Here is a 102,476-nt window from a genome sequence, read left to right as displayed (position 1 = left end):
ATATGTTCCAATGTTTATTTCAAATGTTCATAATTGCTAAAGAGCGGTGTAAAGGTAGAAGTGAAAACACAAATATATTTTTTCTAAATTGTGTGCATGCCTCAGCAATTGATCTCTCTCAGTGTCCTTTGCCCGATTGTAGGCTGTCTTTATCCAAGTGTCCTTGTATCCCTGTTCCTGGAAGCGGGAGGACAAAGCAGAAGTGTTAGTCTAACATACAGATATGAATGAGCAGTTCCTACAAATTCTCAAGAACTGGCTAATGGGCAGCGTAGGCGTACGTGCTAAGCGACAACGTAAGGTCCGCATCACCGAACATAAGTCATCCATTCGTAGAAACAATCAGCAGTCTCCTGTCGCCAAGCACAGAATTCCATCAGGACATTACAACACTCGATCAAGTTCATCGCGACAGAGAAGGATCACATGCCCTTTGGGGATGATAACTAGTAAAACGATAATGCTTCTTGACTTAATGAGGAACTCGATCTCTTTCTGATATAAAAACATTCAGCCTACTGTATCACAGCCATGTTTTGTTTGGATTTATTTGTATCAATATTGTTTCGCCTTTGCACAAGACATGGGAGGATTTCGCTACACCAGCAATAACATCTGCTAAATATTTGTATGTGACCAATAACATTTTATTTTATTTGATCAAATGGTTCACAAAATATTATGAACACCTGCTCTTCCAATGAAATAGACCAGGGATGGGCAACTGGCTGCACGCGGCCCTTTTGTAGGCCTGCGGATTTATTTATTTGAACTCAGTCGGGGTCTCAACTTACGGTTGAGAGTTAGAATAATAGAATACACAAGATGCAATTTCGAAATTTGGTTGTGCATCAGCAGTCACTCAGTTAACCCATGTCAGCTACTTTTGTTTGATTGTTAAATGAGTCTAGTGGCCAGCTATATAAACGTGTTGTAAGCATGGTCGAATTACCGGCAAGAAATTAGCTGTTAAACGGCAACATGTTCTCTACGGCCAATGGCAAATCGTGCAGAATTGAAGGAAATTAACTTTAAAACATGTTTTTTTCTTCTCTTCAGCTATCATGGGGGTGGCTGCTAAAGTGTTTTGCCCGCAAGGTGGGGAGGGGGTTATGGATGTGGGTATGCAGACCAGTGGAGGCTGCTGAGGGGAATACGGCTCATAATGATGGCTGGAACAGAGCAATTGGAATAGCATCAAACACATGGAAAACATGTGTTTGATACCATTCCACTGATTCTGCTCCAGTCATTACCACGAGCCCATCCTCCCAAATTAAGGTGCCACCAACCTCCTGTGACGTAGACCCACTAGCCACTGCAGCCCCTCATGATGAGTCAGTTTCCCATCCTTGACATAGAATCCAGATGAAAGCTATGATCCCTTATTGATGTCACTTGTTAAATACACTTCAGTCAGTGTAGATGAAGGAGAGGAGACAAGTTAGAGAAGGATTTTTAAGCCTTGAGACATGGATTGTGTATGTGTGCCATTCAAAGGGTGAATGGGCAAGACAAGACGCCTTTGAACAGGGTACGGTAGTAGGTGCCAGGCACACCGATTTGTGTCAAGAACTGCAATTATGCTGGTTTTTAACACAACAGTTTCCTGTGTGTATCAATAATGATCCACCACCCAAAGGACATCCAGCCAACTTGATTTGATGTTGACTTAATAGGATCCCAATTAGCCAACGCCAATGGAGATAGCGAGTCTTACTGGGGTCTGACAGACAATGAAAAAGACCATTTACATACAGTGCCTTCCGAAAGTAGTTGGCCCCCTTGAACTTTGCGACCTTTTGCCACATTTCAGGCTTCAAACATAAAGATATAAAACTGTATTTTTTTGTGAAGAATCAACAACAAGTGGGACGCAATCATGAAGTGGAACGACATTTATTGGATATTTCAAACTTTTTTAACAAATCAAAAACGGAAAAATTGGGGCGTGCAAAATTATTCAGACCCCTTAAGTTAATACTTTGTAGCGCCACCTTTTGCTGCGATTACAGCTGTAAGTCGCTTGGGGTATGTCTCTATCAGTTTTGCACATCGAGAGACTGACATTTTTTCCCATTCCTCCTTGCAAAACAGCTCGAGCTCAGTGAGGTTGGATGGAGAGCATTTGTGAACAGCAGTTTTCAGTTATTTCCACAGATTCTCGATTGGATTCAGGTCTGGACTTTGACTTGGCCATTCTAACACCTGAATATGTTTATTTTTTAACCATTCCATTGTAGATTTTGCTTTATGTTTTGGATCATTGTCTTGTTGGAAGACAAATCTCCATCCCAGTCTCAGGTCTTCTGCAGACTCCATCAGGTTTTCTTCCAGAATGGTCCTGTATTTGGCTCCATCCATCTTACCATCAATTTTAACCATCTTCCCTGTCCCTGCTGAAGAAAAGCAGGCCCAAACCATGATGCTGCCACCACCATGTTTGACAGTGGGGATGGTGTGTTCAGGGTGATGAGCTGTGTTGCTTTTACGCCAAACATAACGTTTTGCATTGTTGCCAAAAAGTTCAATTTTGGTTTCATCTGACCAGAGCACCTTCTTCCACATGTTTGGTGTGTCTCCCAGGTGGCTTGTGGCAAACTTTAAACAACACTTTTTATGGATATCTTTAAGAAATGGCTTTCTTCTTGCCACTCTTCCATAAAGGCCAGATTTGTGCAATATACGACTGATTGTTGTCCTATGGACAGAGTCTCCAGTGATCATGGGCCTCTTGGCTGCATCTCTGATCAGTCTTCTCCTTGTATGAGCTGAAAGTTTAGAGGGACGGCCAGGTCTTGGTAGATTTGCAGTGGTCTGATACTCCTTCCATTTCAATATTATCGCTTGCACAGTGCTCCTTGGGATGTTTAAAGCTTGGGAAATCTTTTTGTATCCAAATCCGACTTTAAACTTCTTCACAACAGTATCTCGGACCTGCCTGGTGTGTTCCTTGTTCTTCATGATGCTCTCTGCGCTTTTAACGGACCTCTGAGACTATCACAGTGCAGGTGCATTTATATGGAGACTTGATTACACACAGGTGGATTGTATTTATCATCATTAGTCATTTAGGTCAACATTGGATCATTCAGAGATCCTCACTGAACTTCTGGAGAGAGTTTGCTGCACTGAAAGTAAAGGGGCTGGATAATTTTGCACGCCCAATTTTTCCGTTTTTGATTTGTTAAAAAAGTTTGAAATATCCAATAAATGTCGTTCCACTTCATGATTGTGTCCCACTTGTTGTTGATTCTTCACAAAAAAATACAGTTTTATATCTTTATGTTTGAAGCCTGAAATGTGGCAAAAGGTCGCAAAGTTCAAGGGGGCCGAATACTTTCGCAAGGCACTGTACATCTAAAAACATTAACATGTAGTGTGTGTGAGTCTATCAGTTACACATACATGTCAGTACATACACACAACAAGTAGAAACTTGACACAATGGTGGGAAGCATTGGAGTCAACATGGGCCAGCATCCCTGTAGATTGCTTTCAACACCTTGTAGAGTCCATGCCGAGATGAATCCAGGCTGTTCCGAGAGGGGGATACAACTCAATATTAGGAAGCTGTTCTTAATGTTTTGTACACTCAGTGTATATCATGGTGACCTATGATTCTGTCTAAATGTGTTGTCAAATATGTATACCTTTGTAAAAATTGTATATAGAAATAGATTGTCAACTGTGACTTGATAGCTAACCAATTGTCTAATTGAAATGACTAATTGTTGCCAGCCGTTGTTCACTTGAACTTGTATGAATACAGACTGCAGGAGTTTCCTCACAAAGCACACCCTTGGAAAATACCTAGTACAAACTTTGGGTGTTTATGGATTCAATGAAAATACTAAGAATATAACTGGTATCCCGAGTGTGCTTTCCCCTGTGGATCAGTGGAGGCTGGTGGAAGGAAATATAGGAGAACGGGCTCATTGTAATGGCTGGGATGGTATTAATGGAACGGAGTCGAGCGTGGTTTCCATATTTGCGATGTTTGATACCGTTCCATTCATTCCATTTCTGCCATTAGAATGAGCACATCCTCCAATAGCTCCTCACACCAGCCTCCATGGCAGTGTATATATTTTTTGCATTTCTCTCCCACACACCCATCTTGAAATATAAGGCCTATTTCATTAAAGAGAGACACTGGCCAGTTCTTCACTGCCAGAAATGTGTTTGGATTACGACAATATTCACAGTTATACAATCAATACATGAGCCTAACTTAAGATGACAAAAATCCATAGTTTGACATGAATTACAATTATTGTTCATTCATACACAGTATAATCATTCTTTGTGTCTCTCTCATATCTTGGGCACGCCATCACTTGCAACAGGATGACTCTGCACCACAGCACCCCCCTGTGGCAGAAGAGACAGTTGCACTCCCCAGCTGCAGCACCAGTTCACAGGGATTCACCGTGCCCACCTGCAATGACACACAGCACAGGGTTTCCCTGGGAAATCACTGAGAAACACCGCGTGCCATATTTACACAACGTCATGGTAGTGCATTATGTAATAACCTTATATGGTCCTTCTGTAGCTCAGTTGGTAGAGCATGGCGCTTGTAACGCCAGGGTAGTGGGTTCGATCCCCGGGACCACCCATACGTAGAATGTATGCACACATGACTGTAAGTCGCTTTGGATAAAAGCGTCAGCTAAATGGCATATATTATTATTATTATTATTATAACTCCCCTATCTTACAAGGTTAGGGTCCATTCCATAGAACCTCCAGTCAATTCAACAATGTATTCGAAGGGAATTACAGAGAAATACCATTTAAATAATATGAATCACATTACATATTAAACTCCACGTTGAGCCATATTATGAAACAGCTGTCAGCGACCCTGGATGGGTATGTGTGACTATGCAATATGTTTTGTTATCTGCCATTAGTTGACCTTTTCACCGTTTGCCTGAAGCTGTAGCTTGTACAAGCTGTATATACCTTCCATACAGTTTATTACGGCATGAGATCATGACCTGGGCCCGTATCCACAAAGCATCTCAGAGGAGGAATGCTGATCTAGGATCAGTGTTTGCTTTTTTTAGGTCATTATAAGGTAAGAGTATATGGACAGATCCTAGATCAGCACTACTACACTGAGATGCTTTGTGGATACAGGCCCAGATCTGTTTGCCCCTTAAGGTCACTTGCAACAGAGAGTCTAAAAAGGTAGAGATAATAATAATCTAAACTAGAGTTAGGAGCAAACCAGCTAAAGTACCTGGTAACTAGCTTTAGGACACAACACCTATTGTCTCTCAGTAAAGGGTTACCAGTAGCTTTGGGACAACATCAGTAGTCTGTGTACTGGTTGGACTCCCTGAGTTCTGCATCGTTCTCGTGGTTGGCGACAGAAAATGATCATACATTATAGCCAGCTACACCCCGAACCATATTCCTTCCAAGTTTGACCCCTCCCTTCACACAAGACTTCCTCCCACTAAATCTACCACTGTTCACACAGCAGGAATATGATGCGGTTTGGACAAAAGTTGGATTCAGATGTTTATTTGATAGCGAGGGACACATTTCACTTTATGTCTGGTAAGTAGAGTTCCTGGAGATTATAGATATGCTTTTGTTGACAGGAAACTTTTGTTGTTGTAGGTGAAGCCGGCTACAATGTGGTATGGTTATTTTCCATCGCCAACCACCCGAACGATGCACAACTCAGGGAGTTCAACCAACACACAGACTACCGATGATGTGTCCCAAAGCTACTAGTAACCCTTTCCTGAGAGACAACAGGTGTAATGCATTATGATGCGGTTATAATACTGTGTATGAAGCATTGTAAAGCTTGTCACGAGAATACAACCTGGATGAAACCTCAACCAGCCTCAGCCTCCTTAAGATCACGGCTAAACTGAACACCCACAGCCTGAAGAATGTGTAGGGAGTATGACAAGATTCAAACTGTAGGAAACACAATCAAACCAAATATAGTCCTCAGTGTGTGTGTGTTTTGTGCTTGCGCTAATGTATGTGTGTGGTTTCAGTGACCATGACGGACCATGATAAGAAGACATTGAGACATTCCATTGGCTGACGGGACCATGATAAGAAGACATTGAGACATTCCATTGGCTGACGGGAGGACATGCATTCCTTCCTGGTTAAAGGTTCCCAGCAGGACTTTAATGCAGCCTAGTTGTGACTGCAGCACATCTGCTTGACCTTGGTGTGTCTGTGTGCGTGCGTAGGGGCTAGGGGTCAATTTACAATTCACAGTGGGAAGGTGCCAGTGGATGTGCCATGAACTTCATACACACACACATCATGACATTTATACACACACCCTGCAACCACATCTAAAACTCAGTGTCTTATGACATTAGGTGCAATTGTCCTGGAATTGGCACAAACCTTGGGTTTCTTTACACCTCATCTAGAAGGTACCCCGGGCGGTTGGAAAGTGAACCCCTCAGCAAACCTGTAGTGGCTGAGGATGCTGGCCACCTCTCCATCCACCTCCACTACCTCATCCACCTGGGGGAGACACACACACAAATATTACTCACTGTGTATAACACACTCCTGTGGAAAACACACCGGGCACACATCTAGGATCAGTATGATCCAATATAACTTTATTTGCCAAACTGTTACATTGGAAATGTGTTTTCTGCTCTGCTTTCAACTTCCCCATTCAACACAAACATACTCATATTGGAGAGGAGCAAAGCCAAACTCCATTTGGCAGAAAAACACAAAACAGTATCTTGTACAAACCTTGAATGTGTACTGAGCGCAAACTCCTGACTCTCTCCAAAACCAGTGATGTTGCCATTGTATATGACCAGAGAGCCTTTATTAGAGATTTTGGGGACCTTGAAGAGACGGTAGGTGGCAGAGACAAACTGGTAGTCGCCTGTAGTTCCAGAGGAAATATCAACGTTTTGAACAGTCAATCTTAAAAATGTGTGGTCCCATGTATCAATGCTATAGACCCCAGTATGTTACAACAACTTAACCTCTATATGGTAACTTATATGGTTAAAGAGCTGATGGAAAAAAGTGTCACCGCCTCAAGTGTAAGACGAGTCAAACACGTCTCACCTAGGATGGCCTCCAGTTCCATGTTGTCCACGGTGATGACATTGGCCGTGACCAATCGCGGGGGGCTGAATCCCACCTCCTGAGCCAATCGCACTTGGTCCCCCCACCAAAGCGCTCCGCCTAAACACTCCCCCAACGACAGCATTAACATCTACAGATCACCAAGGTTATTAACTGTTGCCGGTACTACACATGTAAATAGCAGCTAGAAACAGTCTAAAGCAGTGTGAAATGTAATACAGAAGCTGGTTAGGAGACATACACACCCCACAGGACTTTGTGATACTTGATCTCATCGGAGAGCTTACGGCTACTATAGACATCACTGAAGTACAGCTCTCCGCCATCCTGACAACCAGAGAAAGTAGCAAAACATCTTTAGGCTTAGAAGACGTGAAAGAAAGGGAAAGGAGGATACCTAGTCAGTCGCATTCAACTGAAATGTTTCTTCTGCATTTCGATGTTACCAAGCAAGGATTCTCTTTCTTCACTAACAAGTTTAAGTACAGTAAAAGCATTTTACTTCTAAGGAACATGACATGAACCTTCCTTACAAGCTTGAAAGGGTTCATTGAAGTTTTGAGTTTTGTTGGTTGTAATTACCTGATTTCTACATGATAGAGTATAGCACACAGTGTACCTTCAGCACGCATCACTCAATACTTTTCTCTTGTCTGGGGAAAAATTCACCAGAAAGAAAAACAGATGTGTTCCCAGGACCGAAACAGTACTCCAAAACAAAAACGGATGTGTTCCCAGGACCGAAACAGTACTCCAAAACAAAAACAGATGTGTTCCCAGGACCGAAACAGTACTCCAAAACAAAAACAGATGTGTTCCCAGGACCGAAACAGTACTCCAAAACAAAAACAGATGTGTTCCCAGGACCGAAACAGTACTCCAAAACAAAAACAGATGTGTTCCCAGGACCGAAACAGTACTCCAAAACAAAAACAGATGTGTTCCCAGGACCGAAACAGTACTCCAAAACAAAAACAGATGTGTTCCCAGGACCGAAACAGTACTCCAAAACAAAAACGGATGTGTTCCCAAAACAGTAAAAACAGATGTGTTCCCAGGACCGAAACAGTCCCAGGACCCCAGTACTCCAAAACAGTACTCCAAAACAAAAACGGATGTGTTCCCAGGACCGAAACAGTACTCCAAAACAAAAACAGATGTGTTCCCAGGACCGAAACAGTACTCCAAAACAAAAACAGATGTGTTCCCAGGACCGAAACAGTACTCCAAAACAAAAACGGATGTGTTCCCAGGACCGAAACAGTACTCCAAAACAAAAACAGATGTGTTCCCAGGACCGAAACAGTACTCCAAAACAAAAACAGATGTGTTCCCAGGACCGAAACAGTACTCCAAAACAAAAACGGATGTGTTCCCAGGACCGAAACAGTTCCCAAAAAGGACCAGGAAACAGTACTCCAAAAAACAAAAACAGATGTGTTCCCAGGACCGAAACAGTACTCCAAAACAAAAACGGATGTGTTCCCAGGACCGAAACAGTACTCCAAAACAAAAACGGATGTGTTCCCAGGACCGAAACAGTACTCGAAAAAAAAAAAAACGGATGTGTTCCCAGGGGTTCCCAGGACCGAAACAGTACTCCAAAACAAAAACGGATGTGTTCCCAGGACCGAAACAGTACTCCAAAACAAAAACGGATGTGTTCCCAGGACCGAAACAGTACTCCAAAACAAAAACGGATGTGTTCCCAGGACCGAAACAGTACTCCAAAACAAAAACGGATGTGTTCCCAGGACCGAAACAGTACTCCAAAACAAAAACAGATGTGTTCCCAGGACCGAAACAGTACTCCAAAACAAAAATGGATGTGTTCCCAGGACCGAAACAGTACTCCAAAACAAAAACGGATGTGTTCCCAGGACCGAAACAGTACTCCAAAACAAAAACAGAAAAAGGGGGAATTTGGCTTGCACATAGATACCGTGGCTTGCACATAGATACCGTGGCTTGCACATAGATAACGTGGCTTGCACATAGATACCATGGCTTGCACGTAGATACCGTGGCTTGCCAAAGTATTCACCCCCTTGTCATTTTTCCTATTTTGTTGCCTTACAACCTGGAATTAAAATGTATTTTTGGGGGGTCTGTATAATTAGATTTACACAACATGTATACCACTTTGAAGATGCAAAATATTTTTTCTTGTGAGACAAACAAGAAATTAGACAAAACCAGAAATTAGACAAAACAAGAAATTACACAAAAAGACAGAAAACTTGAGTGTGCATAACTATTCACCCCCTCCCCTCAGTCAATACTTTGTAGAGCCACCTTTTGCAGCAATTACAGCTGCAAGTCTCTTGGGGTATGTCTCTATTAGCTTGACACATCTAGCCACTGGGATTTTTGCCCATTCTTCAAGGCAAAATTGCTCCAGCTCCTTCAAGTTGGATGGGTTCCACTGGTGTAGAGCAATCTTTAAGTCATACCACAGATTCTCAATTGGATTGAGGTCTGGGCTTTGACTAGGACATTCCAAGATAAATGTTTCCCCTTAAACCACTCAAGTGTTGCTTTAGCAGTATGCTTTAGATCATTGTCCTGCTGAAAGGTGAACCTCCGTCCCAGTCTCAAATCTCTGGAAGACTGAAACAGGTTTCCCTCAAGAATTTCCCTGTATTTAGCGCCATCCATCATTCCTTCAATTCTGACCAGTTTCCTAGTCCCTGTCGATGACAAACCTTCCTGCAGCATGATGCTGCCCTCACCATGCTTCACTGTGGGGATGGTATTCTCGGGGGGATGAGAGCTGTTGGGTTTGCACCAGACATAGCGTTTTCCTTGATGGCCAAAAAGCTCAAATTTAGTCTCATCTGACCAGTGTACTCCTGTGTAATGGCTTTTTTCTGGCCACACTTCCATAAAGCCCAGCCCTGTGGAGTGCACGGCTTAAAGTGGTCCTATGGACAGATACTCCAATCTCTGCTGTGGCGCTTTGCAGCTCCTTCAGGGTTATTCTTTGGTCTCTTTATTGCCTCTCTGATTAATGCCCTCCTTCCTTGGTCTGTGAGTTTTGGTGGGCGGCCCTCTCTTGGCAGGTTTGTTGTGGTGCCATATTTTTTCGAATTTTTAATAATGGATTTAATGGTGCTCTGTGGGATGTTCAAAGTTTCATATATTTTTTTATAACCCAACCCTGATCTGTACTTCTCCACAACTTTGTCTCTGGCCCGTTTGGAGAGGTTCTTGGTCTTCATGGTGTCGCTTGCTTGGTGGTGCCCCTTGCTTAGGATTGTTGCAGACTCTGGGGTCTTTCAGAACAGGTGTATATATACTGAGATCATGTGACATACCATGTGACACTTAGATTGCACACAGGTGGACTTTATTTAACAAATTATGTGACTTCTGAAGGTAATTGGTTGCACCAGATCTTGTTTAGGGGCTTCATAGCAAAGGGGGTGAATACATATGCACACACTACTTTTCTGTTTTACATTTTTTGAAAAAAGTGGGTTTTTTCATTTCACTTCACCAATTTGGACTATTTTGTGTATGTCCATTACATGAAATCCACATAAACATCCATTTAAATTACAGGTTGTAATGCAACGAAATAGGAAAACCGCCAAAGATGATGAATAACTTTGCAAGGCACTGTAAACAAGCACCACAAAGCGTTGTGTTCAGCGATTGCCCTTTATGATATGAAAAACATTTGAATTGAATGGTCACCACCACACCACACAGTTGTGTACCTGGTCCTCAGTCATGTCGATGCCTGTGACGTGGCCCTTCCCCCCGACCAGTTGGCTGAGCATGTGGCAGTCTCTCCCACTGCCACTGCCCAGGTCCAGCAGCCCTCCAGACACTCTGGGACCACCAGACCACACCCATAGTACCTGACAGAACAGCAGCAGGTCAAGGGCTACAGGGTGAGTGAATTGAATCAAGTGTAACAGTTATTCATGGACGATTCAATGATCTGATGGATGATCTTATTCACAACAATCGTATCCTTAACAATCTACAGGCAAGCAGGCAGACACAGACCGACAGAGACAGAACAACACACAGGCATGTAATTGTGTGTGAAAATGACTTGTTACCACTGATGTTATCGAAATGTCATTACATTGTAAGTACAATGTTACAATTGTGAACCCACTTGGGTGTGACTTCAGGATGGATCTTCTTCAGAGCCTTGAGGACGAAGGCTGGGATGGGCTGAGCCGGGGCTAAGCAGGCATTACTCTTCAGGTTAGACGTTTTCTTCAGGGTCTTCCCATAGTAGTCCTGAGGGAAGGTTAAAAATACCTACTGTATCGAGATTTATGATTTAAGTCTTACACATTGTTACTTGGCTGCATCTCATTCCATGATGATCAATTTCAGGTGAATGTTCAACTTCATTATTTCAACTAGGCTATCAGTAGCCATAAGCATACTGCCTGGACACACTGATGAATGTACAACACATGAGGAACACCTTCCTAATATTGCATTGCACCCCCTTTTGCCCTCAAAACAGCCTCAATTCATCAGAGCATGGCTCGACAAGGTGTTGAAAGTGTTCCACAGGGATGCTGGCCCATTTTGACTCCAATTCTTCCCACAGTTGTGTCAAGTTGGCTGGATGTCCTTTGGGTGGTGTAGCATTATTGGTACACACAGGAAACTGTTGAGCGTGAAAAACACAGCCGCGTTGCAGTTTTTGACACTCAAACCGGTGTGCCTGGCACCTACTACCATACCCCGTTCGAACAAACACCCTCTGAATGGCACACAATCCATGTCTCAATTGTATCAAGGCTTAAAACTCATTCTCTAACTTGTCTCCTTCCCTTCATCTGCAATGATTGAAGTAGATTACATCAAATTACATCAATAAATCGAAGCTTTCACCTGGATGTCATGGAAAGAGCAGGTGAGCCTAATGTTTTGTACAATTCCCCGGATATTGTGAGGCGGTACAGAGAACCAGGAAGTTAACATTTTGTTATGACAGGTCATGTAAAATGAACTTTGATTCCAATGTTTATATCCTTCCTGTTTGGCCCTTCCGGGGGTATCATCGGATGGGGCCACAGTGTGTCCTGACCCCTCCTGTCTCAGCCTCCAGTATTTATGCTGCAGTCGTTTGTGTCAGGGGGCTAGGGTCAGTCTGTTATACCTGGAGTACTTCTCCTGTATTATCCGGTGTCCTGTGTGAATTTAAGTATGCTCTCTCTAATTCTCTCTTTCTTTCTCTCCCTCGGAGGACCTGAGCCCTAGGACCATGCCTCAGGACTACCTGGCATGAGGACTCCTTGTTGTCCCCAGTCCACCTGGCCGTGCTGCTGCTCCAGTTTCAACTGTTCTGCCTGCGGCTATGGAATCCTGACCTGTTCACCGGACGTGCTACCTGTCCCAGACATGATGTTTGCAAGTCTCTAGAGACAGCAGGAGTGGTAGAGATACTCTTAATGATCGGCTATGAAAAGCCTACTGACATTTACTCCTGAGGTGCTGACTTGCTGCACCCTCAACAACTACTGTGATTATTATTATTTGACCATGCTGGTCATTTATGAACATTTGAACATCTTGCCTATGTTCTGTTATAATCTCCACCCGGCACAGCCAGAAGAGGACTGGCCACCCCTCATAGCCTGGTTCCTCTCTAGGTTTCTTCCTAGGTTTTGCCCTTTCTAGGGAGTTTTTCCTAGCCACCATGCTTCTACATCTGCATTGCTTGCTGTTTGGGGTTTTAGGCTGAGTTTCTGTATAGCACTTTGAGATATCAGCTGATGTAATAAGGATTATATAAATACATTTGATTTAATTTCATTCTGTGGCAGTACAATGACCAAACGATATACTGTATGTGAGGCTCTTGATCATATCTTCGATCATGACACTAGTGAGGAGGAGAGAGGCCAGGAAACTGACAGTGAAGATGCATTAGAGGAGGAAGTGTCAGAAGTTGAAGACAACACAGAATATGATCCAGACCAAGAGACAACCGATGTGGAACAAATCAGTAATGAGGAAGAGGGCCCTGCTGAGGTTTTTGTTACATGTATTTATTTACTTTTCTTCTCTTTTGCACACCAATATCTCTACCTGCACATGACCATCTGATCATTTATCACTCCAGTGTTAATCTGCTAAATTGTAATTATTCGCCTACCTCCTCATGCCTTTTGCACACAATGTATATACTCTTTTTGTTCTACTGATATTGATTTGTATTGTTTACTCCATGTGTAACTCTGTGTTGTCTGTTCACATTGCTATGCTTTATCTTGGCCAGGTCGCAGTTGCAAATGAGAACTTGTTCTCAACTGGCCTACCTGGTTAAATAAAGGTGAAATTTAAAAAAATAAAAAAAAAACATTCCGGTCAAAGAATGGGAATTTGTCCTGGTCTTCATCCCCACCTGAGAGGAGAGGTCAGCTGAAAATGTTATCAGGATGACCCCAGGGCCAACGAGATACGCCATACCCCGGGTTGATGACATAAAAATCCTGCTACGAACTGTTTCTGACAGAGTCAATCAAAGCTATAGCGATGAACATGAACAATTTGGAGGGGAGGCGCATTTACAAAGACAACTGGAAGGAGGTAGAAAGACGTGGGTCTCTTGATTTGGCCGGTGTGTACAGATCCAGAAACTAATCGAACACCAGTTTGTGTGATAAATAGCACAATGTTTCATCTAAGTATTTGTTATAGTCAAAATAATCCATTCATTAAGCTTTCTTTTAAACTCAAAAACAAGTTGTATGAGTTCAGGTCAATGAGGCCTACAGGCCATAAATAGCAAATAGAAGTTAAAAACTTGTAATGTTCACAAGAACTTAAGTTGATTAAAAGAGCTAACAACATTAGGTGATAACATATGTATCATTATGGATTTACAATGGATTTACATATAATGGGGCGGTCATTTTGGACCGGGAACACAGAATTAACGAACACAACAAGAGGGTTAATGGAGCAAATTATATATATGTTACAGGTAATATTATTTCTATAGCACTGATTCAACTCACCTTACCTCGTCCATTTGATTAAAATGCAGATTTCAAATAATTTATCAATTCAGTACGTGTGGAACACAAACAAAGAACACAACATTGCATAGAAAAGTATTTCTGGTTGACATTTATTGAGCATGTGTCAATTTCGCTGCTGTAATAAAATGCCTTTTGAAAACAAAAAACAGAAAATGTGCACAACCACCTTACATCCCGTGTGGAAACAGCATAATATCTTTGGCATGATGTCCATTATTCACAATAGAACATTGTCACATCATTCATTAGGTCATTTAATCTGTGCATTGAGTTCCCTGTATCTTCACCTTCACTCTTTTGATTGATTGAAGGAGATCAACAATTCTATACTCAACAAAAAACTAGAAATTAATCATTCACTAACTAAAAACTAATGATTGTAGACTGACATTTTGCTACGATAGATTTAAATGTAGCTCGTTTGGTTCATAAATGCATTGTATGATATTATAATACACAATTTTCCAATGTCGATCAAAAGCTTTACAATTTCATTACACAAGTTGACAAAGACATCCGTCCAAAATGCAGAATAATTGACCTTTGTTGTACCACAATTATAGAATATTCTATTTGTTTCTACAAAAAGTATAATAGGCCTATATAAAGCACTTATGATAGCTTGGTTCTCGTAACTAAACGTTTTTTTGTACCAGTTTCTCCTACGGACCTGTAAGTTTCACTAACGCACAATCATTGTGGGCGATCGCAAACATGACAGTTTCTCAGAGATGCACACTACAATCATGTAATCAATATCTCAGAGCAGAACCAATCACGTCCTAGACTCCGATAGAGGCCCATACTGTATGTGGTAAGCGTTTTTTTTTTTACCAATGTAGAATTAATCTCAACGACACATTAGAAAACCATTCCTTTACAAAACAAATAGTAACTGATTCAATGAAAAAAAAAACAGGATTCACAGATACAACTTTTTTTATGTTTGATTAATTTCTTTGTCTCCATTATTAGAGTTACATGTATTCATGTGCAAAATAAAATGATCGTGTCACACAAAATGTGTTAATGCACTTGGGTCCCTGTGACAACAGGGTTGTAGGAGAGTAGAAAACATAAGGCTAAAGGTCTTATGTGGAACAGTAACATTCACACACAGTGTTTAGTATCAGGCTCTTCCTGTACAGTATTACTCAAGAGTCAGTATTCTAGTCATAAGAATTAATTGCCCTCGACAACGCCCACCAACTGGGGAAAACAAACGTTCTTTCCCCCATTGACCCAGACTGTAAAAGAGCCAACTTCGTAGTACAATTTTTGTTATACAAATCTAACGTAGGTCAAAAATTTTGACCTACGGTTCCCTATGCTCCCACTTAGGGAAGCACTTAGGGAAGTAGAGCCAGCGGCCCTCAGGCTATTCGGTGTGGAAGAGTGAGAAATTGTGGGGACCCGGTGTCAAAGGAGGCCACACTTTAGCTACGTGTGTGGAAAATATGTTATCACAGGTAAGACATTTAACTAGATTAGTACAGTCAGTTTGGAACTCCACTCACTTCTTGTAGCTTTATAGCTAGTCCGTTTGTGTTGGCTAGCTTAATGTTCTGGTTCAGGACTCTCCAACCCTGCTCCTGGAGAGCTACCGTCCTGTAGGTTCACTCCAACCCTAATCTAGCACACCTGATTCTAAAAAAATTAGCTGTTTATAAACCAAATCAGATTAGTTACAACTGGGTTTGTGAGTGAAAACCTACAGGAGGGTAGCTCTCCAGGAACAGGGTTGGAGAGTCGTGTTCTGGTTGGTAGCTAGCTAGCACGCAGTCACTCACGTGGTTAACATTAATGCCGTCATGAAAACGAGGGAAGCCCCAGACAACATTACATTTTCCTAAGTAGTGAGAACGCTCAGGAGCAGGAAAAGTTGAATAGTATTCTTTACACATGTTGTACTTTTCTTAAATGTAGTTTTGTAATTGACTAAAACAAGCAGACAAGAAAATAGCCTTTGGAAAAAGGTGAAGTTTTTGCTGTGAGCCAACGGGGTAACCAAAGTAACCATGGGTTGTTTTCCCCACAGGCAGGCAGGGCCACCACATTCTATTTCATACCGACTGGGACTATCACATTACATAAGCACACATCGTCGCCATGACGATCCACACTGCACTGCTTGACAATGTTCCTGTACCGCTTCAGTGTATTTGTCCAGGATGTTACTTTCTGTGAACAGACACAGGAAGCAGCTGCAATGATTTCCAGTAGCTTGGTACACTGAGCATAGGAGTTGGCAAGACAGCACAAACTGATCTGAGACCAGGCTAGAGTTGCACCAGTGTGTACTTACACTATACTGCAGTCACACCAAACGTCAGGTCAGCATCCACTGACCAGACTATCAATCTCCTCCAGCTTGCATAAGTCTTTACACGATCTCCTTTCGCCTCCTCTTGGCAAAGGCAGACAAAGGAGGAGATTTATGCAGTCTGTAGGTAGGTTGGTGATAGGCTAAACCTCTCCTCCTGTCTCCTTGTACATTGCAGTTAAGGCCACCATTACAGTATGCCAAAGGGGCTCTAGCTATCAACATCAGGCTTTTAAGTCCAGACTCTGGGATAAAATAAAACTTCCTTCTCGTCACACAAACACACACACACACACACACACAATCTCAGACAGTCACACACACACACAAAAGTCTTGACTCCCACTCCTGGTTCTCTCTCCCTCCTCGGTGAAGATGCGCTTTAGCTTAGCGTAGCTCAGCCCTGAGGTTCTGTGCTGTTGCCATGGTGAGGGGGCCCCTCAAGCTCGTTGATGGTGTGGAGGAGCAGGCACACCGGGGGCTGGGTGGGTTGTGTCATGGCGGGTGGTGGCAGGGAGGTGAATCCTGTCGCCGACCCGCACTCCGACCTACTTTCGGGTCCATCCAGGGCTAGGGCCTGCTCCTCTTCTACTCCCGGAGCGGGGTGACTGCACCCGTCACAGAAGTCTCCTCCTTCCTGCTCCTCAACCTCCTCCCCCATTAGGCTATCCTTCTCCCTCAGCTCCTTGTCCTCCTGGCTTCCAATACTGGTACTACCACCACGGTCACATACGCACACCTCGATACCCGAGTCACCCGTGAAACGGCGCCGCCGCCCAAGGGCCCCCCTATTATCTTTGTCCTCCTGGGCACCGCTCTCGGGCCCCCCTAGGTCCCCGAGTAACAGGGGCTCCTTGCAACTCTTCTCTGGGCCTCTAGGCTCCTCTGTAGAGGCCTCCTGGGGCCCTAGCCCTGGTCCACCATCCTGGGGCTCCTGAGGCTTGTTGTCTGCCTTGTGTCTGTTGTAGCCAATGGTGGGAGCCCCAATGCAGTGGGGCTCTTCCAGGCTCCGCCTGGAGCAAAGGGTGTCGGACACTGGGGGGACCGGAGTGGTCTGAATGCTCAGGCAGTGACCCAGTCCCAGGCCGCCCTGTGGGTCCGTGGGCATGGGGCTGACTGTATGGAAGACACTGTAGGGAGGGGGAGGGGTTGGAGGGCGGTTTACCACCTCTTCGTAGTCAGGTAGGAGGGAATTTGGAAGAAACCCTGGAAGTGAAGAAGAGAGGGACACATAAAGGACAGTTAGGATTAACTGAAAATGATTGCAAGGAAAACATGTTGCAAGGTTGGCATTGAACCAAGACCCGGTGGCATTGAACCAAGACCCGGTGGCATTGAAACCAAGACTGAACCAAGACCCGGTGGCATTGAACCAAGACCCGGTGGCATTGAACCAAGACTGAACCAAGACCGGGTGGCATTGAACCAAGACCCGGTGGCATTGAACCAAGACCCGGTGGCATTGAACCAAGACTGAACCAAGACCCGGTGGCATTGAACCAAGACCCGGTGGCATTGAACCAAGACCCGGTGGCATTGAACCAAGACCCGGTGGCATTGAACAAAGACCCGGTGGCATTGAACAAAGACCCGGTGGCATTGAACCAAGACCCGGTGGCATTGAACCAAGACCGGTGGCATTGAACCAAGACCGGTGGCATTGAACCAAGACCGGTGGCATTGAACCAAGACCCGGTGGCATTGAACCAAGACCCGGTGGCATTGAACCAAGACCCGGTGGCATTGAACCAAGACCCGGTGGCATTGAACCAAGACCCGGTGGCATTGAACCAAGACTGAACCAAGACCCGGTGGCATTGAACCAAGACCCGGTGGCATTGAACCAAGATCCGGTGGCATTGAACCAAGACCCGGTGGCATTGAACCAAGACTGAACCAAGACCCGGTGGCATTGAACCAAGACCCGGTGGCATTGAACCAAGACTGAACCAAGACCCGGTGGCATTGAACCAAGACCCGGTGGCATCGAACCAAGACCCGGTGGCATCGAACCAAGACCCGGTGGCATCGAACCAAGACCCGGTGGCATCGAACCAAGACCCGGTGGCATCGAACCAAGACCCGGTGGCATCGAACCAAGACCCGGTGGCATCGAACCAAGACCCGGTGGCATCGAACCAAGACCCGGTGGCATCGAACCAAGACCCGGTGGCATCGAACCAAGACCCGGTGGCATCGAACCAAGACCCGGTGGCATCGAACCAAGACCCGGTGGCATCGAACCAAGACCCGGTGGCATTGAACCAAGACTGAACCAAGACCCGGTGGCATTGAACCAAGACTGAACCAAGACCGGTGGCATTGAACCAAGACTGAACCAAGACCCGGTGGCATTGAACCAAGACCCGGTGGCATTGAACCAAGACCCGGTGGCATTGAACCAAGACTGAACCAAGACCCGGTGGCATTGAACCAAGACTGAACCAAGACCCGGTGGCATTGAACCAAGACTGAACCAAGACCCGGTGGCATTGAACCAAGACCCGGTGGCATTGAACCAAGACCCGGTGGTTAAGGTTTCCTCCAATCTGGGGCATGAAACAGGGCTGTGTTTCATCCCATACCAAAACAAAACCGCAACTCCTAGTTCAAACAAAGGACTGGAGTTGAGTCAAGGTAGCGCTGCCAGGCAGTGACTAAACTCTGTTTGATGCAAACATTTCCATTGAGAAATACCCCCCCTAGCCGAGAGGGAAAAATTCCCCCAAGGTACAATGTTTGAGTAAGCCTCAGCACTGGGGAATAACAATGTAATGTAGTCAGACAGAAACGCAGAAGGAGAGAACTACTGAGACTGAAGTTGAGTAGGTATGAAGCTTTAGTGCTCTCGTGTTTCATTGCGCCACGGTAACGATAGGACTGAAATAGAAGGGCATTGCGCAATAATTCCATGTTGTTGACTACTACCAGTATACCACGGTGCATCTGTGCAGGTCCTCCTAATCTGTATCACACCATTCCATGGTTAATACGGGCAGCACACCCTGCAATAACGCAATATGACGATAACGACATCAATGACGGACTACCACGAGTCTGACACTGTGTACAGAACACGGCGCTCTCTCGTGTTGTGAGTGTCGCGCCGTGCCACACGGGGAGCTCTGATAGGCGGGACTCTTACTGAAGTAGAACGGAAGGGAGGTGTAGTTGTGCGCCTCGCGGTAGGCGATGAGGTTGATCTCGTGCTGGCGCTGCTGCTGCTGCAGCCGGTGCTTGGTGCGCCGGTGGTGACACACGCAGCAGCAGCTCAGGATGAAGATGATGACCCACACCAGCCAGAACCCTGCCGGAGACAGAGACACAGTAGAAAGACTGTGAAACATAGACATATGTTAATATGTGTTATTCATGTCTCTATGGTGTAAAAGTACTGCTGAACAGAAGGAGTGACATATAGTTTTTGAAAGCAACAGAGAGCTACAGTACATTACTACTGTAAACATCTAGTGACTGTACAGTGAATGCCAGTAGTGACAAATTGCTAGTGAATGCAATAGAGAGATATAGTGCACCACTACACAGTAACAATGTGGAGGCAGAGCCATAGATATTGGCCAACTACCCTCCAGGTTTGTTCTAAACGTTGTTCCATAGCAAGGATGTAACTGCATTGGAACTTGGTTACCAACAGTGTACCATGGTGTCAATTGGTATTCTACATCTATATACAGAGGACCTAACTCCTGGGATGGAGGAGGAGGAAGTGATATGCAGAGGACCTAACTCCTGGGATGGGGGAGGAGGAAGTGATATGCAGAGGACCTAACTCCTGGGATGGGGGAGGAGGAAGTGATATGCAGAGGACCTAACTCCTGGGATGGGGGAGGAAGTGATATGCAGAGGACCTAACTCCTGGGATGGGGGAGGAGGAGGAAGTGATATACAGAGGACCTAACTCCTGGGATGGGGGAGGAAGTGATATGCAGAGGACCTAACTCCTGGGATGGGGGAGGAGGAAGTGATATACAGAGGACCTAACTCCTGGGATGGGGGAGGAAGTGATATGCAGAGGACCTAACTCCTGGGATGGGGAGGAGGAGGAAGTGATATACAGAGGACCTAACTCCTGGGATGGGGGAGGAAGTGATATGCAGAGGACCTAACTCCTGGGATGGGGGAGGAGGAAGTGATATACAGAGGACCTAACTCCTGGGATGGAGGAGGAGGAAGTGATATGCAGAGGACCTAACTCCTGGGATGGGGGAGGACGAAGTGATATGCAGAGGACCTAACTCCTGGGATGGGGGAGGAGGAGGAAGTGATATGCAGAGGACCTAACTCCTGGGATGGGGGAGGAGGAGGAAGTGATATGCAGAGGACCTAACTCCTGGGATGGAGGAGGAGGAAGTGATATACAGAGGACCTAACTCCTGGGATGGAGGAGGAGGAGGAAGTGATATACAGAGGACCTAACTCCTGGGATGGGGGAGGAGGAGGAAGTGATATGCAGAGGACCTAACTCCTGGGATGGGGGAGGAGGCGGAAGTGATATTCAGAGGACCTAACTGCTGGGATGGGGGAGGAAGTGATATGCAGAGAACCTAACTCCTGGGATGGAGGAGGAGGAGGAAGTGATATGCAGAGGACCTAACTCCTGGGATGGGGGAGGAGGAGGCAGTGAAATACAGATGACCTAACTCCTGGGATGGAGGAGGAGGAGGAAGTGATATGCAGAGGAACTAACTCCTGGGATGGAGGAGGAAGTGATATACAGAGGACCTATCTCCTGGGATGGGGGAGGAGGAGGCAGTGATATGCAGAGGACCTAACTCCTGGGATGGGGGAGGAGGAGGAAGTGATATACAGAGGACCTATCTCCTGGGATGGAGGAGGAGGAGGCAGTGATATGCAGAGGACCTATCTCCTGGGATGGAGGAGGAGGCGGCAGTGATATGCAGAGGACCTATCTCCTGGGATGGAGGAGGAGGCAGTGATATACAGAGGACCTATCTCCTGGGATGGAGGAGGAGGAGGCAGTGATATACAGAGGACCTATCTCCTGGGATGGGGAGGAGGAGGCAGTGATATACAGAGGACCTATCTCCTGGGATGGAGGAGGAGGAAGTGATATGCAGAGGACCTAACTCCTGGGATGGAGGAGGAGGAAGTGATATGCAGAGGACCTAACTCCTGGGATGGAGGAGGAGGAAGTGATATGCAGAGGACCTAACTCCTGGGATGGGGGAGGAGGAGGAAGTGATATACAGAGGACCTAACTCCTGGGATGGGGGAGGAAGTGATATGCAGAGGACCTAACTCCTGGGATGGGGGAGGAGGAAGTGATATACAGAGGACCTAACTCCTGGGATGGAGGAGGAGGAAGTGATATGCAGAGGACCTAACTCCTGGGATGGGGGAGGAGGAAGTGATATGCAGAGGACCTAACTCCTGGGATGGGGGAGGAGGAGGAAGTGATACGCAGAGGACCTAACTCCTGGGATGGGGGAGGAGGAGGAAGTGATATGCAGAGGACCTAACTCCTGGGATGGGGGAGGAGGAGGAAGTGATATGCAGAGGACCTAACTCCTGGGATGGGGGAGGAGGAGGAAGTGATATGCAGAGGACCTAACTCCTGGGATGGGGAGGAGGAGGAAGTGATATGCAGAGGACCTAACTCCTGGGATGGGGGAGGAGGAGGAAGTGATATGCAGAGGACCTAACTCCTGGGATGGGGGAGGAGGAGGAAGTGATATGCAGAGGACCTAACTCCTGGGATGGAGGAGGAGGAAGTGATATGCAGAGGACCTAACTCCTGGGATGGGGGAGGAGGAAGTGATATGCAGAGGACCTAACTCCTGGGATGGGGGAGGAGGAAGTGATATGCAGAGGACCTAACTCCTGGGATGGGGGAGGAGGAGGCAGTGGTATGCAGAGGACCTATCTCCTGGGATGGGGAGGAGGAGGCAGTGATATACAGAGGACCTATCTCCTGGGATGGGGAGGAGGAGGCAGTGATATACAGAGGACCTATCTCCTGGGATGGGGAGGAGGAGGCAGTGATATACAGAGGACCTATCTCCTGGGATGGGGAGGAGGAGGCAGTGATATACAGAGGACCTATCTCCTGGGATGGGGATGAGGAGGCAGTGATATACAGAGGACCTAAGTCCTAGTACAGTAAATAATGGGGGAGGAGCCACCGGGTCTTGGTACTTTTTACTCCACTACATTCCTTAAGAAAATATACTTTTTACTCCATACATTTTCCCTGACACCCAAAAGTACTTGTAACAATTCAAATGCTTAGCGGGACAGGAAACTGGTCCAATTCACACACTTCTCAAGAGAACATCCCTACTGCCTCTGAGCTGGTCGACTCACTAAACACAAATACTTCATTTGTAAATGATATGTTAAGTGTGCCACTGGTTAACCGTAAATAAATAAAAAACAAGGCAATTGTGCCATCTGGTTTGCTTAATATAAGGAATGTGAAATGAAGTACACTTACTTTTGATACCTAAGTATATTTCAAACCAAATACTTAAGACTTTTAGTCAAGTAGTATTTTACTGGGTGACTTTCACTTGACTCATTCTCTATGAAGGTATCTTTACCTTTACTCAAGTATGACAACTGGGTACTTTCGCCACCACTGTTCACGTGTACAGGTGAATGTGAGGGGACACTGATATATGACTAACATGCTAATGTATTTCAGAGTGGGAGAATGAGAGTGAAAGTGAGAGGTAGAGAGTGTGTGTATGTGATAGCGTAGAGAGAGAGAGTCCTTACACCAGAGTTCATAGTAGTAACTGCAGCATTGTGACTCCCCACAGCAGTGTCCTGATTCGCAGACGTAGCTCTGGTTGTTCAGCCCCTCACAGTGCAGTAGGCTCTGGAAGACAAGAAGAGACAAGTCAATAACAGGAGTGTAAAAACCGTATGTCCACCACCTGGGTCGAGTTCATTAAGTCACAACGTAGCGAAACCTTTGCAATGAACAACGGAAATAAGCGTTTCATATCGGACAAGCCCAGGTTGCCTCTTGCTGTGTCAGTCTGTGTTCTTCCGTCTGTTGCCTAGTGAATATGACCCAGCACCCGCCACTCAAATACTGATGTTCATTTTTGTTCGTCATCATCTTGATAAAAGGTGCAACCCCTAGAATTTCTCAGAATTTCTTCCCTATGTGGAAGCTAGGTGTATTGCAACATCACTAGGCTGCATTCAAAACAAATCTCCCCCTCATCACCTTTTCCTGTAACATGGCAGAGACTCGCGCTCGAACCTTACTTTCACTTTTGGTCCACCAGCTTCAAACAGCTGGAAAAACTATACTGAACAAAATAAATATATATATATATATATATATATATATATATATATATATATATATATAAATAAATAAATAAATAAATAAATCGCAACATGCAAAAAGGTCTCAAATTTTACTGAGTTACAGTTCATATAAGGAAATCAGTCAATTCAAATAAAATTCCTTATGCCCTAATCTATGGATTTCACATGACTGGGAATACAGATCTACATCGGTTGGTCACAGATAACAAAAACAAAGTAGGGACGGGATAAAAAACGGTCAGTATCTGCTGTGTGTGACCACCATTTGCCTCATGCAGTGTGACATCTCCTTCAGAGTTGACCAGGCTGTTGATTGTGGCCTGTGGAATGTTGTCCCATTCTTCTTCAATGGCTGTGCGACGTTGATGCATATTGGCGGGAAGTGGAACAAGCTGTCGTCCATGTTGATCCAGAGCATCCCAAACAAGCTCAAAGGGGGACATGTCTGGTGAATATGCAGGCCATGGAAGAACTACGACATGTTCAGCTTCCAGGAATTGTGTACATTGCGACATTGGGCCGTGCATCATCATGCTGAAACATGTGGTGATAGCAGCAGTTGAATGGCAATGAGCCTCAGGATCTCATCACAGTATCTGTGTGCCATCGATGAAATGCAAGTGTTCGTTGTCCGTAGCACATGCCTGCCCAAAGCATAACCCCACAACGTTAACATCAGAAAACCATTTGCACACACAACACTATACAAGTAATGTGCAGCTGTGAGGCTGGTTGGACATACTGCCAAATTCTCTGAAACAACATTTGAGGTGACTTATGGTAGAGAAATTAACATTAAATTATTTGACAACAGCTCTGGTGGGCATGCCTGCAGTAAGCATGCCACTTGCACACACCCTCAAAACTTCAGACTGTGGCTGTGGATCTGTGGCATTGTGTTGTGTGACAAAACTACACATTTTAGAGTGGGGTTTTATTGTCCCCAGCACAAGGTGCACCTGTGTAATGATCATGATGTTTAATCAGCTTCTTGATATGCCACACCTGTCAGGTGGATGGATTATCTTGGTAAAGGAGAAATGCTCACTAACAGGGATGCAAACCAATTTGTGCACAACATTTTAGAGAAATAAGCTTTTAGCGCATATGGAACATTTCTGGGATCTTTTATTTCAGCTCATGAAACATGGGACCAACACTTTACAGGCCGTGTTCATATTTTTCTTCAGTGTAAATATTTTGTTGTTGAAAGTATATTTCACAGCGATTTAGATTGCACAATGATTCCCTACACTTTTCAATGGTTGTTTTCTCACAAACTGAAATAGAGCGAACAGTGTAGAATTTTAACAACCAGGAAAAGTGATTTCTACATTGGCCACTTGACTCCATGTCCACTAAATACACAGCCAAAGTCAAAACAGCTTTCCTATATTCACAATCCATGTCGCTCCACGGGAGAAATGAATGGGGTGAATATCACAGCTAATCACAACACTGGCGGGTAAGTAATACTGTGGAACACTATCATTCTACTATTACTGCTTGCATGTATATATGACGGACATCTTCTGAAATTACAATGCAAAAATAAATCCTGTGTGTAGCACCTTCAACTCATGATAGCATTATGGAGCATTGACTGAAACATCAACTATGAGATCACAACATACAGCAGTTGAGCTATCTCTACAGAAATTACTCTGGCGATTAGACCTAGGTCACCTGAGTACTACACTCTCACAGATACTGTAACTGTACGGGACCTGAATAACAAATACATGTATTCAAACAACTGGTTAACAACTAGTTAGTAAAGCCTATAGACTATATCAAGACGTTCAGACAGTTGATAGGCTAGTGATATTTGCATGTTGCCCTCTAGGGTTTAGGCAAGGTCACTTTATCAGCACTCACAGATACTGTACCTGGCCAGAATAAATAAATAAATAAGTCTCTCTAAAATAAAAAATAAAAACAAAGATCAATAACTGATTAGTCGTGTTCAATGTAGCCTATAGGGTCTGGAAGAACAAGGTCCAGACATAAGTGGTAGTATTGAACCTCTCAATCGTCCCTCTTATACATGGGTGCTAAGCTGCTAGAATGTCCACGGCTCAGATTTCCTCATCACTTACCACTCAGGCGCTAGTAGCCTCAGCCTCATACAACATTCAATACAACAGAGTGAACAGACAGACGTGGCCCACACTGGAACAAACACACCAAGTTAGTCTAGCCTAGAGAAACACAATGTACAGACAGACACAAGCTGCTTGTTTGCGTAGATGACGGCCTAAATGTGCCTGCAGTCAAACAGGAACTAGCATGTTAGCCTACATTAGAAGCTTGTAGAACCTGACACATCAAAGACACACTTAACAATCAGTGGCAATGCAAACATTCTTTCAATCATTCAGTTTCTACTTTCCAAGGGGACAGCAGGAATAGCCATTGATAAAGAATGAACTAAAAACCAGAAACCAGACAGGGAAGACAGCCAAGAAAGCGTCATCAAAAACGGCTTCAGAATGTATATTGATTTATCAGGCAACCCCTACCAGGCTACACATTATCTACAAGATTAGATTATGGATTAAATCCTGAGGAGAAATGTCAGCCAAGGTTTTCTATACCAGTTTCCTTTCCAGCTGGAAAGGCATAGCTGTCCAAAATTCCTAAATCCCAAGGAGCGCAAGTCCTTTCAACTCAAGGGTCGTTATCCTTCCAGTCCACAGATGAAAAAAGTAAAAGAGCACACACAAAACCAAGCAAAATAGGGGACAAGGATTTCTCTAAGGAAATGTCCAAGCGGCAGTGGAGTGTGAGCTGCCAGCCAGAGTAGAGGACTGCATAGTAATGAAGAGTGGAGCACCCTCGGTATTCAAAACAGCAGGCGGAGTGTGTGTCAGAGTGAGGACAGTTATAACACAGGAATAGTGAAGCCCAGCCACAGATCAACTTCACGCACACACTAGCCTATGCGTTTCCACTAGGAAAGTCTGGAGCATTTCCACAGTGCATCTTTTTAACAACCTCCCACAAAATTGTTTACACCATACAACTACATTGTATGACATGGCATAAGCCCATCACACAAAAAAAACAAACAGGTTAAAGCTGAAAACTGCAGAGAAACTAGGCTACTGTTTGGTTTGGAGGCATGTTCAGTTCTTGCGCTGAGGAGATTACACAATAGTCTCGGGTCAGAGACCTTTGGCTTTAGAGGAGATCAAGAACTCCCTGGCTCCCAGGGGCTGTTGTTGAGAACCGAAGTGCAAAGATATAACCCTTAGGCCTATGACGTGATGTTTTGTATTTGTGCTAGGATGTTGGATCCAGTCCATTTAGCACAATAGGCTAGGCATAGAAACAAAAACTAAAGCCAAATCCATGTAAGAATACCATTTGGACAACAAATTGCCTAAGCCTAGGTTAAGAGATGAAAAAAGCAAAGGTTAAGAGATGAAAAAAGCCAAGGTTAAGAGATGAAAAAAGCCAAGGTTAAGAGATGAAAAAAGCCAAGGTTAAGAGATGAAAAAAGCCAAGGTTAAGAGATGAAAAAAGCCAAGGTTAAGAGATGAAAAGGCCAAGGTCAAGAGATGAAAAGGCCAAGGTCAAGAGATGAAAAGGCCAAGGTCAAGAGATGAAAAGGCCAAGGTCAAGAGATGAAAAGGCCAAGGTCAAGAGATGAAAAGGCCAAGGTCAAGAGATGAAAAGGCCAAGGTCAAGAGATGAAAAGGCCAAGGTCAAGAGATGAAAAGGCCAAGGTCAAGAGATGAAAAGGCCAAGGTCAAGAGATGAAAAGGCCAAGGTCAAGAGATGAAAAAGCCAAGGTCAAGAGATGAAAAAGCCAAGGTCAAGAGATGAAAAGGCCAAGGTTAAGAGATGAAAAGGCCAAGGTTAAGAGATGAAAAGGCCAAGGTTAAGAGATGAAAAGGCCAAGGTTAAGAGATGAAAAAGCCAAGGTTAAGAGATGAAAAGGCCAAGGTTGAGAGATGAAAAGGCCAAGGTTAAGAGATGAAAAGGCCAAGGTCAAGAGATGAAAAGGCCAAGGTCAAGAGATGAAAAGGCCAAGGTCAAGAGATGAAAAGGCCAAGGTTAAGAGATGAAAAGGCCAAGGTTAAGAGATGAAAAGGCCAAGGTTAAGAGATGAAAAGGCCAAGGTTAAGAGATGAAAAGGCCAAGGTTAAGAGATGAAAAGGCCAAGGTTAAGAGATGAAAAGGCCAAGGTTAAGAGATGAAAAGGCCAAGGTTAAGAGATGAAAAGGCCAAGGTTAAGAGATGAAAAGGCCAAGGTTAAGAGATGAAAAAGCCAAGGTTAAGAGATGAAAAAGCCAAGGTTAAGAGATGAAAAAGCCAAGGTTAAGAGATGAAAAGGCCAAGGTTAAGAGATGAAAAAGCCAAGGTTAAGAGATGAAAAAGCCAAGGTTAAGAGATGAAAAAGCCAAGGTTAAGAGATGAAAAAGCCAAGGTTAAGAGATGAAAAAGCCAAGGTTAAGAGATGAAAAAGCCAAGGTTAAGAGATGAAAAAGCCAAGGTTAAGAGATGAAAAAGCCAAGGTTAAGAGATGAAAAAGCCAAGGTTAAGAGATGAAAAAGCCAAGGTTAAGAGATGAAAAAGCCAAGGTTAAGAGATGAAAAAGCCATGGTTAAGAGATGAAATATAGTTTTTTTGGGCGTCGGAATTTTCTATCGCCTAGTAGACGTATCAGACAAGACATTGATTGAGCCAACAAAGAATCTCGACAGACAACATTCCTTAGTCTCTCAGCCTTCGACAATAGGCTGCTGCAGGATGGAACAACCATCCCTTCTCGTACTACAGTAGAAGATTAGGGACGGGTGGATTGTGTTACTAACTCTGCCAGAGCCTACAGGCATAATAGAGATTAATTAAATGTAAAATCGACCATAATGAGAAGGTGCTGAAACAACCAGACATACAAGAACAGTCCGGTGTCACTGCTCGACTATCAGAACATTTTTTTCTCTTGGACAGCTGCTAAAAAGTGACTAAGTGGATTCTTGACCGTGTGCATATGATATAGCATTTGATCTGGCATGAATACGCACAAACCTGCCATACTATTGATGCTGTATACTAGTGTCTAAGCTAAATTATTTATTAAGGATCTCTACCTTTTCATGCAAAGAAGCATGTTAGTTTCAAATTCTTAGTAGGCACATCGCTAAAAACTACAAAATGTCTTAAATGAAAAAGAAAACACAACTGCGTCTTTCTCAGGCCTGCAATAGAAGCATGGATTGCTCACGTAAGCTACATGACAGGCAAAGAAGACTCAACCAGCAAAGCATTATTTTGGACTGACATATTGCATACAGGGTTCCCTACTGCGGCCAAAACAATCGGAGATGTTTTATTACCTGGTAACGTTAGTATTAGGTTCACTATTAGCTTTCTTATTATTATCATGATTTATTCAAACAGTAATGCGCAATTGAGCAGAAATATAGCTTTCTGAAGAGGCAACAATGGCACGGAAATGCCCCAGTCTGTGTGTCAGGGCTTGACCTACAGGGGAGGTTTAGGAAGCCCAATTCAGTGGCTTGCTTGGGCCAGTGATACTTTTTTTTAATAACGCTATTTTAATCTAGGCTATATAATTGATCTATAAAAAAGATGGATTTCCGAAGCCGTTTGTTCGATATGTTGATTATTTACCACACACACAAGCTACACACATATAGCCCACAGATAATCTGTCGGGGCAGAGAGCTTACGGAGCTCAAATTGCTGGTCGTTGCGTGGTGCCAAGACCGACAGTCACCATGGAGTAGTCTGCCTTTAAAAATCTGACATTTCCTCTAGAGCAAGGCTCTCCAACCCTGTTCCTGGAAAGCTACTCTCCTAAATGTTTTCGCTTCCAGGTAACTTCCAATTCCAGGTAACTCCGGATTCAGTTAATCAACCAGCTAATTATTCCAATCAAGTGCACTAGATTAGGCTTGGAGCAAAAAACTACAGTAGCTCTCCAGGAACAGAGTTGGAGTGAAAATCTACAGTAGCTCTCCAGGAACAGAGTTGGAGTGAAAATCTACAGTAGCTCTCCGGGAACAGAGTTGGAGTGAAAATCTACAGTAGCTCTCCGGGAACAGAGTTGGAGTGAAAATCTACAGTAGCTCTCCAGGAACAGAGTTGGAGTGAAAATCTACAGTAGCTCTCCGGGAACAGAGTTGGAGTGAAAATCTACAGTAGCTCTCCAGGAACAGAGTTGGAGTGAAAATCTACAGTAGCTCTCCAGGAACAGAGTTGGAGTGAAAATCAACAGTAGCTCTCCAGGAACAGAGTTGGAGTGAAAATCAAGAGTAGCTCTCCAGGAACAGAGTTGGAGTGAAAATCTACAGTAGCTCTCCAGGAACAGAGTTGGAGTGAAAATCTACAGTAGCTCTCCGGGAACAGAGTTGGAGTGAAAATCTACAGTAGCTCTCCGGGAACAGAGTTGGAGTGAAAATCTACAGTAGCTCTCCAGGAACAGAGTTGGAGTGAAAATCTACAGTAGCTCTCCAGGAACAGAGTTGGAGTGAAAATCTACAGTAGCTCTCCAGGAACAGAGTTGGAGAGCCCTACGTCTATGCTCTTTGGTCATTGAAGTTATGGTAGTTGATTTAAGCCAGACTTCATTAGCGTGTGCGTTGGGAACATGACTATTTAGTCAGGCAAAACCCACATTATTTTTGACATATTTTAGAAGGTCAAAATAATCCAAATGTCAATGCATAAGGCCTTTAAATAAATTCCTTATTCTTAAAAGTGGTAATGCACACTTTTTTGCATGGATTTTTTTCTATACGTTATTACAATTAAATATCAAATGTAGGTCCTTCACATTTCTTATTTAAAGATGCACTATGTAGAAATCACTCTGGCATGTCCTGGTTGATAAAATTCTATTAGTTCACCTAAATTCAGTTTGTGACATAAGTATAGTGTAGGGAATCATTGTTCAATCTAAACCATTGTGAGAAATATTTTCCATAAGCAAAAATATTGTATTTTCAGCTGTTTCAAGCTGGTGTACAAAACTGAAAGTAAAAGACGCAAGAGCAAAACTTAAAACGGGAAGCAAAGAAGTAGCGCACATAGAACCGATCTACCGCTTCTTAGACTTGCTTTCAATGAGGGATCTTTAACTCATATTTCTATGCGAATTTGGTCTGGTCACTCAAAAACGTACATCTTGCAGCTTTAAGTGCTTGGAAAAAGTCCTTGAATTTGTCTGTATGAACCCTGTCTAGGCTACTTCCTCAGGCCACAAATGAATGGTAAGTGCATAATTTCAATAGCAGCTGATTTTAACATTCGCTTTCCTGTCAGATCTTGACCCATGTCAGTATTTCTCTAATAGCTGATTTTAACATTCGATTTCCTGTCAGATCTTGACCCATGTCAGTATTTCTCTAATAGCGGATTTTAACATTTGATTTCCTGTCAGATCTTGACCCATGTCAGTATTTCTCTAATTTGGGTCAGTAGCTTTCAGTTGGCATTGGCCCAGTGTTCCACTGGCAAATTTACCTGAATGTCGAGCCCTGCTGTGTGTGGTACGTGTAGGACCTGTGTCTACCACTTTATGTAGCCGTTAGCGATGCTAATGATGCCCTTACTGTTTTCGGGTAGATGGAAAGACAATTAAAATGCAATGTACGGACAACCTGGGTTTGATACCTGGTCAGTTAGCCTCTGCCTACAGAGTTTGGGGGTTTGAAAAATGAGGGTGACTGATGTAGGCCTAGGCCAAAACCAAGTAGGACAATGCAATCAATGTATTGTGTCACTCAATATTTCTCTCAAACAGAACTTGACAAATCCAGAGGTTAAACAAGACATTGGGATTAAAATTGGCACTTCCACTCAGCAACTGATGAGCATATTCAGTCACCCAGAACTAAGGCAAGACGCCAGATACAAAATGAAAGTCTCAACGATGTAGCAGCAAACAGGGAGAACGTTCAGATATCTGCGAGGGGCTGTAGCCCCCTTCCTAGAAATAAAGAAAAACATTGTTCATTGAACTTTAGACTTGTGGGTGATTCCTCACAAAAAAGGACCATGATTTTTTTTGATTTTCACAAAATGTTATCCATAGAAGGGTCCTTTAGAGGAAGGATTGTTGACGGAGATGACTATAGAAAACATTAAGAACACTTTCCATGATCAACTGACCAGGTGAATCCAGGTGAAAGCTATGATCTCTTATTGATGCCACTTGTTAAATCCACTTCAAATCAGTATAGATAAAAAATGGGAGGAGACGGGTTGAAGGACTTTTAAGCCTGGAGAGATTTGAGACATGATTTGTGTTTGTGTGCCAGTCAGAGGGTGAACGGGCAAGACAAAAGGTTTAAATGCCTTTGAACGGGGTATGGTAGTAGGTGTCAGGCGCACTTGTTTGTGTCAAGAACTGCAACACTGCTGCATTTGTTCCTCACTCAAAAGTTTCCTGTGTGTATCAAGAAGGACATCCAGCCAACTTGACAACTGTGGGAAGTATTGGAGTCAACATGGGCCAGCATCCCTGTGGAACGCTTTTGACACCTTGTAGAGTCCATGCCCAGACGAACTGAGGCTGTTCTGGGGGGAAAGGGGTCTGCGCAACTCAATATTAGGAAGTTGTTATTCATATTTTGTACCATCAGTGTATATTTGACATTTGTATCTTGAAGCATAATTGAGAAATAATGAATTTAAGTTGGAACATGTGACATTTTGGCATTACCCAGGCCTTCTTTAAGACTCCATAATGTTTAAACTGCACTACAAAGGAAGACTTGGTGTTAAAGCTTTACTGCCTGCTCTGTAATATAAGTGGTACTTTAATTCAAATTTTCACAAAAATATAAACATGAATATATAATAATTTTGGGGTCGAATGCCAGTTGTGAGAATTACCCAAAAGGAGTGCTCTGATTGGCTTCTGTATCAATTTCTTTGTATAAAATGGGCCATAACTTAAATAACTTTACTTGTAGTAATAATTATCTGAACCTTTTGCAGGGATATCTTTCATTATCTAATGATAACAAAATGCTTACAATGCTCTTATATATGAGGGGGGACTTTGTGTGTCATGACATGGACTGAATTTAAGCCAGGTTCAAAACCACTGGGCACTCTAAAATGTCCAACTTCAGTGTGTTCAAGACAAATGAGAACTAAAAAAAAAAAGATCTAACTGGGAAAAAATATTTTTGATTGGTCATCCAAATTCGCATCTTCGTAGAGCTCCGACTTTCCGACCTGAAGATCACTGACGTCATGGGACGTCGTTCTACACCAAAACATTTCCAGTTGTCTTGAAAGCACAAGAGCAGGTTAGCGTCTTTCGATTGAATTTTGTTCTGGAGGCAGCTCTGCAGAGTGGCAACTGGCTGGCACAGCCACAAAGTCATAAACATGTGTGTCTTCATCAATTTTGACTTTGCATATTGTCCATCTAGCGGAAATAGCTCAGTTCTGCCTCATCCCAATAAACGTCAACCTGCGAATTAAGAGCAGCGATAGCTAACCTGTTTCAGTGATAACCTCTTGTATTAATGACTACAGGGACATGAACGATGATGAACCCCCGTCAACAACTTCGGTGTATTCCATATAAATTACAGTACAGACAGGTTGGTTGTTTATCAACAAAATCGACGCGTGAGCAACGTTTATTGGAAAAGTCATGCATTTGCACAACGAGCACTTGTCTCAAATACATCGTTACAGTTGTTGGTTAGCTAGCAAGCATTTGTTTTGTACATATTGACATGAAATCAGTCAAAACACCCGAAAACAAGACACGTATAAAGAACAAGATAACACTAGCTGAAACGAGACACACACGATTCCATTCATTGCAGCTTCTTGTGATTGGGTGGATTCGATTATGCTTGAGCCAAGGGGCACCGGTCTATGGCCGGTGACGTGAACGGGCATAACGGTGATGGAAGAGTTCCTTTCTCAAATGGAATAGTAATCTGCGCTGCTCGGTCCTGGTTAATCGTCCAGAAACATACACCACTTTTCCAGAAAATATGCGTTTTAAAACTAGTTTTCATTGGAAAGGCAGATAAAAAAATATGTATCAAAAGCGAACACCTTCGCATGTTAAATCCCAATCTCACCACGTTCTTAAGTGCGCCGTTTATTTGAGCCGACTTCAAAGTGAGTTATGACTGGAACATCTGGCTCATGCTCGGGAGGCAGCCCGGTTCTAAAAACCAATACAATCAACTTTTACATTATGCAAAACACGCCTACCCGTGCCAGATGAAGCGAATCTCCTCATTGTTACTAGCTGGCTGTTCAGAATCATAACGCATATTCCGGTCACATCGATGCACGCTCATCATTTTCGTTACAACAGCCAACCCTTTAAAAAACAGCACTTACACATGCAGTTTCAGTTTCAATACAAATATATATCAACAAAACATCAACTAATCATTGCTTTTAATAAGACAGCTACTGACTTATTGTCTAGTAGGATGATAATGCTGTGCTAGTATGTGGCGAGATATTTGATAACTCAACCATTTAATTAGACAGCTTAACACTAAGGTTATTAAGGTTAGTGACTAACAGTAGCCCATGTAGCTAACGTTAGTTACTAAAGCAGCACATACTTTGTCGAGTTCAGTCAACGCTGGCTAGCAAGTGCCTGTGATTGCCAACTAAATAGCTGACTGAACAACTAGCTAGCTAGCACGATAGCTAAAGCTAGCTACAGCGGTCGAACTTGGAAGTTATAAAGTTATACCCAACCGAGACTAGTTAGCCAGCAAACGTGTAGGAAAACAGCTGGCCAAATGAATAACTACCTACCTAACAAAGTAGCTAGCCGTATATGCAACTTTACTAGCTACCCAAATAAACAACCTGCATGAACCGAACCGAACCAAAAACAAATCCTGGCAGACTTGAGTCCAAATCTTACCTCGTCTAATGTCGCGTCGGAGGGGCTGACAGCTACAACGTGCAAAAACAAACCCATTTTAAGACCCACACCTAAAATCTCGTTCATTCCTCCGACCGGACTCGTGTAAAAACATAAGCGTAGACGTGTGTTGTTCACTTCACTAATCTTAGCGAAATGTCAAACTCGTTTACGGCTCTACCAGACGCACTGAAAGACCACGCATGCGCTGCCGCCTTGCTACAGCGTAATTTGATATTTCAAGGAGGCACATTGGGCGAATTCGATTAACCTGGCCCGGGGTACGCCGAGCGTAGAACTTGAATACTATAATGGTTTGAACCTTCTTGTGACGGTCCAAAGATCAGCCATGTTGGTTAGGAAGTTATTCAACCATAATTTGGTTTACCAGTGCTGTGATAAGATGCCAGCAGCATACCACCCTGCATACCACTGCTGGCTTGCTTCTGAAGTTTAGCAGGGTTGTCCCTGGATGGGAGACCAGATGCTGCTGGAAGTGGTGTTGGAGGGCCAGTAGGAGGCACTCTTGTCTAAAAAAATAAAACATCCGAATGCCCTTGTGTAGGGTGCATCCATCCCCCTCCTCTCCCCTGTAACTATTCCCCAGGTCGTTGCTGTAAATGAGAACGTGTTCTCAGTCAATTTACCTGGTAAAAATAATGGGGGGAAAAAGACTGTAAAACAATGAATGTAAATAATTTACCTGCACTGTATGTGTGTTAGTTTTAGAGGAATGAGTCCATAAATGTAGCTAATTAGCTGCCAATATGGCAACATTCCATTTAAATAATGCAGTCAATCCACAGCCATACTCTGGCTCAAATCAGTTGATAGGACTTAGATCAATTGTAAATGCAACAATTACTAAAATTGCATCATATAATAGCACTCACAGCTTTCCAAGAAAACAAAACCAGACATTTATGGCATTTATACATATATTTGAGGCGAAAGCGGGAGGGAGCAGCAGCCTTCTCAAATGAACAGTAAAAGTTGATTGCATTTGTTTTGAAACTGGGCTGTCTCCCGGGCGTCAGCCAGGTGCCCCGTTCAAAGCCCATGGCAAAGTCAGCTCAGAACAAAAGTGATGTAATTAAGCACATGGAGCAATGGGTAGGATTATGTGGTTTCACATGCAAAAGTGACTGCTTTTTGCTAAAAACACTTTATCTGCCGTCCCAATGAAAACAAGTTTGAAAAATTCAAACAGAGTATTTTATGGAAAAGATATGCATGTTTCTGGACCATGCTGCCTTGTCGACTACATGATAGAGCAGCACAGATTACTGTTGGATTTGTGAAGGGTGCTCCTCCCTCACCACTTTTGCCCGTTAATGTCAATGGCCATAAACCAGTGCCCCGCAGCTCAGCATCATCAAATCCGCTCATTAGTTCCTTCGAATGGGGACTCTGGCTCGGGCTGGGTGTGGCGTGCTCGGTCACATCTTTTGTTCCATGTGCGCAACGTGATGGGTTGCGTTGATCACCACCACTCACTTTGCAGGCTGACCTATGGCTTACCTCAGCCAATAATATTTGACAGCGAGGACAGGCATTAATGAAAAAGAACAGAGGTTTAATATTCAATTCTTTAAAAACAACAAAGTTGTAAAAACAAGGATTACCTAAGTGATTGTTAAAGGTAGTGTTTAATATTTCTGTAATCACCATTATCTTCATAAAAACATACCAAGCAGTCACCATGCATCTTAAGTGTTTATCCTTCTGTAAAATGAGATTATCATACAATTCAAGTCTAAAATCACAGTTGACATGTTGATATGACACCGTCTGAAATCTGCATACATAAGCATGATCTTCACCTCACCATCATAATTTTTCTGGAAAAATATATAACTTATGCATCGCATCGACTCATACCAACAGTGTTAAAAACATCAACATCACCAGTCTCTTTCCTGAGGTTCCCTGAAAGGTATTCCCAGATGGGTGAAGACATCCTTCTCAGTGAGCGTGGGTAGTGGTGTCCCCCCATACACCTTCAAACTTCCTTTTCTCAACACGTCGCTGTTCAATGAGTGCTCTGATAGGCTCATGCGTTTTGTCTTGGCCAATGCCCGCATAGAGCGGTTAAAATGTGCCGAGCCGGTGAAGTACATGAGGGAGCAGGCGAACTCGCCGTAGGGCACCACGATGACGTCGAGGCGGCGGTGGAGCCGGCCAGGTCCTGGCAGACGACACACACCCATGTACTTCTTCTGCTCGCCACTCTCCTCATGGCTGACTAGGTCGTCCGTCAGGAAGCCTGAATAAAAATGTTTTTAAAAAAGAACAAGAACCGGGTTGCATTCATTAGGGCACACCATAGCAAAATGTTTTGAAACAGAAAACAAACGATCATGCCTAGTGAATTATGATCCATCTCTCAGCTTATCCCACTATTAAATACTTTAAATGAAAAAATAAACGATTAATAATATCATGTTGAAAGAAGATTAATTGTCAATACAAGAGAGAAACTATTAAATGTAGCTATAATTGTTTGGGAATTCACCGACAGTTAATAAATCAAATGCCCTGTATTTGGACGTGTCCTCCTACCGCTCTGGTGGAGGCTCTGCAACACTTTGCTAAAGACACCCCGGTGGGACTTCCCGTCTGGGTGAGAGATGAGGACGTCAACATCTCCACATGTGTCCTTCCCCCGGCGGTACGAACCACAGGCCATGGCCAACAGGCCAGGGTCCAGAAACTGAGCTGCCTCCTTCACCTATACAGTAGAAAAGGACAGGGATATGTTACAGTTTGTCATGGAATAACAGGGCTGCCTCCTTCACATATAGATACTGTACATGTACAACAGGAGAGGAACAAAGTAACAGTTTGCGATATCCAATAATTGTTTTGATTTAGTAGCCCGTTACACTCGTACCTGTACCCATATACACGTGTTAAAAATGGCAGATTTAGGCACTAATAAGCTGCTAAATTGGGACGTAAGTAGCTGTGCAGTAACTATACATGACGTCAGAGCTCAGGCTCTGCGCTTCACAGCGCTGTATGGGTTTGGACTGTCAGCCGCTCTGAACTTGAGCAACGCGCGGGTTAAGAAGTTGCCCCCCCCCCATCTCTCCCAGTACTTGCACATGTTTTTTTGTTCTCTTAGTGAGGGAAATGCTTTAAGTTAAGAGGACTCCATGTACTATGAAAGATGAGACGTTGAAGATTATTATAAATACCACTTTGATGTCACACAAGCAAGCCAAACACCCGTGAGTCCAAATGTGCACTTCACATCCCCATATCATAAAACTCATGGCATATACAGTGTCAGCGTTTATGATCACTAGATGACATGGCGTCATACCCTGAGTTGTTCTGAACAGAATGAGCCTATGCTTGTTTATTCTGAAGATAATTTGCCACCTGAATGCACTCATGACTCCTTTCTATGCGCACCAAAATGACAATCTGTTTCTCTGAATGAGCTGGTGAAAGCCTAACACTGTAAGATCGTATATATTAACTTAGCTAGTCATGTTGGCAATAGAACAAGCTTTCAAATCAGGCCCACCTACACCCAGTGATTTATAAGACTTTTGCGATTGTGTAAACAGCAACAGTAATTGTGTGATGGCGGGAATGCAAGGTTGTGTTTTAAACTAAACAACTACAAGTTTGCTTGCTCTAGTTTCTCAATGTTACAGCTAGGAGAGGTATATAAAAAAAGTACCTTATAGTTGAAGACGTTTTCATAAAAGTGCATTGAAATCGCACAGATACAGGAACTGTGCACACTTTGGAGAGGTGTGTGGCAACTTGGAGACACCAGTTCCTCCTCTCACTCAAACCCTTGTCATTTTTTTGTCTTACGTTGCACCTACCCTACATTTTCCAGGGATAGTGTTATCATGTTACAGAATGTATCCAGAGTATTTTCAGATTTCGTTATCAACAAATGAAAAGTACAGTAAATGTAAAATGCACATAAAATCAACAGTGTAATGTTTGGATTCAGTCTTGTGTCAGCTGAACTGTTGTGTGCTCACCTTTGGTCTAATAATTTCCCCATGATCTCCAAACTGCTCCCTTTCAATTGCTACCATGGTTATGCATATGCTTTTCATATTTCTTCTGTAAGAAGCATTTCAATTTAGCCCCCATCCATATAGGCCAATTCCCACAAGTGTAAAGGGTTAATGACTGAATTATTCCAGACTGGGCCATTTTTGTGCTTATTTACGATATTGTAGTCGTATTCTCTTTAAATATTCATTGTATGCTAAAAAAATAAAAGGCTTAATTAGTTCATTTAGACTACATTTTCAACATGTTGATACAACCTAACTGATAAAACGGCACAGTTTTGATTCGTAAAGCTCAATTAGAGTATAGTCTTGCACATCATGATATATCATCATCAATGTCAAATATCACAACATTCAATTTAATCATATAAAATCGCCCAACTCTAGACCACACTGAATTAGCTTGTTTCACATACAGTGAAACATGTTACCGTTTGGGATACAATACATGGTGGGGGCTCTCTCACCTATCGAACAGGACAGGGACATTTTGTTTGTTTGAAATACAGTCAAATCTGCGGTGGGGGTAGCCTGGGCGTCCAAATTGAATCGTTGTTTCACTATTGTTTTTCTGATACACTATTGTGTTTCACTATTGTCTCAGTTAAAAAACATCTATGAAAAAGAGCAATTCAGCTTGGATCCCAGACCAGTGGTGGGGAGGACCACTTTGCATACAATGTATTTATCATGAATGGTTATGGGTTCCAGACCATGTTTCAAAGTTTTCCCCAGTAATGTTCTCTCAGGGGCCTTCATTATAACATATTACAGAACGTTTGGTTTGTTTCTCGTTCATATTTGGACTCAAAATAACATGCTGTACACGTGTTAAATCTTCAAGACAAGTCCTCAAGTTGTATTTATATTACCTACTTGAAATTAGAAAAGAAAATGGTGTATTTTCATAAAGCCTTGCCGGTCAACAGGTAAGCATTAACCGTATTCAAGCAGGCCAGATACATTTTGACGACACTACCTATTATTTTGACAAGCCACAAGTCAAAAGGACACATGCTATAGTCATCTTTCTAATCTGGACTTTGTATCTGGCAGCCACAAAAGCAACAGGGAAATCCAAGTAATACTATATGAAAACAACTGGCTTTGTACCCGGTGCTCCCAGTGACCAGGGCCGCGTTTCATTCCAGGATTACGTTCCCTCCCCTTCACAGATCTGATAGGCCTGGACAGGTGAAAGCAATAAGGCGAAATCACAGAGCTAGATAGAGGACTCATCTTTGTATCTGTGCCATTATACATGCAACAATCCCCATTTTAAAGTAGTCCATTTTCTTCTTCTTAATTGGCTGATTGCGCCCAACTCATAGGACTCCCCACGCAGTTGACTACTTTAAAGCGGTGAAAGCCCTCAATGGCAATGTCCATGCTAAAACGGGTTATATCCACGATGAGTCCTCTATCTGTATGGGCGGAATCTACAGTAGATGAGTTCTTGCTTTACAGCCACCCCGTTGTCTCAGATCCATCAAAGGGAGAGAACGGAGGCAGGGAGAGGAAACACCTTTCTGGAATGAAACACAGCCCTGGTATCTGCTGACATATGATGCGCCAAGTTTCTAAGAGTGAGTTCCCCCCCTTTGGGATGCGGCCGGCAGGACTCTGACAGAGTGTGGGATGTCTGCTTTCTCCATCACACACAGACCAGGCTAGGAGAACTGGACTGACAGTCTGCTTAGGGGCCTTGGCAAACTTAAAACATCTGAACTTGGCTTTGAGGTCCCGTAGCATTTCACTTTACAAGATCTCTTGTTCGCAAGGGGGTTAGAGTACTGGACTGGAGACACTTTTCTAAAGAAACTCTCTTAACCCCACTAGATGAAGTGGGAAGAAGAGGCCTGTTTAGTCTATAACTAATATAATGTTAGAATGTTACATTTTAACATTGATTGACCTTTAATGTGGGTGCTTGAGACAATAAGAGGGAGATGTATTACCGTTTTTTCAATTGCGGCTGCCTCTTCTCTGGGCATCCGGTCCAGAAAGTCGTCGTAGTGTTTGAGTCCAATTATTTGGTTGTGGTTCAGATTGGCCTTGGTGCGGATGTCCTCCAAAGTGCGGAACCCCTAAGATGGTAAATATATATTTTTTCATCTCATGTCAAATCAATTTGTATCACACTATCAAACACTACAATTAACTGCACACTCCACAATACAAAAATAACAAATCTTACACAGTCATGTGTTGCATGCAAAATCAGAGAGCGAGAAAGAGAGACACACACAGACAAGACAGACTGACTGTGTGACAACCAAGATCAATCCATCTAACCTGTGTGTACCAAAGCTGGGCAGTCTTGGCCCCTGCCCCCCAGATATTGGTGAACATCTCCAGTACTGGCACTGCCTCTCCCAAGTGATCTATCTTACGGAGGTGCCCACTCTCCATGATCTCCATGACCTTGTCAGCCATCTTCTTGCCAATGCCCTGGATCTTACAGGCCTCCTGAAATTTGAGGCATGGTTTAGTCAATTACAAGGAGTTAGAAGGCCCACTGCAGCCATTTTAATACTAATATCAAATCTTTATGGATAAAAATGATGTACCTTACTGTAATAGTTTTCCATTCAAATGGTCAAAAATAAACCAAAATAGCTTTTAAGCAATTTTATCAAGGACTGTCACGGTGGTGAGGGAAAAACAGAAAACCAACTGTTATTGGCAGAGAGGTTTGTAACTCTGTTACTGGTCTACTAGCTAATTTACCAAGCTGAAACTCCCATTCTTTGGGGAAAAACCTGGGTGAAGAGAGGAGCTGTGCCAGCATATTTTATTTGTGTTACATTAATTGCTATCATTTTTGTATTTATATTGCAAGAAATGGCAGTTATAGGTGTTAAAAAACGCAAAAATCTTAGTTAGAAACGGGGGGGGCACTACCCTTCCTCCAGGCCTCCCCCCGCCGGTACTCAGCAGCACAACGTTATTAAAAAAACCTTGTCAAACCATGCAGATTAGAAGGTCCTGTGTAGTTTGTGTTTTCAACAAATGAAGCAACTATCAGGAAATAACATTGATCACACTTTAACTCCACTATACACGTCAAGTTGCTTTTCCATCAGCATCTCATCAATGTGACGTTTTACTTGCTACACAGAGCACGTTGTTTTGAGAGAGGAGAGGAGCAGAGGGGGAGTGTCTGTATTCTATTTTTTCTACTGTACTATACATATTAATTGATAATGCATAAGTACAATAGCTTTGGCCCAGTTTTTCGCAGGTACTAGTGGTTGAACTAAATGATCCTCTAATTTTACATAGTCAATGTAGCTATCTAGCTAGTAGTAGCAGCTTTGTGACTTCAGAAATCTATGTAAAATAACCATTGGTGTATAGCTGAGGCAATATGCAACAATAAGCAACTATTTCTCATTATTTAAATTCACAAGATAGAATGAACACGATTCTTGAGCTTGACGTAACACGCAGCTTTCATTGATTTAAAAGGAAGCATTTCCTCAATGGCTTCATTAGCTGTTATACAATATGTTACAAAACACGGTAAAAACAGACTTTTTTTATGCACTGGGCCTTTTCAGGCCACCTGAAATTGAACCAGCAGCAATCAATTTATGCATCCATCAATACACGATTTATGCACCCACCTTGGGATGCAGTTGCGTAAACCAACCAAACACATTTCACAATGTTTGCAATAGTGTGAATAGAGAGACAGGAATGAATTATGATGACACAAATACAAAATGGCCGACCATAATCACGAACTATGCAGATATGGGACTAAATAACCTACCTCATAGGACGTGATAGGCTTGTGGTAGCTCTTGAGTGCGCTGACGGCTTTGGAGTAGCCCAGCGCTCTCCATCTGTCCCCCTGGTGCGTGTAGGCCTTGGCCAGCACCTCCAGTTTATCTGTGATGTGCTTGTTGTGGTTGTCAACCTTGGACTGGGAGGACTGGGCACACACCCACTTCCCTGAGAGAGGCTTCTGTTGGGGGTCTGAGGGGGCAGTGGCAGGACTGGGGGTCTCGTCCTTGGGGTACAAGCCACTGATCAGAGCCTCCAGATCGCTCTGGGAGACGCCATATTCGTCTTTAGTGTCTTGGACCTATGGATACATGAAGTAATGAAGTGTATGATTAGGGCCAAAAGAAGCTATCATGCAGTGACAGGGTTATGGTTAATGGTTATGTGGTCGCCAACCTACAGTCTCTGTTGACTCATTTGGTTTTATTTCATCAGAGATTGGCTGCTTCATGTCCTGTGTGGCTGGAAGTGGGATACTGTTGAGCACGTCTTCTTTGACACCGTCCTTTGTAGTTTCCATGTCTTTGTCTGGGTTGAGTAGGCTGTAGTCTGCTGTATCGAGCAGTCTCTGCTCACTGATGCAGGTGCTGAGCCAGGTGCACTTCAACAGATAAACTCCAGAGGGCAGCCTGTCCACTTTGAGCAGCCTGAGAGCCCTGTCACAGTCCATACTGTCATCCACTACTACATGGGTGACTGTGGGACAGAGGGAACTCTCAGTTTGGCCTCCATTCTGGACAATCTGTTTCTGGAAGATCTGCCATCTGGCATTCCCGATGCCGGCTGGTAATATGTGTACGGTGACGCCCTGGAAAGCACTCCCTGAAATGAGATTGTGAAAAAGTAGTTTTACACACACACAGGGCTTGTTCAACATCGACTGCTGACTGATCTACAAGTCTAGCGTCATAAAATCATTATTATTTGTAGATCTGTCTATCAGTCACAATGTGTCCAAAATGCATTACGAATGTGATGCTCTCAAACACGGTCCACACCTGTAACGGGTACAGTTTCATCAGTCTTCCTCTTTGGTGGGGGGGAATCCTTTCCCTCGCGTGCCCCTGCTCTCTTCACTTTGGGGAAAGCTTTCATAATTCCGTAGGCAGACATTTCGCCAGGGAAAGGGAAGCCCTGGAAAATATAGAACAGAATGTGACAACTGACACCGGCTAGCTAGCTGGCTAACTTTAGCTGACTAGCTAAAATGAGCTAGCAAGCGGACAATAACAACGGCATTTAACTGTTTTGAAAAGCTGGGATTTACTCACTCCACTGAAATATGTTACGTTATATATTTATTAAACTAATTTATATCATTGGTCGACAAACTCTTGAAAATACATATGTTTTACCCCTTTGGACGACCAAAACACAAACCAATGTTACAATGCAGATGGTTTAAAAATAATCTAACTTCCGGTTCGTTATAGACCTATTTTTAGGTCTTGCACGACAAAGTAAAATATTTTTCGATAAAATATTGTTAAAAAAGTATGTATTATTTATTTAGTAAATGTAAACATGTTTTTGACATATTATGGAGTTTAAAAAATATGAAAACTTCATTATACGTTTCACGATGACCTCCGTTGCCGTGGCTACACGTGATGTTTCAGGAAGTGTCCGTTTTTTGCAATATGGCTGTGCAGAGCTGGTCAGATCTCCTAAAAGCATCCACGAAAACCGCTTTAATACACGATGGTGAGTGAAACAGAGAGATATAGACAAGTTATCATCATTATTGTGTTTTGTATCACAATATTTACACTTGCATTCATCTATTAAGACTTCAGTGTCAATTATAAGCTCGCGAGCATTATCTGCTAACTAACACAAACGTTCACTTTGCCCAGCAAATCTGTTTAGCAAAGATGAATGCTAGCTAGTTCACATTTAAGTGAATTTCTATTGGTGCTTTGCAAAACTCTTTCCAGGGAAAAGGAAGATACACTATCTCTTTACAGATGGGAAAGAAATGGCAGAAGAATATGACTTGACAACAGATGAGCTCATTGGTAAGCTTGTTTCAGATTAGACATCTTCTAAAAAGTATCCTGCATTAGCTACATTGCTTCCGGTGCATTATATTATTTCCACTCTCAGCTGATGTATTCTTACTTTGCAGTACGAAAGTGGCGTTCGAAAAGCACCTTGAAGGGACAGGGACCATGGGAGATAGAAGTTGGAGAGCCAGTCCCATCTACTGTAGCCTGTTTGGAATCAGATGTTATCAAAGAAAACTGTTCAAACGTGAGTTGTATTATACAATATATACATCTGTTATGTTTCAGGCCATGATCTAAATTGACAATTGATTCTAGTTCAATATCACCAACAGCACTCATCCAAATGTGTCAACTAATACTTTTACGATCGTGGAATTCATTTCATTTCCATCATTTCACTATTCAACTAATCATAAATAAACAGTATGCATTTAACAGTACAATGCTTTGTTGTATTTCCTCAGCCTGTATTTATGCGCAAAGACACAAAGACCAGTTTCCTGTGGAGAGTCCGGAACCTTCCGTACCCCAAAGAGGTCTACAATATTTCAGTGGAGCCTGATCAACGATGCTGCATCATACGAACAAATAACAAAAAGTAACATCCGAATAGCCTCTATTCCACTCTCATGCCAAAATGCTGTAATAGTTATGCATACAGTTGATATGTTTCCCCTCCTTAGAAATCTACTGATAAACTGCTAGGCCTATATCACTTCAGATATCATTAACTACAGGTGCCTGAAAAGTGATACCACATTCAAAGTCTATATAATTTCTACAGTTGTAACATCTTCACAATGGAGAAGGCCTCCTATATTTTCCTTTATGTAAGTGAGGCTGGCTCTCCTATAGGTGGCACTGTTGACAAAAATATTGATCTCTTGCCTTCAAGAAACCCTTTTCTCACTGCGGTGTGTTGATCCTTTGCAGGTACTACAAGAAGTTTAATGTTCCTGATCTGGACCGAAGCCAGCTGCCATTGGATAGTTCCGCGCTCAACTTCACCCATGCCAATAACACGTTAATCGTCAGTGTAAGTACTCCTGACAACAACAACAACAACAACTAACAAACCAACTACAGTACTTCTCAAATCCCACCTTGGGTGATTTCACACTGCAAGTCTTATATCCAATATACAGAGACTGATGGGCAAACTTGAGGCTAGACTATAAGTTGATACTGGAGACTAGATTGAAACTATATTTTTGTATTCGTCTCACTTGTATCAGAACATGCCTGTGAACTCAAGGGATCGAATCATTGAATTAGTTAGTAGGCTATCCTAACGTTTGTTCTAAGTATCTGATGAAGAGATTGACCGTTTCTCTGTGCTATTCAATTTCTTATTCGCACCCCGTTCCCTATATAGCGTACTATTGAGCCCGACTCTGGTTGAAAGTAGTGCACTATATAGGGAATAAGGAGCCTCTGTGTTATCCCACTTCAGGCCAAACATTACACTACAGGATGTACATGAAAGGGAAATGGGTTTCTGTAGAGGTAATTACCTATTCTGTCTTTCCTTTCCAGTACAAGAAGCCTAAGGAGATATTAACCCTTGAGCACGAGCTACTCCGGGAGGTGAAGAAACTGAAGGGAACCAATGAAGAGGACATCGACTGCAAAACACAATGAAGTGCCAATCTGGAGGGGATGTCACTCAAACAAGTTGTTTTTTGATTTGCACTGGTGATGCAGTATCCTGTATGTTTTCTACTCTGATTTCTGGTTCTCAATGGGATTCCACTATTGGAAAAGATTTGCGCAGTGCCTTTTCCATACTTTCCATTGTGTTTATTGCCGTCGAGGCGGGGGGATGTGGAATTGAGACAGTGAATTACAAACATAGTTACTTGTTCAAACTTGTTCTGTCAAAAGAATATTTGAGAAATGTCACTGCTGTTCTGTAAAAAGTTCTGAATTGTTGTTGTCGAGATACGAACAATTATTGGGTTTAATACGTGATGTTGTCCTTTGAAGATGAATACAATTCCATAACATTGATAACAACTGTCTCTACATCTCTCTTTTTCCTTAACTATGCAAACTATTAGTTGTTAAAATACTCCAAACGCAGAGAGTTCATCCCCCTCCCACAATTCTTGGTCTCCTTCCCTTGTAAAACACTTTAACACACAATGCCTTTTCCCTATTCTTTCCACACACACACACAAACACACACACACTTTTCTCGACGGGGTCGCCCTTACAAGCACGTCCCATTTGTGTTAACTGAATACCCTTATGCTCATGATTGTGCAGCCCAGAGTAGGCCACCCTGAAAGCCATTATGGCCGAGCTAGCCAGTACTAGCAGGTCTTACTGGTCCCCTGAGCCTCGCCCAGTCCTCCAGGGGGTGACTTTACTGGTCCAGAGTCCTCCAACAAATCCTCACGCAATCCCCAAGACTGGGATAGCCAAGGATAGGTATGGAGCTTGGATGACAGAAGCACTATATTACTGGGAAGTGAACAAGTCGTATGCTTCTTTGTAAATATAGGTTCTTGCATGACAGTAGTACTGAATTACCGCAAAGTAGAAAAAGGTTGTAGGCTCTTTTGTAAATCGAGTACCACGGTGAGCCACAATGAGAAATGTTATCTGACTGAATGCTTGCTAACTTTAACCATCAAACTCTAGAGAGATGAGTAACAAGACATTATATCTGACTAAGCTAATATGCCTGAGGTTTGACCATCAAAGTTTGATTGAAACAATGCTGCAAAAAAGGAACAATTCTATTTAAATATAGATTCCTTTAACCTAGTGGTGATTCCTTGCATTTCTGGGACTTTATGTGCCTAACCAAGTGAGCAGTACAAGGGCTAAACACGGCGACTAAACCACAGGTCACTTGCTATTGTGCTTTGCGTACTTCCTAAAGGGGAGGAGATATGTCATGGGATTTGGGAACCAGATCCAACCAAAGCATAAGATCTGAGAAAAGAATTCTCAACTAATTTCTCAAATCAAGAGTTGCTGTTGGATTGCTTTGACTTTGTGTTGTCCAAATCAAATCTTGGACACGGAATGAAACGACCATTTGGAGGGTGATTTGCGTACACTGCTGTCTTTTCTCATTTGGCAGAGCAGGATAATGCTTCAATTAAAGTGCATGATGTGTCCTAGTAGCAATTGAGCCATGAGGATAGCCACTCATTTCTCAATAGGAGTAACAATAATAACACAACAAGTTCAGAGTTTTTATCCTGTCAGATTTATTGAACCTTTTTGATCACAGCTTTCAGTTGTTCATTCGTTTGCAAGTCCTCAAAGCTGGCGGCGCTTGGCGCTTAGCTATACTGAAAAACCATTCCTCATAGTTGCTCCTGGGAGAGAGAGGAGGGTTTCTTTCTGCCTCGTCCTTTCATTCCCGAATGCCTCTTCCCAGCCATTCCCCCTCTTTCAGCCGGTGCCACATTTTGCCACACTGAGCCCCGGTGCTCTTTCGCTTTCCCTCCCTCCCTCCCTCCCTCCTCCCTGTGAGACTAGCTTCTTTTTGATAACTGACCCCTCCTCGTGTTATTATTCGAACCCACTATTGTATCACATGTCCTTTTATATGAGGGCCACAAAGGGCCCATTTGATCACAGGGTTACGGTGTGTGATCGTGAGAAATGCAACTACATGGTGGTAACCTTTGTCTCGAAACAAAATTGTGGGCTGACCTCGTCTGCTTTTAATGCATAGCCCCAACTATTCAGGCCCAAGTCTCACTTGCTGAGCACATTGAATTGCAGTAGCCTGTCACAGATATCGCCCCTTAGTTATCTGGGTCTCCAGTTTTTTAGGCAACGTTAGAACCTTTGGGACCCCAAAGTGACCCAGCTAGAAAAATAGTTAGAAACGGCGCATTGACTCAAAATTCTTTTGTGATTTTAATATACACTCTACAATAAATATTTCCATCATTTAAAAGTATTTTTACAAATCTTCCAATTAAAAATATATTCATATATGTAGAAAACAGACTAACGAAAATGAACGCAAATGGCCTCCTAAATGCAAAATAATGTGTTTTACGTGTATTCACTGTTAATTAGTTGATGCAACCACATGATGATCCAAAGATAGCTGCCATGTAATCTGTATTCATTATTTCTCTCTCATAACATCCTCTCTTTATAGCTGTGTAGGGTTATCACTAAGCCCAAGATGTCCTTTCATTCATTCAAATCTCATCGAGTGCTTGAGCACTAAAATCGTCCTCTGGTTATAAACTCTTTCCTGCGAATAAACCTCGGTCTGATGTAGCAGATTAGATCGTCTACGCATTGTTTTAGACACAATCCAGTACAAAACACAACAAAAAGGAGTCCTTGCAAGGAGCAGAAATGTGGTAGTGGTATTTTAGTTTGGTGTGTTCCCCTCCCTCCCTATGCTTCCTCTTCTTCTTCGTCTGTTCTTTCCTCAGTGGGCCCCTGAGCTGTGGTGATGGGTATGTTTAGTCCTCCGGGGGTGGAAGGGGACCACGGGGAGGGGGAGGACATCAAAGGGCTGGGTGTCACCCAGGAGGTGGCCCTTGGGCTGGCGTTTCATGAAGTGGGCCTCCCTCTGGTGTTGCTTGGTCCTGGAGGCCTTGCGGGGCCTTCCTTTACGCGTGAAGGCCATGTACCAGCCCTCATATTTAGCGTTCTGGAGAGCAGTGTAGTTGTTCTCCAGAACGATCTCTGTGAAGATGCAGTCTTTACCACGCCCCTTCCGCTGTTAGAGAGAGGGGTGTGTGTGTGGGGGGGGGGGTGAGAGACGGAATGACAGAATGAGTTAAGGGGTCAGTCTCTGAGGATGTTAAAATATTGTTTTGACAGGTAAATGTCCTATCAATCCTTCAAGTTTCTTCCCAAATCATGTCCAACTCCCTACAAGGGCTTTTCTGGTCATAACTCAGGTGAAGAGCCTTACACAGGACAGACATAACTTTTCTCTGAAACTTTGTACTCATGGTCATAGTCAAAATGACAACAGAACTTATTGAACTCAACCGACCTCCAGGGCTCACATGAAAAGAGATGTACATTTCAATGTGACTTCCCTAAATAAAGGATTAATAAATAAATCTAATGTTTACCTTGCCAATCAATTTCCCCGTCTTGTTCATGCAGATGTAGTAGCCCGTCTTTGCCCCTTTGATCCGAATACGACTACCAAACGTGTCCGTCTCCACCACAAGTTTGGCTAGAAAAACATAAAACACATCCTATTTTATTCAGCTCAGATACAATGCACAATAATTCTCAAGCTTATGAGGTTATTCTATTTTGTGAACACAATATGCATGCATTCGTAACTTTGAGATAAAACCCTTGTGAAAAATAATCAAATAGCGGTATCATTTGAGACTGAGTTGAACTTGAAGACTGTGAGACTATGCCGGCCCAGTAGTATTGACGTGATGACATCAGAAAGGGTGTGAAGTTATTGTAATGACTGGTTCCGGAAGACTTCATGTAACCTCGATCTAATAACCTTAAGTTATGTGTTATATTATGATGACTTTAGCAGAGTTGTACTACTCGTTATCATGGCATAAACCTTGCATGCAGCGGGGAGACAAGTATTGTATATGGCAAAACATTCAAACATAAATCAAATTCGAAACATTGGCTAAACGCACTCAAGTCTTTTAGAATAGCAGCAAGTGGCTTTGACTTCGCACTGAGCCATTGTCATTGAACGGCTATAAAATTCCGCGCTACGTTCCACTTAGATGATGGAGAGGAAGGAGGAACGAGGAGTGAGAGAACATAGCGGTCAGCGACACAGCCACAAAAGCACCGAGCAGTGGTCAGATTTGGGCCTGCTACAAGAGTGACACCCACTTAGGACATGCACGCTCGAGCCAAGGCGAGGTGTGTGTGTGTGTGTGCGTGTGTGTGTGTGTGTGTGTGTGTGTGTGTGTGTGTGTGTGTGTGTGTGTGTGTGTGTGTGTGTGTGTGTGTGTGTGTGTGTGTGTGTGTGTGTGTGTGTGTGTGTGTGTGTGTGTGTGTGTGTGTGTGTGTGTGTGTGTGTGTGTTTGAGGGAGAGGGAGGGAGAGGGAGAACAGAGAGATAAAAGATGGGATAAAATGAAGATGCTGACTTCACCGCTCTTTATAAACCGAGTCATACATTGAGTTGTAAAGCAATGAACATTCCTCATTAAAGTACAATCTAAAAAGCAGGCAGCAGGCATAGGGAGAAATAGATTGTTGTGGTGGAAAGATGGCTAGACAGACCAAAAAAAAAAACTTTGGTGACAGGAATTTGCTCCCTTTAAAATGTCAGACAATTTTTTTCCATGTGGGGAGAAACAATTCCCAACCTTGCATAGATTTCATCAAAACAGCTGTATATTGTACACTTTGTCCATAGGCTAAACTCTATTTATCTGTCCCCATAGGATAACCCCTTTTGATCCCAGGTAGAACCATTTTGGGTTCCATCTAGAAACCTCTGTGGAAAGGGTTCTAAATGGAACCCAAAAGTATTCAATCTGCAACCAAAAAGGGTTCTTCAAAGAGTTCTCCTATGGGGACAGCCGAATAACCTTTTAAGGGTCCAGATAGCACCTTTTTTTTCAAATAGTGCACAGGAGGCCTACGAATACGTCTAAACCACCACTGTTGAGAAATACAACGTGTTAAAACTTAATGTGGATGAAACAGTGCAACGAAGTTGCCCTGAGAAATGTTGTGCTAATTATTCCACTTGGCAGAAATGCAGTTTACCCAAACCCATCCAAAGACAATGCATTGTGTCTAAGGGACATTCAGCACCACTCTGGATAAGTGAGTTAAAACAATTCTGTTTTATCAATGACATTTATCAAATTTTTGTAATTCTCGTGGCAAATGTCAATCAGTCACTGATATGTTAAACCACTAAATCGCATGTAAAAATGTCGTACTTTTTTTGGGTATGTTTAACTTAAGCAGATATGAATGAATGTATGTTTTGTTCAAAGGATGGACTTGAGAGAGCTACTGTATATTTATAACATTTAAATATTTCGCTATTTGAATATTCATTGACATGTGTCCATCAAAGACCAATGGGGGACAGAATTAAATAAAAACACATTCGCCTAAAATAACTTTGGATAAAAAAATAGGGCATCTCAAGGTTATGAAAATTGCAAGTCATATTTCTTTCTTTCAACCGCTTCTGAGCGGCTAAGCTACTCAGTAAATGTTAAGAAGGTATAAAGTAAGACGAGTTCTGATGTGTTTACCAGATATTCTGAGTGGGTTTCTCCCCAGAATCCCAGTCCAGAACAATACTATATAATCCATTTCGAATGCATTTTCTCTTTCCCGCCGCCTACTCAAAACCTAAACTTCTCCATGCTAAATAGAACTGTTTGCTTTTTAAATTGTAACATTTTCATAATATTTTCTTCTCCAATAGGCCTACATGACTTGTAAATTGACGTGTCCATAAATAGATTTAAGTCATTTCAAAATCTGGAATAGGCCTGTTAAATCCTATAATTATTTCGAAGATGCCTAGGCCTACTTGGTGATTTATTCGTTTCTTACCGTGCACAGCTCCGTCGTCGCCCATGGCATTCACTTTCTTATTGCCCAGAACCTGGACATGTTTACCGCTGGTCCGGCTGTAGAGCTGGTAGGTCCGAATCAACCGGCGGCTCATCCGGTCAGACAACCGGCACTGCTCGTTCACATGGTGCTTGAAATTAGGAGGTGGGGAGTGGGACTGCACTGTGTTCTATCAAACAAGAAAAACACGCAATAAAAAAGCATGAATAAAAACATTGAAGTATAAAAATAAAAACACCAATGAGAGCATAGCCGAACTGATAATTAATGCTTATTGATGTTCAGTCTAAATGAATGAGAAGCAGATCAAGTTATTTTCCAACTAAAACATATTTATATATTTCAATGAACACCAATCATATGCTTTTCATATGGAGTTAGGCTTTTGGCATTTCAAAGGGAATTGCGGGCACATGGTTTTTAGAAGAGAAAAAGTGCCCTTGCACGGTGAGTGTTTGGGGAGATGCACGCAGCGAGTCCGCTGTCCTCACTCGAGATGACATGCCTATGATAGGTTGTTTTACCACGAATGATCTTTCACCCCCATCTCCCTTAGCTATATCCCTTAACGATTATTTTTCAATTCAGCCATACGCCATCCCCATATGTTTTAACAGTTACCTTTTAGGCTCGCGTTTACGTCTTTTCAAGATGTTTGACTTGTTGCCAACTGCTTAGGCCTCGTAATAAAATGTTTTCATGGTTATTACACATTTACTGCAGATATGCAAACGAATTGGATTAGTATCAATAAGAATAAAAACGCTTGTAAATGGGTATAATTAGTTGCATTGATGGACTGAAATCTTTTTAAGGGGTTATGAAATGTTATTGTATGCCCATTGCTCTGCAAACGCCATAAAAATGCATGCAAGTTCGTACCTGTGTGTAAAAACACAGCGCTAAGAACTGAAGTAACCTGAAACATAAAAAAGAAAAAATAATCATATTTATGTTTCATATACATTTCCAAATATGTCAAGTAACTGTATAGGCCTATATAGACAATTCCTTAAATATGAACAGTTCAGTAGTATAATAACTCACAGGTAGCCTAATCTCGATGTTCTAAGCCTCATATTGAAATAAGTCAAATATTTCTTCATGAATTCCACTATTCCAATTCCACATGAGTTCTCTGGGAAATAACAGTCCTTCCCAGCGGCAATTTCAGATTGGATTTGATCTCCCTTCTGTTACAGCTTATAAAATGATAGCCCGACGATGGAGATCCAGAAACAAGTGAAGGTTCGGTCCAATGTTCCAGGTAGGATTCACATTCACTCATTGACAGTATTCACAATAAAACGTTCCGGGACGATTTAAAGACGTTCAGGGGGCCATCCAGAATTACAAGTCCCAGGGATAGAGATCGCACTGTGATCAAGCGACCACCGTTATTCCACCAGTCGGTCAATTCCCTCTCGTGTCAATCATCCCTCCTCTGCAGAATTCAAGGTCTTCTTTGATGTTGCTTAGTAGAGATAATGTATATCCCGGTTGCTTTCGTGGAATTGTAATACATCCGTATGCACTGGTGGGATGGAGTTATTACGCGCATGGAGATTAGCCTATTTGTATGCATATTTTACGCGCGACAGTGAGGAGATGCATGTCCATTCAATAATTAAACAAAAAAATGAATCTTGAATAGATATGAATAAACAATGGTAGTAAAATGTATAGTTCTATGTATTTGTAGCCACTGGTGATGTTTGCCTCTCAAAGAAACGCTGTTAGATGGTCGGTATAGCGGGGCTCCAATGTCAACCTCCCACACGTGTGTTTCTTGTGGTCCCGTTTACTTCAGAATACAGCGGCTCCTGCCCTCATCATTTAAATACTTTCACTTGCGAGAAAGGCAATATCCTTGCAGAGTGCAGGCGGAGCCTTTGGTGGGAGATAGTAACAGGCTGAGGAGGACTGAAAGTGGCATGTATTGATTGACACCTGACCATGTTGAGGTATTTCACAAATATGAGCCACATTAATTGACTTAGCTTTGTGCCTTATTAGGCTACTTCCAGTGTTGGGATTGTTTCACAAGTTATCAAACATTAATGTTTCAGCTCAATTCTTGATCATATAAAACATGAACAATCACGAACAAACCTATTAATTGTTATTTGTCAACAATTCAATCAACTAATTAATGTCCAATAAACCATGAATAAAGGTTAAATACAAATATGAATATAATGTAGATATTTGCCCTACTGCGTCACACAACATAATAGCAAGGAAACAAAGCCTCTGTTCCCTGGAATCTACTTAAGAAAATATTCAGCTACATTAACCTCTTTCCCTACTGCAGGTTAGTGGTTGTTTCATACTGGAGGTTAGAGGTTGTTTCATACTGGAGGTTAGAGGTTGTTTCATACTGCAGGTTAGTGGTTGTTTCATACTGCAGGTTAGAGGTTGTTTCATACTGCAGGTTAGTGGTTGTTTCATACTGGAGGTTAGAGGTTGTTTCATACTGGAGGTTAGAGGTTGTTTCATACTGCAGGTTAGTGGTTGTTTCATACTGCAGGTTAGAGGTTGTTTCATACTGCAGGTTAGTGGTTGTTTCATACTGGAGGTTAGAGGTTGTTTCATACTGGAGGTTAGTGGTTGTTTCATACTGCAGGTTAGTGGTTGTTTCTTATTTCAGGTTAGTGGTTATTTCATACTGCAGGTTAGAGGTTGTTTCATACTGCAGGTCAGTGGTTGTTTCATACTGGAGGTTAGTGGCTGTTTCATACTTCAGGTTAGTGGTTGTTTCTTATTTCAGGTTAGAGGTTGTTTCATACTGCAGGTTAGTGGTTGTTTCATACTGTAGGTTAGTGGTTGTTTCTTATTTCAGGTTAGTGGTTGTTTCATACTGCAGGTTAGTGGTTGTTTCTTATTTCAGGTTAGTGGTTATTTCATACTGCAGGTTAGAGGTTGTTTCATACTGCAGGTTAGTGGTTGTTTCATACTGTAGGTTAGTGGTTGTTTCTTATTTCAGGTTAGTGGTTGTTTCTTATTTCAGGTTAGTGGTTATTTCATACTGCAGGTTAGAGGTTGTTTCATACTGCAGGTCAGTGGTTGTTTCATACTGGAGGTTAGTGGCTGTTTCATACTTCAGGTTAGTGGTTGTTTCTTATTTCAGGTTAGAGGTTGTTTCATACTGCAGGTTAGTGGTTGTTTCATACTGTAGGTTAGTGGTTGTTTCTTATTTCAGGTTAGTGGTTGTTTCATACTGCAGGTTAGTGGTTGTTTCTTATTTCAGGTTAGTGGTTATTTCATACTGCAGGTTAGAGGTTGTTTCATACTGCAGGTTAGTGGTTGTTTCATACTGTAGGTTAGTGGTTGTTTCTTATTTCAGGTTAGTGGTTGTTTCTTATTTCAGGTTAGTGGTTGTTTCTTATTTCAGGTTAGTGGTTGTTTCATACTGCAGGTTAGAGGTCGTTTCATACTGCAGGTTAGTGGTTGTTTCATACTGGAGGTTAGTGGTTGTTTTATACTGTAGGTTAGCGGTTGTTTCTTATTTCTAGTTAGTGGTTGTTTCATACTGCAGGTTAGTGGTTGTTTCATACTGGAGGTTAGTGGGTGTTTCATACTGGAGGTTAGAGGTTGTTTCATACTGCAGGTTAGTGCTTGTTTCATACTGGAGGTTAGTGGTTGTTTCTTATTTCAGGTTAGAGGTTGTTTCATACTGGAGGTTAGTGGTTGTTTCATACTGCAAGTTAGAGGTTGTTTCATACTGTAGGTTAGTGGTTGTTTCTTATTTCAGGTTAGATGTTGTTTCATACTGCAGGTCAGTGGTTGTTTCATACTGGAGGTTAGTGGTTGTTTCATACTGGAGGTTAGAGGTTGTTTCATACTGGAGGTTAGTGGTTGTTTTATACTCGAGGTTAGTGGTTGTTTCATACTGTAGGTTAGAGGTTGTTTCATACTGGAGGTTAGTGGTTGTTTTATACTCGAGGTTAGTGGTTGTTTCATACTGGAGGTTAGAGGTTGTTTCATACTGGAGGTTAGTGGTTGTTTCATACTGGAGGTTAGAGGTTGTTTCATACTGGAGGTTAGTGGTTGTTTTATACTCGAGGTTAGTGGTTGTTTCATACTGCAGGTTAGAGGTTGTTTCATACTGCAGGTTAGTGGTTGTTTCATACTGGAGGTTAGAGGTTGTTTCATACTGGAGGTTAGTGGTTGTTTCATACTGGAGGTTAGAGGTTGTTTCATACTGGAGGTTAGTGGTTGTTTCATACTGGAGGTTAGAGGTTGTTTCATACTGGAGGTTAGTGGTTGTTTCATACTGCAGGTTAGAGGTTGTTTCATACTGCAGGTTAGTGGTTGTTCCATACTGCAGGTTGGAGGTTGTTTCATACTGGAGGTTAGTGGTTGTTTCATACTGGAGGTTAGTGGTTGTTTCTTATTTCAGGTTAGAGAATGTTTCATACTGGAGGTTAGTGGTTGTTTCATACTGCAGGTTAGTGGTTGTTTCATAATTCAGGTTAGTGGTTGTTTCATACTGCAGGTTAAAGGTTGTTTCATACTGCAGGTTAGTGATAGTTTCATACTGCAGGTTAGTGGTTGTTTCATACTGCAGGTTAGTGTTTGTTTCATACTGCAGGTTAGAGGTTGTTTCATACTGGAGGTTAGTGGTTGTTTCATACTGCAGGTTAGAGGTTGTTTCATCCTGGAGGTTAGAGGTTGTTTCATACTGCAGGTTAGTGATTGTTTCATACTGCAGGTTAGTGGTTGTTTCATACTGCAGGTTAGAGGTTGTTTCATACTGCAGGTTAGTGGTTGTTTCATACTGCAGGTTAGTGGTTGTTTCTTACTGCAGGTTAGTGGTTGTTTCATACTGCAGGTTAGAGGTCGTTTCATACTGCAGGTTAGTGGTTGTTTCATACTGCAGGTTAGTGGTTGTTTCATACTGCAGGTTAGTGGTTGTTTCATACTGCAGGTTAGAGGTTGTTTCATCCTGGAGGTTAGAGGTTGTTTCATACTGCAGGTTAGTGATTGTTTCATACTGGAGGTTAGTGGTTGTTTCATACTGCAGGTTAGTGGTTGTTTCTTATTTCAGGTTAGTGGTTATTTCATACTGCAGGTTAGAGGTTGTTTCATACTGCAGGTTAGTGGTTGTTTCATACTGCAGGTTAGAGGTTGTTTCATCCTGGAGGTTAGAGGTTGTTTCATACTGGAGGTTAGTGGTTGTTTCATACTGCAGGTTAGTGGTTGTTTCATACTGGAGGTTAGAGGTTGTTTCATCCTGGAGGTTAGTGGTTGTCAGTGGTGGAATAAGTACCCACTTGTCATACTTGAGTAAAAGTAAAGATAGCTTAATGGAACATTTTGTCAAGTAAAAGTGAAAGTTACCCAGTTAAATTCTACCTGAGTAAAAGTCTAAAAGTATTTGGTTTTAAATATACTTAAGTATCAAAAGTAAACTTATAAATAATTTCACATTCCTTATATTAAGCAAAACAGATGGCATCATTTTCTCTTTCTTTTTTTCTTTATGGATAGCCAGGGGCACACTACAACACTCAGACATTATTTTCAAACAAAGCATGTGTGTTTAGGGAGTCTGCCAGATCAGAGGCAGTAGAGATGACCAGGGATGTTCTCTTGATAATTGTGTGAGTTGGACCATTTTCCTGTCCTGCTGAGCCTGCGAAATGGAGTGAGTACTTTTGGGCGTCAGGGAAAATGTATGGAGCAAAAAGTACATTATTTTCTTTAGGAATGTAGTGGAGTAAAAGTAAAAGTTGACAAAAATATAAATAGTAAAGTAAAGTACAAATACCCCAAAAACTGACTTAAGTAGCACTTAAAATTATTTTTACCTAGGTACTTTACACCACTGTTGGTTGTTTCATACTGGAGGTTAGTGGTTGTTTCATACTGCCGGTTAGTGGTTGTTTCATACTGGAGGTTAGTGGTTGTTTATACTGGAGGTTAGTGGTTGTTTCATACTGGAGGTTAGTGGTTGTTTCATACTTCAGGTTAGTGGTATTTTCATACTTCAGGTTAGTGGTATTTTCATACTTCAGGTTAGTGGTATTTTCATACTGGAGGTTAGTGGTTGTTTATACTGGAGGTTAGTGGTTGTTTCATACTGGAGGTTAGTGGTTGTTTCATACTGCCGGTTAGTGGTATTTTCACACTTCAGGTTAGTGGTTGTTTATACTGCAGGATAGTGGTATTTTCATACTTCAGGTAAGTGGTTGTTTCATACTTCAGGTTAGTGGTATTTTCATACTTCAGGTTAGTGGTTGTTTCATACTTCAGGTTAGTGGTATTTTCATACTTCAGGTAAGTGGTTGTTTCATACTGCAGGTTAGTGGTATTTTCATACTTCAGGTTAGTGGTATTTTCATACTTCATGTTAGTGGTTGTTTATACTGCAGGTTAGTGGTATTTTCATACTTCAGGTTAGTGGTATTTTCATACTGCAGGTTAGTGGTATTTTCATACTTCATGTTAGTGGTTGTTTATACTGCAGGTTAGTGGTATTTTCATACTGCAGGTTAGTGGTATTTTCACACTTCAGGTTAGTGGTATTTTCACACTTCAGGTTAGTGGAATTTTCACATTTCAGGTTAGTGGTATTTACACACTTCAGGTTAGTGGTTGTTTCATTCTTCAGGTTAGTGGTATTTTCACATTTCAGGTTAGTGGTATTTACACACTTCAGGTAAGTGGTTGTTTCATTCTTCAGGTTAGTGGTATTTTCACACTTCGGGTTAGTGGTATTTTCACATTTCAGGTTAGTGGTATTTACACACTTCAGGTTAGTGGTATTTTCATACTGCAGGTTAGTGGTATTTTAATACTTCAGGTTAGTGGTTGTTTCATACTTCAGGTTAGTGGTATTTTCATACTGCAGGATAGTGGTATTTTCATACTTCAGGTTAGTGGTTGTTTATACTGCAGGTTAGTGGTATTTACACACTTCAGGTTAGTGGTTGTTTATACTGCAGGTTAGTGGTATTTTCATACTTCATGTTAGTGGTTGTTTATACTGCAGGTTAGTGGTATTATCATACTGCAGGTTAGTGGTATTTTCATACTTCAGGTTAGTGGTATTTTCATACTTCAGGTTAGTGGTATTTTCATAATGCAGGTTAGTGGTATTTTCATACTTCAGATTAGTGGTTGTTTATACTGCAGGTTAGTGGTATTTTCATACTTCAGGTTAGTGGTATTTTCATACTGCAGGTTAGTGGTATTTTCATACTTCAGATTAGTGGTTGTTTATACTGCAGGTTAGTGGTATTTTCATACTTCAGGTTAGTGGTTGTTTATACTGCAGGTTAGTGGTATTTTCATACTTCAGGTTAGTGGTTGTTTATACTGCAGGTTAGTGGTATTTTCATACTTCATGTTAGTGGTTGTTTATACTGCAGGTTAGTGGTATTATCATACTGCAGGTTAGTGGTATTTTCATACTTCAGGTTAGTGGTATTTTCATACTGCAGGTTAGTGGTATTTTCATACTTCAGATTAGTGGTTGTTTATACTGCAGGTTAGTGGTATTTTCATACTTCAGGTTAGTGGTATTTTCATACTTCAGGTTAGTGGTTGTTTATACTGCAGGTTAGTGGTATTTTCATACTTCAAGTTAGTGGTATTATCATACTTCAGGTTAGTGGTTGTTTATACTGCAGGTTAGTGGTATTTTCATACTTCAGGCTAGTGGTCGTTTATACTGCAGGTTAGTGGTATTTTCACACTTCAGGTTAGTGTTATTTTCATACTTCAGGCTAGTGGTTGTTTATACTGCCGGTTAGTGGTATTATCATACTTCAGGTTAGTGGTTGTTTATACTGCAGGTTAGTGGTATTTTCATACTTCAGGCTATTGGTCATTTATACTGCAGGATAGTGGTATTTTCATACTTCAGGTTAGTGGTTGTTTATACTGCAGGTTAGTGGTATTTTCATACTTCAGGCTAGTGGTCGTTTATACTGCAGGATAGTGGTATTTTCATACTTCAGGCTAGTGGTCGTTTATACTGCAGGATAGTGGTATTTTCATACTTCAGGCTAGTGGTCGTTTATACTGCAGGATAGTGGTATTTTCATACTTCAGGCTAGTGGTCGTTTATACTGCAGGATAGTGGTATTTTCATACTTCAGGCTAGTGGTCGTTTATACTGCAGGATAGTGGTATTTTCATACTTCAGGCTAGTGGTCGTTTATACTGCAGGATAGTGGTATTTTCATACTTCAGGCTAGTGGTCGTTTATACTGCAGGATAGTGGTATTTTCATACTTCAGGCTAGTGGTCGTTTATACTGCAGGATAGTGGTATTTTCATACTTCAGGCTAGTGGTCGTTTATACTGCAGGATAGTGGTATTTTCATACTTCAGGCTAGTGGTCGTTTATACTGCAGGATAGTGGTATTTTCATACTTCAGGCTAGTGGTCGTTTATACTGCAGGATAGTGGTATTTTCATACTGCACATTAGTGGTTGTTTCATGGCCCCATTGGACCAACCTTGATCTGCTGTTTTTCATATATGTATGTGTAAGTAATATGTATTCCATGTGAATGCACGGCACAGAATGGTTTTCACATATAACATTCTAGAGGCTGTCGCTGCCTTCGATACAAAATGTCTCTTTCTCTCTGTCTCTCACACACAATCCATCTTGCTTCACGTTCACTGTCTGTGTTGGGTTCTTTATAGTTGTGTGTGTATAGGTGACCCACACTACCATTCAAATGTTTGGGGTCACTTAGAAGTGTCCTTGTTTTTGAAAGAAAAGCACATTTTTGTCCATTAAAATAACATCAAATGAATCAGAAATACAGTGTAGACATTGTTAATGTTGTAAATTACTATTATAGCTGGAAATGACTGATATTTTATGGAATATCTATATAGGCGTACAGAGTCCCATTATCAGCAACCATCAATCCTGTGTTCCAATGGCATGTTGTGTTAGCTAATCCAAGTTTAACATTTTAAAAGGCCAATTGATTAAATAGCACTCACAAAACACCAGTCTCAACTTCAACAGTGAAAAGGCGACTCCAGAATGCTGGCCCTCTAGGCAGAGTTCATCTATCCAGTGTCTGTGTTCTTTTGCCCATCTTAATCTTTCCTTTTTATTGTCCAGTCTGAGATATGGCTTTTTCTTTGCAACTCCTTCTTTGCAAAGGCCAGCATCCCGGAGTCGCCTCTTCACTGTTGACATTGAGACTGGTGTTTTGCAGGTACCATTTAATGAAGCTGCCAGCTGAGGACCTGTGAGGCATCTGTTTCTCAAACTAGACACTCTAATGTACTTGTCTTCTTGCTCAGTTGTGCACCGGGGCCTCCCACTCCTCTTTATATTCTGGTTAGAGCCAGTTTGCGCTGTTCTGTGAAGGGAGAAGTACACAGCGTTGTACCAGATCTTCAGTTTATTGGCATTTTCTCACATGGAATAGCCTTCATTTCTCAGAACAAGAATAGACTGACAAGTTTCACAAGAAAATTATCTGTTTCTGGCCATTTTGAGCCTGTAATCGAACCCACAAATGCTCCAGATACTCAACTAGTCTAAAGAAGGCCAGTTTTATTGCTTCTTTAATCAGTACAACCGTTTTTAGCTGTGCTAACATAATTGCAAAAGGGTTTTCTAATGATCAATTAGCCTTTTAAAATGATAAACTTGGATTAGCTAACACAACGTTCCATTGGAACACAGGAGTGATGGTGGCTGATAATTGGCCTCTGTACGCCTATATAGATATTCCATAAAATATCAGCTGTTTCCAGCTACAATAGTCATTTGCAACATTAACAATGTCTACACTGATCAATTTGATGTTATTTTAATGAACAAAAAATGTGCTTTTCTTTGAAAAACAAGGACATTTCTAAGTGACCCCAAACGTTTGAACGGTAGTGTATACTGTATGGTAAGAACATAACACCAATGTGGTTAATAACAAAGAAATAGTGTTTTAGGAAACCCCAGAAAACCAAGTACACCCCCTAAGAACTGTAACACCTCAGGTCACTTCTCAATGATCTAGACAGACCCATTTAACTTCTTTCAACATGGTTGGCATCATAACATGCTAATTGTCAAACCAATAAAACACGCTCTACTGTAATTTCCACAATGGCAGAAAAGGACCAGACATAAATCCTTTACTCACTTCTTTTAGCCCTGCTTTCTCCTTAGACCTGTGAATAATGTGGGAACCTTAACAGCTCAACAAGCTCAACAGCTGTTCAAGTGTCAAAAGTATAATTATCTGAATTTCAGTCAAATTCTTTGCAGTAAATCAGTCATTCCGGCCAATGTTAAGGATTTAGAGGGTGAAAATGTACCTGCCTTATTAGTTCCAGAGGGATACTGCAACAGGAGAGTTTGCCACCTGGAACGCTTCAGCCACTTTGTTCCTGGGCTGGGTTGTCCAACTCAGTGCCTGCCTCCCAAACGCATCCTATTCCCTATATAGTCCACTACTTTCAACCCGGGACCGTAGGGCTCTCGTTAAAAGTAGTGCACTACATAGGGAACCGGGTGCCATTTGGGACAACGCCTATGAAACACTGATGGACAACTCGTTTGCTCATTGTGGCACTGGTGAATGCTCCCAGGAGAGTGTGGCCTATGGCCTGTATAGCATAATACATATACAGAATGTTCAATGACACATGCTAGCCTGGTCCCAGATCTGTTATCGCTGTCTTGCCAACTCAATGCAGGTTGGCAAGGCAGCACAATCAGATCTGGGACCAGGTCACCAGGGTTGAGGAGTAACTGATTACATGTATGAGTTACATGTACAGATGTAGGATCACCCTGTTGCAGGGTAACTTTCCTGCAATGCAGGGCCTATACAACTTGTAGTGTATTTGAGGTTTAAAAAGGCTTCTGAAGTTTGTTATTTCTTCCTTAAAACATCAGACTTCATTTTCCATTCCGAAAAATGTATCAACCCCTATCAAATGTCCATGAATTATAATCCACATAATAATTCACATTTACTGTTGCTGCAGGATTATTACCCTGCTGTAGCAAAACTGGCTCAAATTAAGATCCTACATCTGATATCTGATTACAAAAAAAAACTGTCGTCAGTTACCTCACCAGCAAAAATATTGGAATCAGATTACAGATACTACAAGAATAGTCTATGACTAGGGTGGCTGGAGTCTTTGACCATTTTTAGGTCCTTTTGGAATAGGGTGCCATTTGGGACAAAGGCTGTTCCTGCCCTGAAAAGGGAAGAAGGAGCTTTACTGCCATTCTAGAACCTCTAGAGTGTTCTACTAGGTGGGTCTGTGTACTGTACAGTACGAGTCTTCTTCCTTATCCAACTGTCTGCCTCCTACACTGTTCAGCCCGTGGCTCAGGAATGTTGGCATGGCCTGCAGTGTACCGTAGGTTCTATACCCAGCCCATCTTGTTCTACTAAAGTGTACAGTTAGAGTTATTCATCCCTACATCTCTCTCTCCCTCTTTCTCTTTCTTTCTCTCTCTCTCCCTCTTTCTCTTTCTCTCTCTCTTTCTCTTTCTCTTTCTCTTTCTCTCTCCCTCTTTCTCTCTCCCTCGTTATCTCTCTTTCTCTTTTTCTTTTTCTTTCTCTTTCTCTTTCTCTTTCTCTTTCTCTTTCTCTCTCTCTCTCTCTCTCTCTCTCTCTCTCTCTCTCTCTCTCTCTCTCTCTCTCTCTCTCTCTCTCTCTCTCTCTCTCTCTCTCTCAGGGAATGGTTGTCTACTCAAGTACAGAGGACAGACTTCTTTGACTCTGGCTCTCATAACATCATCATCCAACAGCTACCAGCAATTTCTGAACAATTTCCCCTCTGAGGACAAATTAAACCCAAATGACATTTAGGAGAGGTGATTTGTCAGACATGTTTGTGTAAAACTCCAGACTTTTACCTCAGCCGCCGCCTGAAACATATTCGATTCTCTAAAAACTCATCGTTTTTATTCGATCCAACCGCCGCCTAATAGTTCTCCTCGTCTCAAGTGACCAGGGGTTCTGGCCTATAACGAGTTGGAGAGGAGTTGTAGTCGAGGCTAGGAGCTGGAACATCTCCAAACATTACCCCTTGTTCCTCAAGCCTCGGACTGTTGTATTTCACCTCAGTGTTAGCCTAGTCCCCACAGCCTGTGCTGCTTTTCACATTTGGACCTCGGCTTTGTCGGCTACTAATACAAAGCCTTGGTATCAGCGCGCCACAGAAGACAGCATCACCAGAGGCTGTAAAGAAGAAGAAAGGAGGAGAAAAAAGAGAGAGAAACTTTGGCAAGAGAGCACGTCGGTTATTCTTAGAAGAGTAGTGACTGAATGTCTGAAAAGGCCCCGAGACTGCAGCCTGGAGACTCCCATTCACTCAGAGGTATTATTCCCCAGGCCTAATGCGAGACGTAAAAATACACCGTGCCATGAGGCAGGGGCAGTGGAAAGGTAGACACCATAGAGAATGAGGGGAAAAAAGACAGAATGACAGAGAGAGAGAGAGAGAACGTTCCCATTGTGGAAAAATAAGAAAATGTGGGAATTTGGGGACTTGTCAGTGTCATCTGCTGGTCTGGACTGTCAAACGCCTCCAGCCACTGTGGTTTCCTGAACCTCACTGTGAGAGGAGAAGAAGCCCATTCCACTGCTCCAGAGCTCAGTGTTGTAATTATGTTGCAGTTGTCTGTTATTGCAACGGTGTAAACCGCAGATGTGCCTGTGACCGCACCAATGTTTTCACCTGTGGTAACTCAGCATGGAACAGTGCCACTGTAACAGGTTTACAACTAGTTTACTCCAGTACCACTGTAACAGGTTTACAGCTAGTTTACACCAGTACCACTGTAACAGGTTTACAGCTAGTTTACACCAGTACCACTGAAACAGGTTTACAGCTTGTTTACACCAGTACCACTGTAACAGGTTTACAACGAGTTTACACCAGTACCACTGTAACACATTTACAACTAGTTTACACCAGTACCACTGTAACAGGGTTAAAACTAGTTTACACTAGTACCACTGTAACAGGGTTACAGCTAGTTTACACCAGTACCACTGTAACAGGTTTACAACTAGTTTACACCAGTACCACTGTAACAGGGTTACAACTAGTTTACACCAGTACCACTGTAACAGGGTTACTGCTGGTTTACACCAGTACCACTGTAACAGATTGACAGCTAGTTTACACCAGTACCACTGTAACAGGGTTACAACTAGTTTACACCAGTACCACTGTAACAGGGTTACTGCTGGTTTACACCAGTACCACTGTAACAGGTTTACAACTAGTTTACACCAGTACCACTGTAACAGGTTTACAACTAGTTTACACCAGTACCACTGTAACAGGGTTACAACTAGTTTACACCAGTACCACTGTAACAGGGTTACTGCTGGTTTACACCAGTACCACTGTAACAGATTGACAGCTAGTTTACACCAGTACCACTGTAACAGATTTACAACTAGTTTACAACAGTACCACTGTAACAGGGTTACAGCTAGTTTACACCAGTACCACTGTAACAGGGTTACAGCTAGTTTACACCAGTACCACTGTAACAGATTTACAACTAGTTTACAACAGTACCACTGTAACAGGGTTACAGCTAGTTTACACCAGTACCACTGTAACAGGGTTACAGCTAGTTTACATCAGTACCACTGTAACAGGGTTACAACTAGTTTACACCAGTACCACTGTAACAGGGTCACAGCTAGTTTACACCAGTACCACTGTAACAGATTTACAACTAGTTTACACCAGTACCACTGTAACAGGTTTACAACTAGTTTACACCAGTACCACTGTAACATATTTACAGCCAGTTTACACCAGTACTACTGTAACAGATTTAAAACTAGTTTACTCCAGTACCACTGTAACAGGTTTACAACTAGTTTACACTAGTACCACTGTAACAGGGTTACAGCTAGTTTACACCAGTACCACTGTAACAGGTTTACAGCTAGTTTACACCAGTACCACTGTAACCGATTTACAACTAGTTTACACCAGTACCACTGTAACAGGTTTACAACTAGTTTAAACCAGTACCACTGTAACAGGGTTACAGCTAGTTTACACCAGTACCACTGTAACAGGGTTACAGCTAGTTTACATCAGTACCACTGTAACAGGGTTACAACTAGTTTACACCAGTACCACTGTAACAGGGTTACAGCTAGTTTACACCAGTACCACTGTAACATATTTACAGCCAGTTTACACCAGTACCACTGTAACAGGTTTACAAATAGTTTACACCAGTACCACTGTAACAGGTGCCTAGCTAGTTTACACCAGTACCACTGTAACAGGTTTACATCTAGTTTACACCAGTACCACTGTAACAGGTTTACAGCTAGTTTACACCAGTACCACTGTAACAGGTTTACAGCTAGTTTACACCAGTACCACCGTAACAGGTGCCTAGCTAGTTTACACAAAGTACCACTGTAACAGGGTTCCAGCTCATTTACACCAGTACCACTGTAACAGGTTTGCAGCTAGTTTACACCAGTACCACTGTAACAGGGTTACAGCTAGTTTATATCAGTACCACTGTAACAGGTTTACAGCTAGTTTACACCAGTACCACAGTAACAGTGTTACAGCTTGTGTACACCAGTACCACTGTAACAGGGTTACAGCTAGTTTATATCAGTGCCACTGTAACAGAGTTACAGCTAGTTTATATCAGTACCACTGTAACTGTAATAGGGTTACAGCTAGTTTATATCAGTACCACTGCAACAGGGTTAAAGCTAGTTTACACCAGTACCACTGTAACAGGGTTACAGCTAGTTTATATCAGTTCCACTGTAACAGGGTTACAGCTAGTTTATATCAGTACCACTGTAACAGGGTTACAGCTAGTTTATATCAGTACCACTGTAACAGGGTTAAAGCTAGTTTACACCAGTACTACTGTAACAGGGTTACAGCTAGTTTATATCAGTACCACTGTAACAGGGTTAAAGCTAGTTTACACCAGTACTATTGTAACAGGGTTACAGCTAGTTTATATCAGGACCACTGTAACAGGGTTACAGCTAGTTTATATCTCTACCACTGTAACAGGGTTACAGCTAGTTTATATCAGTACCACTGTAACAGGGTTACAGCTAGTTTATATCAGTACCACTGTAACAGGGTTAAAGCTAGTTTATATCACTACCACTGTAACAGGGTTCCAGCTAGTTTACACCAGTACCACTGTAACAGGTTTTCAGCTAGTTTACACCAGTACCACTGTAACAGGTTTACAGCTAGTTTACACCAGTACCACGTAACAGGTGCCTAGCTAGTTTACACCAGTACCACTGTAACAGGGTTACAGCTAGTTTACAGCAGTACCACTGTAACAGGGTTCCAGCTAGTTTACACCAGTACCACTGTAACAGGGTTCCAGCTTGTTTACACCAGTACCACTGTAACAGGTTTACAGCTAGTTTACACCAGTACCACGTAACAGGTGCCTAGCTAGTTTACACCAGTACCACTGTAACAGGGTTACAGCTAGTTTACACCAGTACCACTGTAACAGGGTTCCAGCTAGTTTACACCAGTACCACTGTAACAGGTTTACAGCTAGTTTACACCAGTACCACTGTAACAGGGTTACAGCTAGTTTATATCAGTACCACTGTAACAGGTTTACAGCTAGTTTACACCAGTACCACTGTAACAGGGTTACAGCTTGTTTACACCAGTACCACTGTAACAGGGTTACAGCTAGTTTATATCAGTACCACTGCAACAGGGTTAAAGCTAGTTTACTCCAGTACCACTGTAACAGGGTTACAGCTAGTTTACACCAGTACCACTGTAACAGGGTTCCAGCTAGTTTACACCAGTAGCACTGTAACAGGGTTACAGCTAGTTTACACCAGTACCACTGTAACAGGGTTCCAGCTCGTTTACACCAGTACCACTGTAACAGGTTTACAGCTAGTTTACACCAGTACCACTGTAACAGGGTTACAGCTTGTTTACACCAGTACCACTGTAACAGGGTTAAAGCTAGTTTATATCAGTACCACTGTAACAGGTTCACAGCTAGTTTATATCAGTACCACTGTAACAGGGTTAAAGCTAGTTTATATCAGTACCACTGTAACAGGGTTACAGCTAGTTTATATCAGCACCACTGTAACAGGGTTAAAGCTAGTTTACACCAGTACCACTGTAACAGGGTTCCAGCTAGTTTACACCAGTACCACTGTAACAGGGTTCCAGCTAGTTTACACCAGTACCACTGTAACAGGGTTACAGCTAGTTTACACCAGTACCACTGTAACAGGGTTACAGCTGGCTTACACAAGTACCACTGTAACAGGGTTACAGCGAGTTTACACCAGTACCACTGTAACAGGGTTCCAGCTCGTTTACACCAGTACCACTGTAACAGGTTTACAGCTAGTTTACACCAGTACCACTGTAACAGGGTTACAGCTTGTTTACACCAGTACCACTGTAACAGGGTTACAGCTAGTTTACACCAGTACCACTGTAACAGGGTTACAGCTAGTTTACATCAGTACCACTGTAACAGGGTTACAACTAGTTTACACCAGTACCACTGTAACAGGTTTACAGCTAGTTTACACCAGTACCACTGTAACAGATTTACAACTAGTTTACACCAGTACCACTGTAACAGGTTTACAACTAGTTTACACCAGTACCACTGTAACATATTTACAGCCAGTTTACACCAGTACCACTGTGACAGATTTACAACTAGTTTACTCCAGTACCAATGTAACAGGTTTACAACTAGTTTACACCAGTAACACTGTAACAGGGTTACAGCTAGTTTACACCAGTACCACTGTAACAGGTTTACAGCTAGTTTACACCAGTACCACTGTAACAGGTTTACAACTAGCTTACACTAGTACCACTGTAACAGGGTTACAGCTAGTTTACACCAGTACCACTGTAACAGGTTTACAGCTAGTTTACACCAGTACCACTGTAACCGATTTACAACTAGTTTACACCAGTACCACTGTAACAGGTTTACAACTATTTTACACCAGTACCACTGTAACAGGGTTACAGCTAGTTTACACCAGTACCACTGTAACAGATTTACAACTATTTTACAGCAGTACCACTGTAACAGATTTACAACTAGTTTACTGCAGTTCCACTGTAACAGGTTTACAAATAGTGTACACCAGTACCACTGTAACAGGTGCCTAGCTAGTTTACACCAGTACCACTGTAACAGGTTTACATCTAGTTTACACCAGTACCACTGTAACAGGTTTACAGCTAGTTTACACCAGTACCACTGTAACAGGTTTACAGCTAGTTTACACCAGTACCACCGTAACAGGTGCCTAGCTAGTTTACACCAGTACCACTGTAACAGGTTTACATCTAGTTTACACCAGTACCACTGTAACAGGTTTACAGCTAGTTTACACCAGTACCACTGTAACAGGGTTACAGCTAGTTTACACCAGTACCACTGTAACAGGGTTCCAGCTCGTTTACACCAGTACCACTGTAACAGGTTTGCAGCTAGTTTACACCAGTACCACTGTAACAGGGTTACAGCTAGTTTATATCAGTACCACTGTAACAGGTTTACAGCTAGTTTACACCAGTACCACAGTAACAGTGTTACAGCTTGTGTACACCAGTACCACTGTAACAGGGTTACAGCTAGTTTATATCAGTACCACTGTAACAGAGTTACAGCTAGTTTATATCAGTACCACTGTAACTGTAACAGGGTTACAGCTAGTTTATATCAGTACCACTGCAACAGGGTTAAAGCTAGTTTACACCAGTACCACTGTAACAGGGTTACAGCTAGTTTATATCAGTTCCACTGTAACAGGGTTACAGCTAGTTTATATCAGTACCACTGTAACAGGGTTAAAGCTAGTTTACACCAGTACTACTGTAACAGGGTTACAGCTAGTTTATATCAGTTCCACTGTAACAGGGTTACAGCTAGTTTATATCAGTACCACTGTAACAGGGTTACAGCTAGTTTATATCAGTACCACTGTAACAGGGTTAAAGCTAGTTTACACCAGTACTACTGTAACAGGGTTACAGCTAGTTTATATCAGGACCACTGTAACAGGGTTACAGCTAGTTTATATCTCTACCACTGTAACAGGGTTACAGCTAGTTTATATCAGTACCACTGTAACAGGGTTACAGCTAGTTTATATCAGTACCACTGTAACAGGGTTAAAGCTAGTTTATATCACTACCACTGTAACAGGGTTCCAGCTAGTTTACACCAGTACCACTGTAACAGGTTTACAGCTAGTTTACACCAGTACCACTGTAACAGGTTTACAGCTAGTTTACACCAGTACCACGTAACAGGTGCCTAGCTAGTTTACACCAGTACCACTGTAACAGGTTTACAGCTAGTTTACACCAGTACCACGTAACAGGTGCCTAGCTAGTTTACACCAGTACCACTGTAACAGGGTTACAGCTAGTTTATATCAGTACCTAACAGGGTTACAGCTAGTTTATATCAGTACCACTGTAACAGGGTTAAAGCTAGTTTATATCACTACCACTGTAACAGGGTTCCAGCTAGTTTACACCAGTACCACTGTAACAGGTTTTCAGCTAGTTTACACCAGTACCACTGTAACAGGTTTACAGCTAGTTTACACCAGTACCACATAACAGGTGCCTAGCTAGTTTACACCAGTACCACTGTAACAGGGTTACAGCTAGTTTACACCAGTACCACTGTAACAGGGTTCCAGCTCGTTTACACCAGTACCACTGTAACAGGGTTCCAGCTTGTTTACACCAGTACCACTGTAACAGGTTTACAGCTAGTTTACACCAGTACCACGTAACAGGTGCCTAGCTAGTTTACACCAGTACCACTGTAACAGGGTTACAGCTAGTTTACACCAGAACCACTGTAACAGGGTTCCAGCTAGTTTACACCAGTACCACTGTAACAGGTTTACAGCTAGTTTACACCAGTACCACTGTAACAGGGTTACAGCTAGTTTATATCAGTACCACTGTAACAGGTTTACAGCTAGTTTACACCAGTACCACTGTAACAGGGTTACAGCTTGTTTACACCAGTACCACTGTAACAGGGTTACAGCTAGTTTATATCAGTACCACTGCAACAGGGTTAAAGCTAGTTTACTCCAGTACCACTGTAACAGGGTTACAGCTAGTTTACACCAGTACCACTGTAACAGGGTTCCAGCTAGTTTACACCAGTAGCACTGTAACAGGGTTACAGCTAGTTTACACCAGTACCACTGTAACAGGGTTCCAGCTCGTTTACACCAGTACCACTGTAACAGGTTTACAGCTAGTTTACACCAGTACCACTGTAACAGGGTTACAGCTTGTTTACACCAGTACCACTGTAACAGGGTTAAAGCTAGTTTATATCAGTACCACTGTAACAGGTTCACAGCTAGTTTATATCAGTACCACTGTAACAGGGTTAAAGCTAGTTTATATCAGTACCACTGTAACAGGGTTACAGCTAGTTTATATCAGCACCACTGTAACAGGGTTAAAGCTAGTTTACACCAGTACCACTGTAACAGGGTTCCAGCTAGTTTACACCAGTACCACTGTAACAGGGTTCCAGCTAGTTTACACCAGTACCACTGTAACAGGGTTACAGCTAGTTTACACCAGTACCACTGTAACAGGGTTACAGCTGGCTTACACAAGTACCACTGTAACAGGGTTACAGCGAGTTTACACCAGTACCACTGTAACAGGGTTCCAGCTCGTTTACACCAGTACCACTGTAACAGGTTTACAGCTAGTTTACACCAGTACCACTGTAACAGGGTTACAGCTTGTTTACACCAGTACCACTGTAACAGGGTTACAGCTAGTTTACACCAGTACCACTGTAACAGGGTTACAGCTAGTTTACATCAGTACCACTGTAACAGGGTTACAACTAGTTTACACCAGTACCACTGTAACAGGTTTACAGCTAGTTTACACCAGTACCACTGTAACAGATTTACAACTAGTTTACACCAGTACCACTGTAACAGGTTTACAACTAGTTTACACCAGTACCACTGTAACATATTTACAGCCAGTTTACACCAGTACCACTGTGACAGATTTACAACTAGTTTACTCCAGTACCAATGTAACAGGTTTACAACTAGTTTACACCAGTAACACTGTAACAGGGTTACAGCTAGTTTACACCAGTACCACTGTAACAGGTTTACAGCTAGTTTACACCAGTACCACTGTAACAGGTTTACAACTAGTTTACACTAGTACCACTGTAACAGGGTTACAGCTAGTTTACACCAGTACCACTGTAACAGGTTTACGGCTAGTTTACACCAGTACCACTGTAACCGATTTACAACTAGTTTACACCAGTACCACTGTAACAGGTTTACAACTATTTTACACCAGTACCACTGTAACAGGGTTACAGCTAGTTTATATCAGTACCACTGTAACAGGGTTAAAGCTAGTTTACACCAGTACTACTGTAACAGGGTTACAGCTAGTTTATATCAGGACCACTGTAACAGGGTTACAGCTAGTTTATATCTCTACCACTGTAACAGGGTTACAGCTAGTTTATATCAGTACCACTGTAACAGGGTTACAGCTAGTTTATATCAGTACCACTGTAACAGGGTTAAAGCTAGTTTATATCACTACCACTGTAACAGGGTTCCAGCTAGTTTACACCAGTACCACTGTAACAGGTTTACAGCTAGTTTACACCAGTACCACTGTAACAGGTTTACAGCTAGTTTACACCAGTACCACATAACAGGTGCCTAGCTAGTTTACACCAGTACCACTGTAACAGGTTTACAGCTAGTTTACACCAGTACCACGTAACAGGTGCCTAGCTAGTTTACACCAGTACCACTGTAACAGGGTTACAGCTAGTTTATATCAGTACCACTGTAACAGGGTTACAGCTAGTTTATATCAGTACCACTGTAACAGGGTTAAAGCTAGTTTATATCACTACCACTGTAACAGGGTTCCAGCTAGTTTACACCAGTACCACTGTAACAGGTTTTCAGCTAGTTTACACCAGTACCACTGTAACAGGTTTACAGCTAGTTTACACCAGTACCACGTAACAGGTGCCTAGCTAGTTTACACCAGTACCACTGTAACAGGGTTACAGCTAGTTTACACCAGTACCACTGTAACAGGGTTCCAGCTCGTTTACACCAGTACCACTGTAACAGGGTTCCAGCTTGTTTACACCAGTACCACTGTAACAGGTTTACAGCTAGTTTACACCAGTACCACGTAACAGGTGCCTAGCTAGTTTACACCAGTACCACTGTAACAGGGTTACAGCTAGTTTACACCAGTACCACTGTAACAGGGTTCCAGCTAGTTTACACCAGTACCACTGTAACAGGTTTACAGCTAGTTTACACCAGTACCACTGTAACAGGGTTACAGCTAGTTTATATCAGTACCACTGTAACAGGTTTACAGCTAGTTTACACCAGTACCACTGTAACAGGGTTACAGCTTGTTTACACCAGTACCACTGTAACAGGGTTACAGCTAGTTTATATCAGTACCACTGCAACAGGGTTAAAGCTAGTTTACTCCAGTACCACTGTAACAGGGTTACAGCTAGTTTACACCAGTACCACTGTAACAGGGTTCCAGCTAGTTTACACCAGTAGCACTGTAACAGGGTTACAGCTAGTTTACACCAGTACCACTGTAACAGGGTTCCAGCTCGTTTACACCAGTACCACTGTAACAGGTTTACAGCTAGTTTACACCAGTACCACTGTAACAGGGTTACAGCTTGTTTACACCAGTACCACTGTAACAGGGTTAAAGCTAGTTTATATCAGTACCACTGTAACAGGTTCACAGCTAGTTTATATCAGTACCACTGTAACAGGGTTAAAGCTAGTTTATATCAGTACCACTGTAACAGGGTTACAGCTAGTTTATATCAGCACCACTGTAACAGGGTTAAAGCTAGTTTACACCAGTACCACTGTAACAGGGTTCCAGCTAGTTTACACCAGTACCACTGTAACAGGGTTCCAGCTAGTTTACACCAGTACCACTGTAACAGGGTTACAGCTAGTTTACACCAGTACCACTGTAACAGGGTTACAGCTGGCTTACACAAGTACCACTGTAACAGGGTTACAGCGAGTTTACACCAGTACCACTGTAACAGGGTTCCAGCTCGTTTACACCAGTACCACTGTAACAGGTTTACAGCTAGTTTACACCAGTACCACTGTAACAGGGTTACAGCTTGTTTACACCAGTACCACTGTAACAGGGTTACAGCTAGTTTACACCAGTACCACTGTAACAGGGTTACAGCTAGTTTACATCAGTACCACTGTAACAGGGTTACAACTAGTTTACACCAGTACCACTGTAACAGGTTTACAGCTAGTTTACACCAGTACCACTGTAACAGATTTACAACTAGTTTACACCAGTACCACTGTAACAGGTTTACAACTAGTTTACACCAGTACCACTGTAACATATTTACAGCCAGTTTACACCAGTACCACTGTGACAGATTTACAACTAGTTTACTCCAGTACCAATGTAACAGGTTTACAACTAGTTTACACCAGTAACACTGTAACAGGGTTACAGCTAGTTTACACCAGTACCACTGTAACAGGTTTACAGCTAGTTTACACCAGTACCACTGTAACTGGTTTACAACTAGTTTACACTAGTACCACTGTAACAGGGTTACAGCTAGTTTACACCAGTACCACTGTAACAGGTTTACAGCTAGTTTACACCAGTACCACTGTAACCGATTTACAACTAGTTTACACCAGTACCACTGTAACAGGTTTACAACTATTTTACACCAGTACCACTGTAACAGGGTTACAGCTAGTTTACACCAGTACCACTGTAACAGATTTACAACTATTTTACACCAGTACCACTGCAACAGATTTACAACTAGTTTACTGCAGTTCCACTGTAACAGGTTTACAAATAGTGTACACCAGTACCACTGTAACAGGTGCCTAGCTAGTTTACACCAGTACCACTGTAACAGGTTTACATCTAGTTTACACCAGTACCACTGTAACAGGTTTACAGCTAGTTTACACCAGTACCACTGTAACAGGTTTACAGCTAGTTTACACCAGTACCACTGTAACAGGTTTACAGCTAGTTTACACCAGTACCACCGTAACAGGTGCCTAGCTAGTTTACACCAGTACCACTGTAACAGGTTTACATCTAGTTTACACCAGTACCACTGTAACAGGTTTACAGCTAGTTTACACCAGTACCACTGTAACAGGGTTACAGCTAGTTTACACCAGTACCACTGTAACAGGGTTCCAGCTCGTTTACACCAGTACCACTGTAACAGGTTTGCAGCTAGTTTACACCAGTACCACTGTAACAGGGTTACAGCTAGTTTATATCAGTACCACTGTAACAGGTTTACAGCTAGTTTACACCAGTACCACAGTAACAGTGTTACAGCTTGTGTACACCAGTACCACTGTAACAGGGTTACAGCTAGTTTATATCAGTACCACTGTAACAGGGTTAAAGCTAGTTTATATCAGTACCACTGTAACAGGGTTACAGCTAGTTTATATCAGCACCACTGTAACAGGGTTAAAGCTAGTTTACACCAGTACCACTGTAACAGGGTTCCAGCTAGTTTACACCAGTACCACTGTAACAGGGTTCCAGCTAGTTTACACCAGTACCACTGTAACAGGGTTACAGCTAGTTTACACCAGTACCACTGTAACAGGGTTACAGCTAGTTTACACAAGTACCACTGTAACAGGGTTACAGCGAGTTTACACCAGTACCACTGTAACAGGGTTCCAGCTCGTTTACACCAGTACCACTGTAACAGGTTTACAGCTAGTTTACACCAGTACCACTGTAACAGGGTTACAGCTTGTTTACACCAGTACCACTGTAACAGGGTTACAGCTAGTTTACACCAGTACCACTGTAACAGGGTTACAGCTAGTTTACATCAGTACCACTGTAACAGGGTTACAACTAGTTTACACCAGTACCACTGTAACAGGTTTACAGCTAGTTTACACCAGTACCACTGTAACAGATTTACAACTAGTTTACACCAGTACCACTGTAACAGGTTTACAACTAGTTTACACCAGTACCACTGTAACATATTTACAGCCAGTTTACACCAGTACCACTGTGACAGATTTACAACTAGTTTACTCCAGTACCAATGTAACAGGTTTACAACTAGTTTACACCAGTAACACTGTAACAGGGTTACAGCTAGTTTACACCAGTACCACTGTAACAGGTTTACAGCTAGTTTACACCAGTACCACTGTAACAGGTTTACAACTAGTTTACACTAGTACCACTGTAACAGGGTTACAGCTAGTTTACACCAGTACCACTGTAACAGGTTTACAGCTAGTTTACACCAGTACCACTGTAACAGGTTTACAACTAGTTTAAACCAGTACCACTGTAACAGGGTTACAGCTAGTTTACACCAGTACCACTGTAACAGGGTTACAGCTAGTTTACATCAGTACCACTGTAACAGGGTTACAACTAGTTTACACCAGTACCACTGTAACAGGGTTACAGCTAGTTTACACCAGTACCACTGTAACAGATTTACAACTATTTTACACCAGTACCACTGTAACAGATTTACAACTAGTTTACTGCAGTTCCACTGTAACAGGTTTACAAATAGTTTACACCAGTACCACTGTAACAGGTGCCTAGCTAGTTTACACCAGTACCACTGTAACAGGTTTACATCTAGTTTACACCAGTACCACTGTAACAGGTTTACAGCTAGTTTACACCAGTACCACTGTAACAGGTTTACAGCTAGTTTACACCAGTACCACTGTAACAGGTTTACAGCTAGTTTACACCAGTACCACCGTAACAGGTGCCTAGCTAGTTTACACCAGTACCACTGTAACAGGTTTACATCTAGTTTACACCAGTACCACTGTAACAGGTTTACAGCTAGTTTACACCAGTACCACTGTAACAGGGTTACAGCTAGTTTACACCAGTACCACTGTAACAGGGTTCCAGCTCGTTTACACCAGTACCACTGTAACAGGTTTGCAGCTAGTTTACACCAGTACCACTGTAACAGGGTTACAGCTAGTTTATATCAGTACCACTGTAACAGGTTTACAGCTAGTTTACACCAGTACCACAGTAACAGTGTTACAGCTTGTTTACACCAGTACCACTGTAACAGGGTTACAGCTAGTTTATATCAGTACCACTGTAACAGGGTTAAAGCTAGTTTATATCAGTACCACTGTAACAGGGTTACAGCTAGTTTATATCAGCACCACTGTAACAGGGTTAAAGCTAGTTTACACCAGTACCACTGTAACAGGGTTCCAGCTAGTTTACACCAGTACCACTGTAACAGGGTTCCAGCTAGTTTACACCAGTACCACTGTAACAGGGTTACAGCTAGTTTACACCAGTACCACTGTAACAGGGTTACAGCTGGCTTACACAAGTACCACTGTAACAGGGTTACAGCGAGTTTACACCAGTACCACTGTAACAGGGTTCCAGCTCGTTTACACCAGTACCACTGTAACAGGTTTACAGCTAGTTTACACCAGTACCACTGTAACAGGGTTACAGCTTGTTTACACCAGTACCACTGTAACAGGGTTACAGCTAGTTTACACCAGTACCACTGTAACAGGGTTACAGCTAGTTTACATCAGTACCACTGTAACAGGGTTACAACTAGTTTACACCAGTACCACTGTAACAGGTTTACAGCTAGTTTACACCAGTACCACTGTAACAGATTTACAACTAGTTTACACCAGTACCACTGTAACAGGTTTACAACTAGTTTACACCAGTACCACTGTAACATATTTACAGCCAGTTTACACCAGTACCACTGTAACAGGGTTCCAGCTAGTTTACACCAGTACCACTGTAACAGGTTTACAGCTAGTTTACACCAGTACCACTGTAACAGGGTTACAGCTAGTTTACACCAGTACCACTGTAACAGGTTTACAGCTAGTTTACACCAGTACCACTGTAACAGGTTTACAACTAGTTTACACTAGTACCACTGTAACAGGGTTACAGCTAGTTTACACCAGTACCACTGTAACAGGTTTACAGCTAGTTTACACCAGTACCACTGTAACCGATTTACAACTAGTTTACACCAGTACCACTGTAACAGGTTTACAACTATTTTACACCAGTACCACTGTAACAGGGTTACAGCTAGTTTACACCAGTACCACTGTAACAGATTTACAACTATTTTACACCAGTACCACTGTAACAGATTTACAACTAGTTTACTGCAGTTCCACTGTAACAGGTTTACAAATAGTGTACACCAGTACCACTGTAACAGGTGCCTAGCTAGTTTACACCAGTACCACTGTAACAGGTTTACATCTAGTTTACACCAGTACCACTGTAACAGGTTTACAGCTAGTTTACACCAGTACCACTGTAACAGGTTTACAGCTAGTTTACACCAGTACCACTGTAACAGGTTTACAGCTAGTTTACACCAGTACCACCGTAACAGGTGCCTAGCTAGTTTACACCAGTACCACTGTAACAGGTTTACATCTAGTTTACACCAGTACCACTGTAACAGGTTTACAGCTAGTTTACACCAGTACCACTGTAACAGGGTTACAGCTAGTTTACACCAGTACCACTGTAACAGGGTTCCAGCTCGTTTACACCAGTACCACTGTAACAGGTTTGCAGCTAGTTTACACCAGTACCACTGTAACAGGGTTACAGCTAGTTTATATCAGTACCACTGTAACAGGTTTACAGCTAGTTTACACCAGTACCACAGTAACAGTGTTACAGCTTGTGTACACCAGTACCACTGTAACAGGGTTACAGCTAGTTTATATCAGTACCACTGTAACAGAGTTACAGCTAGTTTATATCAGTACCACTGTAACTGTAACAGGGTTACAGCTAGTTTATATCAGTACCACTGCAACAGGGTTAAAGCTAGTTTACACCAGTACCACTGTAACAGGGTTACAGCTAGTTTATATCAGTTCCACTGTAACAGGGTTACAGCTAGTTTATATCAGTACCACTGTAACAGGGTTAAAGCTAGTTTACACCAGTACTACTGTAACAGGGTTACAGCTAGTTTATATCAGTTCCACTGTAACAGGGTTACAGCTAGTTTATATCAGTACCACTGTAACAGGGTTACAGCTAGTTTATATCAGTACCACTGTAACAGGGTTAAAGCTAGTTTACACCAGTACTACTGTAACAGGGTTACAGCTAGTTTATATCAGGACCACTGTAACAGGGTTACAGCTAGTTTATATCTCTACCACTGTAACAGGGTTACAGCTAGTTTATATCAGTACCACTGTAACAGGGTTACAGCTAGTTTATACCAGTACCACTGTAACAGGGTTAAAGCTAGTTTATATCACTACCACTGTAACAGGGTTCCAGCTAGTTTACACCAGTACCACTGTAACAGGTTTACAGCTAGTTTACACCAGTACCACTGTAACAGGTTTACAGCTAGTTTACACCAGTACCACGTAACAGGTGCCTAGCTAGTTTACACCAGTACCACTGTAACAGGGTTACAGCTAGTTTACACCAGTACCACTGTAACAGGGTTCCAGCTCGTTTACACCAGTACCACTGTAACAGGGTTCCAGCTCGTTTACACCAGTACCACTGTAACAGGGTTCCAGCTAGTTTACACCAGTACCACTGTAACAGGTTTACAGCTAGTTTACACCAGTACCACTGTAACAGGGTTACAGCTAGTTTATATCAGTACCACTGTAACAGGTTTACAGCTAGTTTACACCAGTACCACTGTAACAGGGTTACAGCTTGTTTACACCAGTACCACTGTAACAGGGTTACAGCTAGTTTATATCAGTACCACTGTAACAGGGTTACAGGTAGTTTATATCAGTACCACTGTAACTGTAACAGGGTTACAGCTAGTTTATATCAGTACCACTGCAACAGGGTTAAAGCTAGTTTATATCAGTACCACTGTAACAGGTTTACAGCTAGTTTACACCAGTACCACTGTAACAGGGTTACAGCTTGTTTACACCAGTACCACTGTAACAGGGTTACAGCTAGTTTATATCAGTACCACTGTAACAGGGTTACAGGTAGTTTATATCAGTACCACTGTAACTGTAACAGGGTTACAGCTAGTTTATATCAGTACCACTGCAACAGGGTTAAAGCTAGTTTACTCCAGTACCACTGTAACAGGTTCACAGCTAGTTTATATCAGTACCACTGTAACAGGGTTAAAGCTAGTTTATATCAGTACCACTGTAACAGGGTTACAGCTAGTTTATATCAGCACCACTGTAACAGGGTTAAAGCTAGTTTACGCCAGTACCACTGTAACAGGGTTCCAGCTAGTTTACACCAGTACCACTGTAACAGGGTTCCAGCTAGTTTACACCAGTACCACTGTAACAGGGTTACAGCTAGTTTACACCAGTACCACTGTAACAGGGTTCCAGCTAGTTTACACCAGTACCACTGTAACAGGTTTACAGCTAGTTTACACCAGTACCACTGTAACAGGGTTACAGCTTGTTTACACCAGTACCACTGTAACAGGGTTACAGCTAGTTTATATCAGTACCACTGTAACAGGGTTACAGGTAGTTTATATCAGTACCACTGTAACTGTAACAGGGTTACAGCTAGTTTATATCAGTACCACTGCAACAGGGTTAAAGCTAGTTTACTCCAGTACCACTGTAACAGGGTTACAGCTAGTTTACACCAGTACCACTGTAACAGGGTTCCAGCTGGCTTACACCAGTACCACTGTAACAGGTTCACAGCTAGTTTATATCAGTACCACTGTAACAGGGTTAAAGCTAGTTTATATCAGTACCACTGTAACAGGGTTACAGCTAGTTTATATCAGCACCACTGTAACAGGGTTAAAGCTAGTTTACGCCAGTACCACTGTAACAGGGTTCCAGCTAGTTTACACCAATACCACTGTAACAGGGTTCCAGCTAGTTTACACCAGTACAACTGTAACAGGGTTACAGCTAGTTTACACCAGTACCACTGTAACAGGGTTACAGCTGGCTTACACCAGTACCACTGTAACAGGGTTACAGCTAGTTTACACCAGTACCACTGTAACAGGGTTCCAGCTCGTTTACACCAGTACCACTATAACAGGTTTACAGCTAGTTTACACCAGTACCACTGTAACAGGGTTACAGCTTGTTTACACCAGTACCACTGTAACAGGGTTAAAGCTAGTTTATATCAGTACCACTGTAACAGGTTTACAGCTAGTTTACACCAGTACCACTGTAACAGGGTTACAGCTAGTTTATACCAGTACCACTGTAACATGGTTACAGCTAGTTTATATCAGTACCACTGTAACAGGGTTACAGCTAGTTTATACCAGTACCACTGTAACAGGGTTACAGCTAGTTTATATCAGTACCACTGTAACAGGGTTACAGGTAGTTTATATCAGTACCACTGTAACAGGGTTACAGGTAGTTTATATCAGTACCACTGTAACAGGGTTACAGCTAGTTTATATCAGTATCACTGTAACAGGGTTACAGCTAGTTTATATCAGTACCACTGTAACAGGGTTACGGCTAGTTTATATCAGTACCACTGTAACAGGGTTACCGCTAGTTCATATCAGTACCACTGTAACAGGGTTACAGCTAGTTTATATCAGTACCACTGTAACAGGGTTAAAGCTAGTTTACACCAGTACCACTGTAACAGGGTTACAGCTAGTTTATATCAGTACCACTGTAACAGGGTTACAGCTAGTTTATATCAGTACCACTGTAACAGGGTTACATCTAGTTTATATCAGCACCACTGTAACAGGGTTAAAGCTAGTTTATACCAGCACCACTGTAACAGGGTTTCAGCTAGTTTACACCAGTACCACTGTAACAGGGTTACAGCTAGTTTACACCAGTACCACTGTAACAGGTGCACAGCTAGTTTACTCCAGTACCACTGTAACAGGTTTACAGCTAGTTTACACCAATACCACTGTAACAGGGTTACAGCTGGCTTACACCAGTACCACTGTAACAGGGTTAAAGCTAGTTTACACCAGTACCACTGTAACAGGTTTACAGCTAGTTTACACCAGTATCACTGTAACAGGGTTACAGCTAGTTTACACCAGTACCACTGTAACAGGGTTACAGGTAGTTTCTATCAGTACCACTGTAACAGGGTTACAGGTAGTTTCTATCAGTACCACTGTAACAGGGTTACAGCTAGTTTACACCAGTACCACTGTAACAGGGTTACAGCTAGTTTACACCAGTACCACTGTAACAGAGTTACAACTAGTTTACACCAGTACCACTGTAACAGATTTACAACTAGTTTACACCAGTACCACTGTAACAGATTTACAACTAGTTTACTGCAGTTCCACTGTAACAGGTTTACAAATAGTTTACACCAGTACCACTGTAACAGGTGCCTAGCTAGTTTACACCAGTACCACTGTAACAGGTTTACATCTAGTTTACACCAGTACCACTGTAACAGGTTTACAGCTAGTTTACACCAGTACCACTGTAACAGGTTTACAGCTAGTTTACACCAGTACCACCGTAACAGGTGCCTAGCTAGTTTACACCAGTACCACTGTAACAGGGTTACAGCTAGTTTACACCAGTACCACTGTAACAGGGTTACAGCTAGTTTACACCAGTACCACTGTAACAGGGTTACAGCTAGTTTACACCAGTACCACTGTAACAGGGTTACAGCTAGTTTACACCAGTACCACTGTAACAGGGTTACAGCTAGTTTACACCAGTACCACTGTAACATGGTTACAGCTAGTTTACACCAGTACCACTGTAACAGGTTTACAGCTAGTTTACACCAGTACCACTGTAACAGGGTTACAGCTTGTTTACACCAGTACCACTGTAACAGGGTTAAAGCTAGTTTATATCAGTACCACTGTAACTGGGTTACAGCTAGTTTATATCAGTACCACTGTAACAGGGTTACAGCTAGTTTATATCAGTACCACTGTAACAGGGTTAAAGCTAGTTTACACCAGTACCACTGTAACAGGGTTACAGCTAGTTTATATCAGTACCACTGTAACAGGTTTACAGCTAGTTTACACCAGTACCACTGTAACAGGGTTACAGCTAGTTTACACCAGTACCACTGTAACAGGGTTACAGCTAGTTTATATCAGTACCACTGTAACAGGGTTACAGCTAGTTTACACCAGTACCACTGTAACAGGGTTACAGCTAGTTTACACCAGTACCACTGTAACATGGTTACAGCTAGTTTACACCAGTACCACTGTAACAGGTTTACAGCTAGTTTACACCAGTACCACTGTAACAGGGTTACAGCTTGTTTACACCAGTACCACTGTAACAGGGTTAAAGCTAGTTTATATCAGTACCACTGTAACAGGGTTACAGCTAGTTTATATCAGTACCACTGTAACAGGGTTACAGCTAGTTTATATCAGTACCACTGTAACAGGGTTAAAGCTAGTTTACACCAGTACCACTGTAACAGGGTTACAGCTAGTTTATATCAGTACCACTGTAACAGGGTTACAGCTAGTTTATATCAGTACCACTGTAACAGGGTTACAGCTAGTTTATATCAGCACCACTGTGACAGGGTTAAAGCTAGTTTATACCAGCACCACTGTAACAGGGTTACAGCTAGTTTACACCAGTACCACTGTAACATGGTTACAGCTAGTTTACACCAGTACCACTGTAACAGGTTTACAGCTAGTTTACACCAGTACCACTGTAACAGGTTTACAGCTAGTTTACACCAGTACCACTGTAACAGGGTTACAGCTAGTTTATACCAGTACCACTGTAACAGGGTTACAGCTAGTTTACACCAGTACCACTGTAACAGGGTTACAGCTTGTTTACACCAGTACCACTGTAACAGAGAGAGAGAGCAAGAGAGAGAGAGAGCAAGAGAGCAAGATAGAGACCAAGAGAGAGAGAGTGCGAGAGAGAGAGCGAGAGAGAGAGCGCGCGCGAGAGAGAGAGAAGGAGAGTGGGAGAATGTGTTAGAGAGAGAGAGACCAATAGTGTTTCCAGTACTCTGAGGGTCAATTAGACACTCACTCACTCACTCACACACACACACACACACACACACACACACACACACACACGCACGCACGCACGCACGCACGCACGCACGCACGCACGCACACACACACACACACACACACACACACACACACACACACACACACACACACATGGCATGAGGGGTGGGAGGACGGGGTGAGGAGGAGGAGGGGCGACTGCCAGTCAGTCCCACTGCCTGAGAAAATTTGTAAAATGAGTTGTAGAATCTCACCAAATGACTCCAACTCACTCACTGCCATCAGGCTGAAGTATTTATTAGTGTTAAGCAGGAGTTGAGACTTTGAATGGGTTTTGGACTGTCTGAAACGACTGTCTGAAATCTCTAACTTTGCCCTGGTGCTTACAGGTGATGAAGGGGTATAAGCTTCCCGGCTACCCGCTTCACCATAAAACAAAACTATTCACCTCAAAAAACAGTTGAGCTATGGCTCAGCCTAAAAGAACAGTTTAGGAGAGTTAGGAATTGTTGTTTGGGCAACATAGCTCGGGGTCTCCTTCTCTTCTACATCTTTCAACCATGGATGAGAAGACAGAATGCAAGAACGATCCAGAAGGAAACTCTTAGTGGAGATTGAGAGATGGAGGTTAGGTGCAGATGGGGTTAGGTGGAGGTGGAGGTGGGGTTCGGTGGAGGTGGGGTTAGGTGCAGGTGGAGTTAGGTGCAGGTGGAGTTAGGTGCAGGTGGAGTTAGGTGGAGGGTGGGTTAGGTGCAGGTGGGGTTCGGTGGAGGTGGAGTTAGGTGGAGGTGGAATTAGGTGGAGGTGGGGTTAGGTGGAGGTGGAGTTAGGTGCAGGTGGGGTTAGGCGGAGGTAGGGTTAGGTGGAGGTGGGGTTAGGTGGAGGTGGGGTTAGGTGCAGGTGGGGTTAGGTGGAGGTGGGTTTAGGTGCAGGTGGGGTTAGGTGCAGGTGGGGTTAGGTGTAGGTGGGGTTAGGTGGAGGTGGGGTTAGGTGCAGGTGGGGTTTGTTGGAGGTGGGGTTAGGTGGAGGTGGAGTTAGGTGGAGGTGGGGTTTGGTGGAGTTAGGTGGAGTTAGGTGGAGGTGGGGTTAGGTACCGCTGGGGTTAGGCGGAGTTGGAGTTTGGTGGAGGTGGGGTTAGGTGGAGGTGGGGTTAGGTGCAGGTGGGGTTAGGTGCAGGTGGGGTTAGGTGGAGGTGGGGTTAGGTGCAGGTGGGGTTAGGTGCAGGTGGGGTTAGGTGGAGGTGGGGTTAGGTGGAGGTGGTGTTCGGTACAGGTGGGGTTAGGGGGAGGTGGGGTTAGGTGCAGGTGGAGTTGGGTGCAGGTGGGGTTAGGTGGAGGTGGGGTTAGGTGCAGGTGGGGTTAGGTGCAGGTGGAGTTGGAGTTGGGTGCAGGTGGGGTTAGGTGCAGGTGGAGTTAGGTGCAGGTGGGACTCGGTGGAGGTGGGGTTAGGTAGAGGTGGGATTAGGTGGAGGTGGTGTTAGGTACAGGTGTGGTTAGGTGGAGGTGGGGTTAGGTGCAGGTGGGGTTAGGTGCAGGTACAGGTGGGGTTAGGTGGAGGTGGGGTTAGGTGCAGGTGGGGTTAGGTGCAGGTGGGGTTAGGTGGAGGTGGGGTTAGGTGGAGGTGGGGTTATGTGCAGGTAGGGTTAGGTGCAGGTGGGGTTAGTTGCAGGTGGGTTAGGTGGAGGTGGTGTTAGGTGCAGGTGGGGTTAGGTGCAGGTGGGGTTAGGTGGAGGTGGGGTTAGGTGGAGGTGGTGTTAGGTGCAGGTGGGGTTAGGTGCAGGTGGGGTGAGATGGAGGTTGGGTTAGGTGCAGGTTGGGTTAGGTGCAGGTGGGGTTAGGTGGAGGTGGGGTTAGTTAGAGGTGGGATTAGGTGGAGGTGGTGTTAGGTACAGGTGGGGTTAGGTGGAGGTGGGGTTAGGTGCAGGTGCAGGTGGGGTTAGGTGGAGGTGGGGTTAGGTGGAGGTGGGGTTAGGTGCAGGTGGGGTTAGGTGCAGGTGGGGTTAGGTGCAGGTGGGGTTAGGTGGAGGTGGGGTTAGGTGGAGGTGGTGTTAGGTGCAGGTGGGGTTAGGTGCAGGTGGGGTTAGGTGGAGGTGGGGTTAGATGGAGGTGGGGTTAGATGGAGGTGGTGTTAGGTGCAGGTGGTGTTAGGTGCAGGTGGGGTTAGGTGGAGGTGGGGTTAGATGGAGGTGGGGTTAGGTGCTGGCAATGAGGTAGACAGTTGCAGTTGGCTTAGCGCTCGGTCCTCTCTTCTCCCTCATGACTGGGATGTTTCCCTTAACTTCATCGCTGCGGTCCCCCGCGAATGCACTGTGATTTACAGTCTTGTAAACACATAGGAAGTAGCATTGAAAACGGTTTAACAAAGTCAATAAAAGCAGACATCAGTCCTGGTATTCTGCATCCTCATCTCTGACCCTTTCACTCCCTCTTTCCTTCCATCCACCCCCCGCTCTGGTGCCCTACCTCCCTCCCGCCCACTCCTCTCTTTTTTTATTTCTTAACATTGGGCAGAGAGAGAGAGAGCGGACAGAGCAGAGCCGATGGCTTTAGCAGGCCAACCTGCAGGGTTGCTTAGAGCGGCGCAGTGTTTCATCTCTGTACAGGAGAAGAAGTGGCCCCCGGCCCCCATCAGCCCCCCGGCCCCCAGCCCTCTAAACAGCTGTGTGAACCTGGGAGGGAGAAGAGGGGAGAAGAGGGGAGAGGACCATGAAAACTGGGGAAAGAAGAAAGAGAGGACATTCAGTGGGCCTGGGGGAATCTGGACTTGCTTCCCTCTTGGTTGCTCACTCGTTTGGTTTCTCTCTGTAACACTCTCCCTTGATTTCAGTCTTTTTCCCACTTCCCTCCTCACCGTCTTATTTTCTCTTATTCAGTCTGTCACTCTTTATCATCCTATACCGCTCTCTTTCTCCCTATTCCACCCTGTGACTCTATCTCTCTTGCTCTCTTGCTCTCTTGCTTTCTTGCTCTCTTGCTCTCTTGCTCTCTCTCTCTCTCTCGCTCTCTCTCGCTCTCTGTCTCTCTCTGTCTCTCTCTGTCTCTCTCTGTCTCTCTCTCTCTGTCTCTTGCTCTCTCTCTCTCTCTCTCTCTCTCTCTCTCTCTCTCTCTGTCTCTTGCTCTCTCTCTCTCTGTCTCTCTCTCTCTCTCTCTCTCTCTGGCTCTTGCTCTCTCTCTCTCTCTCTCTCTCTCTCTCTCTCTCTCTCTCTCTCTCTTTCTCTTGCTCTCTCTCTCTCTGTCTCTCTCTATCTCTCTCTCTCTGTCTCTTGCTCTCTCTCTCTCTGTCTCTCTCTCTCTCTCTCTCTCTCTCTCTCTCTCTCTCTCTCTCTCTCTCTCTCTCTCTCTCTCTCTCTCTCTCTCTCTCTCACTCACACATCCTACTCTCTTTGTCCCCATCCCTTTCATAACTGAACTGTACTGACCCTATATGGACCTTTGCACGCCCCTAGTCCCACTAATTTTACAGATCCCTCCACTGTATCCTTGCTAATAGCCTCAACGTAGACCCTCTACTCCCTTGCACCTTATAGTTAGAGCCGCAGCACTAGAACCCTCAACGCCTTAAAAAGCTTCTGAATGAAGCCCAACGTTTTCCGAGCTTAACGTCATGTCCCCAAAGCATCATCCCCATCATCAACCCTTCTCTTTCTCGCTCTCTCTCTCTCTCTGGTGAGATCACACTCCTGGTTTGGAAATTCCTCACACTCATCCAAGAGGTGGATATTTAAAAGGGAACAATTGGTGAGAATCCCACACTTCACACTGACTTGGGCGCCACTCAAATCACATCTTGTGGCTTTATAATCCTATTGTTGTCTCCCTATCCGTACCAGTTCCACTTTACATAGGGCTGCTTGGCTGGTGGTGGGCTTGTCTTGGGGCTGGGGGTGTTTGTGTTGGAGAGAAAGTCTATCACTGGGGTACATCACTGAGTATTGAAATGGGAAAGGTGAGGACTCGATTCTCTTTTTTCCACTAGTCCTAATACAGTGTTGTGATGCTTTCCCACATGTTCTTTGTGGGAGAAATACTAATTGGTCTACGACTCAATTAGCTTATTTTCCCTCCACATAGAAATGTGAGGAGGACGATTTGTCTTGTTCTTTGGTACAGTGGAACCAGTGGGCTCTATGGCCTTGTGTCTCTCTACGGATCTCACACATTGAGGACGTGGTCCTGCTCATGCAGACGAGCCAAACTCTGACGTCACCCAGGCCTTTGTTATCTTACCGTTCCCAATGTCTGAGACAAGGGGAAAGAGGTTGAAATGGGTCAATGTGGCACCGACATTTAGCTAGATGTCCATTTTCTGAATCACATTGAGGCCTTGTCGCTACACATACGACTAAAAGTGTATTCTCTTGTGTACTGTATGTACTAAACACCCCACCTAACGTGATGCAGACAACGTCAATACGATCTAGAAACAAGAATATAGCAAGCTTTCATTTTTTTATCGTCCAATGCTTTAAAACCCACTTAACGACAGGATATTTAATGGTATCATAATAGTTATGGATTACTGGCAAAGTACTCCAGCAGCCCTTCCCCTCCCTTTGGTTTGAAGCGAACATTAGAAGATGTTCAAACTGACCTGTGACTCACCTAGCCCCTTCCAACCTCTCCTCCCTTCCCAGGAGGAACCAACTCCAGGAGATTGCACCATATATACAATGAAAGGAAGGGTAGTTAGAGAAAGAGAGAGGGGGGTAGAGAGAGAGGGGTGGATGAGGGATCAGAGAGAGAGAGAGAGAGAGAGAGAGAGAGAGAGAGAGAGAGAGAGAGAGAGAGAGAGAGAGAGAGAGAGAGAGAGGAGAGAGAGAGAGAGAGAGAGAGAAATAAAGCGAGAAAGCAGAGAAAGGGAGAACTTGCTCCGAGGTTGGAATTCGGAGGAGAGCCATGGATATGCACAGAGAGAGAATGAGAGAGAGAAAGAGAGAGAGAGAGAGAAAAGGGCCAGCCCAGTGTTGAGTGCTGTTGTGTTTGTTTAGTTCCCTTCAAAGGTTGAGCTTAATTATTTTACCATGCTGTGCCGAGCTCTGCTCTGACTGAGTGACTGCAGCATCCATGGCCCGCTCCGCGTCCATCTGTAAACCCCACACTGAGTTAACTCTCTTTCTCTTTCTCTTTCGCTTGCTCTCTCTATCTCTCTTTCTATCTGTCTTTCTATGGCTCTCTCTCAGTTCAGTTCAATTCAAAGGGCTTTATTGGATTGGGAAACATATCTATTTCAATTGCCAAAGCAAGTGAAATAGATAAACAAAAGTGAAATAAACAATCAAAAGTGAACAGTAAACATTACACTCACAGAAGTTCCAAAGGATTAGAGACATTTCACATGTCATATTATGGCTATATACAGTGTTGTAACAATGTGCAAATAGTTCAAGTACACAAGGGAAATAAATGAACATAAATATGGGTTGTATTTACAATGGTGTTTGTTCTTCACTGGTTGCTCTTTTCTTGTGGCAACAGGTCACAAATCTTGCTGCTGTGATGTCACACCGTGGTCTTTCACCCAGTAGATATGGGAGTTTATCAAAATTGGATTTGCTTTCAAATTCTTTGTGGGCCTGTGTAATCTGGGGGAAATATGTGTATCTCTCTCTCTCACCTTTAGAGACCCAGCCTCAACATTGTTTTGAGGAGTTATTCATATTTTTTTCTGCTAGTTTGTCCCTTAGCTACATGGACAAAGATGGCTGCCAAAATAGTTTTTTTCTGGTTTCCATATTCTTGCGTCCCAGGCTGTTGTCCTGGCCGTGTGACAGTTTCTGACATGCTTCTTTTGCTACATGCACATACCGTCATGCCAAATGTGTCATTTCATTTGAATGTGTTGTATATCGAATGGTCTCGTTGAAAGATGGCTAACATGGCCTGGACATTAATCTAAAGTGAAACGCAAGGCCAGGACGCCATGATGCACATAACATGCCTACAATAACAATATGATGCACTTTACATGCCTAGAGCAACAATATATTTGTGTGACTATGAATATTTGCAATTATGAGTTCCCACTGCAAAGAGTAATTGAAGTATGATACAAACATGAATGGGGTAAAAAAAACATATAGTACTTGAAGAGTATAGTGAAGGAGGTCAGTTCAAGTATTGTACAATACGAAGGGACTTACTTACTCAACTTTGACAGTGATTCATAGTGTACTTATGTACATGTCAACAGTACACCGAGACACATATTTTCAGTGTTTCAGGCTTCAACCACATGTCAACATGTACATCTCTGACCCTGGACCGTATGTAACTATACTCTAGTGTGGGTCAGACATATGCTGACCTCCCAGGACCTCTCTCTGTCTCTGTCTCTGTCTCTGTCTCTGTCTCTGTCTCTGTCTCTGTCTCTGTCTCTGTCTCTGTCTCTGTCTCTATCTCTGTCTATGTCTCTCGCTGTCTCACTGTCTCTCTGTCTCTGTGTCTGTGTCTGTGTCTCTGTCTCTGTCTCTGTCTCTCTGTCTCTGTCTCTGTCTCTGTCTCTGTCTCTGTCTCTGTCTCTGTCTCTCTGTCTCTGTCTCTGTCTCTGTCTCTGTCTCTCTGTCTCTGTCTCTGTCTCTGTCTCTGTCTCTGTCTCTGTCTCTGTCTCTCTCTCTCTCTCTGTCTCTGTCTCTGTCTCTGTGTGTCTCTCTCTCTCTCTCTCCCTCTTTTGATAAAAAATGTTTGTCCTTTTCAGAGGACACAAATTACCGTAGTTTTTAGAGCTATTTATTCTGTTTTATTGTGTTTTTGTGTCACATTTTTACATACATGCCACTTTTTCTTCCACAGTAGTTACATAGCAAGAATATAGGTATTTGATATACATTACATCTGGATAGATAGTATTTAAACACATGCGGTATACATTATATATGGTGTACATAGTATATCGGGTTTTCAGTCATAACTATTTTAAACCCACCCCTCAGTTACTCTCAGTCCATCCCACCGATCTCTGTAAACCACCATCTTCCTATTTTTTCTATGTGACATATATTTTTCAACTGTGCCGTGATGTTTCACATCAATTCTGAACATTTCTAATCGCATAGTATCTACAGATGGTAAGTTATATTGTTGATTGATTGACTATGGCTTTTCAAATCTCGTAACGGTGCTATTTGTAGGGTACATTTTTGGTAAATGTGATTTTTCAGCCATTCCTGAACCTGTGACCAGAAACAAGCTACAGAGGGGCAATACCAGAATAAATTATCTAATGATTCTGTCTCTTAGTAGCAAAATGTGCAGAGTTGAGATGGGCGTTTGCCCTATGTACATACAATTCCCTTTGTGGCAAGAATGTTGTATAATCATTTCAACTGGAAAACTGAAGGTTTTGAATCAAGCTGTTTTATTTCTCATCAGTTCATAAACCATGTGTCATTTTGCAACCCGTGTGGCACTGCTGTCAACATTTTGGTCCTCAAATTAAAACTGGTATATTGTTCTATTTATCCCTCTTACTCTTTCTTTCTTCCTCTTTCTCTCTTTTCGCTCACTCCCTTTCTCTCTTTCTCCCCTCCCTACTCTACCTCACATTTCCCCTCTCTCGCTCTCTCCCTTTCTCTCTGTCCAATCTCTCTTTCCCTGTCTCTCCTCTCTCTGAGTCTCTGTCTCTCTCTCCCTCCCCTCTCTCGCTCTCTCCCTTTCTCTCTGTCCAATCTCTCTTTCCCTGTCTCTCCTCTCTCTGAGTCTCTGTCTCTCTCTCCCTCCCCTCTTCCTCTCTCCTCTGCCACCCCCTCTCTGCTATCGTTCTCAACCTGGAGAACCAATCAGGCGGTGTGTAAGCAGGGCCCATTCGCCCCAACCGTGTCGTGCGGTTTAACCTCTGGCTCCGAACGACCCCGTCTCACAGCACGACCACTGCTTGGGTGGGAGGGTTGGGTGGGGGGGACAACCACAAGAGTTCAGAGACCACCAGGCATCTAAGAACTCAGAACTCCTGTCCCCCATTAAAATACCCCTGGGTCTGTCCTGCGATTCGAGGCTTGTTGTTAAGTAGAGAAGGGTGAGGTCTGGAGATCCCATAGCAAGGTGTACCTTCTATAAAAAGAGATGATGAGGATAGTTTTATAAAACCAGGTTTGTGTCTAGTTTTGAGGAGTCCATAGTGGTCCGTGTGTCTTTTACGAATATTGTCTTCCATATCACCATGGTCTATATCACCATGGTCCATATCACCATGGTTCATATCACCATGGTCTATATCACCATGGTCCATATCACCATGGTTCATATCACCATGGTCTATATCACCATGGTCCATATCACCATGGTCCATATCACCATGGTTCATATCACCATGGTTCATATCACCATGGTCCATATCACCATGGTCCATATCACCATGGTCCATATCACCATGGTCCATATCACCATGGTCCATATCACCATGGTCCATATCACCATGGTCCATATCACCATGGTCCATATCACCATGGTCCATATCACCATGGTTCATATCACCATGGTCCATATCACCATGGTCCATATCACCATGGTTCATATCACCATGGTCCATATCACCATGGTCCATATCACCATGGTCCATATCACCATGGTCCATATCACCATGGTTCATATCACCATGGTCTATATCACCATGGTCCATATCACCATGGTCCATATCACCATGGTTCATATCACCATGGTTCATATCACCATGGTCCATATCACCATGGTCCATATCACCATGGTCCATATCACCATGGTCTATATCACCATGGTCCATATCACCATGGTCCATATCACCATGGTTCATATCACCATGGTCCATATCACCATGGTCCATATCACCATGGTCCATATCACCATGGTCCATATCACCATGGTCCATATCACCATGGTCCATATCACCATGGTCCATATCACCATGGTCCATATCACCATGGTCCATATCACCATGGTCCATATCACCATGGTCCATATCACCATGGTCCATATCACCATGGTCTATATCACCATGGTCCATATCACCATGGTCCATATCACCATGGTCTATATCACCATGGTCCATATCACCATGGTCCATATCACCATGGTCCATATCACCATGGAATCTCAATGGAATTGTCCAGCACTAAGTCATAACAACACAAAAACGGTTACCTTCTTTTGGACTTTGACTCTGTCTTCCCTTTATCTTCAGAATAGGGGTTATCAGTGAGTTTGGTTGTCAGGATACGGTTCATCAACAAACAAATGAAGTCTTCTTTTAGTGTGGCAGGACACTCAGGACAGAACCCTAACAGGCTGGAAGGAATGCTTTTAACAATATGCTGTTGGACATATTGGAACACGAGACCTCCAGAGTTAGACGCATTCCAGGGGGGCATTTTTGTTGCTCTTCAAACCTCAGTCAATGCTGCTATCTCCTTCCCCCCCGGTCCAGAGTCCCGGCTCTCTACGTTTGGGATCCGACTGGGGCGTCGATGTACTAATCGCCTAAGAATGCAGCTTTACACAGACCCAAACACACCCTAACCCTCTGGACATCAGAGGTTCTGTCTGCCCCAACCATCTGCGTTCTGGATCATGGAAAACCTCTCGTCTGGTGAACAATTCGAAAGGAAGATGTCTCTTTTAAGTAGCTACACAGAGTGCCCTAAAAGTTTTTTTTTTTTGTGAATCACCTACAAGTCCTTAAAAGTCTCCACCAGTGTGTTAGTTGATGCTCAGGGTCTTGACATCTACCTGACCATGTGAATAACTCAGAAAAGAGTCACTTTAATGTCTCTACCCAAGTACCCGAATGGTCTTGAATTACATTTTAGGTGATACCTAGGTTCCAAAGTATTTCCTGATCAGGTCATGTGGTCAGGAAGACAAGATAAACCCCTGGCTCTATGGGTTGCCTACTGTTTGTTCCAACATCCACTGAAATGTTAATTCTAGTAATCGTAATGTAACAATAGATTTTCTCAATTCTGTTGAGCTTTAGAAATCCTCATGACCTCTTCTGTATCATTAGGTGGTCATCAGAGGAGGCTGTTGGGAGGAGCTATAGGAAGATGGTCTCATTGTAATTGCTGTAATGGAATAAATGGAAGTTGTCAAACAGGTGCCTTCCATATGTTTGATGTGTTTGATACGGTTCCATTCATTCTGATTCCAGCCAATTTTTATGAGCCCATCCTCCTATAGCTCCTCCCACTGGCCTCCTCCCACCGGCCTCCATTTAGTCTAAATCCTGGAGGCAGAACTGAGCGATCTCCTCTTAGATAGGCTAGCTGCAATGTCAAAATGGACAATATTGTAAAAATGTATGAGAAAAAAAATGCTTTTTGGTCTTAATTCAAGGTTAACGTTGGGCATTGGAGTTAGCAGTGTGGTTAGGGTTATGGTTAGATTTAGGCTTAAAATCTGATTTTATGGCTATGCCAGCAAGTTACCACTCTGCATAGCTGTCTCTAGAACAAGATTCATGACAAAGAACACTAACATGCGTTCTACTCAAGGGGAATTTCTTCAACCGCTGGCATCTAACACAATCCGACACAACCTCCGACATCAGCTAGTAGTTCAGACAGTGTGGCTGTGTGTGTGTGTGTGTGTGTGTGTGTGTGTGTGTGTGTGTGTGTGTGTGTGTGTGTGTGTGTGTGTGTGTGTGTGTGTGTGTGTGTGTGTGTGTGTGTGTATGTGTATGTATGTGTATGTGTATGTGTGTGTGTGTGTGTGTGTGTGTGTGTGTGTGTGTGTGTGTGTGTGTGTGTGTGTGTGTGTGTGTGTGTGTGTGTGTGTGTGTGTGTGTGTGTGTGTGTGTGTGTGTGTGTGTGTGTGTGTGTGTGTATGCAGATACTGTGCAAATGTATTTGTCTGTGTGTGTGTGGTAGTTCGGCTTTGATTAACCCATGGATCAGACGATGCCTGTGCATCCGGTTAATAGGGTGGTCAGGTCAGGAAGTTGGGGGAAACACATGGAACCAACTTTCAGCACAACTATGCCAAACATTTTTTCTCCATCTCTCCCTCTCGCTCTCTCTCTCTCGCCATCTCTCTCTGTCCTTTACAGTTGGGATAACAGTCGGGGGCCCAGATTCCACATGGCACATTATCAGTGTGTTGAAAGCACCTGACTGCTATGTGACAGTCTGTCACAGTGTCAGTCAGTGACAGTTCCCCTTTAGAGGGGACGGGAGGGGGAGAGGAGGGGCGAAAGAGGTGGGAAAGAGGTTGATCCATTTGATACTGGTTCTCACTGGACACCCTGACAGGAGCTGTCGTTGGAGTGGTGGGAGGGTGAGGTGGGGGCAGGGTGGGTTCTTATCCATCAAAGACCCACCCCTATCTGCCGCGCTGTCCGTCAAATCCTGGGGGGTCGTGTTTGGATAAGGTTAGGGACTGGGTTGTGTGTGCGTTTGTGTGTGTGGGTGTGTGTCATGACAACACCTCTGCTGTCTAGCTTGGATCGTTAGGACATGGCACCCTGGCCTCATGTTACTGTGCTCTTACTGCCTAGGGTGAGGGGGGTGAGGGGTGAGGGTAGGGGGCACAGGGTAACATCAGAGGGAACGACCTAAACTGGAGAGAACTTTAACATTTGCTCGTTGCACTTTTGCCCTGAATATACAGACAATATGCAGACGTCCCCCTACAGATGGAATCTAATACAAGTCACCGTCTCATTGTTGAAGAGAGTTAGAGTACAATAACAAAGCCTTCAGAAAGTATTCACAACCCTTGACTTTTTCCACATTTCGTTGTTACAAAGTGAGATCAAAATGGATTTAATTGTATTTTTTTTGTCAATGACGTACACAGAGTATTCCAATGTCAAAGTGGAAGAAAGATTTGAACATTTGCCCCCCCCAAAAAATATAAAAAATAAAACACTAATATATCTTGATTAGATAAGTATTCAACCCCCTGAGTCAATGCCTGTTAGAATCACCTTTGGCAGTAATTACAGCTGTGAGCCTTTCTGGGTAAGTCTCTAAGAGCTTTGCACACCTGGATTGTACAATATTAGCATATTATTATTTTTTAAATTCTTCAAACTCTGTCAAGATGGTTGTTGATCATTGCTAGATAACCATTTTCAAGTATTGTCATAGATTTTCAAGCCATTTTAAGTCAAAACTGTAACTAGGCCACTCAGGAACATTCATCATCATCTTGGTAAGCAACTCCAGTGTCAACTTGGCCTTGGCTTTTAGGTTATTTTCCTGCTGAAAGGTGAATTCATCTCCCAGTGTCTGTTGGAAAGCAGACTGAACCAGGTTTTCCTCTACGATTTTGCCTGTGCTTAGCTTTATTCCATTTATTTTAATGCCAAAGCATTCCCTAGTCCTTGCCGATGACAAGCATACCCATAACAGGATGCAGCCACCACCATGCTTGAAAATATGAAGTGGTCCTCAGTAATGTGTTGTGTTGGATTTGCCCCAAATGTAAGGACATAAAAAGTCAGGACATAAAGTTAATTTCTTTACCACATTTTTTTTTGCAGGAGAAAACTGCGATAGGCAGTTTAGATCCTTAATGCAAACCAGATGCATGTTTTGAAATATTTTTATTCTACCAGGCTTACTTCTTTCCACTCTGGATTTTAGGTTAATATTGTGGAGTAACTACAATGTTGTTGATCCATCCTTAGTTTTCTCCTATCACAGCTATTAAACTCTGTACTTGTTTTAAAGTCACTATGTGGAAATCCCTGAGTGGTTTCCTTCCTCTCCGGCAACTGAATGAATAAAGGATGCTTGTATCTTTGACTGGGTGAATTGATACACCATCCAAAGTGTAATGAACAACTTCACCATGCTCATAAGGATATTTAATGTCTGCTTTTTCTTTACCCTTCTACCAATAGGGGCCCTTCTTTGCGAGGCATTGGAAAACCTCCCTGGTCTTTGTGGTTGAATCTTGTGTTTGAAATTCACTGTCGACTGAGGGACCTTACAGATAATTGTATGTGTGGGATACAGAGATGAGGTAGTCATTCAAAAGCCGTGTTGAACACGATGATGGCACAGGGAGTGATTCCATGCAACTCATGTGACTTGTTAAGGATTTTTTTTTTTTACTCCTGAACTTATTTAGGCTTCTCATAACAAAGGGGATGAATCGTTATTGACTCAAGACCTTTCAGCTTTTCATTTTCCATTAATATGTCAACAATTCTAAAAACACAATTCCACATTGACATTATGGGGTGTTGTGTGTAGGCGGGTGATACAACATCTCAATTGAATCCATTTCAAGCTGTAGCACAACAAAATGTGGAGAAAGTCAAGGGGTGTGAATACTTTCTGAAGGCAAAAGTAGCCTTTTGTTTTTACCACAGTTTTACACCAGTCCCTCCTGCATAACCCAATCCTTATTAGTCTATTACAAACTGTGGGATCTGCTTGATCTCATTAAATGTCTTTGTATTGTTCGAAATGACCTGAAAATCCCAAAGTAAACGTTTGGTTTTTGACAAAACACACTTTTGTTCATTTTCACACACACACCAAAAAAAGAAGCTTAAGAAATACGGATAGCGCCATAGTCTATTTTTGACTCCAGAGGTGTTTGTATATTGTGTCAGAAAACCATAAAACCAACAGTTGTGATTAAGGAGAGACACTGAGAGGACACGGAGAGAAAGACAACCAGTAATCTTGTGGTCTTCCGGTACATACAGATGAAGGATCTTAAATCGATCACCCAGTGGTTGCAAGAAATTTCCCACACAGCAGGAAATGCACATTTGTAGTGTAATTCAAGGTTTAAAAAGGCTTCTGACCTTTGTAATTTCCACCTAAATATGTCACACCTTATTTTCAAAAACGTATCAACCCCTACAAAAAAATGTCCATTCATTATAATCCACACAATGATTCAGATGTCCTGTTGCTGCAGGATTATTTTCCTGCTGCCAGATACTGGTCAAATGAAGATCCTTTGCCTGTAGCCAGTTTGGCCAGGAGAGCCTATACCACCTCTATAACCAGTGGTCATTATCATTCTAGCACCATGCCGGTGGCGTCACAACAGTACGTTTGGCAGCAGGACGGTGACAGAACGGCCCGGAGGTGATCTTAAACTTAACTGCTGTGCTGTGCGATTTTGGAATCCTAGATGTTGTCTGCGTTTTGATCGTTTCGTTTTCGTCTTCTCTGTCACTTGACTATCATTTACACTTTCTTACGTTGTATTGTGGCTTTGATATCAGCCTCTCAAACTGTTGACGAATCTCATTTCGGCTGTTACTTGAGTTTTTCCCATCTGTGGTTAGTTAGCTCCCTCTACTGTTAAATGTGCATCATACAGGACAATTGTGTCAATGCAGCAAGAGGCTTAATAACCACTACACTGCATGATCATTAGTACAATAGTACCCTTTAGTCAATGGTACTCTTTATACATTTGATATTAGTCAAATAATTTGTTTACTATTGATACGATGTGCACCAGGACATTTTACCTTTTGAAAACAACACTTTTGTATTTGTCATGCCCATGCTACGCGATTGTAGCGTTGCAATTCAATCTTGAAATCTTGTATTGTTCTCACATAAACCGCAAAACACACAGACACACCAATGACTGTAAAGAGAACCCCCCCCCAGCTCATCTTCTCCTCCTCCTCCCCCCTTCCCTCCTTACCTCCTATCCTTCACCTCCTCCCCTACCCCACCCTATCTCCTCTCCTTCTCCTCCTCCCCCTCTATCCCTACCTCCTCTCCTTCTCCTCCTCCCCTACCTCCTCCCCGTCTATCCCTACCCCCTCTCCTTCTCCTCCTCCCCTACCTCCTCCCCCTCTATCCCTACCTCCTCTCCTTCTCCTCCTCCCCCTCTACCCCTACCTCCTCCTATCCGTGATGTGATCTATAAATAGTCTCTCATCAGTAGATGGCGAGTGGTGTTGACCCTGGCCTTCTCTCCCTCCAACCCTCCGTCCAGCAGAGAGAGAGAGGTGATTGATGGGGGCTCAGGCCCCGGGCCAACCTTCCACTTGGGCCCTGCTGGCTGGCTGTATAAATAATGGCAGGTCAGAGCCACTGAGGATGGAGGGATGGAGGGAGGAAGGAGGAGAGAATAGGAAAGCACTATAATGGTCTTGCTCACAGGTACTGCATTGCTAGTGTGCAGAATGTCTCTCAGTTTCTCTCCTTTTTTCTCCCTCTCTATCCCTTATTTCCCTCTCTTCCATCTCTCCCTTTCTCTCTCCCTCCCTCCTCTCTCTCTCTCTCTCTCTCTCTCTCTCTCTCTCTCTCTCTCTCTCTCTCTCTCTCTCTCTCTCCTTCTCTCTCTCTATCTCTCTCTCCTCTCTCTCTTTCCCTATCTCCCTCCCTCCCTCTCTCACCCCCCCCTCTCTCTCTCTCTATCTCTCTCTCCTTCTCTCTCTCTATCTCTCTCTCTCTCTCTCTCTCTCTCTCTCTCTCTCTCTCTCTCTCTCTCTCTCTCTCTCTCTCTCTCTCTCTCTCTCTTAATTAAATTCAAAGGGCTTTATTGGCATGGGAAACATGTGTTTACATTGTCAAAGCAAGTGAAATAGATTATAAACAAAAGTGAAATAAACAATAAAAAATGAAGTTTTTCACAAAGTTCCAAGATAATAAAGACATTTCGAATGTCATATGTCTATATACTGTACAGTGTTGTAATTATTTTTTTATTTTTTATTTCACCTTTATTTAACCAGGTAGGCAAGTTGAGAACAAGTTCTCATTTACAATTGCGACCTGGCCAAGATAAATCAAAGCAGTTCAACACATACAACGACACAGAGTTACACATGGAGTAAAACAAACATACAGTCAATAATACAGTAGAAACAAGTCTATATACAATGTGACCAAGTGAGGTGAGATAAGGGAGGTAAAGGCAAAAAAGGCCATGGTGGCAAAGTAAATACAATATAGCAAGTAAAATACTGGAATGGTAGATTTGCAATAGAATAATGTGCAAAGTAGAAATAAAAATAATGGGGTGCAAAGGAGCAAAATAAATAAATAAAATAAATACAGTAGGGAAATAGGTAGTTGTTTGGGCTAAGTTATAGGTGGGCCATGTACAGTTGCAGTAATCTGTGAGCTGCTCTGACAGTTGGTGCTTAAAGCTAGTGAGGGAGATAAGTGTTTCCAGTTTCAGAGATGTTTGTAGTTCGTTCCAGTCATTGGCAGCAGAGAACTGGAAGGAGAGGTGGCCAAAGAAATAATTGGTTTTGAGGGTGACTAGAGAGATATACCTGCTGGAGCGTGTGCTACAGGTGGGTGATGCTATGGTGACCAGCAAGCTGAGACAAGGGGGGACTTTACCTAGCAGGGTCTTGTAGATGACATGGAGCCAGTGGGTTTGGCGACGAGTACGAAGCGAGGACCAGCCAACGAGAGCGTACAAGTCGCAATGGTGGGTAGTATATGGGGCTTTGGTGACAAAACGGATGGCACTGTGATAGACTGCATCCAATTTGTTGAGTAGTGTATTGGAGGCTATTTTGTAAATGACATCGCCGAAGTCGAGGATTGGTAGGATGGTCAGTTTTACAAGGGTATGTTTGGCAGCATGAGTGAAGGATGCTTTGTTGCGAAATAGGAAGCCAATTATAGATTTAACTTTGGATTGGAGATGTTTGATGTGGGTCTGGAAGGAGAGTTTACAGTCTAACCAGACACCTAGGTATTTGTAGTTGTCCACGTATTCTAAGTCAGAGCCGTCCAGAGTAGTGATGTTGGACAGGCGGGTAGGTGCAGGTAGCGATCGGTTGAAGAGCATGCATTTAGTTTGACTTGTATTTAAGAGCAATTGGAGGCCACGGAAGGAGAGTTGTATGGCATTGAAGCTTGCCTGGAGGGTTGTTAACACAGTGTCCAAAGAAGGGCCAGAAGTATACAGAATGGTGTCGTCTGCGTAGAGGTGGATCAGAGACTCACCAGCAGCAAGAGCGACATCATTGATGTATACAGAGAAGAGAGTCGGTCCAAGAATTGTAATGGAGTGCAAATAGTTAAAGTACAAAAGGGAAAATTAATAAACATAAATATGGGTTGTATTTACAATGTTTTTTTAAATTCACTTGTTGCCCTTTTTTTGTGACATTTGGCAGGAAGTTAGGAAGTGCAGCTCAGTTTCCACCTCATTCTGTGAGCAATGTGCGATTAGCCTGTCTTCTCTTCAGAGCCAGGCCTGCCTACGGCAGCCTCTCTCAATAACAAGACTATGCCCACTGAGTCTGTACATAGTCAAAGCTTTCCTTAATTTTGGGTCAGTCAGAGTGGTCAGGTATTCTGCCACTGTGTACTCTCTGTTTAGGGCCAAATAGCATTCTAGTTTGCTCAGTTTTTTTGTTAATTCTTTCCAATGTGTCAAGTAATTATTTTCTTGTTTTCTCATGATTTGGTTGGTTTTAATTATGTTGCTGTCCTGGGGCTCTGAAGGGTTTGTTTGTGTTTGTGAACAGAGCCCCAGGACCAGCTTGCTAAAGGGACTTTTCTCCAGGTTCATCTCTATGTAGGTGATGGCTTTGTTAAGGAAGATTTGGTAATCGGTTCCTTTTAGGTGGTTGTAGAATTGAACAGCTCTTTTCTGGATTTTGATAATTAGTGGGTATTGACCTGATTCTGCTCTGTGTGCATTATTTGTTGTTTTTCATTGTACACAGAGTATAGTTTTCGTGTTTGTCCCATTTTGTGAATTCTTGGTTGGTGCGCAGACCCCAGACCTCACAACCATAAAGGGCAATGGGTTCTATAACTGATTCAAATGTATTTAGTCAGATCCTAATTGGTGTGTCAAATTTTATGTTCCTTTTGATGGTGTAGAAGGCCCTTTTTGCCTTGTCTCTCAGCTCGTTCACAGCTTTGTGGAAGTTATCTGTCGCCCGAGGTATGTATAGTTTTTTGTGAGCTCATGGGCAACAGTGTCTAGTTGGAATTTGTATTTGTGGTCCTGACAACTGGATCTTTTTTGGAACACTATTATTTTTGTCTTACTGAGATTTACTGTCAGGGCCCAGGTCTGAATCTGTGCAGAAGATCTGGGTTCTGCTGTAGGTCCTCCTTGGTTGGGGACAGAAGCACCAGATCATCAGCAAACAGTTGACATTTGACTTCAGATCCTAGTAGGGTAAGGCCAGGTGCCTTCAACAATTCGATATATATGTTGAAGTGGATGGGGCTCAACCTGCATCCCTGTCTCACCCCACAACTCTATGGAAAGATATTTGTGTTTTTTGCCAATTTTAACTGCACACTTGCTGTTTGTGTACATCGATTTTATAATGTTGTATGTTTTCCCCCCAACACCGCTTTCCATCAATTTGTAT

General features: G+C 42.9%; 4 protein-coding genes and 1 pseudogene across 6 annotated transcripts; 1 reads left to right on the top strand and 4 right to left on the bottom strand.

Annotated features, from left to right (window-relative positions):
• Positions 1–1,931: 1,931 nt before the first annotated feature.
• On the bottom strand, positions 1,932–13,558 carry LOC118389415 (arsenite methyltransferase-like; annotated as a pseudogene).
• Positions 13,559–14,208: 650 nt separating this feature from the next.
• Positions 14,209–36,088, bottom strand: LOC118389330 (WW domain binding protein 1-like). Of its 2 annotated transcripts, XR_008144816.1 has the most exons (6): positions 34,688–35,063; positions 22,093–23,320; positions 21,910–22,047; positions 21,386–21,863; positions 20,582–21,339; positions 20,371–20,456 (listed from the first exon to the last, which is right to left on the bottom strand). XR_008144816.1 is itself a non-coding variant. In XM_052527806.1 (4 exons), exons 1-4 carry the CDS (start codon positions 35,232–35,234, stop codon positions 16,856–16,858), a joined length of 1,233 nt encoding a protein of 410 aa, XP_052383766.1. In that variant the 5' UTR covers positions 35,235–36,088; the 3' UTR covers positions 14,209–16,855. The 2 variants fall into 2 exon arrangements, 1 of the variants encoding a protein (XP_052383766.1); XM_052527806.1 differs by lacking the exons at positions 20,371–20,456; positions 20,582–21,339; positions 21,386–21,863; positions 21,910–22,047; positions 34,688–35,063 and adding exons at positions 14,209–17,664; positions 19,604–19,765; positions 35,076–36,088 and having other exon boundaries at positions 23,218–23,320.
• A 229-nt stretch (positions 36,089–36,317) lies between these two features.
• LOC118389332 (DNA polymerase lambda-like) lies at positions 36,318–43,957 on the bottom strand. 2 transcript variants are annotated; one of them, XM_052527804.1, is made up of 8 exons: positions 43,884–43,957; positions 43,527–43,662; positions 42,929–43,350; positions 42,515–42,829; positions 41,032–41,205; positions 40,695–40,823; positions 37,250–37,418; positions 36,318–36,953 (listed from the first exon to the last, which is right to left on the bottom strand). In XM_052527804.1, the coding sequence occupies exons 2-8, from the start codon at positions 43,639–43,641 to the stop codon at positions 36,592–36,594; spliced, it is 1,686 nt and encodes a 561-aa protein (XP_052383764.1). In that variant the 5' UTR covers positions 43,642–43,662; positions 43,884–43,957; the 3' UTR covers positions 36,318–36,591. The 2 variants fall into 2 exon arrangements, with proteins under 2 accessions (XP_052383764.1, XP_052383763.1); XM_052527803.1 differs by having other exon boundaries at positions 43,800–43,941.
• A 134-nt stretch (positions 43,958–44,091) lies between these two features.
• On the top strand, positions 44,092–46,553 carry LOC118389331 (protein DPCD). The gene is made up of 6 exons (XM_035779262.2): positions 44,092–44,232; positions 44,466–44,546; positions 44,657–44,781; positions 45,002–45,135; positions 45,471–45,573; positions 46,074–46,553. The coding sequence occupies exons 1-6, from the start codon at positions 44,139–44,141 to the stop codon at positions 46,176–46,178; spliced, it is 642 nt and encodes a 213-aa protein (XP_035635155.1). The 5' UTR covers positions 44,092–44,138; the 3' UTR covers positions 46,179–46,553.
• A 1,468-nt stretch (positions 46,554–48,021) lies between these two features.
• fgf8b (fibroblast growth factor 8b) lies at positions 48,022–53,873 on the bottom strand. The gene is made up of 5 exons (XM_052527805.1): positions 53,129–53,873; positions 52,964–53,000; positions 52,061–52,250; positions 49,613–49,719; positions 48,022–49,248 (listed from the first exon to the last, which is right to left on the bottom strand). Exons 1-5 carry the CDS (start codon positions 53,185–53,187, stop codon positions 48,955–48,957), a joined length of 687 nt encoding a protein of 228 aa, XP_052383765.1. The 5' UTR covers positions 53,188–53,873; the 3' UTR covers positions 48,022–48,954.
• Positions 53,874–102,476: the final 48,603 nt, after the last annotated feature.

This window comes from Oncorhynchus keta, chromosome 10, assembly GCF_023373465.1.
Source record: "Oncorhynchus keta strain PuntledgeMale-10-30-2019 chromosome 10, Oket_V2, whole genome shotgun sequence".
Taxonomy (NCBI): Eukaryota; Metazoa; Chordata; class Actinopteri; order Salmoniformes; family Salmonidae; genus Oncorhynchus; species Oncorhynchus keta.
This window is presented reverse-complemented; position numbering and strand designations above follow the sequence as displayed.

Coding starts and splice junctions, on each gene's coding strand:
- fgf8b (XM_052527805.1), bottom strand. CDS start 53,187: ATGAAGAAATATTTGACTTATTTCAATATGAGGCTTAGAACATCGAGA. Junction 53,001..53,128: donor ACATCGAGATTAGGCTACCT/GTGAGTTATTAT, acceptor TTTATGTTTCAG/GTTACTTCAGTTCTTAGCGC. Junction 49,720..52,060: donor CGACGACGGAGCTGTGCACG/GTAAGAAACGAA, acceptor ATGTTTTTCTAG/CCAAACTTGTGGTGGAGACG.
- LOC118389331 (XM_035779262.2), top strand. CDS start 44,139: ATGTTTCAGGAAGTGTCCGTTTTTTGCAATATGGCTGTGCAGAGCTGG. Junction 44,233..44,465: donor AACCGCTTTAATACACGATG/GTGAGTGAAACA, acceptor AACTCTTTCCAG/GGAAAAGGAAGATACACTAT. Junction 45,136..45,470: donor ATACGAACAAATAACAAAAA/GTAACATCCGAA, acceptor GATCCTTTGCAG/GTACTACAAGAAGTTTAATG.
- LOC118389332 (XM_052527804.1), bottom strand. CDS start 43,641: ATGTCTGCCTACGGAATTATGAAAGCTTTCCCCAAAGTGAAGAGAGCA. Junction 41,206..42,514: donor AGCCTATCACGTCCTATGAG/GTAGGTTATTTA, acceptor CTCAAATTTCAG/GAGGCCTGTAAGATCCAGGG. Junction 36,954..37,249: donor GCAGAGCCTCCACCAGAGCG/GTAGGAGGACAC, acceptor ATTTTTATTCAG/GCTTCCTGACGGACGACCTA.
- LOC118389330 (XM_052527806.1), bottom strand. CDS start 35,234: ATGTTTTATTTTTTTAGACAAGAGTGCCTCCTACTGGCCCTCCAACAC. Junction 23,321..35,075: donor GGCATCTTATCACAGCACTG/GTAAACCAAATT, acceptor CTTGTCTTCCAG/AGCCTACTGCACTGTGAGGG. Junction 17,665..19,603: donor CTCCCTTCCGTTCTACTTCA/GTAAGAGTCCCG, acceptor CTTCACTTCCAG/GGTTTCTTCCAAATTCCCTC.